The 123,795-nt window shown below is 41.3% G+C and overlaps 2 protein-coding genes across 12 annotated transcripts; one reads left to right on the top strand and one right to left on the bottom strand.

Moving 5' to 3' along the window:
- The first annotated feature begins 5,773 nt into the window (after window positions 1-5,773).
- Window positions 5,774-9,983, top strand: LOC134629725 (intelectin-like). Its single transcript, XM_063477247.1, has 7 exons — window positions 5,774-5,783; window positions 7,320-7,442; window positions 7,564-7,811; window positions 8,338-8,502; window positions 9,250-9,367; window positions 9,630-9,736; window positions 9,807-9,983. Exons 1-7 carry the CDS (start codon window positions 5,774-5,776, stop codon window positions 9,951-9,953), a joined length of 918 nt encoding a protein of 305 aa, XP_063333317.1. The 3' UTR covers window positions 9,954-9,983.
- A 3,830-nt stretch (window positions 9,984-13,813) lies between these two features.
- On the bottom strand, window positions 13,814-118,629 carry slit2 (slit homolog 2 (Drosophila)). 11 transcript variants are annotated; one of them, XM_063476295.1, is made up of 42 exons: window positions 117,688-118,629; window positions 116,723-116,794; window positions 115,095-115,166; window positions 107,670-107,741; window positions 54,366-54,437; window positions 53,327-53,398; window positions 52,143-52,214; window positions 51,759-51,922; window positions 51,611-51,622; window positions 51,225-51,363; window positions 49,042-49,113; window positions 48,787-48,858; window positions 45,905-45,976; window positions 45,533-45,676; window positions 44,673-44,836; window positions 44,289-44,312; window positions 43,050-43,067; window positions 41,571-41,721; window positions 41,394-41,468; window positions 41,022-41,165; window positions 40,077-40,220; window positions 39,796-39,962; window positions 39,579-39,711; window positions 37,458-37,526; window positions 37,014-37,085; window positions 36,010-36,081; window positions 35,822-35,893; window positions 33,346-33,509; window positions 32,939-32,971; window positions 31,371-31,495; window positions 30,935-31,032; window positions 28,201-28,340; window positions 25,888-25,911; window positions 23,038-23,131; window positions 22,212-22,349; window positions 21,627-21,867; window positions 18,811-18,941; window positions 18,553-18,707; window positions 17,927-18,281; window positions 17,595-17,809; window positions 17,348-17,391; window positions 15,431-15,629 (listed from the first exon to the last, which is right to left on the bottom strand). In XM_063476295.1, exons 1-42 carry the CDS (start codon window positions 117,888-117,890, stop codon window positions 15,537-15,539), a joined length of 4,665 nt encoding a protein of 1,554 aa, XP_063332365.1. In that variant the 5' UTR covers window positions 117,891-118,629; the 3' UTR covers window positions 15,431-15,536. The 11 variants fall into 11 exon arrangements, with proteins under 11 accessions (XP_063332354.1, XP_063332356.1, XP_063332359.1 ...); XM_063476284.1 differs by lacking the exon at window positions 17,348-17,391 and having other exon boundaries at window positions 13,814-15,629; XM_063476286.1 differs by lacking the exons at window positions 17,348-17,391; window positions 25,888-25,911 and having other exon boundaries at window positions 13,814-15,629.
- Between the last annotated feature and the right edge of the window lie 5,166 nt (window positions 118,630-123,795).

Raw genomic sequence — 123,795 nt, 5'->3', positions numbered from 1 at the left:
AATAAAATGATTAAAAGATGAGCTCTCTGAAATTATTTTGGGTACTTGTTTTTAATAGTCAGTAGACATGAAATGCGGGAGACAAATATAAATATGAACGGACAATATTGGCAGTTTATTTGTTACCAATAAACCAGTTATTATACCAATAACATCAGTTTGGAGATCACCTATACACAATATTGCCAAAAGTATTTGCTCGTCTGCCTTCACAAGGAGATAAACTTGAGTAACATCCCATTCACCGCTCTAGTTCATCCCAAAGGTGCTCTGTTGTGTTAAGGTCAGGACTCTGTGCAGGCCAGTTTAGTTCTTCACCACACCAGACTCGCTCATCCATGTATTTATGGATATAAATACATGGATGAGCATGACTGCACTGGTTTGCAGTCATGTTGGAACAGGAAGGGGCCATCCCCAAACCCACAAAGTTGGGAACATGAAATTCTCCAAAATGTCTTGGGATGTTGAAGCATCAAGACTTCCTCTCACTGGAACTAAGGTGCTGAGCCCAGCTCCTGAGGAACAACCCTGCACTATAATCCCTCTACACCAAACTTAACACTCGACACAGTATAATCAGAAAAGTACCGTTCTTCTGGCAATCACGAAACCCAGACTTGGTCATCAGATTGCCAGACTGAGTGTGATTTGTTATTTCACGAAACATGCCTTCACTGCACTGCACTTTAGAGCAGTATGTAGCGATGGGCTCTGAAGAAAGTTGTTGATCTCTGTGCACTATGCGTGACCATTTTGTGGCTGAGCTGCTGTCGTTCCCAATCGTTTCCACTTTGTTTTAATACCACTAACCACTCACTGTACAATATTTAGTAGTGAACTCCTCAGAGTGACCTATTCTTTCACAAATGTTTGTAGCGGCAGTCTTCATGCCTATGTGATTGATTTTTATACACCTGTGGCCACCGAAGTGATTGGAACACATGAATTCAATGATTTGAATGGCTGAGTGAATAATTTTGACAATATAATGAACCTGAAAGAGACAATGGATGCTTTGACTGTGGGCAGAATACAGCTATGAATTTCAGACAGATATTAGAAATACCAAAAAGTTGCGTTTCTGTGTAAATATTTCATTTACAAAAGAACCCAGAAAACAAATAAACTTTTTAACCTGAAAAAACAGTCCTGGACCTTTTTTTCCCCTCGATTTTTTGTTTGATGCACCAAATGTTTTCAGCTTGTGAAAGATCTGGACTGCAGATAGAAATTTCAGCACCTTAAAAAAGGCACTCAAAGTACTTAAATAAATTAACTAATGTAAACAGTCCTACTAATGCAAATAGCTTAAGTTCACCTAATATTGTCTCCCATTTTAAGTTATTGAGTTATTTTAACTTATTATTTTTGATAAACTTCAACTACACTATTTTGCATCTCAAGGACCTGCTACTTTGAAAATATAATTTAATTTTACTACTGTGTTTATTAGTTTTGATCCCTGGGGTCAATTTGACCCAAAACATAAAAAGCTTACTGCATCTTATATCAGTTGCACGGAAGTAGCTGCAAGTAATCTGGGTGCTACAGCTTTAAGCAGCTGTGCGCGCTCCAGCGGGCTAGCAGACGATCACTTTTTGGCACAACACCTGTAGCTAGGGGGCAAACAATCGTGTGAGTGCTGATGTTTGACTGAGGAAGAATAAAGTAGTCGTGGTAAGTCAATCACATGACCACTTAAAGACAAAGCAACAAGGTGACATATACCAGTTTATAAATTGTGTTGATAGGCCACGTAAAACCAGAGTCATGATAAACAATATATACGCGGCGTTTTTTCCTCAATAGCTTCGTCACGTTTACTGTCTGAGAATAGCACTAGCAAGCACTCTCTGCTTATGACCAAAAAATAAAAACAAAACAAAAAACTGCCCTTTCTTGTTGGTGGAAAAATGCACCATGTCGACCAATGAAAAAATCATATGGCAACATGACATTTGGTTGTTTAGGAAGAGGGGAAAGTTTTAGGAGTGACGAGAGAGAGAGAGAAAGACAGACAGCAGAAAAAGAGAGAGAGAGCAAGTTTTGAGATGTGAGATTTGTGACGTTTAGCGTGTTTGGAGTGTGTAGTTAATGTGTTGTCTTGTGTAGTTAGTGTGTAGTGTTGTGGATAGTTTTGTGTTGTGTGTCAGAACAATGATGCTACTGCTCTCTACAGGTAGAGAACAGGAGTGATACACCTGCTGCTTTCAGACCTGTAGGTATCAGGCTGTGATGTTCTCCTTTATAGTGGACAGACATTTTTGGAGTGGCACAAATAATTTGTGTGGCATCTTATTGAATGCAGAACAGCTGATTGTTATGTAAATAGTTTGAAATGTTTATACAAAAGGGTAAAAGGTAAATGGCTGCAAATAACTTTGTTATTTGCAAAACTTGTGCATATAATTTTAATATTGACAATTTATATTTGTATTTAAAGTTATAAAATATGATTCATTAATTTTTGTGGTTGTTACAGTAAAAAATATAACTTTTTCTACTCGGATTTTATGTTTTTTGTCTGATTTTAGATCAGTTGTGTTAATACAGTATTATGTCAAAATGAAAACATGACTGTAAATTCAGACACGTGAGGTTGTATGAAAAGAATGATACCAAACAAGGCAAAGTAAATAGTTTTTAAAGGTGAAATATAGAGGAAACATCAAAAGTAGTTAAAAATGGCCAATTATACCCTGGACCCCAGAGGGTTAAACATTTTATTTTAAAGTAACGCAATAGTTACTTTTCCAGTAATTAATTAATTTTAGAATCTTGTAACTCAGTTACTAACTCAGTTACTTTTTTGAAGAAGTAACTAGTAACTATAATTAATTACTTTTTCAAAGTAACTTGCCCAACACTGGACTCTTCACAATAAAACAGGAAACATAATAGAACGTAGACATGACGACACGAGCTTGACAATGTGGAAACAGACATGAAACACATGACAGACAGGGGAACAAAAGAGAGATGAAAAGTACTGACATAGCTAAAAGTACAACATAGAGGACAAGACAGACTTACACCAAAGACAGAAAAAGACTCATAAACACAGAGACATGGATTAACCTAAACTAGAATAAAAACCAACTAAACTCTAACTAAATAATAAAACAAGAACTTTACATTATTTTAATATAACATAAGAAATCAAAAATATAATATAAACTGAAAATGCTGGGTCCCCTGATAGATAGCTGACAGTTAATAAGCTAGCAGCTAATAAGCTAACAGCCACTTCACTAAGTTAGCTGAGTTCACTGCGGTAGCTGAGACAGACTGCAAAGTTTTTAAGCTTTAGTCAGTGTGTTATTCTGAGGTTGTTTTTTTCTTCTTCTTTTGATACAATGTTCTATTATATACAGAAATTATGACAAAATCTTTAAAATTTGGTTTCATGTAGTTAGCGAAGATTTCAGAACTGATGAAAAAGGCAAGGAGTAATTGTTGGGTAAGTGACATGAGCTGGGAAAAGCAAAGAGAAGGTAACTTCTCTTGGCTGGCTGAATTTTTTAAGAGGAATATGTTGCTGCACACCAGCCTTTTGAAAATCAGAATTCTCGTTTCAGTCTCTTTCAAAAATGTCTAATTACCAGAAACCAAATGTGCTGGCTACTTAACTCACCTTGATGAGCAACATAGGTTCTTGTTCTGACCAAAGCAAAGATACTGGCTGGTCAACACTTGGTATCCCTTACACTTGTAGGAAAAAAGATCACTGTATAGAGATGAGCCATGACTACGACTTAATTATAGTTTAATTAATTTTGAACTGATTAAGTACTTTTGCTGTCATCAGAACTGCTGATGTCTTTCTTGGTAATTTTTGAAGTGATCTATGCACTACTTGTACTACTACAATTATTAGCAAGGGCCTGAATAACAGTGTATTCATTCAGAGTACAGTAGGCTGGAAGCTGGTAAAGTGTTCCCCAACTTAGAGACTCAAGAGTCTGGATCACTGTATCAAAGCACAGTATCTTATTTTATTTTTTGTTGCAATACCTGGACTACAAGACATGTCTGATAGTCATTTTTTGAAATTGAATGTTAACCATGCAGGTATTGAAAAATAAAAGAACCAGAACAGTGGTATATGTATATTAGTTTTGCATAACTGAAAAAGTGACTCTGTTGTACACATTTTTTTAATCAATCTTATTTATTTATTTATTTATCTTTTTTGTATTTTCTTCATTACCAAGGGCACCACTGTAATTTTTGTTATCTTCTAGCAACATAATATATAAATAAAAAAAATAAAATAATAATATAAATAAATCTTAAATCTTGGATCTCATTCCTTTCTTCTCATGTAAGGCATGAATGGAAACTTTCATTTAACTATTAAATACTTTACTTTTATTTTAGTCAAAAGGTACATGTCAAATGTAACCAAAATTTAGGGAATTATGATAAACTTCAATTTTTAAGTTCATCAACTCAAAAAAATCTTAATGCAGTCGGTTGCCTTCATTTTTTTAGGTTCTGCCAACTTCTTTGGGTTTACAGTGTTGTAAAGTAAGGAAGGAAAAGGAAGGACGCTAAGGAAAAGAGATGAATTATATAATTAATTATATATAATTATATAATCATTAATTATATATAATTAATAATCATTCTCCTTGGTGTGTCTTAGTGTGACAGAAAGGCAAAGCTGAGAAGTATGAGGTAAATATTGTGTTTAATAAACAAACATCAGTCAGGGAACTGACACTAGTCTGGGGATGGAGACGGGGAAATATAAAGTATGATGCACACGTGTAGTGTGTTAGTTAAACTATCTTGTAAATATGTCTTTAATACAAAAAAGATTAATGTTTAACAATACAGGAGAGGGTGTGTGTATGTGTGTGTGTTGTTCAGGAGTTGTAGAAAATACCATGTTTGAGCAATGCTCAAAAACGACTTCCTCTTGACCTAATTTTAAACTCAAAGTTTCCTCTTACTGTCATGTGAGCCAAGCTTTCTCTTCATATTCTTCTGTCATGTGAATAAGTCTTATTCCTACTGCAGAATTCATGAGAGAATTTAAATAGTGGAGAAACAATCTGGAAATTGATTCAGGTAACAGCTCGGATTTAATTGTCAGTCACTGGAAAAAAGTTTTTAAGAGCATTGTCAGCTTCACTGACTGTGAGTATCTTTCTTTGTTGCTTTTATAAACATATAGAGCAATTCTCTATTAATCACATTGAACCTCATTGTCCTGCTGTGAATTTTCATGTAAAATCTATTCAGGGAAAAAAACACGGGTTTTAAACTAATTTCTGTTTTTAAAAAATACATGTAGTTTATTGTGTCAGATTGTCAGTCTGTCCAGAGTGTACCCCACTTCACGCCCTATAGTACCTGGTGATAATGGTAAAAGAACATTTAGTTTATTTTCTTTCTTTTTTTTTATTCATGATCACTGGAGGCACTTGAAATTTTCATGATTTGAATTTAAGTTGATTTGAACATAATTTTTATGCTTATATATTCAAGGCTTATATATCAAGGTCCAAGCAAGCAAAAAAAAAAAGAAAAAAAAAAGGAACTTATTCAGGTCAGTTGCACAAGTCCAAAAAATCCACAATAGGACACAAGCTGAGGAAAACTAAAAATTCCAAGAACACAAAAGGCAGCATAGACGAGGAGAGGAAAGACTTTGGTGATGAAAACAGGAAAGACAGGGCTCTAAATATTCACACAGAAGGCCAGTCAGAGAAAGTAGGTACACATGGGCCAAACTAGACCCAGGCAATAAAAACTATCAGACATGGGAGGAAGTAAAACTACACATAAGACTCCAGAGGATCATAAAGCAGGACATGAATAACAAGAACCAAAGAAGCGAAAACATAAACAATAACTAGCACTAAAATACAACAAAAAAACTTGGTTATTCTTGACCAAGAATTATTAATTTCCTTTCTTCTTTCTTAAGAACTGAGCTTCATAATCTTCAAGACCTATTCAAACAAACATAACAAAGGTGAATAAAACAAGCACACACATTATTACTATTTTTTTTTTTAAATTAGGTTTCTTGAGATGGAGATGAATTAACTAAATATTCTGCTTGTTACAGCTACTGAAAAACTCTTTTATTTATTTAGTTCATTTAGTCATTTCACTTTTTGCTGCCATGCAGAAATATTTTAAAAATAATTGATCTTGAAGTTTTGACTTAAGTTCAGCAGAAAATTCAAGTTATTTTCTCAGACATTTGAGCTAGTGAGTTCAAATTTTGAGATGCAGAGCGTAACAAATTTATTAGACCGTCTATCGTTAACTAGAAGAACACACAAATATTTAAAAAATGCCTTAAATTTGTTAAAAACTAAAAATTATGTTTTTATTTATCAGACAAATTCCTGTTGAATTCATGTTTAATACCCAAATTTGAGAACACTAGACTTCTCTGAGATGTTAGAAATTAAACATAAACATTCAAGCTAAAAAAAATGTTACTGTTCAGGAAAGAAAGTAAATATTTCTACATATTTGTCATATGTGTCATCTTAATCAAAAAAATAATACTGACTTTTGAGATAATAACCTGAAATTTTGACATATGGATGCCTTTTTTTTGCAGAGGTGGAAACAAGCTTCCATACTTTGATGTGTTGTGTCAGATAACATTTATCATCAAGCACCTAATATGTATTTTTTTTTACCCACAGAGATGTTACGTCACATAATTTTGCTTTTTGTGAGTCTGGTGTTTTTGGAACAAGTATCCTTTGCAGATTTTACTTCTTCACAAATAGGTAATATGAAAAAGCACACATACACGTAGCGACAAGAAAATACACCATCTGACACTTATCACCTATCAGGACATAATAAAAATAATCGATCCTTAGCAGGTCTTAAAATGAGGTAAATACAACCTCAGATGAACAACAACTCAAAACATCTTACACCATGTCACTTTTTTCCATGTGGGAAAAAAGATGTTGTGCGCTTTTCACTGCTCAGCTTTCCAGTCGCCTTCTTGGCTCAGCACCACACACGGCTCTCTCCCTGGTCCCGGCAACATCCTCAAAAGGGGAGACATGATCAGATGATGGAGGTCAGGTATGTGAGTCAGCCTCCACTGACACCACACCCCAAACCCACTGCTCCACCCCTCCCCTGCAGCTGAGCCACAAGCCACACTCCGCCGCAGACATGTTATAATATGTGTTGTTGTTCATCTGAAGTAGTATGAACCTAATTTAAAGGACCAAATTGTTTTCTATTATATTTTTCACACAACTCCAAATCTCCAGATTGCTTTACATGTGTACTTTCTCACATTTTCTTGACTTTGTTTTTAGCAAAATGCACAGAAACCACACGTGAGGAAGAAGACTTTGAACAGCTGAAGAAACTGAAGAACAGATTCACTTATATTGCAAGAAGCTGTAAAGAGATCAAGGACCGATATGGCGAATATGAAGGTGAGGACAATACAATCACACAAATCACAAGTCATAATTATTTAACGGGCAACATTCATGAATTCAGGATATTTCTACCCTCTTAAAATTAAGCTATGTGTTCTTAATACTTTGTTTCCAGATGGGGAGTACTACCTCACCACAGCTAACGGCATGCTGTACCAGACTTACTGTGATATGACTACTGCGGGAGGCGGATGGACGCTGGTGGCGAGCGTCCATGAGAACAGTATTTATGGAAGGTGCACAGCCGGCGATCGCTGGTCCAGCCAGCAGGGCAACAATGCTGACCTGCCGGATGGAGATGGAAACTGGTCCAACAGAAACACCTTTGGAGCAGTAGAGAGCGCCACTTCTGATGACTTTAAGGTAAAATCAGCCGTGGTGGTAAAAACAGTGCTGGAAAGTAACATTAACTGAAGCACTTTACTTAATTTACTTAAAACTGATTGTCAGATCATAAAATGCAACACACTGCAGTGGTTAGTTTGTTGGAAACTCATCAGTTTCTTGCCAGATGAATTGTTTAGACAGAAATGCTCACAGGATACAACAAGAAGAAGCAACAATTAAATTCCTTGATTTATCGTCTGATTGTGTATCTTAACCATGATGTAAATAACAGTATTAAACACCAATTAATATCATAGATAAAATATTTACCATAGGAAAAAAAATACACTTTAGTGTCAAACACTTTTGATATTAAGATATATTTAGCTGGTTATAAGCTACAGTTCCAGCTTATGTCACTGAATTGATTAGGTGCAGGTGGGCGTGGGATGTCACAAAAATTTTATTTCAAAAGCAAAATGAAGCAATTTATGATGCAAAATAAGTTAACTGGGCCAGATGTGTTCATTTGAGTCATAACTATGTGTGTACCCTTACACAGAATCCAGGTTACTATGATATAACAGCTGAGGACATGTCTGTGTGGCACATTCCCAACAATTTGCCGCTGGAGCACTGGAACCAAGCAGCCGCAGCCATCCTCCGCTACCACACTGAAAACCAGTTCCTCACATTGTATGGAGGGAACCTCTTTCAGCTGTTCAAGGTAATTAAAGCTCTGAAGAATTTATTAATTTGTAAATTTCAAAAACATAAATGATCAAGAGGAAAAGCTTCTGAAAATTGATCCAGTAGTTTATATTCTGTAGCAAATCAGCCGTTTCCCAAGCGGCACTGGAACGTTTTAAAGTTTCAAAAATTCCTGTGAAAAGATCGTTAGTTGTCTGCTACATCAATGGTATACTTGTCCCGAGAAATAAAGGCTGTTTCATGCAGGAAAATTGTGAACTGAACTTTGAAAATATCATAGATATGTGTCTACTACTTCCTCCAAAGAACAATGCAAACTGGTTCTAACCAGAAAAGAAAGAGAGGTGAGAGACCCCGAAGCACAACTGAGCAAGAGGATGACTCACCGGTCACTTTATTAGACATACTTAGTTGATACCAACTTGGATCCCCTTTGCCTTCAGAACTGCCTCAATTCCTTGTGGCCAAAGTGCGCCAAGAAAATATTACATCACCTTTGCATCACAACCAGGCTTAATTGTTGATACAAGACAGGATGGAGTCACGCTGTCATGTTGTTTATGCCAAATTCTAATCCTGCCATCCACTTCAAAATGTTCTTGGAAAACGTTTTTTTTACTACAGAATATAAACCATTGGATCAATTTTCAGAGGCTTTACTCTTTACGTTTATACACATATGTGTGTGTTTCTGTGTGTGTGTGTGTGTGTGTGTGTGTCCATACATACACACTCATGACAAAACCCCGCCACACTGTTGCAGCAATATCCGGTGAGATACAAAGTTGGAACGTGCAGTGACAGAGGGCCAGCTATTCCCATTGTGTATGACCACGGAGACGCAGAGTCCACCAAAAAGTTGTATGGACCCAATCCAAGAAGTAAGAAGCTCATTTAATCAGATTGAAAATGATATTTTGGACCATTAGAAGACAATGTTACCATCAATCTTGATCACTGTTTGCATCAATAAATGTGTAATGAGTCTTTTACCTATTTTACACATAAAATAGTTGTTTAAACTTGCAAGACAAAATGAACAACAGAGTTTTTAAGAATTTATGAACGTACTCTATTAATTAAACCAGTTGTCATATGAATGTTTATTTAATTATTTAATTTGTTTGTTCGTTTGAATGAAAGGGGAGTTTGAACCAGGCTTCATCACTTTCAGAGCAATAAACTGGGAATCTGCGGCCATGGCTATCTGCTCTGGTGTCAAACCAACTGTCGGTTGCAACACTGAACATGTGAGTAATCAGTCGTCACACATCTGCCTATATTGTGTCAGTACACATGGTGTAAAAACCCTGTTTTTAGTATTGTATAGGAGGAGGAGGATATTTCAACCCTGAGGAGCAGTGTGGGGACTTCCCATCATTTGACTACGACAGACTGGGCAAAGAGCAAGGCTGGAGCGCCTCCAAAGAGATGACCGAGGCTGCTGTCTTACTGTTTTACCGCTGAGTGGGTTTGCGTAGCCTCGACTATAGTCAGTCCCAGCTGTAACCAGATCAGGTGACTTTAGGTTTATTTGTTCAGCCATCAATCATAAAATTTCTCTTTTATTGGAGAACAAACCAGAAGTTGTCAGTGAAAGAGTCATTTGTAATTAAGCAACACAAACCGTAGATGGCACTATTGAACTGTGTAGTTACACGAAACATTCAAAGTTGTTTTTACTGGAATTAATTTAACAGTTTGTTTTAGTCAGCAGAGAAAAAGAAAGATGAACTGCGAATAGTTTTCATGGTCACGGTCTAACCTTCAATTTTTATGAAAAAAAAAATTGTATGTAAGTCATCCTCATTATTATTGACAAGCACATAGACCTAAATTACTCAGGACTAATCAGTGAAACTGAGTTTTTTTAATGTTGTGTCCATTGCTTCCACTGACAGCTCATGGCATGAAAACCTTCAGGTGTAAGGGTGGTCCAGAGCAGCGGTCCCCAACCTTTTTTGCGCCACGGACCGGTTTATGCCCGACAATATTTTCACGGACCGGCCTTTAAGGTGTCGTGGATAAATACAACAAAATAAAACTAGTACCGGTACCGAAAAAAGAAGATTTATTCATAACACACGTGAAAAGACCCAGGAAAACCGAGTTAACGATAAAAACAATAACAAAATAACGCTGAAAACCGATAAAAACCCTGAAAACCATACATTTCACACCTGAGCCTCAACTCTCGTGGCCCGGTACCAAACGACTCACGGACCGGTACCGGTCCGAGGCCTGGGGGTTGGGGACCGCTGGTCTAGAGGTCACCTATAGCTGAAAGAAAAACTGGCCACACTGGCTGGATATAGCCATGAACTTCAAACAGATGCTGGAGGTCTAAGTTTGCACATTTGTTCCCTTGTGTGACGTGTGTCCTCTGATTTTTTTTTTTTTTTTTTAATTTGATCTTTTTTTATCTTTACTTGCTAGATACGGGACAGGGGAAAGGAAAAGGGAGAAAGAAAGAGGGGGGAAAAAAAAACAGCGGAGAAGAGGGACGGGGATAAAGGGCAAAAAACAAAAACCAACAAAATAAGCAGACAAAAAATACATATATCGATCACCTGGATCACCTGTTGAGAAAGAAAAAAGAAAACAAGCAGAAGAAAACGAGAGTAATAGAATAAACAGCATCACAATGATATATGGGAATATAACACTAAATACTTAATATTAAACATTATTGTGCAGCACGTAAGATCGACAGCGCACAGTGTGCTTTGAGGTAGGAGCCAAAAAGGGTGTAGTTTGTGTGTGTGATCACCTGTGTGTACACCTGTGAGCATGAGCGCGCTTGTATTTAAAAGGTTCCTTCATGTAATGGTCTGCTAGAGGGTGTGGGGGGCCACAGCCCCATCCTCCAGGGCATGAAGCAGGTATGGAGGAGATCAAAACTCCAGACATCCAGAGGCCCTCAGAACACAAGAGACCAAGGAAGACCAACAGAGGGGCAGCTGCGCCACTGTCCCAGAAAGAGCTGAGGAGAGTCCCAGATGAGGGATCACTCAGCAGCCGCGGAGCAGAAGCCAGGGGGGGTTGCAGTGACGTGCCCGTGAGCTCCGCCGGCAGCCAGCTGTGCCTGAGTGACCGAGCCCCAGGCCGAGAGGCCGAGGGCACCCCACCCCCGAAGTGGCCCGAGCGAGCCCCAGGTTCCAGGCCCCGATAAGCAGCCACCAAGGAGTGAGCCGGTGTGTACCCGGACGCCCACCCCCGGACACAAAGAACCACCAACGCACCGATGTCTGAGGGCGTCCGCCACCAGCGGGGGAAGTGGTGGGGGGGAGATAGGCCTCCAAACCTTGGAGGGCCTGAGATGTCCCCAGAGAGGTGGCGTCTGATACTCAACCTGACATATAGACACAGACATACAGGCACACACAGTTACAGACATCCATTCCCACCCTCATGCTCTCATAGGCAATTACTCCACACTCAACCAACGTGGAGACAGACATAAAGAGACACTGTACACACAATCACACTCCCCAAGCGTACTCTAAGAACCGGGTCTAGATACCCTTGCCCCTGGAGGGGGAAACTGCACCCAGACCCAGGTGGTGTTACCCTTTTCCCTGCAGTGGGGAGAAGCAGACTGCCCCGACTCCGCAGCAGCAGGGAGGCCCCACACACCAGACCCCAGTCGGACGGCCAACTCCTCCTCCTAGCCCCCCCGCTCCAGCAGGCCGCAGAGACCGGGGGTGTGAGAAGACTCCAAACCTCCCTCTACCCGCTCATATGTAGTGTTGATGTATATGTGTTCTAAGGTGCATTTAAAACCCAGGAGGGCATGGAGCTACCTGCCAGAGAGCAGCAGGTAAGCGCATAGCCCCTCCTGCTAGCCCTCAATGTCTACGTGTATTTAAAATTGAGAGGTGGGCAACGACGCCAGGGGTGAGGTGTACACCCTGATGGTAATTTGGAGTCCGTGTTGTGAGCCCACCCCCAAGATCCTATATGTATGTGTTATGAGAGTGTGAGTAATGTGAATGTCTAAGTTGTGAGATAAAATTGAGGCAGAGGCAGCCAGAAGGGGACAGAGGGGGGGGGATGCCTCCTCTGCACCCTGGTGACACACCCCTACCCCAAGGCCCTGCATGTGTGGGTGATTGTGGTGGAGCGGGAAGAGGGAGGCAGCTGGAGATGGGGAGGGAAGAAGTGTCCTCTGATTCTTGGAACTAAAGGTCTGATTAATTAAACAGCAAATTTTAACTGAAGGGTTAGTAAGAAATGTGGTAATGATGAAATGTGTTTCCATGGGAAGCCTGCTTTGATTAGAATATTATTAACCTGATCTAGAGCTATATTAAAAACTAAAACTAGGTGTAGTTTTATTTAACCTAAAAGACAGACAGACAAACAAATGAACAAACAAACAAAACCCACACTTGAAAACTAACTGAAATGATATTTTGAAATAAAAACAAAATACAAATATTTGCAGTAAATGTCCTTACTTGTAGTTTTTGACAACACAGCGAATATGATGCATTTGTTTGATGAGACTTGAGATAACTAAATGAGCAAATACCCAGCCTCACAAAGTGTTGTGTTTTTATTGTAATACCTGTTTTAACTTTTACAAATTTTAGCTGGACAAAATCTCTTCATATAATAATAATAAGAAAAACAAGAAAAACAAAAATCCCCCTAAAACTAACACTGAAACTAGCCTAACCTAAATCCAAACCTTGCTAAACGGTAACACCAGAGCTGAAAATACAAAACTGTAACATTTAACAATGAATGCTGAGCTTGCGGTAAACGTAACTGCTTTTTTACGTCTCTACCATTTTACTTACCTGACTTCTCACGACCATGGGTCTGATACAACCTTTGGTTAAGACAGCTAAAGACTGCACTGCAAACAGAAATGATGAATACAAATGTAGGTATTCATTTTTTTCTTTTTAGTATAATTTACATCCTTTTTATTTAATAAATAAATATATTTATATTCCCCCCACTGTACGCCACTCTGCGAGTCAGCTGAGCTAGAAACTTAAAAAGAAAAACAAAACAAAACTCTTATGGAAGAATACTCTACTCGGAAAACATGTATTGGTAAATATAGCAAGAATAAAATTCTTCTAATTGTTATCTGTATGCTCTGAATTCCTAAGAAACACAAAAAAAATGAAAGACAATTAAGATGATTAAATATTTAACAAGAAAAAGGGGATGAAACGGGGTACAGGTGAGGATTTCCGGTGTATACTCGATTTTCTGCACTATGCAAAAAAAATTCAAAATAATGGGAGTTTATTTTTCACATTAGTGCCCTCCAGTCTTTAATAATCAATCAAAAAAGCAAAGCTGAGAAGTGTGAGGTAAATATTGTGTTTAATAAACAAACATCAGTCAGGGAACTGACATTAGTCTGGGGATGGAGACGGGGAAATATAAAGCACAATGCACATGTGTAGTGGTGGAGGGGGGGACATATTTATCTGTTACACAAGGTGCCCCCCGTACAGTAGGAGCAGGAAGTTCTATATAACATACAGATCAGGATCCAAGTCTACGGTACAAAAACTTAGCAGCAACATGTTAACATCGGAGACCAAGGGGCTAACAAAGTAGTTTCATTTAGAAAAAAGTCACAGTATTCTTTAAGCATAAATTTGTTAAAAAGGTAAAAACAGTCCTAAGCATCCTCTAGGGTCAATGCTACTCACAAGATCTGTGTGTGAAATACATAGGTAGGGAAATTATCTATACATTTATACTCTAATATAAAGACCTTCTGGTAATGGCACAGTACAAACTCCCAGGAAACGCGACAAAAATATACAATGTCTTCACGTCACATTTGCAGATTAAAATGTAACTAAAGGTCTCTGGCAAGCACAATAGTTTCAGTGATCCAAAAAAAAAGAAAAAAGAAAAAAACAACTTCTCTTCAACCAAAATAAAGGACACCATTTTGTTAGTTCAGCTATCTTGACAGATTATGTCTTTTTAATACAAAAATAAGGACAAATACTGTATAAATTAATATATATTAAAAGAATCAGATTGATACATGGGGAATCTACTGAATAAGTACAGGTATTTATGATACAATAAATACTTGTCATTCATGACTGGGGGCAGAATAAACGGACTGAAGTGTGTTTATCCTGGCAGGTAATATGTTTACCTCTATAGGTGAGAGTATTTATGTGTGTTTGTGTTTGTGTGTGTTGTTCAGTAGCTGTAGAAAATAGCACATGATTGAGCACAGCTGTGTGTAGGATCACGCACACAGTCTCAGAGGGTTCAGGAGGTCTGTTAAAAGGGAGACTGCAGACTGCAGTGGTGATTTCTTGTGAAGGTTGTCACTGCTCGCCCTCTCCCAGTGCCTTAACGCAGCTCCTCCTAGCGGTGAGTCTGTGGTACTAAGGTTACTCCTAAAACACACAACTGGGGGACAGGAAGCAGGAAGTCTGTGGTCAGGAAGTGGTCAGCTGTCAGTGACACGTCAGTCCTCCAGGGAAGAGACAAGTGTGGCACACCATTGGAGTCATCATGACCAACAAAAAGAAGTAGATAAAAGGAAAAAGTCAACTTCTGTGTGTGTGTGTGTTTTTTTTTTGTCTTTTTCGCCACTTCATAATAAAAAATAAGTCTGTTTTCGTACTTTACAATACAATTCGACATCCCCACCGAGGAAGCATCAATCATCAGTCCAGCACTGACAAGAAAAGAAACTTTTTTTGTTTGTTTTTTAAGGGTTTAAAAAAAGGTGGTGGGGGGTACTGTGCATGGTTTCCTCACGGGGAATTGGGATCTTGGACAACAGGGGGTGGGGGATCAAGTAAGGCGAGCAGGAACACAGAACATGTCTGGAGAACAGAAAAATCTGCTGAGGGTGTTGTCTCTGTTTTTTCTTTCTTTTTTTTTATAAAGAACACTTTGTACAGCCGCACTTGACAACTTTCTCCACTTCCTGGACAAAAGAAGACCCGTCAGTGCACTGGAACGTGTATTTCCTGCGTTTGCTGCGAAGGGGGGTGCAGCAGGTGCCCTGTCCTTCTGCTCCCCCCGGGCAGCTGCCTCGACACTCTAAACGGGAGACCTTCTCCTGGGTTTGGCACGCCGCGTAGCCTTGCTGTCTCTGGTAGACATCTCGGACCCGTTCCCCTCGGCAGGCCACCTCTGCGGACACGAGGAACAGAAAGAATATTTGCAAGGTGTCGAAAGTTTTTACTGAGAACTCCACCGCTTCTGCACATCATGGGAAAAGGTTGTCAGGCTTTGGCAAGAAAGTAAGAAATACACTAGGAATGATATGACTACTGTTTGGATTTTGTTTTTGAAAAAAGATTGAGAGTGTTGTGGGAATGCAATGTTCAAACAGAAGTGCTCTATTGTGTTCAATGAAATGATAAAAACAGCAACACAACAAGTCAGTACACCAATGACACAAAGAGGACAGCAAGAAGAGGAAAAAATGGCACTAAGATGAAGAATAAAGAAAAACCCTTTCTAGAATTGTTTCATATTTAAGAATTTGGTAGTAGCATTGAAGTGATACTACTATACTACTACAAAGACTCGTAATATGTGGTATGAAAGACTTTCTGTATCTGGTTTTGTGTCAGTGCAGCTGAGTCAGTCTGTCCTTCACCGCCATCCAGTAAGCAGCGGGTGGGGCCGGAGCTCGTCAGGATTATCCATGATGGACAGTGACCTCATCTCCACCACAGCTTCAAGTCAGGTTTCCTAATTAGTTCATTCAGTCTGTTGGTGTCACCAGCTCCGCCAACAGACCACAGCAAAGTACACTTCAATCGCCTCAAATGGCCCATCAGTTTGTTGCACACACTGAATATCTCAGCCTGAAAAACTGGCCTGCCATGTGTGTATTTTATTTGAAATTACAACGCAATTATTTACAAATATTTAAAAGTAGGAACACTACAATAACGGGGTAAAAGGAAATGAAGAAATAATGAAGAAATAATGATACCTTAAGTAATGTGTATGTACTTTTACACATGCTATATATGTATAGTTTTGTTTTGTATAGTATAGTCCTGAAAAAATATGACTTGTTAGACTCTTGTTCTAATGTATCCACCTTAATGTTTTTGTAGGTAAACAGAATTACAGTGTAATTCCCCTGTGGAGCTCCTGTGCTGCTCATCAACACAGCAGACAGCTCTCCTCAGTCTCGCATCTGTCAGGTAGTCAGTAATCCATTAGATGGTGGATGTGTTTACTGACACGTTCTGTAGCTTCTCTACAGCAGCAGCGGTTGGATCGTGTTAAATGCACTTGAGAAATCAAAGAGAATGATCCTCATTGTGCAGCCATTACTATGTAGATGGGAAGAAGCTCTCTGCAGCATGTAAATGATTGTATCATCATCTCCCAGAATTGGTCTGTTTACAAACTGCAGAGATTCAACACTAGCATCTTAGGCACCTTCAACACATGTGATGTGAGGGCAACTGGTCAACAGTTGTTAAGCTGAATCTTACGCTGTTTATAAATCTGTGAAATGAGTTGACAAAAGTAGTATCCAGCTCAGAAAAGGAAATGCCCTTGATACACAGACAGACTTGGTTCTTTCTGATTTACCAGTCCTGGGATATAATTACACTAATATAAAGCCATGTTACCTTTGCAAAAATGTATTCCTTTAATGCTAAAATTAGAATAAAAAAAAGGTTTTATTATTCTGCAGAGTCGGCGGAGCTCCATTACAGTGGGGAAAAAAAGTGGGAAAAAAAATAAAAAGCTGGAACTTTTCATGCTATATGTTGCATGAGGTGACAGCAAGTATACTGATGAGAAGTTTGCTGGGCTGCATGCAGGAGGGAAAATTAGTAAAGAAAAGCTGATGTTAACATGCGATCAGGTGGTCTCACCTGAGTAACCCCTCGTGTGGGATTAAGAGGAGGCTCAGGAGATGCTGAGTTGAAAAAGCGACGGGTTAGAAGCATCAGTGCAGAGAGATTAAACACTTTGAGACACACGCTGCTGAGACACTTTAAAGAGAGTTAGCAAGTAACAGAGAAGCTCAGACTTTGTTAAAAGAAGCCCACTGGAGTATTAGATTATTATTTTTAGAAGAATTAAGGTAGTGTACCGAACAGGCATCCGTGTTTTGCTTACCTCTGTCACACGCCTCTCCTGTATATCCGCTGTTACACTCGCAGTACGCCTTGCCCAGGCCTGACACTCTACATTTGCCATGTTTGCAGCGAGACAGGCTGCAGGGGTTAGCTGCATCCTGGTCCTGCTCATCACAGAGGACACCAGCAAAGCCAGGCTGGCAGCGGCAGGAGTAGGAATAGGAGTTGATTGGGATGCAGGTACCATGGATACACCTGTAGGGTGGAAGAGGGAAATACAGAACGTAAAGAACTGGACAGACAAATCTTGGTCTCTCTTGAGAGCTGCCATTGCACTAGCTGTGGTTTTAGACGAAGCACAGAAACACTCACTTGTTGCCATCACAGGGGTTGCTAACTTGCTGGTCACACAAAGTTCCCGTCCAGCCTGCGTGGCATGTACAAGTGAAACCGCGATGTCCAGTTGGGTGGCAGTCACCTTGGACGCAGGCCCCTCTCTGGCACGGCTGACAGCCCGGCTCCACCCCATTGCCCAACCACTTTCTGGTGGTACTCTGGGTGGTTCCAGATCCTGGGAGCCCCGCTTCAAGCCCAGCTCCTAGATCCTGGAGCTTCCCGTTGATGTAGAGGTTACGGAGGCAGCCATGGAAGCTCGTGCCGTTACGGCCACCCGAGCTGTGCTGTAGGGCCGACAGACCACCAGAAGCCGAGGCTCGCTCTGGCATCCCTGCATGAAGACAGAAGTATCTCAGCATCTCATTTAAGATGATTAAAGATCATCTTAATTATATTTTTGTGTGTATGGAAATAAAATCAGGCCCAAATTGAACGTGAAGGCTTTTTATGACTTGATGCTTCACACCTAGCCTCTGGCCACTTGTACATAATGTTTAAATCTAAGTATTTATACTATAATTTTTAAGTATTATGATATTTATCTGTTCTACGCCATTTACACAGACACAGCCATAAGAATACACATAGTGTTGATTCCTTACCTCCCACATAAAGTGGAGAATCTATATTGAGTGTGGACTGCTTGTTGAGGGAGTTGATGGATTTGGGCGGCCCGCCATCGATGGACAGAGACAGAGTCTGATCTGATGCTACTAACTCCACGGCATGGAAATTACCATCATTCACTGTCTCCACACTGAGAGCGAGAGAGAGAGACACGAGGGAGGAATTCACTTCAGACAACTGTATCATCTATCATGTGAACGTGGAGCCAGGGAACGGGCTTTCTGTGGGTGTACCTGTATATAGCAGAAGGAGGATAGGATCCAGTGTCGTAGCTGACCCTGAGGCGTCCCCTGTACAGCTCCATGGCAATGTGATCATTATCCCCTTTATACAACAACACACCACTGTCCTCATCAGTAGCAATCTGAAAACACAGCAGGATCTCCATGTTAGTGGCCTAAAAGTGCACTTAGTTCTTTTCACCTGCTGTAAGAATTGTCAACAAAGAACAAGTAAGTCATTTTCAGGTATATGTACTTTAGTTGTGTATTTATTTTTATGAACACTTTTCACTTTTACTCCCTTTATGTGTACACAAATATCTCTGCTTTTACTCCTTACATTTTCAAAACAAACTTTAGGTTTCAGATATTTAAGGGGAGTTATTATTTCAAGTCACTGTACGCCTTCAAAAAATACTTAAAAGACAATTCTACTGTTGTATCCACCACCAGTGCTTATTACACACAAAGAGATATAAAAAAGCCTAAAACAGAATATTTATAGATCATTTATAACTCTGTACTCTGGGGTTAAAGCAGGCCAAGACATCCAAGACCGTGTTTTTTGTGCAGATGTCTGTAAGTTGTGGTCAGAGTACATCAGCATCTAGCGAGCATAAAGGAAATAATGTTTTTAAGGTTCACAGCTCAGCTCAACGAACATCATCAAATACTCAAACTGTTTGTGTGCAGTTTGTCACACAGTGTGTTGCTAGCTAAAGGTTCAGCTGCTGTATTTCCTGGATAGAGAAAAGAATGAAAGCTAACTTCACTCAGAGATGGAGAAAGATGGAAGACAGACATTATTTTTAAAATTAAGGACTGGAAAGTTAAAGATTTACTCATATTTATATTCAGTTCGGCTCAGCTAATCGCAGCCTGAACACAAAGAAAATCTAGTTATGCTCAAAATGAGTGATTATTTCCCCACAGCCTAACCTGCTAAATCTCACTTTAACCTGAGAATATACTCTTTCTGTTTAGTTGTGGAGGCAGAATCATCTGCAATACAGGCCAAGCAAATCAAGCTGTGTTTTCTCTGCTTGTGTTCTCCATCACAGCTGTTCAAATTAAAAACAATATCATTAGAGTTTAAAGTGAAATAAACTTTGCCTTCCTTTGTAGTATTCACTCTCACTTGGGTAAAGAGTTCAATTTTTAAACACAAGTATCTGCATCTTCAACTTAAACGAAGCATGTGTGTACTTCTGTGACCCCTACTTATACCTGCCTACTTAAACCTGAAATTAAATCAGCATCACAAACTTGTTGTGAGAGTTCCTGTTAATACGTGCATTCACATGATTTCACCTACTTTAACTCTGTTTTGTTTGGTTTCTCCAGAAGAGAAATTAAAAGGCAAACCTGATGGTTGGTGTTGCTGCTGTGAGCTAAATGTATGCTAATACATGAGGAACACAAACTGGAGATGAATCTTTACAACCCCCTGAAGGAAATCTGACTCTTTAGCAGCTAAGTGCGCCACTACGTTCACCAGCCAGTCACTAACTGTGTCTGCATGCCAATGAGAGTTTAATAATAAACATTCCGACACGGTGAAATTATAAAATCTGATGGGAGGCACAGATTGTCATGGTCCCTGTGTCTGCCCTGCCGGACCCGCAAGGCTACATGTCTTTTTGTTTTTGCTCTCTCTCTCTCCTTGGCCGATCCGCCTGGGCGGAGCTCATTGCGGGCTCCCGCCCTTGGCCCACACACCTGTTTGCTATTATGTTGCCATTACGTGTTGCCATTTAAGGCCGGGACACAGACCTTCTCGTCGCTGGATGATTGTGCAAGACACGTTAGTGATCCTTTCTAGCTTTTGTGAACATAGCTTGTGCAAAATCCGTGACTTTGTGTAATCCACCTTTCCTGTGTGACAGTTTTCCCCGGAGTGTGTGTGTGTGCGCGTGTGTGTGTGTGTGTGCGCTGTATAACACATGACCTCCCAAAAAACAACAAAAAAAATTCCCTAATGCCATGAGTTTTCTCAATAAATAAATAATTAAGGGATGAAGGAAGAGAGAGGTGCTTTTAGACATTTTCCAGCAATATTTTCTGTTTTCTTGGAATAAAGATCTGGTACTATAACTTTATGAATATGGACTCTCAGGAGTGTAGCTCAAGTTAACACAAAATGACAGATGCTCGAAGTCTCTAAAATATTTGGATGTCTGTAGAAACCAAACTTTCACAGGTAGGGGACTGATTTTTAGTTGCATATTCAAGGCATGCAATATTCTTTAAAACAGTGCCAATCAGATGAATGGATTCACAGGTATATAGACACACAGACTCATTTTCCCAGTATGAAACTGTTATTATTTATTTATTTATTTAAGAAAACCAGTCATAAGAGCTGTAAGCAAATCTGTGATGGCCAGGTGGGACTTTTCTTTTAAATTTCATGATTTGAGATGAAGCTTGTTTCCACCACTGTGAAAAAGCAGAACTTAATTAAAATCTTGAGCTATTATGTTGAAATGTGACTGAATAACTCAAAATTTCAAGTTATTTTCTCAGAAGTTAGAGTTACTACATTAAAACTTTGAGATAAAAAAAAGACTTCATTACAAAAGCTGTTTTTTTTTGTTGTTTTTAAGAAAATAGTAGATCATTTTAAATATAAATTATTTAAGTGTGTTGTTGTGTGCTGTTTTTCTTTTTTTTGGCAAAACTGACCGATGACTCTGTTTACTCTAAGGGGTCACAAGCTCAAAAAAGTTTGGAAACATTTTCATTTCAAAAATTTCAAAGATATTTCACCTGAAATGAAGTGAAGCAAAAGTGCAGAGCTGCATTTGATTTATAGAAAAGTCTGTCACCTGCAGGCTGATGTTGGTCTGTGGTGAGAGGAGACTGGAGGGCAGCTGCAGGTACGACTCGCGGTTGACGAAGTTGACACTGGCGAGAGTCTCACAGCGCTCGCCCTCGTAGCCGTGGAGACACTGGCAGCGGGGGTCTGATCCCACAATGACGCACTGTGCCCCGTTGAGGCACTCGTGGTTGTCACAGGGGCTGGTGCGAGGAAGGACCATCGGAGGGGAGAACTCGCAGAATAACCCACTGAAACGCACATTGTAACGCACGTGGAATACCGTAAGAGTCCAGATCATTCCCTTTATTTGTTCCTTTTATAATTATTATCAGTTTGTGGTACGGCTGCTAGAACATACAAGCTTAAAAACATACTTCTTTGGTGCTTTCAGTTACAGTTGGATTTTTCATCATTTCACATGTGAACGTTAGACAAATCCAAAGTCCAAAAAATACCACACTGTACTATTACTCCAGGGACCTTGAGAAAAATAGTATGTTGATCTCAATAACTTACAATAAACACCAGGGGGAGCTCCTCATATATCAAAAACTGTTGGCATGTGTGCCTTCCACTGTGGTGTGCAGCTCACCTGTACCCATCTGGACAGATGCAGGTGTATCCATTGACGGCATCGATGCACTGACCGCCATTCTGACACTTATTCTCTTCACAGTCGTCATAATCCAGCTCACAGTGCTCGCCTATATAGCCTGGAATGCACTCACACCTAAAATGAACACACACACACACACACACACACACACACACACAGAAATGCTTGTTGTTACTGGACTCGCAGGGATACAGCTGTTCTTTGTGGCTGCCTGTGGTTAGATTTGCTCTAATTGCATGTGGAAGATTTCCTTAACAATAAAAAGAAAACATGTCAATTGCTTCTTGACCCAGACAGTCCACAAATCCTAGAGAACACAAACTAATCTAATTTTTACATGATGTCAAACTGCCTGATGAAGAGCACTTCCAGACATAATTACACTGACCACAGCGCACACAAGCAAGGGAGCAAGGGAGTAAAAGTACAGATAAAATCTCGCCAGGAAACCTTACTAGGGAGCCAAAATCACATTCCCAACACCTCCCATCCACACATGCAAACACACACACACACACACACACACACACACACACACACACACACACACACACACACACACACACACACACACACACACACACACACACACACACACACACACACCATTTCTCTGCTGGGAAAAATCTGGAACTCAATTATTTCTGTGTGAAAAATATAAGTCTTCAAATCCTGTGGGAGAGAAACAAGAAGCACTACTTGCATACTCTAATATCTGCATATTAGTTTATACAGGAGTGTGTGTACGTGCGTGCGTGCGTGCGTGTGCATGTGTGTGTGTGTGTGTTTCCAGTCTACTCACTTGTATCCCTGAGGAATCAAAATGCACTTTGAGTCGTGCTGACATGGGTTCAGCTCTGGGGCACAGAAGTCCAGTTTCTCTTCACACAGCTCCCCTAGAAACACACACACACACACACACACACACACACACACACACACACACACACACACACACACACACACACACACACACCTCATCACTTTTTCAATTCTTTGCACAGCATTAACGATAAAGTGAAATGAAAACATAAAACACATCAATATTTTAACTTCGTTACGGTTTGTTTTTTTCTTTGTGTGTGTGTGTTTGTGTGTGTTTGTGTGTCAGTTGAATGGGTGCTTGGTCTCATGATGGATGACTCTCTTGTGGCCAGAATCAACACAGTGGTCCGATAAATGATTTCAGTGCTGGGAATCTTGATGCTCCAGAGAGTATCCTGATCTTCCTGAAACTCTGAACTCCAAATGAATCACTGATGAGGGAATAAACCAGTATCCTTGACTCCTGAAGTCCACGCTGGGAATAATTACACAACACTCTAGGGATTAATAAGTATAAGTGTGAAACAGCAGGAGATGTTTGTGCTTTTAAGCCCTTCATTTAGACAGTAATTTCTTTCGCTCATGGACTTAAAAACAGTCAGATTTGCTTAATGCATATAAAATCTTGTTTTTAATAATTCACATTTCAGTAATAATAATTATTCATCTGATACATGTTTTTGGTGCAACCACTCAGTTTACCTACTGTCTGAAATATGTAAATTTAGCTCCTCTCAATGTAAGACCAGCCTCCTTTTAAGCCTGCTGATTGGCTGCCCATCCCAAACAGCAGGTGGGTGGGGATTCTGCACTCAAAGACAGAGTTGTCTGACTGAGATGATCATATTAGGATTATCTCTTCCCCTTCATATCATACAGTGACAACCTTTTACATCCAAGATCCCTGCAAACAGTTCGGTATGACAGAAAAGCATAATGGCTTTAAAGAAAAGCTGTCATTAAGAGAGCTGTTAAAAGACTGTGAGTACTTGCTTGTTTACTTTGATGGCTTCTTATTTTTATGTGAGTTTTTGTCACAATATGACCATGTAAATGTGATAAATATTGGTCTATTCCCCCACACGACCTTTTAGGATGTGAAATGAGCTCCAGAGAAGCCTCAAAGGTCCTGTCATATGTGTAGAAATGAGCCTTGCAGAGCCAAACATTACTCAGTGGCTAAATACTCACCACATTTTATTTCAGGCAATTTAGAGCTGTATAAACTGTTTGTTTTTTGTTCACATTAAGAAAGCTGCAAAGGAAATAATAGAGCAGATGGAGCAGTGGCAGTATAACATAGTTTTATGTGTTACAATATCTTTTTCATACACCAGAGGACCAGTTTTTTTAATTTTTAGAAATCATTAGACCGTGGTTGAAATGCATGCGAACCATAAGCCTGAAAGGAAGTTTTTAGTTCCGTAAAAAGTAACTTTGGGTGTTTAATGTACAGTACAATACTGTGCAAAAGTCTTGAGTCACCCATCATTTCTTCACATTTTGCTTCCAGCAGCCAGAGTTTCTGAAGCCAGAGTAATTTTTGTTTTTAAAGTGTTTTTAATTCTCCGGGCCTTCTAAAATCATCCTTTGGATGCTGTTCACTTTTTCACTTGTTTTCATTCAGAAATGTTTTTGTTTTTCAGTTTATTAAGCCAATTTATACTGACCTCTGGATTATTCAAGCATAAAAAAGCACCTAACTCAAGTTACCTATATGTGTCCTATCACACATAGATAACTTAGCAAAGAACCAATTTTAAACTTTATAGTTAGGCATTTGTTACTAACAGACTGTCACAAAACACACTGACATTATAGTCTACGAAAAATGCCAAAGACGACACAGTCTGACAGGCATAAAAAGGTGTAGGTCCACCAACAAACGCAAACCCAAATTTGACATTTTTGGTTCAAATCTCTGTCAGTAGGTACAGAGGAGATCAGGAAAGAGGTACAACAGTCTGTATTCTAAGTTATGTTGGTGCCTATTTTAATAAATCTCTGCACCTTTCTCTTATATAAATATAAAGAAATGAGTGGTAGCCCACGACTTTTACATACCACTTTAGATATTTATGTTTCAGAAAGCAGACTGGCTTATTGTCCCAGACTTTCATTCCTAGGTGTGGAACATTAAAATGACCTTTATTAAAAAGATAAGATGTAACTCAGTATGTTTTTGTTATGGTCCAAAAAAATCCCAAGAAAAGACTCAAACAAACTCGAATGGCTCTTAATATAACTCCTTCAATACCAAAAGCCTCCATTGTTCAACCAAATAGCTTTAAAGCATTAAACACGCACATTTGAGTCTATTTCAGTCTATCGTACAATCAAACAAATACTCACAGGACCCCCAAATGTTCCGCTGAAAATAGTCGGCACCAAATGCACCACTTAAGTAAATCTGGATAATAAGTACAATGTGTGACTGTTTAGAAAATTAGCCTTCTTTTAAAACTGAAAATATATATTTTGATTGTTCTGGAGGAGTGAATGGAATAAATGCAGTCTAGATGTTAGTAAGTTTGGGTATTTTAATGGGATTTCTACTTTCAAAAATATAGATTACTGCCAGTTCCTCTAATTTCAGCTCATTCACCTTGAATGGTCATCACATGTATGCGTGAAGCAGCAAGCAGTATAACCACAGAAATCTGAGAGTGGTCTCTTTATACATCAAAGACATGCACTGCTAACACGGAGCACGACTGCATACAGTATGGTGAATCTGTAGCATTCCCGTGGATAAAGCACAGGAAATGAGGGAAGTTAGGAAGGAAGGAGAGAGGGACAGAAAGGACAGAGAGAAGAACAGACTAACCTCTCTCCACCTCATTGGTAGCAGCTGCAACCACAAAAAAGATGACAGATGATAGAAAGCAGAGCAAGATGGGAGAAAAGACACAGGACAGCAAAACACAGAAAGACAGAGAGAGAACACCGCCACATAGGTTAGCACTCAGAGATGATTAGCACAGTGCAAAGCAGACAAACAAGTAGCAACAGACCAGTGTTAGTCAGATAAAACATTTGTCTTTTGTGACTTCTCTGTAAGGATAGAAGACTTTTTGTGGGAGATATATTCATGGTGACTATTTCTGGAATAAAGAGTTTGTTTTCTATTTTCTAGACAGCTTCTATACGGCTACAGTTTGGATAATGTCAGTGTTAGTAAGGCAATAAAGGAGAGAAAAAAAACTTTCAGTTTGGTAAAAAACTCAAAAGTAAAGGTTTTTGATCGAATCAAGTTGCAGCCATAAAACTCAGGCAACCCTTCCAATGAAAATAGGCCAAAAAACAAAATTTGGCTAATCTTTCCATCCAAGTCGGGTCGCTCCATAATGTAGTGGTCGACACATTTGCTGGGTAGGCAAAAGGTTGCTAGTTCCATTTCAGCCAGAGTGTAAAACTCTTCCAAATCAAACACACCCAGAGCCTTGTGAAAATGGAACAGCTGAAAGATTGACATGGCGGTGTGGTGGTTACCACATTGCCTCACAACTCTGTGCAGAGTTAGCATGTTCTCTCAGAGTACTCTGGCTTCTCCCCACAGTCCAAAGACATGGACTGTGGGAGGATTGGTGATTCTAAATTGCACATAGATGTGATTGGTTGTCTGTCTTTATGTATTAGCTCTGGAGCTGAGTGTCAGCTGGTCCAGGGTGTACCCTGCCTCTTGCCCTCTGACAGCTGGGATAGGCTCCAGCCTTCTCGTGACCCTGAATTGGATAAGTGGGAGAAAATGAATGGGACTCTCTTCTTGTTCTAATCTGAGGACTTGTGTCCCTGCTGTACAGAGTGGATGTCCTCTAGTATATCTGTGAAGGTTCTCAGTCACCCAGGTGATTGTAGTCTAAGGAGCTTGGAAAGAAAAGCGTCTGGACTTCTTTAAGTTTTCCTTGAAGAAGTTTCACCTCTCATCCAAGAAGCTTCTTCAGTTCTAAGAGCAACTGGTGGAGATTCCCAGATTTTTTAAGCCCTAATGGGGGTGTTCCTAAGAGGGTCATGGATCCCCTATTGATCCTCTGCCTAATCCCTCAAGCCAAGGTGTGAAAATGGGTGTGGGTCACAATCAGCCAAGGTTTCGGGAGAACTCATTGTGAGACCTTGCCCCAACCTGTTATGTGACTTGCTGAGAACAAATTACCCAAGATGTGAGTGGACGTTAAGGTGTCTGGTAAGGGATCTCAAAACTGGATTATAGATGGCAGACAATCGGTGTCGTAAGATACCCCCTCTGTTCAAAGATGGATGAAAGGTGAAACGTCTTCAAGAAACTTAAAGAAGTCCAGACGCTTTTCTTTCCAAGCTCCTCAGACATGTCCTCCAGTTCTGGAAGTGTCTGGAGAATACAAAGACACAGACAGGCTGGTGTGGCCAAAAACTGTGTTTTCACAGCACCACACTTCAGGTTGTTTATGCTTATGAAGTCTCCCCCAGAGGCCTTAAAATATAACAGCAGAACTTCTCACTGACAGTCACGTTGCACAACCTTCAGATGAAAACTGCTGCTTGGCAGGTGATTGTCCTCAGATTAAAATTTGGGTCAGTTTGACAAAGAAGTTGATGTTGATGCCTGTGCGGGTGCGTGGTCCATTGTGAACACATAAAAGGGGTCAGCGTATTAAAGCAGCCACTCATTTGCCTCATTTTGCAACTCTTGAAGGCAGGATTTTCAAAATTTAACCCAGAAAGGATTTTCACTTTTTATGGGCTGAGTGGTGTAACATTTTGATTGATTCCCAAGGTGCATTTTGGTAAGAAATTTCAAGTCACTGAGCCACAAAATTCTGTTATTCATGCCTCTAAGCATAATATTGTATGGTATTTTGTTTTCAGATGCTCTAATTTGTTCCTCTGACACACCTCTTCTCTGTGGTAATGGTGGCCTGTCCCTATGGGTACTGCAGTATTTTAGTGGCCGACATCATGCAAAAAAAAAAAAAAAGAACAAAACACTGAAGTAACTAAAACTGATGGCTATGACACAAACATACAGGATCCCTGCATTATCTGGGAGAGTCCTGTATTTCTGTGTTTAAATAAATAAATAAAATAGGAATACAGAACGGGGAAAACATGCCAGCCGCCAACATCTGCTCCCAGTCTATAATTTTTCGTTCGTGATTGTTACCTGTGTATTCTGGTGAGCACATGCATGTGTAGTTGTTGATTCCATCAACGCAGGTGGAGTTATTCTCACAGTCGTTATCTTCACAGTCGTCAATGTTGATCTCACATGCGTCACCTTCGAAGCCCTCCGGACACACACACCTGAGATCAAACACACGAAGATGCAAGCGCTCATAAATAGGTGGATAAACACCTGTAGGGTCACATACACTACACAGAGCACTAACATTAATGTAACTATTGTTTCATCCTTATTAGATTAACAAGAGACAGGGTTTACAGAAGGGGGAATCCATCGATTTTTCATCTATGATAAGATGAAGAGAGCCAATATTTGGTAAATTAGCCCGAAAATAAAAAAAAGAATAATTTTAGTAATTTTGTTGAAAAAATAAAGGTTGCATTGGTGTGCTTAAACTTTAGCTTCTTGTTAGCTTGCCAGGACAAAAAACTGTAGAAAAGAGTCAGAGATGAATAACTAATGATTCAATGCAAAGTGGTGTATAAAAACCTAGAGAGTTCAAACAGGTGAGTGAAGAAGAAACACTCAGTGCATCATCAGTATCCTAGGCCTATAAGGAAGGATTTGGGATCACCTGATATAGCCCTAACTATAAGCTTTATCAAAAGGCAAAGTTTTAGGGTTAATCTTAGAAGTAGAGAGGATGTCTGTCTCTCGAATCCAAAACTGGGAGCTGGTTCAACTATTTTTAAACACCCTTGAAGCTACAAATAAGCCTGCAGCCTGAGAGTGAAGTGCTCTATTGAGGGTATATGGTACTATGAAGTCTTTAGGATAAGATGGGGCCTGAATGTGATGAGAAAGATTTTAAATTTGATTCTGGATTTAACAGGAAGTCAAAGAAGAGACGCTAACATGGGAGGAATATGCTCTCTTTCTAGTCCCTGTCAGTATTCACGCTGCAGCATTTGATCAACTATAACCAGAGACACAGAGGCAGCATTAGCACACAGCTGAGAGTTTCATCCCATGATTTTATTCAGAGCAGCCCCTTGTGGGTATATAAATACATTTTACATATAATTTAGGTCCCATCGCACACACTATCAAGCTTCATACACAGGCGTGTTCGGCTGTTCTCGCCAATACTCTCAGTGGCCTCAAACAGACACCAGGTAGGGATTTTCTGCCCAGTGTGGGGATGATTGTAAGCAGTTGATTACTACTGAATAATTGCCAATATATTCAGCAACTAATTTTGTGTGGGTGGACAATTTTATTGAGTAATCATTGCAGCTCTAATAGCAAACATTGCACGAATGTGGGGACCTGTGAATATCAGACATATTCAATATTCCCCCGTCCCCACCCCATCCCCTCACTGACACACACACAGACACACACACACATAAACAAACACACCTACACACACACTATCCATGCATGCTGCTCATAACGGCAGTGTCAGCTCCATCTACATATCCCCAGAAGAGAGTCATTATTCTGTTAACGTGAGCGTGCCTCAACTCTGTAACTACTACTCAGGTTTATTACAACACTCTCTATGACACGCACACACACACACTGAGAGCGCTATATTATGGGTCTAATAAAGAGCTCTTATGCGGCACACACTCGGGTGGATTAATATCTCATTATATAGTCGGCGACAGCTCTTCACGATGAATATTCCACCCCCTGCGCTGGAGAGGGAAAAGAAATCATACACCGATGGAAATACGGACATAAATGGACAAGAAATGGCAGCAGAGGATACGGAGAGAGGGCAAAGAAATGGAGGTCGACAAACGGGAGGAGCTGGGGTTTCTTAAATCATCTGCGTACGTTGTTAAGATCTGCTCGGAACGAGCAAGCAAACAGGCATTAGCTTCCCTACAGTTAACACTAAATAGACTAATGAAGAAAGTTCTCCCAGCGGGTCTGTCCACTTTGCTCTGGAGACACAAAAGAACCAGTCCCCTGAGCCATTCGCCTCCCGTAACTTCATCATCACCTCTAATTACTGGTGCAGCATCACTGATGGAGGAATCAGCTGAGAAACCACAGATTACCTGCACGTGTACTCTCTTGCTATCTGATAGCTGATGTATGGTGTTCTGGATGGTTGGTTTTATGAACAGATGCTTTGCGGTAACACAGTTATTTATGTTTATTTGTATTTTCGCTCAGCTCCATCATCTTCCAAGAATGAAACAGCCATAAGTTTTCTGTTATTCTGAAAAGGAAGTTTTACTTTAGCACCTTGAGCACATGTCTTCTAGCTCTATCCCCCTAATCCTTACCAAACACTACTTAAAATGTATAAAGTTAAGTACCACCGAGTACACCGAGGAGCCTGTAGCACATAGAGGACTACAGTTACTGAAGTTAGAATACTATTGTATGAAATGTTCAAAAGAGAGGTCAGAACTGATGCAAGTGAGGCTCTGACATTGAAGTTCCTTTAAAAAATGTTTGATCCATTAATGCGTTTTCTTGGATTTCCCATAATGCAATGCACCCCATCAGGTAAATGCTCACATCTTTCAGATGTAACACGGCAATGCTTTCTTTTTTGTCCCAGCCAGTTTCATCATCAGAGTCCACTTTAAAAAGCTCTCTCCAGAGCCTCACAGGTGGAGTAGTACCTCCTGATACACAACAGGTGGGTATTTGTGTGTGAATTAAGGAAAATGTCTCTTTAACATAACTTGCGAGGAAACTGACGGTCAAGACTAACCAGGTTGGATAAAATATGTCGAACGTCTCTCACCAAAAGTTGCTGCCTTCTCCTTCTTTCAGATGGCAGGTTCCACCGTTCTGGCACGGGTTACTGATACAGGCGTGAATGGGTTCATCACAGTTTTGGCCCTGCGTGCACAACACAAACACACATATGTTCAGCGCTCTCAAACAACAACAGCTTCTTAAAATTTCCACCTATTGCATCAGTTGACTTTGAAAGTGTTGTCTCTTATCCCTACACTCGTTCACAGATGTATTCATCTGGCTCACGCAGGAATAAGGTCTTTCTACGTGTCTGTATGTGTAAGTTTGTACTCTGCATGAGTTTTGAAAGATAAGAAGGGTTGTATTCACTTGTTCCTGTCTCATGGGTGTGGGGTTTTTTTTCTACCAGTGAGTGATTATAAAAGATGCTATGAAAGAGCAGGTGAATATGATCCTTTTGCGTTCTATGCTGGGTGTACCTTAAATCCATAAGGGCAGGTGCAGCGGTAGTAGTGCACAGGGTCATTGGCACATGTGCCGTCGTTCTTGCAGGGGTTGGACAGGCAGGGATCACACTTAGCCTGGATATTTATATCCACTGGGCCTATATGGTGCACCAATCCACACAAATAAAACATATACACAGGAGAGATGATTAACAATGCATACAATTTGGCACTTTGGAGAGTAGGAACACTCAGAGTGACTAGATTTACACAGAGGGCTGTACATTATTAGGCAGCTGCAAAAGCTTCAAATGTCAACTTTTTCTGCAGAAGACAAGGATGGTGGTGTTTTTACCCTGCATTCTATATACACTTACTGGTCACTTTATTAGATACACCTGTTTAATTACTCGTTAGGGCAAATATCTAATCAGCCAATCATGTGCAACTCAATCCAGGGGCATATACACAGTCAAGATGACCTGCTCGAGTTCAAATCAAGCATCAGAATGGACAGAAAGTGACTTTGAATGTGACATAGAAGTTGTGAATACTTCAGTCTTTCCCAAACAGCCATTTCTATGGTTTACAAAGGATGGAACAAAAAAGAGAAAACATTCAGTGAGCCGAAGTTCTCTGGACAAAGATGCCTTGTTGATGCCTGAGATCAGAGGAGAATGGCCAGACTGCTTCAAGCTGATAGGACGGCAGCAGTAACTCAAATAACCTCTCAAATACCATCTCCGAACGCACAGCATGTCGAACCTTGAAGAAAATGGACTACGGCAGCAGAAGACCACACCAGGAGCCAGGTTTATGGTAGGGTCAGAATTTAGTGTAAATGGCATGAAAAGATGGATCCATCCGTCCTTGTATCAGTAATCCAGGCTGGTGGTGGAGGATATTTTCTTGGCACACTTTGGTGTTTAAAAGTATCTTTTCAGCACCACAGCCTACCTGAGTACTGTTGATGACCAAGCCTATTCCTTTATGACCACAGTGTATCCATCTTCTGATGGCTGCTTCCATCAGGATAATGCCAAAGCTCAACTAACTGGTTTCTTGAATTTGACAATGAGCTCACTGTACTTAAATGGCGTTCACGGTCTCGAAATCTCATTCCAGCAGAGCACATCTGGGTAAAATAGAAGATTCTCATCATGGATGTGCACCCAATAAATCTGCAGCAACTGTGTGATGCTATCATGTCAATATGGACCAAAGTCTCAGAGGAATGTTTCCAGCACGTTGCTGAATCTGTGCCACGAAGAAATAAGGCACTTCTGAAGGTAAAAGGGGTCCAACTGTGCACTAGCAAGGTGTATCTAAGAAAGCGTCTGGTTACTTTTACTATGTTGTTTAGTATAATCATGAGGAGGTTTCACTTGCTCATATATTACAAGTATTGCTTGAGAAAGATGACATTTCTTTGCAGAACCATATCATGTACAGAAAACACAAGAACACAGTGCTGGTCAGAACACGAGGGTTGAAAGGGAAGCGGAGCGGCTCTGACTGAACAGAGAGGAAAACTGGGACAGGACTGTCTCAAACTGGAGAATCTGGGATTGAGTAGAAAATACTGTTATAAGATACTTTACCTGGCACCAGAAAACCACAAGGCCCGGGGACTTCTACAGTGCGTCAGTCAGATTAGGTCAAAAATAGATTTCAGTCTTGTGTTCAAAGTTAAGTGATAGAATAAGGTTTCAAGATTAACAGTAGCATTTTTCAAGCATCAAGAATCTCAAGGAAACGTATAGAGTTAGTATATACATGTTAATATTAACATTAACGTTTTTGCCCAGTGACAACAATATCACAGTAACTGTAATATATACATAGTGCTGTTTTGATTTTGGCAACTTGTGGTCTCCTTTGGGAGTTCTCCTCAAGTGTATGTATGTTTGCTAGCACAAGACCAGACACTGATTTAACCGTATTGTGTCGTTTCTTTGTCTAGCTCCTGGAAAGCATTGTATTGCTGCACTACAATATGTCCATTTACCTGTACAAGTGAACTTCTTGGAGGGTGTGGTCAGTAGAAGTTTGTCCGTCATGTCGCCGGGCCCGGCACAGCGAGCAATGCCAGGCTCCTTATACCCGCTCTTCACCCAGTCTGACAGCCACTGCATGTGACAGTCACAGTACAGAGGGTTGGCGCCCAGAGCCCTGCCAGCCGATTGGACAAAAAGTGAGACAGCAGAAGAAATAACTGGGAGCATTTGAATCATGGTGGTAACAGTGTCACTGGTGGGATTTCTCAAAGTTTCAACTTATTTCCGTGTTAAATAAAGTAGACCTTTCGGGAGTGGCAGTGTTTGGATTGTCACTCTGATCCACCCTTTCCTTGTCACGTCTGGTTTCAAAAACCCAAGTTGGTGACAACCACAACCCTCAGCTACAAAGCCAAGGGGCGACGTCATGGTGGCTACACCATAATTTTATATAAAGCATTGGGTTATATTGTATTAGAACAGTTTCCTGTAGTCTCCAGTCTGTTACAAGCACTCTCCATTGTTACGGCCCTAGCTAGGCCTCCTAATACTGCCCTTGTGTGGGCGTGGTGTTTTTCTCCGCCTCCTCCTCTCTTGCTCCACCCCTCTGTCTCTCTCTCGCTTCTTCTCTCTCCCCAGGACACAGCTGCTGCTCATTGGCCTCATCACCACCTGGGTCCAGTCAGCAATCACCTCTCTGAGGTTATATAAGCTGGGGATGGACTGGATATGGGAAGGTGGCTTTCTCTGGTGTCTCCGCGTTGCGTGTTATGTGTGTGATTCTCCTGCCTACAGTGTGGAGTGGTAGGAGCAGTGGGAGAGGCTTCTGGTGGATTTTCCTCTGTGTTGGTCAGTGTGTGTTTCCAGCCTAGGTGTGGAAAAGGCCTGCTGTGTGTGTGTGACCAGCCCCACCGTGCGTGGCTTGTTGTGAGTAGCTCAACTGGGCAGTGGTTTTGCTTAGGTGACGGTGGCCTCCATTACTTTGTTTGGCCTGCCTGGTTACTGTTAATAGCAGCGTTGCTGTCTTTTTCTGTTGAAGCCTTATAGTTGTTTTCTTTGTTGAAGTGGTCACCATTCTCTTTGGGTGGACCTGTCTGAGTTATCATTAAAGCAGCAGTGCTGTCTCTTTCTGTTGTTACCATTTATCTGATTATTGAGTTAATTGATTATAATAAAGATTTATTTTGTTAAATACCTCTGCCTGGCGTTCTTTTCATTTCAACCCGGATCCAACTGTTACTGTCCCCCACCTTCTTCGCCTAGCTTTCAAGTGGGGACGTAACACCATGGTGCTGATCCTTGTGAGCGCCTCACGTAGACTCAGACATTCCTACCAACAGGTAACTCACCAGGCATCTGCACCCTGTATGACCACTGTGCTTTTTCTGCAGCCTGCTTAGTTTTTTTTTGATACTGCACTTAAAAATGAGCGCAAAACCCAGTGCTCCCACTCTTTCTCTGTATGTCTTTGTCTTTTGTTCATTTCAGCCATGAGATCGTTGTCGAGGCCACACTCAAAGAAAACAACAGTAAAATAAAGTAACAAAACTTCATTGAATTACATCAGCTTGTTTTATTTTCGACAAAATATTTCTGCTTCATGGACTTCTCGTTAGAATATATAATCATGACTCTCTGAATTTTTCTGCTTCTGCTCTGGGCGTCCTCGTCACAGTGGGAGTGGGCTTTTTATGTTTTGCATTAAATTATTTTAGCAGATTTCCCTAAAAATTCATTAACTACCGGGGGGAAAAAATCCCTGGTAATTTGCCCCAAATTACAACACAGTGCATTGTATTCTTCTTATAACTATTTAGATTGCTAATACTAGAAGTGGTTAGTATGTAGATCTTACCTGACCGGAAAATATGGATTCTGTTATTGATTGTTTCTGAAAGTGTTGTGATCACACAGCCAAACAATGTCCATTTAACATACAAAGACAGATACTCGTATAAAAAACACATTTATGCCATTCAGGCACACCTTTGTGTAAATTGCATACCTGGCTCATTGTGAAAATTGTTTGTAAACCTCTGCGCTGTGACAGCATATAACCACTGACGCTCTGCTACTCAGCTACAAGAAACAATCCTGTGTGATCACTGATGGCATGACCAGTTAGCTGGATAAGGATGTGGCATCTGCATAAACCACCTCTTTGTTATATTTTGTTGTAAATGATAAAGGAAAACACACAAAATTAAAGCGAACGATCTTCCCAATGCTAGAAATGACCTCCATTCGACATTCATAGAGGTCACTGAGCAGATGGCCGGGTAACATCCTGTCTGATGACGCGTCACAACTTTAATTATGAGTTTTGTTCTGTTTGTGTTTTTCAGCTCCCTGCAGTTACTGGACAGACATATTCATGATGATTATATATTTCTTTGATTTGTTATTTTATAGGGAAAAAAAGGGCAGATTTATCCAACACACAGTGACACATGACCAGTGATGTTTCTGTGTTTGCGTGTTACTCACAGGTGGGAAAGCGATGACAGGTCTTTGAAGGCTCCTTCAGGTATCAATGATATGTCATTACCGTGAAGAGACCTAAGAAAACGTGATTGAAACAGGATGAGATACAATAAAAAACGATTCGATGATTACTTCAGCACTAATCTGACTCTCTGGGACATTTCCCAGGATCAGAAAGTTCAGATACTCACAACAAACGGAGAGATTTAAGTCCGTCGAACGCCCTCTCTGGTATGCATCGCAGCCGGTTGTAGCTCAGAATTCTTTGCACACAGAATTAACATTTTAGCACGGACACAAGGCAGATTTTTTTCCCCAAGAAATCTTTGCAAGCAGCAAAACAATTCAGAACACAATCCTACTTCTGACTGAGATAAGCAGGCAAAGCAGCAAACATGAACAGTTTAATACACTCATTCATATGCAGGTCTCACAAGGCAGTGATCTAGCACTCCGAGTGCAAGTTTTCTTCCTTTTTTATGTGCATTTTGTTTCTTTTATTTACAGCAACTAAGAGACAAAACATTTATCACACTGGCGCACAGACTATAAACTGGAGAAACTGCTCTCTGATGTATATATCATGTACTGTTTTCTCCAGTGCCTTCCACTCTTTTCCTGTTTTATTTTTTCAAAATGATTCTTTATATATTATTAAAAATGAAGTGAAGCTGCAAGCTAGTTCAAGGCAGCATCTCCAGCTGCACTGGATCTTTGCTCTCCCTGCTGCCCTGAGTTGATGCCAGCTGTTAAGCGCCTCCACCAGTCCAACATCCATCTGTATATTTACTCATCGTTCCCCAGTTTTATATGTAATATATTTGTGGGGCAGGGTGTTGAGCTCTGAGCCAGACTCTAACTATAGTTTGTTGTTGTAATAAAGTAGCACTTTTAAACATAGGTTGAAAGTGAATTTTTGGAGTAGTTTAGGTGAAGCCAGTATTTTATGATATCGATGGTTATTTTGTGGCAATAAAGTCTTTCAGAGATTCCCCTGACTCTCTTAGGACTGGCTAAAAATCACATGCGGTCATGTCACCCTTTCTTGATTTCGGCTATCATTTTTTCGAGGCCTTCTTCTACTTGAGCATTTATGAGCTTCTCGTCCACACATAGTCACAACTACGCCTAAAAACAAACACTCACACACACACACACACACACACCGCAAAGACATATGTAAAGCCAGACTCACAGGGTAAGCAGCTCGGACATGTTACTGAGGCTGTGGTTGGACAACGTGCTGATCTGGTTGTTACTCAAATCACTGGAAAGGAAACAACAGATACATAAAACCCACACAGGCAGCACTGTCCATACATGCGTGAACAAACCCACACGCGTGCACAGACTATATGGATTCTGTAATGCTCCTCCTTTAGTCTATTGTACCCAGACTGTCACACCACATCAGGGCCAAAGTCACAAAAATGATTCAACATAGAACAGAGTACAGTCTGTTAGTTGTGATTAAAAGCAAAGTGCAAGAAGCACAGACCAAATCCCAATCCTTAAGTGTTTTCTTTTTGCTTTTTAAAAAAATGTGTGTTAACCGTACTAAACTCGGCAAAGTGGGAGTTAATTATCTGTGTGAAAGTATACAATATCTCTCCACTGAGGTGCTACGGGTGAGACTTACATGAGCGTTAAGTGTTTGTAATTGGAGAGCTCCACAGGAACTTGAGTGAAGTGATTTCCATCCAAATACCTGAGAGTCAGAAAGACAGCGAGGGAGACAAAGAACGAGGGAACACGGGGGTGATATCGGGGAGGATTGGTAAACAAAGGGAGAAAATGAGAAGGGAGAAAATGAAGTGTTAACCATGTGGGAAATTCCTCATATCCAGTGTGAGCAGTCATTACTGCTGCAGCCATAATAAACACTGGAGTTTAATATCCCCACAGGCGTCTCTCGCTCAGACATACACACATTCACGGGTGAGATCCTATCTCTCACTTTGTGACAATGTGCTATTAATCCAGCATATTAATTAAGTCTTTGTTAATACTGGAAGAACCTTGTCCCCCAAAGGAGACACAGTAGAATGAATAAAAAATACCACTAAAGCTGCGGTCTGATATTTAATTCAAGATTATAATACTCTGATCATTAGGGATTTTTGTTGAGCAGGACTTTATGTACCAAGTGTGATCAGAAAGTTTCAGGACTGATTAAAATTAGGCCTCAAGGCTTCATGGCTGAATACTGGTGCAAGCTGGCAAGTGCCGCAGTTTTAAATGGACGACTCAGGATGTTCCAGTATAAATCTGTTTTAATAGTTTTCACTTTTTGGAATGAATTCAACCACACTAACGTCAGAAGAATGAGGAGCATCCACCTGATTGTGCTCCTCACCTGATGCGCTGCTTTGGGGCTTAGAGACTGTGGACTCCTCAGCTAAAAAAACACTCTCTGTGTCAAAGTCTCAGCTCAAGATCATCTTAATGATCTTAATGATCTTCATCTACTGTATATGCATTTTTTTGGCTGAAACAAAATTTAATGTTTACTCTGTGGAAGTATGAGACCTGGTTTAAAATCTCAGGTGCACGATCGCAAATAGTCAGATCAGAAGCGGAAGTGATCCAGAGTTGTACAAAGACAATCAGAATTAAATAAGGGATAGTTTTTGATTATTATGGGTGCACAGCTATACCAGTCAACATTATTATTACACCACAAATGTCTTCAGATGACTTTCTGAGAAATAAAATTCTCTTTAAGTTCACAGTTCCTGTGTCTCTGTGTCTCTATAAGCATGTGTTTCTGTGGTTTTCCACCTTTCTGAATGAACATTTCAAGCTCCAGTGAGGTAAGAGATTGATTCAGATGCATAGCGTAATAAATCTGAGGTTTTCTGAAGTCAAAGAGGGACGGCTTCAACTTCCTCCATCCACCATAAGTTTGAGCTCTCTGTGGACACTACTGAAATCCACTCTGACCTCTGCTATGGCCTTACTTTTCTCAGGGACAGCCTCTGGGGTGTAAGAGGACAGCATTTCTTTGCCAGACTCACTCGTTGTATCCTCCATTACACTGCTATTCTAGCTCTACATCTGCACAGTCTCACTGCAGAGATAATTTATCAAGTGTCTCATGATATTGCATCAGACGACTGATGCAGACCTTGGACATACAGCCAAAGCTATAAAAAGCTATCTTTAGCCACAAGATGAACAATGAGTGCTGAAGCAGGTGGTGTGGCCCTAAGGAGCACTGACCTTAACTGATCTTAGCATCACAGATTCAGTCTGGGATTAGCTACAGTGCACCAGTGCAGGGTTGCACGCTGGCATGAACCACTGTTTAGATCAGATCCACTAAACGTTCCTGACCCTGGTGGATTAACTGTCTGTGTGAATGCTATTAAAAACGAAGCAAAGGATGCTCTGCTGGTTTGTGGACTCTTCAACTGCCAATCGTTGTTTAGTCTGTGGGTCACAGCTGGAGATTCAGCTCTAATTGTAATGAGCGTTGGGTCAGTTTGACTCAGAGTGGAATGTTTGTTCTCTGAACAAGATGTAGAAGTGCAAGCAGTCAACAACTGAAATCACTGATTGCTTTTGTCATTAGCAGGGAAAGTGTTAAGGGACCAAACTAAAAGTAACAATTATCTCAAAGCCCTGGAAGTGCTCTGGACCTGATCTTAAATAATTTATGTTTTCAGGCACATTTAATAGGGAACTTTATGATTGTAGCTTGTAAAATGTGGAGTTTGGTTAAGCTTTATACTAAAGGGTGTGTTTGTTATAAACTCACAGTTCGGTGGTCTCTTTCGGCAGGCCTCTGGGCAGCGTGGTGAGTCCCTTGTTGCTGCAGCGGACCACGGTGTCCAGACAGGAACACTCAGCTGGACACCTCAGCACCGGAGAGCAGCTATTCTCATCATTACCTGATGGTAAAAGTGATTAGGGATAAAAAAATGTAAGCTGTTTTAGAGAGACATGTAATATCATTATTATTTTCTCCATCTCACCATCTTCACAGGCAAAGTCCTGGACAGCTACATCCTGGATGGGGATCTCCTTCAGGAAGTAAGGACTCTGGCAGCGGGGGTTACCGGTGACGATGCGTTTCCTTCTCAACCAATCACCAAGCCAAGCCAGGTGACAGTTGCAGTTAAAAGGATTAGCCAGAAGGTTTCTGGAGAGTAGGAAAGTAAGGAGATGAGGGTGCTCAGCAGTATTATTATTGTTATTATTATTATTTTTTGCATTTATATTTGTCACATTTGTGGGTTGTGTTGTTTACACTCACAGTGTGGACAGGGAGTGCAGCGTGTCGAAGGCTCCGGGGTTCATGGAGGTAATCTGGTTGTCATAGAGTGACAGCAGACGCACCGAACTCAACCCCACAAAGCTGCTGTTGCTCACACAGCTGATGCGGTTGCTCCTCAGCATGCTACCCACACACAGGAAAAAAGTGAATGAATTAACCTGTACTACAGTTAAGTATATAGTATACAGTATATAGGTAAGCGTGTACCCACAACATGTATATACAGTTAAGTATATACACTTATGTTTATGCCCTAATGAGATAACACCTTATTTTAAGGCCTTTAAGGCCTAACTAATAGCTAATAACTACAAAACCCCACATAATTCCTTATAAAGTATATATACATAACACTACATAAGTCTTAAAGATCATAAACAGTAACACTTATTAACACTTTATAACTGTGTAGGAATGTCACTAAAAGCCTTGACCTTCCTCTAATTGTTTATGAGACCAATGCAATTGCACTTTTTGAGTTTAACCAATGGCTCATATTAAATTTCATAAGCATTTAGTGTTGCTTTATTAAGACTGATACTACTGACTCTATAAAAAAATCTAATCTGCATTGGTTTCCTCAGGATCTTAGGGTCTTAATTATTATATATTAATTAACAGTTAATGGTGGTTTATTCCCTGACCCCTGGAAAAAAATGGCATGGGCCCTTGATTGTTGTCAAGGTAGATAAAATGTAAAATTCTATGCATTAATAAACATCTTTACAGCCTCATATGGATCGTATTACCTATTAACTGAAGCTCATTACATAAACCTAAATATGCAGTGTTACCTGGTGAATTATGCATGCTCGTATTATTCTGTGTTTGACAGTGTCACAGTATGTGGGAACGTCTTTGGATATTGCTGGCATACTCAATACATATGCATATGTGTGAGTGTGTGGGTGTGTGTGTACCCACAGCGTGCGGAGGCCACTGAGTCCCTTCAGCATGCGGTGGTGTATGTTCTCCAGTCTGTTGGAGGTCAGAATCAGCTCATTGACCCCTGAAGCTCCTTCAAACGTTCCCTCCTCTATGTCAGTGATACGGTTATTACTCAGGTTACTACACAGAGTGGGAAGCAGGAGGAAGGAAAGTAAGAGAGCAGCAAGAAAAGAGAGATGTAAAGAGGGGGTGGGAGGAGGGGGTGGGGGGGGGTTACGTGTATAGAGAGAAACACACATAGTTCATTTTAATTTCTATATCCGCATCTGTCGCAGTTTTCCTCTGTGTGACCCGAGTGTGACTTCCTGACGTTACGTCCTTGTTACGTTAAAGACATGTCTGACTCACATCTTCCTCAGCTGAGGCAGCTTTTTGAAGATCCCCGTCGCCTCGAGCACACTGAATTCATTGTTGTTCAGACGCCTGAGAACAGAGCAAAGTAGAGGTGGTTAGAAACAAAGAGAAAGAGGCTCTGAGGTTTCTTCTATCCCACACATAGATGCACTTTGTAGCAGCGTGACTCACAGCTCGGTGGTGTATTGAGGAATGTGATCAGGTATTTTGGTGAGTTTCTGGTTGGAGCAGTCGACGGTGGTGCCCTCGCAGCGACACTTTTCAGGGCAGGCCAGGTCTGCGAAGCAGTCGCCTCCTAGCTTACTACGGTAATCCTCGTTACCTGGTCACAATCATAACCGCAGTGTCACTAAATGTGCAAGAGTCAAACCCCAGCATTTACTGGCACGGGTCCCGATAGAAACACCAGCACAGTAGCAGAATTTAGAGACACTGCTCAAGGGGTGTGCTGCTTTTTTTTTTTGTTCGTCATAGGACAAGAAAGCTGATTACAATCATTTGCAACAATCCCCATAAGCTTTGGCTCAAAATGCTGCATTGTGCATCGCAGCCTTAAAGGAATCAAAATAACAGGAAGCTACACAGACTGTGAAGATCAAGACAGACACACACAGACGCACATGCACTCACACGAGAACAAAGATATTGGAGGTTTTCTGCCCTGTCAGACTACAAACAAGCTGAGATCTCACCAGAAAAATGCTCATGCACATACAGGTAGTCATCTATCATACTGTACAGACACTGAGGCTCTAACTCAAGCTCACACACATGCACACACACACACTCTTGCAGGGAGTGACAGGAGTTTGCTGTCTCTTGCGCCATGCTGTAGGGTTTTGCAGGGCCGTTCCATGGTGCTTGAAAGAACCATGTTCCACGATAGGAACCTGGCAGCCACATGGTTAGATCAAGCACAAAGGAACAACCTGCTGACTGACTGCTCCTCCGCTGGAACACAGGGGTGGGAAGGACAGAGGAGACAGGAGGAGGAGGAAGAGCAAAGGGAGGAAAGGAGCTCAGGGGAGAATGAACATGAAAAGAGGCATAGGAGAGGAAGTAGGAGGAGAAAGGAGGAGAGAAGAACGAAGAAGCCACCTGATACTGGAAATGTGTAATTTGCAGCAAATAGAGAGGACAGAGAGGATCAATGATAAGAAGGAGGATATCAGACAAGGTGTTCAAAAAGGGGCAGGAATAGAGGGAAAGGCTCGAGGAACATCTACAGACGTCTACATCACAGAAAGCAGAGCAGGAACAGGGCAGCTGTTACGGAGGAGTGGGAGGAGAGTTACAGCAGCACTGAATGCAAGAGAAGCCCTGACTTCTGGGTACTACACACACACACAGACACACACACACACACACACAGACACAGACACACACACACACACACACACTCCAACACACCCCATAGGTACATAAACAAGATAAAAATACATGAACCATTGTGCGCTAAAGTGTAAATCGTAATTATTATTCTCGTCGCATCGTTGTTGATGGTGAACAACAAGACAAGAGGAGTCACAGAAGGGTCATTGCAGTTGAGGTCAAAGGTCAGATGCCGGTCAGGGACGAGAGGTGAGGGATTCAGAGCTGACGAAGAACCTTGTGTGTTTGTGTGTGTATGGGGGTGTGTGTGTTACTTACAGCTGACATGGTGTACTCCTGAGTGTGTTAGAAAGGCAGTAGGAGAAAGAAGAAGGGATTTCACTCGTTTATTTGAACAGGAAGGGAAAAAGCTGATGAAAAACTGAGTGCAAATAAAAAAAGCTGCAATTTGTGCTGCAGTCCGTGTTCAGACCCCAGGCAGTGATTCATTTAAAGGACTAATGACTCGTGAATAGCGAGAATCATGCTGGCGTGACGTGACACAGAACGGGTCTATTTATCGAGCACACGTCCTGGCCTCTTCTAGTCGAAGCACGGCACGATTTAAACCTATTCTGGGGAGACTGTGAGGCAAAAAGCATACATACACAGATAAAAGAGCCTCATTTGCAACAACAGAAAAATGAGGTAGGATCTGAAATAAGACAACAGCGTAAATGCAAATGAGAGGATTTTAGGTGTATTGATCTTAGCCGCAATATCAAGGTTGGACCGCAGAATAAAACATGTTCATTCAACTTTTCAACCGAAAATGTTCTTAAATTATTCAGCTTTGCCCCGTATGTGGTATCTGGGCTTTGAAACCTCTGTCCCCCCGGTGAGCTACAGAGTTAATGACTGCAGTGAGTGCGCGCATACACACAAACACACACACACGCTTGCGCACACGCTCTCTCATGCAACACACTTCGTGGCCCCTCTGTGCGCTGCTGTGGTAATGACCGCCTTTAGCCCTGCTACTGATCTCATATGCATGTCTCATTTACATATTTCCCAGCACCCCTCTGAGCATGATGACTGTGTGACCTTTTGATGTTCTGCAGCGAAAAAAACAGACGCAGATGCTCACGGACACACGCTCATACATTAGCTGTCATTAGATGTGCTAAGAAGCAAGAAGGACTGGCATTAAATATAGTCTCTGTGATCGCTGCACCAGGCTACCTTCATTTAGCCAGACAGACAGAGCCCAGCTGACAGCGACCCAAGCTTGTTAATCCAACTGTTTTTCCTCCCTCGATCATCAAGGTTGCGTTAACCATCGAAAACCCAGTGCAAGGACAAGAGTGTGATTATCTGGTGTCTGGTTAGACGCGGTGCATTATAATGCATGACAGACCATTAGCAGAACATGTTTTGGCATTGAATAGGTGTCGGTCAGGGCAAGTCACTCAAAGTGTCGCGGATGTGCGAGTGTGAAGCATCAGCTGTGAGTGAGCAAACAGTGGTTTATACATACACACACACATACACACACTCATGCTTATTGTACAATACCTGGGATGAAATACTGTTCTCTAGCTAATAGAGAGACAGAGAGAGTCAAAGTGAAAAACAGAAGAAAAAAAGGCTACACTAAAAGACAACCCACTCTGGCTGTGGTTTGGCATGAAACGTGTGGAAAATCCCAGAAAACGCTAAAAACAACAGGGAGATGAGGTTAGTAGAAAGAGGCTGAGGGAAAATCCCAGCAGGAAGACACAGAATGAAAAGAGAGGAGAGGTCAGCTTGTCTTGTGTGTGCATGTAGGAGTGATCAGAAATGTAAAAAAAAGAAGAAAGAATTAGCCTCTACTATGTACCATATTTACAATAGCTATATTTGTGCAAGCTACTGTATGTGTGTAGATGCAGTGAAGTGTATGTGTGTGCGTGTCTGTACCTGAGCAGCGGAACTTCTTGCTCTTGATTTGCCCGATTCGTTTGTTGGCGAGCCGTCGAGGGCTGGTGCAGCGCGCGCCGCTCGTCTCGATGGGATTGTCCTGCAGGTAGTCTGCCAGCCACTTCAGATGGCAGTCACAGATAAAGGGGTTTTGTGCCAAGTGACTGCACAGAGACACACAGAACATACAAAACACATTCAGGTGAGCCGACGTGCTGTGAGTATATTTTTCTGAGGCTGGCCATAATGGGAGCGTGTAATAGCACCACGTATGTGAACAGCAGCTCAAAGACTGATACTGGAACAGTGTTTACATCAAAAACCTTTATTTTACTCTTTAAATCAAAGGACCAGAACAAATACCTGGATTTATTTCTCTTAAAAATGATATGAGGTGTGTGACTGCAAGGAGTCTGTATATTTATCACTTTGTTATAATAATAATTATTCTTCTGTTATATTCTGTTATAATCACTAACCAGTGATGAGAAACAGAGCAATAAGTATCTACACAGGAGACTATAGTAAGAGCCAAAAAGATGTTCCTCAGTTGATCGTCTATTGAGTCTCTTGAAAGAAATAAAACTGAGAGCATGTTGCCTCCCTGTGAAACATTTTGAAGCATTCATGTTGACTGACGGATTTATAAGAGAGGTTAGTTTAATTCTTAACAGTGGCAAAGAAACTGCTGTTGTACTGTACAGACAAAAATGTATTTTTTAACAGTTGGTACGTTATTCCAAAAACGTAATTGATTTTTGTTTATGTTGGTGGTTGTTCATTTATAAAGCTTGCCGGTTAATGCATTTTCTTATTTATCTCTACAAGTCTGGTGTGTGTGTGTGTGTGTGCATACGTACAGTGTTTGTATGGCTCTTAGAGATGAGAAAGTCCCCTTGGCGATGGTCTGGAGCTTGTTGTCATACAGTGATAGCAGATTGAGGTTGTGAAGGTCCTGAAACGCGTCCACGCGCAGGCATGCTATCTTATTAGCATTCAGTAACCTGAAGTGACAGAACAAAGGAGAGAGAGAGAGTGGGAGAAATGGAAATGAAGGCTCACCCCGTTATCGTTCTCTGACGAGTGTTTCAAATGGTGCAAGTCAGTGAAGATGGCTTTCAGTCATGATGCCTCAACTCTGATGACAATGTTTGAGGTAAGCAATTTTCCGCTGAATATCGATGAGATGCAAATGCGACTGATTTTGTGCTCGTCTGTGTGTTTCTACTCACAGTAGCTGCAGAGAGAACAGCCCCTCAAAGAGTCCTTTGGAGATCTCTGTGATTTTGTTCCCATATAGTACCCTGCAGAAAACAAATGCAACATTAATAACAACAGTCAACCTAGATCGTACAGGGAGTCAGACCTCTCTTTTTGTCTTGTGTCTGTTTCCAGTGTTTTGGTTCTTTACTCAACCAAAATTGCAAAATTAATATTTTCTAAAGCGGTAATGTGGGAAAATATGAGTACATTTGGTGTAAACTCGTGTAAAAAAGGAATACAGCTCCCATGATTATTTGACAGTGTGCCAGTGTGAAGCGTTGTGTTTTTATTGTAAATGCTGCTCATGGCAAAGATGGCTGTGATAGCTGAAGGTACTGGGAATGACTGACAACTACAAAATCACCTACTGAGCAATCTAAAGAAATCTTTGGTAAAACACGAAAAGTAGTTACATCTAAAAAATGGAACTAAAAGTAACTTTGATCGTTGCCATTATTTGCAGTATCCCACAGCACTACTTTCCATTTATCTGGGCTCTAGCATTCGAACTATGGACCATTTGTGTATGAGGTGATATGTTAACCTTTGCCCGACAGAGCTGCTGCATGAGCATTTGTCTAAAAGCATAAAAAAACCATGAAGTGACAAAATACTTCTGAAGAAAGTGAAGAAAAGTTTCTGAAAACACTCGGCTGACAATGATCTTGAACAATATTTTGCACTTTTAATAATAATTAAACCCATTTTGTTTCCTCAACACAAAAGTATTAGCAGCAAAAAACAGTTTAAAGTACTCAGCTGTTAAGAACCAAATACTAAAGAATTATGGTCATTAAAATGTCTTAGATTAAATCTGCACAAGTGACACAAACTAACTAGAATTCAGCAGAAATTACTAAGAGGGAAGGCATTTGGCTTTTTTACTCAAGAAAACACAGAAACACACAGGGAAAAAAAAGCTTCAATCACTTAATCTGACTTCGTACCTGGCTGTACGTCAGTACTCTGGACATGATGTATAACACATGATGATCACTTTTCATTTAAATATCATAAAAAATTAAGATAACGTCCATAAATCTGGCTGTGGTGTTATGTTAGGAATGCACGCTGTTATCAGAGAATAGCTTTTTTTTATAAATACGCCAAAAGTGCTACAGAAACAGGAGAAGGCTGAGACTGCCACTGCCTTGCCCCAACAAATACCTCAGATGCAATCACACACACACACACACACACACACACACACACACACACACACACACACACACACACACACACACACACACACACACACACACAGGAGACATCTTTATGCACTGTGCACAGATGAGTTGTGTATTCAGGCTGAAGACATGTGTTTTGGATTGGCTTTTATTTCATTGTGCCGAGTGGCCGTCCCTGAGAGAACCGATGTTGGGAAATGCGGCGTTGGGAGCGGATGCTTCATTTATGTCTCGCAGACAAGTCAGCACATACAGTTCTGGTCGTTCACACGCATACGCGTACGGACACATGCGCAGATGCCACCTATGGCTCATTTACACCCTCTCTAACCAAACACTGACGCACAATAAATACACAGTGTGGCTTAATGTGAAGGCCATGCTGCATGTGGTGTGTCAGCATGAATCGGTGTGTCCCATTCTTTCTGTGGTGAATGTGTAATGAGGTGGCAGAAGCCTCCAATCAGCAATTCAGCATTTATGAATTATTGACTTCGGAGAGACGAGACCTTAATGTAACTCCTTCATGAAATAACTCTCCATCCTTCTCCTCCTCAGCTCCTCTCTCCACGGTCCTTCCCGCAGCTTCACACGCAAAGCAGATGGTCCGAGCTGAGAGTCAGAAAGCCAGCAACACCGCTGCTTTTGCTAAACATGTATACGCTTTTGTTTTGTGTGGTACGTTCTGTATGTTTATTCCACAGCTGTGGCTGTAGTTTCTATCCTTACAAACACAATGAGAAGGAAAGAACCACAAGCAATCAGATGATAAGAGTCACAAAATGATTATTCAAACGGATTTTTTTTTTTTTTTTTGCAAATTAAAAAATGATTTTTGGATGAAACCAAATCTTGGGGATAGCTCGGTTAATATTTCTTGGATGTTTTGGCTGCTTGCTGAAGGTAATTTGTTTTCCAGGCACTGTAATATTGTTTAATTTTTCCTTTACAGTCTTGGTTTTCTTTCTTTTTTTTTTCTTTTATAAAGGCTGAAAAGGTGAAATTGCAAAGTACTGCAGTCAAATTAAAAAACAGATAAGAATCCAAACTTTGCTTCAGCACCACAGATACAGTGATGAGAGAAATGATCTACTGACAATATTGAAAGAAAAATAAGAGTTTGTCAGGAAAATCTTCATCTTGTTGCTTCATTACGTTTGATGAAACATCTGAAGTGCATTGCTATTTCTATTGTTTTTTCCCTGTCCATATTCGGTCCCACGCTCCCGTCACGTATCTGCAGTAATGGAACTTTAACATGGTTCCCAACCATCAAGGAAAAAGGAGCTCTCCTATACAAAGTTACTGGGAAATTAAAAAGTTTGCGAGGTCTAAAGTTTGAGGATCATTTCAGGTGTGGCTTGCTTTGTGTTTTTCACTCCTAATAACGAGGTTGTTGTAATTTGGCTACACTGTTGTGGGAAAATCCAACTTTTTGTTTTTCCTGTTTCTCTTTTTCAGTATGTTATGGCCATAACAGATCTCAGATATTAAACTCCTGAGCGCATTATTCACATAAAATATAAAAGCAGTAGCTAAAAGTGAAAAATAAACGGAAGTTATGGAGCATAAACAGATTTTAAACTTTTTTGCGCCCTCAAAGCGGTGCTTCGGAGTGTTTAAAAAAATACAACTTCAATATAAACATACCACACAATACTCACAGCGAGTTGAGAGAGCGCAGACCTTGGAAGGCATCCGAGGCCAGCTCTGATATCTGGTTGTTACTCAAGTCTCTGTGAAAAACAAAATGAGAAGGGAACAAGAAGCAGAAGCATAAAACCAGAGAGTCAGTGAGGAAGAGAGAAACACAGAAAGCATAGCACGGAGGTCATCACAAACTGGAAAGTGGCCGGCAACAAAAGTTTTTGTGGATGGTTGACAGGGTGCAGAATACACGCATCTCATCATCTACTCACATCCTGCGCAGCTTCTTATAAGGAGAAAAGGCCCCAGCTGGTATCACCTTGATGGCGTTCTGCTCCAGTCGTCTGGAACCAAACATACACACAGACCATTGAGAAGCGGCATTAACATTCCCCTATCACAGAGCTATCTCTGCTCCATTGTTGGCTGCTGCTCTTTCCCCGGGGGCTATGGCTAAGGGGAAACTTTTCCAGATAAGTCCCTTTAATAGGCCCTGCCAAAGTCTGCCACATTTCTCTGATCCTTTGCCCTCTTTAACATCTGCACAGTCAGACGGACACACAAACACACAGCTGTAACATCTGGGAAGTGTTCCATTAGGTCTGACTGTGCATCAATCTGACCATGCCATTAGAGTGAAAAGAGATGGAAAAAAAAGAAAGAAGTGTTTATTCACTGTGACAGCAAATTAAACAAAAACAACAGCTTCATTGTGAAAAATTCTCTCGCTTTCTAAACTTTTCACTGCTGACATTTTTGACTGGTTGTGCATACGAACCATAATGTGCCTGTTCTATAGTGGTTTCAGCTGTTTTGAGTCTGAAGTGAAAAGAAACGAGTCCTTTTTAAGCCTAAAATCAATCAGGACAAGGCTAAGTCAAGTGTAAATTTAGACAAGTTGATGCTCCGTTAAGTAAGTCCAAATAAAATCTAAAATCGATAAGGAAGTTAATGTCTAAAGTCTTGTAGGTCTTACATAAGGTTTCAAGCCATTTGAAAGAGTTCCAGGTCTTAACTAAGTAAAGAGAAGTCCAAATTATGCCCCAAATCTTCCTGTAGCATTTAAAAAGTCTTAAGTTAAAGGAGACAAATAGAACTTTTATCCAATTCAGTGAAGCTGGGTCAGGTCACCATTCTGCTCTAGGGCGGCACAAATCCCAGAGATGTTAAAAACATAACGCTAAATTTAATCTTGAGTCTTGAAAAACGCGTTTTATAGCAGTTAAATTAAACGGGGGTCTTCGTTCTTATCAAAGCAAGTAATGGGTCTCAAAATCAGTGAAGTGACTTTGAGAGTGAGAAGTCCAAGTTAGGCTTCATGTCTTCATAATCATGGTAACCAAAGCTTTACCTTCAAAATAATGCAGATATTGTTTTTAAAAATGAGAAATACAAAATGTTTTCAATGGTTTTAGTGGCAGAGCTGGAATGCCATCTGAGAAATGTTTCATTTGCTCTGGTTGGACGTGACTGACATGTCTCAGTCCCAGTCACAAATCTTTATTTAATATAGGGGGCGATCTGATGCAGTGACAGACGTGTGGAGACGCTATGGTCTGTTTGTACTTTTACAGCACTCAGCACTTTGTTCTCCACCTGCACCATGCATGTCGATCAGTGGTATACTTCACTGCAGTTCGCTGTCACATTAGTCGTTCACCTTGCAGTTCTTTTGTCTCTTGACACTGCAGTTTGCTAAATTTTCACTGACATTCAGATCTCTGGTCACCACATCGCTGCCAGTGGCCGTGGTCTAAAGGGAGTCCTGTCCCTTTAGAGCCTCTGCAGTGCCAACAGATCTAATAACCAGTCTCAAGACTGTCAGCCCTTCAGCTTAGCCCAGCTGTTGGGAAGAGAGAAGTCTAATAAACAAAGACTGTCTTTGTAATGAAGTGAAATCAATTGTTAAAAACTGTCGACTGCAATAAATTGTCTTCTCATGAGTGCTTTATCACATTTAAAGATTGTGTTGTGCTCTTTCTCTTTGTTGTGAGACAAAGAGAAAGAGCAGCAGTGTGATGTCCATTTAAGTCTGACTCAAGAAGTCCAAATCTCAAATCTTAAGTCAACGTCTTATTTTTTGGCACTTTGTTAAATCTGCCGGCTCTTCTCCTTCCACTTTTCTCCGATTCTCACTTACAGATAGCGATATGATCCACCTCGTCTCTCAGATTAATCTTTCAGTTGTTCTTCTTTTGTCATTCCTTTATTATTTTCTTAAGCAGGAAGGAGCTGCATGACCAGGCTTTCTCATTTCACAGATGTGTGATTTTATTTCACCACACAAAGAGAAGTAGTGAAACAGAAAGGTGGAAAGAGACAAAGAGGGAAAATGGAAAGACGCAGAGTTAAAGAGCAGGACAAATATCACTGCTCCGAGTGTGGATGTGGGAGTTTTGTGTGTGTAAGAAAAGCGGTTTGAAGCAGACGTGTTTACTTGGATCACAGGTCTTACATCTCGGTGATGGTTTCGGGCAGGTTGGTGGGTATTTCTGTGAGACCCTTCCCTCTACAGTCCACAATGTTGTTACTGCAGGTGCACGACTCCGGACACTGTAACACACTGCAGGAGGAAGATGATGACGACTGGTGACCTACACAGAGACAGAGGGCCAATATTATCCACGGATAACAGATTATGCTTTGAGTAAATCCCAAAGGCAAAGAAAAAAAAATCTGCAGCACGGCTAGAGCAACTGTGCAAGTGAGGGAAATATCCTGTCCTTAGATGTGACCTTGTCTATCTACAACTGTTTTCTATTCTCGTGTTGTGCAGAAAATCAGATCGATGATATATATTTTAGGAAATGCAGCACATAGAGTTAAAGACAAGCCACTTACCTTCATCCCAGTCTTTAAAAATCATGAGCAAAAAGGTAATGAGAGAAAGCAGACGAGACAAAGCAAAAGATGGGTTTGCCACTGCGAAACAGCGAGCCGAGGGAAGTCACAAAACAGACAGCAAAACAAATCGGTGAACCCGACCTACCTGTGCACACAAACTCCTTCTTCTGCACCTCGGCCACGTTGTGCCCCCTCAAGTGCGGAGGGGCCATGCATTGCGTGTAAAGACCCAGCCGGGGGCGCTGTCGCAGCCACTCTGACAGCCAGGCTACGTGGCAGTCACACTGCAGGTTGTTGGAGTGCAGGCGGCTGAGGGACAGAGGAGGAGATGGGCCAGACAAGAACAGGTGGGGGAAGGAGAGAAATAAGAGGTGTGATGACAGGGGAGGCAGGAGCAGGTTGGGTGGAGGGAAGAGAGAGAGAGTTGCAAGTACACATCAATCAATCTGTTACACAAATGGACACGGATGGGAAGAATCCTTCCCCTCAGGGCAGCGAGGTGTACCAAATACACAGAGATGCCACTTACAAGGTCCTGAGCTTTGGCATGTGGTTGAAACTGGCCACAGACAGTCGGCTGATGTTGTTATTGTTCAGGGTGCTAAAGAAGAAAGTGAACACACAGCATATTACAGATATGCAGAAAGTCTGTCCCGCAGTATTTTACTGTTATCATGAAAGAGGCTGCCATGTCAGACAGCGCATTTGTAATGTAACACAAAAACAATGAAAAAACAACTCTTTTATATTAATGTGTTCAAAGCACTACCTTGTTAGCTTCTAATTAGCTCTGTAATAAATCACATTTAATCGAAAGCTATTGAGCCTTTAGTCCTGCTTTTTTTTCTTTCTTTTTAGACATCGGCTTAACACATAATCCATTTATTCGCTCCCAGAATGCTCAGACTACAGAAAATCATTTGAATCATTAGAAATTAGATACAAATAGATGGTAGAGTTTATTTGCCTGATCGAATGATCATACCTTTGCACGTTTGCTTACAGCTCTGATTCTGGCTGGGCTATAAAGTGCCCACTTAAGGTATTGACTGACTTTGAAATCAAAGCAAAATGAATATTACAGGCATTAATAAGTCGAAAAGCACTTCAGGACAACAAAAGTGTCCATTCTGTGTGCCTAATGGCCCAATTAACAAATTATGTGAAGAGTAGGGGCACTTTTATTTTAAGACACGTCAGGACTGCATGTCATCTTACAAATGAAAAAATCCTGCCCTGCACGTGAAAGAACATACTATTCTTAGAAAGTCCTTAATGTGACACAGAAAATACTGTTAAAGATGTTTTGGTTAATGATAGAGAAGCACAATCGCTAGCCAATACAGCAAAAATCTAAAACCTCAGCGGCACCTCAGCTGCTCCCTCTCTCTTCTCAAGATGTTGGTGAACAAAGAAAACTGTCATGCTTTAACTTTATTTCAGAAAAAATCCCCACCAACAATTGCAGATTCTCTGTTTTTTATATTTGCCCTTCCTATTTTGTTTCCTAAACCCCTGCTTCAAACACCCTCTACAATGACGGCATTACCACAGAACCAGGCTTTAGTGCCACTGCTCAAAATATACCAATTCATTCCTTTTGGGGAGCTGCATAGGCAATGCAGTCTTTGAAAGGTCAACAAGGAAATTAGCTGTTCTATATTGTACTGCTGTTAGTGCTCACCAAACCCTCTGCTTTTTGCAGGTACTCACAGTACTTCCAGGTCACGTAGCGCTCTGAAAGCTCCATCTTCAATACAGCTGATGTGGTTGTAGTCCAACTGGCTGCATACACACATGTACACAAATGGAATTAAAAGAAAGGGGAAACTGAAGACATCAAGGTGTTTAAAAGGTATATCTTAAGGCTTCGGCTGGCTCCAGATGAAAACACCTCAACTTCCTCTGCCTCAACTCCTTAGTAACCTCTCTGTCTCACCCTCACCTTCTCTCTGTTTTAAAAAAAAGTTTGGTCTCCTAGTATCTTTGTTCTTTGTAGCTGCATTTCTGAATGCATTTATCTGTGTTCATTCCTGTTTCCTGCTCTCTTCTGACGTCTAGTTTGTATGCGCTGCTCTATACCTCATCCCCCATCCCTCTTCCTCCCTCTCCCCCGACTCTTTCTCAAAGTCGGTTTGCTGAAACAATTTAATTAAGACATAAGGACAGTAAATCATGCTGTCATCCGCACTCTAATGCATGCACACACACACACACACACACACACACACACACACACACACACACACACACACACACACACACACACACACACACACACAATGCCCTGTCCTTTTAGAATAATTGCAAGACATTTAAAAAACCACAGGAAGCCCTAAAAGTTGAGAAATCCATATTTATAGAATTAAAGATGGGCAATTACTTTTACCTGTGAAATGACCAACAATTATCATAACTCGGAGTGAGGCAAAACAAAGGGAGGAAACGGCAAAATGCCAGTGATGTGACACATGCAGTGTAATCCGCGCTCTAATGCATGAACACAGACACACACACACACACACACACAGCTGCTAACGAGCAGCGGTGCCAGTCAATACAGCAGGCAGGAGGCACATGACATTTACCACAATTAAATATTGATGCACAGGCAAATGGGTGCTGTGCACATTCTCAAACATGTCGGAAAGGAGGTGCCACATACGTGTGCACGCATATAGAACCGCATGCACACCACACTACACCACATCGCACATAAAAGCAGAGAGAGTGTTGCCAAAGTGCCACTTACAGGTTCTTGATTTCCACAGCTCCCCTGAAGGCTTTCCTTGGAATTCCCTGAATCTGGTTTTCGCTGAGATCACTGTACAGAGAAGGAGACAGAAAAAAAGGCAGCACAGAGTTAAGCCAAGCTATCACAGGGCCACTTGCTTTGCAGACTAAGTACTTGATATAATCATCAAAATGCAGAAGTTGTGGGTGGAGGGCTTCAGAGCCAGATTGATCATCTGCAAAATTGAGTTCCATCAACACAGAGTACTCCTTCCTCAAATATAATCAGCCGTCTTGGTTCATCTCTCAGGGATACATAAAACACTTCCTTTGTGAAGTGTCCACACATTTAGAGCCAGATGCAATTCAACTGTCTGCTTTGAACATCCACACAAGTCAGGTGGAAGAGGCTCTGAGCCCTCCGGCAGCCTGTAGGGGGCACTAGTGACCTCCACTTACCTCAGATTTCTGTTCCTTCTTTCATCACTCCCACTCATCTCTACCTCACTCCAACCACCCTCTCCTCCCCTGCTTTTAAGGAGTGAGTGATGGATATGTGTGTGTGTGTGTGTGTGTGTGTTGGAGTTTACACACACTTTAATTTTTAGCCACTTCAAAAAAGCGACAGGTTGGCATTAAAAAAGGAAACACTCACTGCAGTCAGTGATATACATGCAGAACGTGCTAACATGCATGCACCCATAGAAGTATAAATACACTCAAACATACAAACAGGTGCTTCACTGACTAAATGTTATTATAGTGCTTGCCATCATGTGACATACATCCTAACACTCATTGGTGCTGCAGCTTGGTTTATAAAGGACACACACATGCCCTTAAAGGTGCCGAAGGATGTACTCACAAATAGTTACACGAACAGAGGTGTTAATCACATAGGCACATGTGCAAATATAAATAAATTACATAAAGCACAGGCACAAGAATGAATTCAGCTGTCGGGTCAAAATGTGTTACAGCATGTAAAATGAAAGCACTCAAGCAGCTCTGGAAAGATGACACTCAGGCATCCTAAAAGCACCACAGGCTGCCTGGTAGCGAGGGTTTCTGCATGTGTCCTCTGCTTCCAATACAAACCCAAGTTCCAGACAGACCACCTGACCTTTCACCTTTGACCTTCCAGCTCTTGACCCCAACTGTGTCCTCTGCCACACTAATCGGCTAACAGCTAATGCCCATCCACATTCCTCGCATTCCTGCAGTTGTGATCTTTTAATCAGCGCTACAGGTATCTCTCCACCTGCTGCTTCCAGCCCTTCATCTGAAGTGGTAATTTGTTGCCAGTAATAGAGAAAAATTACAAAGCGGGGCGTTTTGAAGACTAAAAACAACAAAGTGGCTTGTTCATTTGGAGCCTTAATATCCAACTGAAAAGACAATGAAAATGCTTCTTTTAGCTTACGAGCCTGTGGGAGGGCTGGCTAGCTGCTGTGAGCTTTGGATTGACAGCTGAGACAGACAGCAGGGGCACAAAGACACAATGTAAACAAGAGTCCTCTGGTAACTGTAGCTTTTTAAGAGGCCTGTGCTAGGAGTGATACTGAAGAAAAGTAATCCATCATTCTGCAACCACGGCAACAGATTGTGGCGTTGGCAGGTAAATGTTTTGAAGACGTTGAAAGTGTCAGAGCTGAGGCACAAGTTCACTCTCAAGTGTCAAAATGACACAAGTGAGTGCACTTTAAGTCAGCGAAAGTGTGCTGAACGTTGCATTCGAGATGGATCTATTCCTGCATATAGAAGTTCAATTTTACATTGCTGCAGTTCAGAGTCTCTGGGCTTTTTTCTTCTGCACAAAATTGCCAAATGTAAGCTGGCGATTTGTGCGAACACAAGAGAATTACATGTAAGATGATCAATAGAAGATGTAGATAATTTTTTACAACTGCCTAATCTTTTAAGTGGTTATGATGCTGCTTTTCTCTGCCCTGTGAATCATTGTATGCTGAGAATCTTTGGATGTTGGATTACCGGTCAGACAAAACAAGGAATCTGAGAACGACATGCTGAGCTCCGGAAAATTGTGACGGGAAAAAACAATAATTAGTTGCAGCCCCCCCCAGTAAAATGTGTTCACCTTTGCTGTTTTGCACACGCAAAGCGAACACACGTGTGCTTCTTCTCTTTTATGCAGATACGTACACACACACACACACAAAGTGGCTGGTCTGAATCAAATAGAGTGTATCCTGATACTGTTTTTACAGGACCAAGGGGGTTTGGAAAACAGCCGTGCTCCGTTAACCGCTGGAGTTCGAAATCCAAATAAATGTTCTTTAACTTAACCCAACACGCACACACACACACACACACACACACACACACACACACACACACACACACACACACACACACACACACACACACACACACACACACACACACACAGCACCCAGTGTGTGCATCCACTACATCTTTGTATCAGATGTAACAATCAGTAAAAAGTTGTTAACGTCGAAAATGTGAAGATCTGACAGCTCGACAGTTTGTGCTTTAGGTTGCACACAACCTTCACTGTTTACACACACAGACACTTCACTTTGGAACACACAACTTGTTGCTGTGTCAATTACAGTAATGTAGCTTGGTAAACATCAGAGGACAGGAAAGAAGTGCCGTGTGTGTGTGAGAGAGAGCGAGAGACACACACACACACACCGCCATCCTCGGAAGCGCTGCGATGATTGAAAATTGATTCTGAGCAATTTTTCTGCCCTTGTGATGCACAACAACAGGCAAACTGCACACACACAAACACTCACGTATCGTACACACATATCACAACACACTCATGTACACTTAGTACATGCATACACATGTGAGTGGCAGTCTGGGTTAATGTGGGGGCTCTTAAGGAAGTGCAGAAGGCCACTCTAAACCCTATTCATCACTCAGACCACCAAAGAGAGAGATAGTGAATATCCCGCCTAGAAAATTGACTTCTTAGTGACTTTGGAGTGGATTTTCTTCCTCCGTTTGGCGCCAATGCACCTGATTCAGTTTCATCTCCACTTAAATGATTTTTTAGTGAATGTTCAACCCACCACGTTATCTTTTCTTCTCAAACTTCCTCTTCCTTTTCATCCTTCTCTCTTTCTCTCTCTGTCTTTTCCTCTTCTCCTAAATTGGTCTTGTTTTTGGACTTCCCCAAGGTTTAACCCCTCACCTCTGCCCCTTAAGCCTGAACTGGGAGGCTGGCTTCATTAAAAGAGGCTCCCGCTGAGCCCAGCGTGTGCGTGTCCGTGCGTGTGTGTTTTTGTTTGAAGGGGCTGGGGGTATTAGACCCACACAGGAACTATATCATGCTGCTAAGTTAGGAACCTTCTGAAAGAGGAGACACACACGCGTCCACCCACAGACGCACGCACGTGCACATGCACGCACCAATCCTAGACATAGTCGCTGCTGAAACAAACAGCTGACAGCCTCTATCCATGATGTGTAGAAAAAGAGATTTAACCGCACACACACACAGACACGGTGCCACACGATGCTGATACTGTACATGCATCAAATTCACAGCAGCAAGGACCGAAAATGTTCTGTCCCATTTCGCTCTCTTCCTTGTGTTGCACTTTTTCTTTGACATCCACCCTAAGAAAGATAAATCTAAAAAAACTTGGTGTCCCTGTTTCCTCCCTCCGTCCACACCAAGCTGTTATTTTTCACACTCAGTAACTGAGCTGTTTGAGAGCGCAGATAAATCTTAAAATGCTGGCCTCAGGTTTTGGAGTGCACCGGAAAACTTGAGCTTTTTGAAAACAATGAAAAAGTCTTTGGTCAGGAATGTTACCAAAAAGCAGTTAAAATGCCGGCTTTCTGTAACCTCTAATCCTCGCTGTGGTCACACATTTTAAATGTCAGCATAGATGCACAGACCACTCTTCGTCCTTTATAACGATTTGGCCGACGCCTCGGTGCGCCAAAGCCAGGCAGCGTTTGCTTTTCGTCTCATCACAGAAAAATGTGTAAATGACAATACTAAATTGTGAGTTTGGCTACAATGAAACCAAGCATCAAGCTCCGGGGCAGAAAAGTAAAACCAACAGTAAAGTGTCGAAAACTCAAACTCCTCAAATGGCCACTTGAGGCTGACTCCAAAAGCAAGGAAAGCCCCAAAGAAGCCTGTGTTAAAACACAACTTTACAACAGAAATAATCACATTTACAGTCCTTCCAAATGTAGGGAGGGTTACAATTTTTAAGGTCAAAAGTTGTGCATTGCTTGGGGTATGGATTTCCTTGCATGGGCAGTGGTTGTCTGGGTTAACTTCAGCTAATTTGAGCTGCTCAATTCTACTTCTTAATCAAGTTTGTAGGTCCTTCTGGAGCATTTTCATGCTATTATCTGACAAATAACATAACTTGGTGTTTGGGTAAAAACACAACATCCAAGAATGCTGCACTCCATTTTCTGTGAGTGAAATGAACCTAAATGAACCTTAAGTGACAGTGGTTAGTGGCTATGATTTGTGTACAGACTAGAGATGGCACGATACCACTTTTTTATGTCCGATACCGATACCGATATCATAAATTTGGATATCTGCCGATACTGATATGAATCCGATATAGTGTGTTTTTTAATCAATAAAACTGTTTTTTTAATATCTTGCTGCATTTTGTATAAGTTCATACTCAAGTTTAAATAAACAACAACACTAAAGCTATTCTGTTATACCTGTATGTAAAAAATACACTGCACCCAAAATATTTCATAGTTCAGCAATACTGATCAATCTAATAAACTTAAACCTGCTCCACCCTTCCTATTCTGGTATTTTAAAGAGTACTTAGCAGAAATATTAAGCAACCTAACTAACAGGGTTGCAAACTCCCAGCAAAAAAAATAATAGGGAACCACCCCCCCACCCTCCACCTCATGATGCTTAATTGATGTAACCGACTTTAATTTGATGCAGGGTGAAACAAAATGCACAGAAATAAATTATTTTTCAAGAATAATTAAATAAATACAACATGTTTCTTCAGCAGAATTGCAGAATTCACAGATCATACCTTCCCAAAGGAAAAAGTAGTATAGCTTACTAGGGTATATTAAACTTAACAGTTACTATATACAGTAATGGACTTCTATACATTTTACATCAGATTAAAACTTTGGGTGTAAGATTCAGATAATTATTTATTAAAAGCTAGATATTTTAAATGAAAATAAGAAAGAAAAGTATGTCTTTGTGCCCCCTTTTCCCTGTTCATGCCCTATCGGCCCCCCTGGCTAAACTTTGCTAGATCCACCCCTGCACAGTTACCAGCCGTCAGCTGCGTAGAAAAAGATCCTGGTGTAGGAAGTAATATTAAATAAATTCTAACAACAGCTTATCAAGCTTAAACCTGCTGCTGTTGTTCAGCCGCTGGTTTCCTCTTTCTGGTGCAAACTGGGCGATTAACAAACGAGACAGACGGACTCGCGACAGAAAAGCCGATCAGCTGATCATTAATCAGTTTCACGATTGAAGTAGCGACAGGAGAGGGAGGGAGAGAGAGAGGCAGTCGCTCCATATATCGGTTGTTAAGCTTAACGTGGGAATGCTTTACAAACATTCAGAGATGAACTTACACACTTGCTTTACTTCTCTCTGGGATAACTTCCTCGGAGATGAAATGCTGGTTTGGTAGTGAGGCTACAAATACACACAGCCGCTCTATCACGTGACGCACACTGCTGCGACGTGCTACGGTTATGAGCCGAGTTACGCCATGTCGCAAGTTTTGTGAGGTGCTTTTTTGATATTTAATGGATCGGATTACATTTTTTATTTCTCGCCGATATCCGATCCAGTAATTTAGGTCAGTATCGGACCGATACCGATACGTAATATCGGATCGGTCCATCTCTAGTACAGACTCAATTTAAAACAGGTGAACAGGAGGGCAAAGCGGACCAGTCTGACTATGTGAGACATCTGTCCAGATGCTGGCTGTATGTGTCTGTTTTCACACTGTTGAAATCCATTTTGGTGCGAATGGATCTTCTACGGATCTTCCTGTTTTTCTCACCTCTGGTGGTCCAGGATGTGTGTGTGTGTGCGCGCGCGTGCGCGGGTGTGTATGCGCGACAGAGTCAGGTCTTCAGTGTTAAGAGCTTAGAGCTGCTTTTCTAAAGGACCTTTTCAATGTGAGGGGGGCTTTTGACACCCTCCGTGTCTAAGAAGACCTAAGCATGAAAGAGCACTACTCAATTCTCACACATGCACCCCTCATCCTTTCCCCTCCTCCCTGTTTTTTGTGTCTCACGCCGGACACACATACACAAACTCTTACCTACTGTTATACAGTTTCTGAATCTCTTTTGTACGAAGCCTACCGCCACAAGATTCTTCCCAGGTCCAGCAGACTGGGGGTTCCTGTGGCAGAGTGTGTGTGTGTGTGTGTGGTAGGGTATGAGTCGGAGTTGGCAGTGCAGTAAACTAATCATCTTGTTCAAATCCCTTTCGGAGACCTTAATCCTATTAAGTTTTAGAATGTGTGAATGGGCAAAGACGAAGCTGGAAAGAGTCAAAAAGGAAAAAGAAAAAAGGAGGAGAAGGTGAAGAAGAGGAGGAGAAGGAGTGAGTTTCAGTTTTTGCTGGAGGGGCTTTATGAAGAGATGGTCAGGGAGGCTAAAAATGACGCTGGGACATTCAGTATGCGCTAGTGTGTGCGTGTCTGCAGTCGGATCCTCCAGCTAATTCGAGCAGCGGTGCCATTAGTGGACCCCCAAAGATCACACTTCTGTGAGCAATTAGGAGGAGAAAGACTCACAAAGAAAAGAGAGGAGATGAGAGGAGAAAGGAGAAGGAGGAGAGTAGACCTTTTGAAGACAATGCCGAGGATTATTGAGCACACTGGGCCAGGACTGGCACCTGGCAGTGTGGACGAATGCGTGCGCCTGGTGTGCGCGTCATGACCTCTCTGGTTTAAATTTAAGCACATCTTGGAAATCTTGGGCAGCAGAATTTCAGAAATGATAAAAGAACAAAAAAAAGAATTCTTACTATTCCCTCCTTAAAGAGACAGCTATTATGCAGAATCACACACACCCTTCCACACACAGATCGCCTCCTCTTTCAGCCTTCTCCTTCAGTCCCCCTCTCCTAAACTAATATTGACTTTGCTCATGAATGACAGATCTGCAGTCCTCCTCACTCTTTCCCTCTCTTCACATCTCATTGTCTATTTCCCTTATTCACTGTCACACCTCACGCACATACTTTGAATACCAGGTGAGAGGGTTGCTATGGTTACGGGGCCAGGGTGGACACCTATGGGACATTTTCACTTGACAGAGATGTCCCCTGTGTGTACGTGGGTGCGCCTGTCCTGCAGAGGTGGCAATTTGCCCGAAAGAAGGTGTGCACGTGTGTGTGTGTGCACGTGTGTGTGTGTTGCCTCCGTGAGTTACAAAATGCCCAGCTTAGAGAAGCTCATGTGGTAAGAGCTGTGTTACTTTTCCAGCTGATTTTGAGGTTTTATTTTGCAATGTTTTCTCGATTATAGTTTGAATGCAGAGAGAGCAAAGCCAAGATTTCTCAGCAGAAAAGTGACATTCTGCCTACTGATCTCCTACATAAATAGCTCACGCATTTTTCATTCAATTGTTCACCAATCTTTTATTTATTTAGTTATTTTTTTAACAAAGCCAGCTGCAAGCCACGTGCCACACTTGTTGCTGAGGAAACTGAAAACTAAATATACATTGCCTTCTTTTTTTTAGTGGTAAAACAACAAAGCTGAAAAAATCTTATATTTGTGTGTGTGTTTGGATGTGTGTGTGTGTGTGTGTGTGTGTGTAAAAGCAGACTGACTACGTTGCTTTCCAGCCCAGGAACGGATTAGTCAGCGTTCTGAGACCATGACATCATCTGAAATGTTTACACGTGTAATTATAGACAAGTGAGAAATACATCTGTTGCACTAACGCACACACTCACAGCGGAGAAATAGACATGGCTCGCAGTAATGCAGTAATTACATATGAGGAGAAGCACTTAATAATGGGGACCATCTGATGATGATATTTAGATTTGCAGCTGGCTCAACAGAGCAGGCCATCCCACTGTGGCCTGCACCTGTGCTCCTCCAACACGCGTGTTAGAAGCAATTCTTCTTCCCGTCATTCTGCAAGCATTTTAAGACATGTTTTGGCAAATGGAAGGGAGAAACATCAAATGCCGGAGATGCTGAGAACATTTTAATCCCCAGGAAATCAACACATGCATGAGTTTACTGATCTATGTGGCGCATGTGCTTATCAGTCAAGCTGCTTTAACTGGTATTGGCGATGATAAAGATTCCTTCTTTCTAAGAACATAAACATATGTACATATCCCAAAGAGGGCTTACAGTTGTAATGAGTGAAAGAAATGCAACAATTCAAACCAGTTGTTCCGTGGTGCCTGCGTAGATCCTCGTATTGGTCATAATTTGAGTGAAATCTTTGAAGGAGACTGCTTTTTGAGCACCCTCTAATGGTCAACTTGGACTTTCAGTTTTTTTAACCTCCAGATTTCTAAAGATGTTTGATCTCATTTTAATTAAAGAGTATTTAAATGTAATGGAATATTTCATCTTTGATGTCTCCGTCCATTCCATAAATTTAACTTCTTTCCTGACATTTCTCTTCCTCCCCCTTTCGTCTTTCATCCTGACTTTTCTTCTTTCCTTTGGGGGTCTTTCCATCCTTCTCCTCCTTTTGTCTCCACCACTTTCTCTGTCTCTTTCTCCCACATCCCCTGCACCCTGCACCACCCTCCTCCTGCCCTGCTCCTTCTGTAATGAGTCTAATCCATCAGCCAGACAGTATTAATCGTATTCCGATAGCAGTGTGTTCACTCGCTGCTCGCTGCTGTCTCTGTCTCTACGAGTCAATAACCCCAACGCTAACACCTACACACTGCCTATGACAGATAGGCTATGTGTGTGTGCGTGTGTGTGTGTGTGTCTGCATGTGTTTGAATTTTAAAACCAGCTCAGCACTATGACCAAATTTATTGCAGTCTTTGCCTGGAAGAGCGTCCAAAACACACACAAGATGTAGACACAAACACACACACCACAGCTAAAATGACCTCCACTGGATGAGTTGCCAGACCACTTGGTGGCCACAAGCCCTTGGTGAGTGACATCATATCCTTTTCCTGTTTGCCTCTTACACTGCCATACAATAATAAATAGAAAAGATAAATAGAAAGTGACAGCACATGATTGTGCGTCTGTGTCCATTTGTGTGGGTTTGTGCATCTGCCTGCATGTGTGCCTCAGCCTGCCTATCCACTGCCAGGTCAGAAAGTTTTTCACCCACGTCTTTGACCTGATCTGCCACAAACTCCATGACCCAATAAGCTGAAGCAGCCACCTCCCTTCTTGTCTGCCTCCTTTCCATTTAAAACCTCAGCGACTTACAGAAAAAAAACCTCTCACTAGCGGATAATGTATCAATCTGGTGCCCAACGATCCTTTGTCATTTTCAGACTTAGCTTTGCCATCAATTTTTCCCCCACAATTCGCTTCATCCATCAATCGCTGCACCATTCTCCTGATCGCTCAATCATTGCATCACTCTTTTCATACATCAATCATTCATTTGTGCAGTTCATCTGTCATCCTGCAATCCCGCACAGTCAGACATCCAGAAGCATTCTATTTAAAGTAAATGCTTTGGCTTAAGGAGGGAGTGGTGAGAAAGATCCCTAACCTGCATGTGTATTATTTTAGTCTGACGCTTAAATTGTCATCATTAAAACCCTAACAGCCCATCTGCTGCTTTTTGCCGTTCAAAGCGACCCACTGATGATAACAAATAAACAACTAAACGGCACAAAAAATGGTTTTGATACAGCTATAAAATACAGAAGTCAGTTTTTCCCCCCTCTAGCAACATTTTTGGTGAGATTGACAGCTGAGCTTAGGAAGTTATGGTCTGTGGTCGGGGAGAGTGTGTTTGTATATCAGGAATGAGGGGTTAGCAGATCTGTGGAAAGAGGCATAACGTGTGAGCACGAGTGTGGAGAGTAGCAGAGGACTGCACTGGCGATCACTTATTCACCCTGGTGTCATTATTCACAGTTTACAAACCATGACAAGACAGGCAGAGACAATGGCACGCACGCACGCACACACACACCCCTCTTCTCACATCTCTTAATTCAGCAGTTTGCGCGGTTTTGTCTTTCCTTTCTTGTGTTTACCCAGCAGATTAGAGTGACATGCTGGCAAGCCCTCCTTACATATACACATACACAACTCCAGTTTACACATGTCTTTGTGATCATGCTGATAAGGTAACACCTTATGTTAAGGTCATTGCAGTATTTAAGAGTAATTAGTTAATAGCTTACAGGTAATAAGACCCTTAAAATTCCTTATGAGAGATTTTAGCCCATTGCTAGGTGGTTGCATGTATAATTCAACTTTTGTGGACATAAATTCGATGTTAGTGAAATTAAAAAAAATATGTTAGGGGTGTTAAAGCAGTTAAGATTAAAGCTGTGTCCACACTGGTCATTCCAGACTCTGGTTTCCAAGGTAACCCTCTAATGTAGCTACTCTCTCATTGGTAGTTGCTTCAGTCGCTCACCCCTGGAAGTATATCACAGGTTATCGATAGTTGGTTGAAAACTTGAAAACTTTTAGCCTATTGTTAGGTGGTTGCTACACATCATGGCATGTGATATAGATAGGGACCTTTACGAACCTTCTGGGACCTATGATGTACCTGTGTGCCAAATTTGGTTGCTTAACTCCTGGCGGTCCAGGAGGAGTTTGTGGACAAAGGGACAGACAGACAAAGATTTGCTGTACCAGAGCAAGATTTGTTTAGTCTGTACAGCATGTGGAAATAGCGATGCATACGCTCACAATCGCCTCTGCCCACCCAAATATGATCCCATTGCTCTCACAGCATTCCAAGGAAATAAGTAGCATTCCTTGAAACCTTTGAATTATTAGTACTTCTTCTCTAAACTGACTTACAGTCAACAGAGATGGGCAGTAACGCGTAATCCGATTACTTTTTCAAGTAACGAGTAAAGTAAGGGATTACTATTGCAAAAACGGTAATTAGATTACCGTTACTTTCCCGTAGGAACGCTGCGTTACTGCGTTACTAAAAGCATGCAGCGTTTAAAGCGTGGAAGTACTGACCTTACTTTGAGTTTGATTCCATAAAAAGTGACAAAAACATTAGTGTCCGTTGTGCGTGGGAAGAAAACTTCTTTTTACAGCGGAAACCCCCCCCCCCTAAACTTCCAAGCAAGCACCGAGTGCGCTACGACGTAATGGGAAATTCACAGAGAAACTCGCGGATTATTCCACTGACCGCTGCGGCACACCTGCACCAGGGCACACCTCTGCCTACCCCACTCCTGCTTTACAGGTGAAAATAGAGCAACAGGACCGTTAGTCTTTGATTTTATTTATTTTCTGCTGTGTTTTACTTGCATCTATTTGAAAGAGTGAGTGTAAACACAAAAAATATTTTATTTTATGTGCTGGAATGTGCAGAAAATAGGTTTAAATGTTAAACAAATTTCTTCCAGTCAGAGAATGTTGCATATAATTAAATTTTTGCTTCATGCATAAAGTTAAAAGATTAAAACTAATAAAACAAGTTTTAAAAAGAGACTTTTCCATTTGATTACATTTTGTATGCTGGATTATGCAGAAAAAGTAGAATTGGGCTGAAATATCTATTGCTTTATCACCTATTCAGGTTGTAAATCATGTTTTTAAAAAGTAACTAAGTAACTAAGTAATTAATTACTTTTGAAAATAAGTAATCAGTAAAGTAACGGGATTACCTTTGGGGGGAAGTAATCAGTAATTAGTTACTGATTACTTTTTTCAAGTAACTTGACCAACACTGTCAGTCAATTATTAAAAATGCTGCAGCCTAAGATCCAAGATTTAAGATTCAGTTTAGGCAAATATATGGTGTCTGTTGATTGACTAAACAATAAATCTGCAAATAATAATAACTTTAGCTCTAGACATTATGGCACATCATCGTCCTGGAAGAACGCTTTGCTGTCTTTTTTCTCTTCCATTTAGGAAACAGAATATTTGACACTAATTTCAATATTTTTGTTTTATAAAAAAAAAATTGAATTGCTGCAACTTTATGGCATCTCATATGTTGAAATTTGGAGATTGTCACAGTGCTACATTCAGTTATTTAATTATTTATTTTTTATTCCTAGGAGACACAACCGTCAATGAAGTATATGTCATGCAAGAGAATCCATGAGAACAAAATGAATGGGCCGAGTTGTCAGAATGATATTTAACATGTGTTGACAGATTCACAGCATTAACTCAGGCATTTAGTAACATGAAAGAAAAAAAAATCCTCCTTAAAAGTCAGTTGCTGTGGTTCTTATTGTTTGGGTTGCATCTTTAAGAGCTTTTGGGAAGACCTGATAAATATAAAGACTAAGTACCATCTTTAAATGGAGAGCATTTTTTAAAGCATGTCCCCATAAATGGGGATAGCGGGTTTATTTTACAGCGTAACACAATAAAATGACCACTGCTTAACAAAGCATAAAACACTTTATTGTAATGTCCCTGTATTAGGATACCAAGTCTCAGGAGGTTAACTCGATGGGATGCGTGGTCAGCTACAGTTTATTAATCTAAGTTTAATAAAGCAGTGGTTATAACCTAAAAAGTGAGCCAAAACCTGAGGGTGTCCTTGAGTCTTAAAGATATCACACCCCATCTGTGCCAACATACAAAGAATTTTTACTTCATATCCTTCCTCTTTATATCTTTCTCAAAGAATTTCAGGTATTCAGCAGTGAGTGAAATCAGCGTGACAGCTGATCTACAAAGGAAACCTCTGCAATGTCATTTCCATTCATCCATTTTCTTAACCGCAGGTAGCCAGTCAATCACAAAGCAGAGATGTCATTTATCTGCTTAAAAAACAATCTTTTCCAACTTATTCAGGTGAATGAAATTGCTCTTTAGCAGTACTAGCACATCCAAATGTAACACATGCAGATGCTTCTTCGGGGTCATTGTGGCCTCTTGGCTTCAGCTCAAGTGTTCACATTAAAGCAGGTAAAAAGGAGGTGGTCATCGCGTAAGAGCAGAGGCAGATCACATTTCTCCCATCAGGCACTATTAGAGTGTGTGTCACCATCTCTGTGTGTTGTGTGTATGTTAGAGACAGAAAGTGTTTCCTCCCCCGAGGCCTCTCACTTAAACTCAGTGTGAAAATGAGCCTCTTGTCAATCGTCTACTCGGGGCTGTTTGGGGAAATGAGCGATTCATCAGTCAGCCGCTCGACTGTGAGAGGGTGATGAGGCTGTGGCAGTTTACAGTATCTGACCCGGCACCTGCACAATGCTTCACAGAGAGAGAGCGGGAGAGACCAGGGGGAGGAGAGGACGACAGACGGGGTGGGGCCAGAGGCGAACACAAAAAGATGGAAGAACAACATTTGTGGCCATCAGAAAGAAATCCAGGCGCTATTCAGAAAAAAAGAACAAATTGGCAGAAAGGCATAGTTTCTGCTTTTCTTTTATCGCTACTCCACCTCCTCTTTGCTGTCTCACTCCAAATCTATTCAAGATGTCTCCAGAACCACCCCCCTCCCCGACAACACCCATCTCCCCCACCCCTCTGTTTGCCAGCTCCCGGCAATTGCAGGCTAGCTGAAATATTCCTCTTCAAATAGTTTCTCTCCGTCAATGTTGTCTTTCTTTCTTTCACCACCGTAGAGGCTTGGGTCACATACACTTGTCACTCTGGACCAGCTGTCCTGCACCATCTGTCCACTGTCCGCTCAGCACACACACACACACACACACACACACACACACACACACACACACACACACACACACACTGCAACTCTGGTGCTAAAATGTGGCAGTTACTGGCAAAGACGCCATGCCCGGGAACAATTTTTGTTTATTGGGCATGTGTCAAAATAAATACAATATTTGAGACTGATAGAAGGGAGACAAAGAGTGAGAGTGGTGAGAGACAAAAGACGGGAAAGAAAAACAGAGAGCAAACAAAGAAGCTGAGGATCTATTTCCATATGACCAACAGTGTGAGAATGAGAAGTCACGCATAATCCAGGCTAGTTGTAGGCTTTCAGGATTGCTTGTTTGGGTTTTTAATGCATTTGTGCCACATTTTACTGAAACACCATATGCGCCGAAGTGAGCAAAATTACTGTGTGCGCTCTGCATTCCTCTGAGCAGTGAGTTGGAAAGACTGCCCATGAAAGCAAACAGCGTTGGCCATTAAGTCTCCTGGACACCAGCCAGACAACACACACGCGCGCACATTTATGTGTGCACATATATGTCACTAATGAAAAACTACTTAAGCATACGAGGTCTGGAATTTTGAGAAAGAGATCCTCGGTGATTGTGTGTTCATTTGGGGAAAAATAACACAAAGTTTTACAATGTTAATGTTTAAATTACTTCCTGATTTGCACTCTTTCTGCTGAAAGAAAAATATTCATATTCATGGCACTAATATGTAGTTGATATCCAGAGGGCTGGAGCCTATCTTAGTTGTCACAGGGTGAGAGGAAGCTCAAGTAGGATAATTAAAACACATTTTAAAGTTCTTCACTAATATATATCCCTTTCCTGGTACTTTACATTTCTGCTTCACCACATTTCGTGGGGATATATTGTACTTTTTCCACAAATACCCTTATCTAATTACTGGAAGTTGCTGTAATTTTTTTTTGAAATTGCTGACTGATTCTGCAGGTAAAATATCATACATAATGACCTTAAAAATACAGTAACATAACATTGTTATATAACACAGATAGTCCCCATTCTGCTGTATTATGAATACTTTAACTATTAACATCTGGCTGACAACATATGTTACTACTACTACATCTACTACATACATCTTACTATGTAACATTTTTTTAAATTACTGTACTGGAATGTCTAATTGCTTGTAAGCCAATCTTACCACTTTTACCAACAATTTGTTTGTTAAAATGTTCAAATTTCAGTCTCCTGGTTGGATAAGTAGCATCCTTGGGTAAGATACTGAACCCCAAGTTACTCCCAGTGTGTTCGTCAGACTATGAATGTTAGACCGAAAGCATTTAGATGTAGAAAACGGAGCTTGTGCAAATGCGTGAATTAGACATGATGCATAAAGCACTTTGAGTGTTCAAGTAGAGTAGAAAAGCACTATATATAAAAAACAGGCAATTTTGCCATTTCTTAAAAATAAAAAATACATGAAAAAGCAAGAAAATCATCATGTTCTACATAAAAAAGACACGGTGGTTCTAATTTTTTCCATGTGGACAGAGAATTTAAGAATTGATTTACCATGAAAGAACGCGACCTGAGGAAGCATGAATGTTCATCTTATGGTATATAAACTGTAAGTTAGTTTGAGATTATTAAGCATGGTGGAGCAATCTGTCAATGCAAGTTATTGTGTTACTGCAGAAGCCAGTCCCAATAAGCATTTGAAAGATTCCTGTAAAGAAATTGGTTTAGATTCCAAAAGTGATCTCACAAATTTATGGAAATTGTAGGTCTGCAAAATAAGTCAGAACATCAGCAACATCTGCAGCGACTATTAAACACTGAATTTATGCAACCGGCCAGTTTTTGAAAAAAATATTTGTTTTGTGTCTTGTCTCTGAGTTTTTAGAAGCATTTAATATTTAGTAATTAATTTATGGCAGTGAGAGCCAATTATTGGCAGCAGAAGAGTAAAAGTAGGATTTGGAGGAAAAGGCAAGCTCGGAGCAAGTGAGTGTAAGAAATCCACATGAAGTAGTTCATTTTTGGGACTATGAGCTTATTTTAAATACTAATTTATGAACTATGAATGTTTATTTAAACCTGTGTGAAATCCTCTCTAAGACAGCTCTCAAATCGGTCAACATCTCTCTCCTGTATCACCAGACAGAGCTTCTCCTCACGGTGTTTGATCACACACCCTGACCAGGACCAGGGCTGTAGAGCACCGCATCGCATTTCCCACATTTCCACTAAACAAGTTGAGACACTTCAGCCCTCCGACTGCTGCTGCTGAGTCCGGACCTACGTGATGCTGCTGTTCCATTTACTAACCACAGCACAACACGAGCAGCTCGGTCTGAAATTTAATCCTCCACGGTACAGTGTCCACCATGAGGTTTGTGTCCCAAATATAGAGAACACGTTCAGGTCTAAAATCAGTAAGTGATTTTAGACAAGCTGCCTGCCAGCGGAAGGGACATAGGAGGCGCTGTGCAACACAAACACATCAGCTTCCTTTCTGAATCCTGCCGCTGTTAACTAAATTAGATTAGCAGGGTGTGTGTGTGTGTGTGTTTGTGGGCGCACCAGGAGTGTCATGTTAGTTGGTAATGCATTGGACAGCTGTGACACACATGTCCACCCTCCCACACACACACACACACACACACACACACACACACACACACACACACACACACACACACACACACACACACACACACACACACACACACAGATAGCTACACACTTGCATACACATAAACTGATTAACATTTCAGAATACCAGCCTCCAGCGCTGACCTCTCAGAGATTGATTGACATGGCGACTGTTTTTAAATTCATAAGTATGCGTGTGCATGTGTGAGAGCGTCTATGCATATGTGTGTGCGTGCCTGTACCAGTAATACAACATCGAATGTGTGTGTTTGTAATGGAAGAAGTGGACTGATGTAATGAGGCTGTAATAAGGGCGAAGCTTAATCCTGGTGAAGACAGACATAGACCTCTCACCCCTACACACACACACACACACACACACACACACACACACACACACACACACACACACACACACACACACACACACACACACACACACAGACAGACTTACACCCAGACACACACATGTACACATAGACACATACACACACAAATTTGACACTTTTTTTCTTTCTTTTTCTCATACTGTTCAAATCCCCCCCTCCGTCTTCCCTTTCTGCTTTTACCCCCCACTTTCCTTCCCCTCTTTTTCTTCTTGACCACAAACCCTTTTTGGCTACTCATTTTAACTTACACCTCCTTCTTTCCTTCCTTGCAACCCTTCAATTTCTCTAATCTTTTCTTCCGCTTCGTCCTCAATTCTTTCCCCAGTTTTTACATTAAGCTCTTCTTTCCTTTATCTATATTTCCATTCCACAACATTCAACATTTGTCTTGTTGACATATTATTTTTCTAGCCTATTTTTCTATCTGTTCTTCCCAAGCGGCAACAAGCAAAGTAAAAAACCTGCAGTTCCTCAGTTGGTCATTTGAGACAGATTTCATAGATATTCGTGTTACAATGCCCAGCTTCACAGCAGGAATGCTTCTAGACCAGAGCTTTACAGCAGGAAATAAACATGTTCATAGTTCAAATACCATCATGTTGAAAAAGAAAGATTTCATAGGACTCTATGTAGTTCTGTGAATAACTAAGCACACCACATTATTTAAAAGCTTGTAAAACCGCCTTTTTACATCAATAAGTTGAAGAAATCCTTTTTGTATGACTTTATCAGAACTTTGGCCACTCTTCTTTACAACTTTGCTTCAATTCATTGAGGTTTGCAGGCATTTATACATCACTCCCTTAAGGTCCTGTCACAGTATTTCAATCAGGCTGATGGATTGACTTTAATCCTCCCAATACATTCTTTTCTTTTTCAGCCGTTCTGTTGTAGTTTTGCTTCTCTGCTTGGTATCACTGACCTTTTCTGTGCATTACGACCAAACATCTCCATCGGGGTCTTGTCCAAATGACATTGTTCCAAAAGTCCTTGTTGAGAAAACAACTTTACAAACCTAAGCCGTGCTGGTGTGTCCTTTTTAGAGCAAACAGGTTTTCTCCTGGTAACCTTTCCTAACAAATTTGTGGTTATTGGCACAACTTACTTACTTCCAAGCTGCATGAAAAAGAAAATAAAGTCTAAAGCTCCAGCAACTTTATTGCTTGACCAACATGTTTTAGCTTGTACCTTTCATCACGGTCACTTCTAGATGACCTTGATGAAGGGAACAAGCATTCCTTATAATACAAGTGTAGCTGGAACTACAACCTTTTTACTCTTGCAGGGACTGAGCCCTGTAGAAGCACCTGGCTGTTACTGCCCTCTCAGTTCCTATGGAAGCAATTAAAGGGCGACTGCAGAGAGTCCTGTGAAATGTTTCTTTAAAAAAAAATAAAAAATGCTATTTTGCTGTTGTTCTTAAACAGCTGCTCTAATTTAAAATATCTCACTTGTTTAACAGCAAGGTTCAAAGGTAAGAATTATTAGGGGCTTGGCCTTTTTCAGGCCCAGAAGCTGCTAAATTGAACCTCTTAACTGTCTTTCTTTGTGGTATCTGTAACTGACACTTGACATGGCTTGTTACGTGGTTACATATAATACAACTGCACCCAAGAAGTCTATGTTTTATGTCTAGTTTTGGTAAGCTTAATTATGGTATTTTGTTTGTATTTTTCTTAGCACTAAATAGCAGTTCTGTGGCTATCAAAGTGCCCATACAGTCTATTCACGTTTGACAAATCAGCCTCTTATCCAGATGTGGTCAATGTTGGTTCCAGTAGCTGTAATGAAAAACTCTAGACTTTAAAGCAGGACTTCACACACTAATAGGTGTTATTACGGTGGATATGCCCGTCTTTTATATACAGTCTACATGGTCTCTTTTAACTTCCCTTATTGCTCTGCTTTTCCACCCTCTTCTTTTTCATTTCCCTCTGTCCTGTGTCCTACCTCTTTATTTTCCTCTGCTCCATTCCTCCTTTCGTCTGTCCTTCTCCCTTTCTCTCAGTGAATACCAAAGAGGGCACGCATGCTTCCTTTAAGTCTTCCACATTAAGCGGGGCAATAAAACACTACCAAACATGCACACACCCACACAAACATGGTGTAGTTTAAGTAGATGAGCTACTGTGGTTTTTTCCAAAGAGTCTAAGTCCATTTCATGCTCCAGACACACATTTACCACCACAATTTATTGTCCTGAGGTGGCCAGAATGGGAAACATACACGTTCTCTTTCACTCTCATACACATACACGTATATGAAGACAAACACAAATTATGGTGATTTCTCGCTTGGTTCAGGTTTTTGAGGCAAAGGTTATTTTCTGTCTTGGGTTTCACCAAAGGAAATGATTCCCCACTGGTTTAAAGATTTAACAGCCTAATTCTTGCATAAGACCATTTACTACTGTCAAGTCATTTTTATTTGATTTTAGAGTTCCTTTTAACATCAAAACAAGGACAGCAAATATGGCCAGACTAACAGCAAACTACTGTGACTGAAGTGGTATCAACTCATGAGTTTCTTTAATTAGTGGTGGTGTTATTTCATGATGCCTTCAAGTGGCTTATGTTTGCTATGTTCATGAGAAGATGTGACACAGTGCTCTGATTTTTAAAAAATGCTTTTGACAAATTAGCTTTTTTTTGGTGAAAAACACAAAAACCACCCCGTTTGCATTTATAATATCGTAAGTACTTTGCACAGACGCCTAGTACACGCCAATACTGCAGTGTTGTTTGGTGTGGTCATGCTGTGGGTAAACTGATATACATAAAAACATTGGAACTGATTGAGACCCACTTTTATATGCAAAAAACTCATCTTAGTCCATTGCTTTTTTTAAAATTTAACATGCTTTTATAAGTTGTTATAGGTGAATTAATGCTATGAACTGGTCATTTTACTCTATTGCAAGGAAAAAAACATGACATCATAATATCCAATATAGACAAGAACCTTCAGGGACCTTAAATGTACATGTGAGTAAAGTTTGGTTGCTCAACTCCTAATGGTATAAGAGGAGCTCATGGAGACATGCAAAAGGACACATATTTCATGCATTATACTAAGATGTCAGATTTTTCAACACATAAGTTAAAGGTAATTTTACTATTATATATTATTTATTATTAAAAACCTATTGAAACCTAAAAGGTAAAGTCAAATTAATCCTTGTAAATTAATCAGTGTAAAGTGGAAAAATACATAAAAAAAAGCAATTACATTAAAGTACAGTACAAAATATACTGGTACACCACAGGCTTGTGAGGTTCAACAGATGGTAAAACTGTTCAATATGTAGAAGCTAAATTTTGTGGAATATATAAAACTGACAACTGCAACCTGCAGGAACTACAACTGCCTACACAAAGTATTGTGCAAAGCTTCCCACATATGGGCTAGCCCTGCACAGCACTTGACAGAGTGTTTGACTGACAGGTGATCTGCAGAAACAACAGAGGTTAAAAAAAGCACAAAATGACCACTTGTATAAAAACTCACAAGAAAAGTACTTGAGTGCAGCACAGACCACTTTTGAGGAAAATGGTGCAACTTTAACCACAGTGGTTATATTCATTGTGCCAGCCACCGTGGATCTGGTCACAGCGGATTGGAGAGGGTGGCGTTGTGAAATTGTTTCTTTTTAGCGCGGGGGTCTTGGGAGGCCCTAGTGAGGCCATAGTGAAGGCGCTGGAGCGGGCTGCCTGATTAGAAAGAGAGCACTCTAAATACTGACAGGCAGCACTTGAGACAGGCTTGGGAGTGCAGGGGTCCTACTGAGCTATTGTTGCCCACCACGCAGGTTAACAAGACACTGCAGCAGCTTTTAACCCCTGTCTTTCATTTCTCTCGCACTTTGTCCCTTTTGGTCGGCCTCGCTCTCACACATGTACTCACATAGATGGTCCCCCTATAACCCTTGTCTATTTTAACGTTTCCTTCTTCCTCATACCTCCCCCCCCATTTCTCTTTTTAAAGATAAAGGCAAGAAGACAGGGCAGTGAATAAGAAAACAATTCCCTAGTAAGAAAATAAAGGTGCCTTTTTTCACCTCCAGTAATGACTTTATTCCCCCTGCACACTTCTTTTTTATTGAATTATATTGTTCCTTTTTATTCTGCTCATCAACCATTTATATCTCGAGGTCCAGCTCACATCTCCCTCTTTCTTGTACAGTACCGTGCAAGAGCCGCTCCACATTTCTTTATATTTTGCTAGAAAATTGTGGAATAGGTGAAGTGATTTTTTTGAAATGTGCAAACATAAATGACAGTATAAAAGGCAAAAATCACAGTTTGGACAGTTCACACAAGCTTGAAAGTTAATATTTGGTTTGACCACCTTTATTTTTCAACAAACCTTGAACTTTCTCAGGAAAGCTTTCTAGTGATTTCTTTGAGCAGCCTTCAGGAATAGTTCTACAGGTTTCTATAAGGGCATCCAAAGCTCTTCTTTGGATGTTTCTGCCCTTTATTACATTCTCTGTCATGACGATCCCACTTTCTTTCAATATTGTTGAGGTCCGGGCTCCTAGGAGGCCAATCCATGACTGATAGTGTTCCACTGTGTGACTTGGATAGAAAAACTGTGTTTTACAGATGGCTGTCGACACTCACTGTTGTACCTTTCCCCTCGCCTACTCCATATATAATGAAGACATTTTGAACCACAAATGTAAAAATTGGGTTAATGACTCCATCAGACCTGTTACCACTGATTTTTAGTCCAGTCCTTGTATAATCTGGCATATCTCAGCCTTTTCTCTATGTTTCCCTTCCTTAATAATGTCTTCTTGACAGTCATTCTTCCGCTGAGACCATTTCTGGTGAGACTGTGATTAGTAGAAGGATCAACTGAAGGTCCACTTGCTCCACTCTCAGCTTGTGTATCAGGTGTATTCTGGAGGTTTTGTTAAACACATGACTTTCAGATACTGTTCATCTTCACTTGTCAGTTTCCTCAAATTTTCTAAGGACTCACTGCACATGTGAGTGTGTTATGTGTTATGTGCAAGTGTTTGCCTAATAGCTCTTTGGAAATCACCCTCTGCCTCTGAAAATGAACTGGACTGAAATGAGTGGAAAAAAACATCCAATGTCCAAAGAAAGACTTCAATAGACCTTCAGAATGAACCAGAGAACTATTACTCAACACCACTTTAAAAAATGACAAGAAAGTCTGTCTAAAATGAGGGCGGTTCAAGATTTTTGCACACTACTGTGTGTCTCTTGTGTATACAGCCAAATCTAGGTTATCATTTCCATAAGCTTTCAATTCGAGCCCTTATAGAGGAGAGAATATAAAGAGGCTGCCCTGGGGCAACATATGTGGACGTGCACAGACACCCACACACACACACGTGTGGACACAAGAACCAACACAAGAAGCACTGATAAACAAACCTGACAAAAACAAGCACACACATGCTATCAAGCAACGTTTTAGAAGTGGAAACACAGCCTGTTCATCTCTGGTTAATGTGCAGATGCTAAGAGGTATCCAAGAGACACTGGTAATTATAAAAACACACAGACACAGTAATCAGGGATTTCCCTCTCCGAGTTTATCACTCTGTGTTGACTCCATAGAAATTAGAAACTCTAATTTCTGTGGAGTCAAAAACAGTAAAGTCATTTCTTTATGACTTTACTGTTTTCTTTCTTTTACTTTTGTCTTTTAACATTTCTGCCTCTTCTTTCATTTTCTTAGTTTTCTTGTCAGTCTGTCCGTCACGCCTGGCTGCCATTCTGTCATCAGTCTCTGTTGCTCTTTCTCTAAAAGCTCCTAGCTGCCCTCAGGGCTCAACTTATAATATTACAGTACACCTCATTTCTTTTACTCTCTGCCTTTTTTTGTCACAAACTCAGACATGCATGCACTGACACACACACACACAAATGGAAGAAAGCCGTACAATACCAGCACTAAGTGAGCACAGAGCCTCTAGAAAGAAGGAGCATCTTAAAAGGCCTTTGGGATGTCTGTCACACACAAAAATACCAGCTGTTTGGATTAATGTCTTGGACCTCTGGCCAGATCAATAAGCTCTTTGTTGCATGTAGTGTTGTGTTACGATGACCTTCAATTAATGAGCACTTTCGGGAGCAATTAGGAAACCGTGTTTGCTCAAAAAATAATTTGAATTTTACAACATGATGAAATGCATTCAAAATGTCTTTTTTTTTTTGTATTAATATTAATGCATCCTAAGAACATTAGCATCTGCTAGGCTGGCTAAAACAAATCCTAATAGAGAGGAAAGTATCACACACACACACACACACTGAATATTAATGCAAGCACAAACAGAAATGTACACATCTTCATTCAAATCAAACCAAAAGAACAAACCGGTTTCTCCGCACTGCAGCATACCACATACTGTGTATGCATGAGAGGCTGTGCATCTGTGTGTGTGTAAAGCATAACAGTTAACTGCATCAAACCCCATTTAGTTACTTATGCGTGTATCCCTGTGTGTGTGTTTACGTGTGCGCATGTGTACCTGCATGCATAAGCGTGGCGGGGCGTTAGAAGCTGCTCTATTGATGAGAGAATGAAGTCATTTTTCAATGTGGGGTTAAGCGCTGCATTATTGCCGCCTCATTTGGCTTCTGTGGGCCACCATAGCCCTCCTGTCTGGTTTCCATGGCACAGAGAGAGAACAGAGAGGGGAATGTCCCTGCTTACCAGACTGCAAGTTCATCCATCAGCTCACACACACACACACACACACACACACACACACACACACACACACACACACACACACACACACACACACACACACACACACTCGCACTCACAGGGGCAGGCAATAAGGGCTTATCCCACTCACAGTCAACTTTCCCACAAAGTTGCAACAAATCAAGAGCAGCAGCGCTAAGTCTCCTAAAGCCAGCCAATATCACATTATACACCAGCTTGGATATACAAAGCTGCACAGAGTGGTGTGCTGCTGTAAAACCAATTCAGCTAAAAGTATAGAGTTTCTGTTACTACGACAGTCCACTGGGGTTCAATTGTAAACTCGGGAAACCTTAGAAAGTCCATAAAGCTACTGAAAGGAAACAGTTTAATTTCTCAGTCGTCTGTGTTTACTGCTGAATTTCCCGCCTTCCTTTGGTATGAAAGGGCTGAGATTTGCTCTGCATTGAGCATGCTGTACTTCACAAACACTGTAGGAATTGTTTGCAGTAATGGGGTGGGACGAGTTGGCTTAATGCGCACATGCACCTTCGTGAGTGCGAGTGTGCGTGTGTGCGTGTGTTTGGGGGTGGGGCAGGAGGGTGTATGTTGGCTGTTTGAACAAGCACTGAACGTGAGCCAACCATGTCAGTTCACATAATAATGACATTCCTCTGGTGATATCATACAGGGCTGATAGAGAACAGCTTCACCGTAGAGACAGAGAGATGGATGAACTGTCCTCTTTCATTAATGTAAGCATTGCCAATTTTCTTGTGCTTAACAGAGTTCAGCAAAAACATCCTACAAGCTGGGTCCGTCTTTCTCTTCCCGTTTTCTTTTAATCCCATGGAGGTCAAACCCTGCGTCTTCGCTTGGGTTTACTGTAAACATCACCATGTATCACTGTCATATCAGTGCATTTATCTTCTATAGAGGGGCAGTATTCCTGCAGTGCACTATTCACCCTTATTCACTCGCTCACGCTGAGCACAGAGCTCATTCAGACCCATGCATCTATGTATGCATGTATGCACACATGCCGACGTGCACACAAACAATCTACAACCTATTGTGCTTCAGCCTGTGTGACATTTTTATATTTTGAAATCAATTTATCTTGGAGACACAAAAGAGTATGAGTGCACACACAGAATTCAACTGTGCATACACTAGAGCTGTTAAACACAGGATATCACAGTAGGCTTAATTTTTCTTTATGAAAGAAACATTAAATGCACATTATTGCAAAGTTGGAAGACATACAGTGTTCCATTGTACTCAAAACAAACAAAGATTTCAGCAAGTTCTCATTCCCAGGGTGTCAAGTAGTGCCATTCTGTCTCAGCCGCTGGCGTTTTTTGCTGTTGGCACCATGATGCACCAGGTTATTTTAAATGTGACAGGTCTCACTCCCAAAGTGCCACATAAACAATTGAAGGCCATGCCATATATGTATTTTTTTAAACTTTATATCACCCTAGCAAAGCAGAGAGTGGAACAAGAACAAAAAGCTTTTAAACAGGACGCAAACCTGGCTAAGAAAGGCTCCCCTTCCCGAGGCAGACCTTTACACATGACTCCATCTATTTCTAACATGGCAGTGACCACTGTGTCAAACTCCCCCTATGCAAAAGGACACTTTCTGCATATCTCAGCAATTCCAGTATCAACTGAAACAACTGTCATTACTTGATCTCCAGACAACATATTGCAGATTCTAACTTCTGCAGTTATGGCAAGAAACTCAAAAGTATTTGATCTTAGAGTTTCAAGCAAACAATAAACCTATTTGTAGTTAGGACCATAAAAATTCCAGCATGCAATGATTCAATTTGTATAAATTTGTGTTGTTTAATTGTTGGTGTCAGTGTTTATTGCAGGCAGAGTTTTATTTCTGTTGTTCTTTTAAGTCTTTACATAAATAGGACTTTAATCTCGATGAGATTAGCAGATTAAAAGAGAGGTCTATAAATCAAAGGCCCACAGGCATTTACATGCGCTCCCCACAGAGTGGTGGAGGGGCCCTGTAAAGCAGACATGATCCATTTGGATCCATCTCTACTTCCCCTGTGTCTATAAAAAGCGTGGTGTCACATAGTGAGATCTCCTGTCTTCTTTCCCAGACTCTCTGACGAGGTGTCAACCCTTCTCAGCTCCACCTGACACAGAAGCCACATACCAAACATCGTCATTCCTGTTTGTATGTATCTGTGGGAGTGCATGTTGCTTCTGTTATCACCTTCCTCTCTGCAGTTCCTCTGTTTATCCATCATGTTAAGATCTAGCAGTCAAATAAAACCGCTGCACATGGGTCACACAGAACAAAAACCAATGAGAAACTCAGTGTGCTTCCTCTGGCCCTGCTCATCATACTGAGAGGCATTTGGTTCGAGCCTATTGCACTGACAATCAAAATGCCTCCTGTAATGCTATCATCACACAGCAGCGCCCGTGGCAACTGTATTACACCCATTCAAAGGACACATAACTTTATTAACTCGCACACAGCGTGACATGTCTCGAAAAGCAGCAGGCTGTGCAGGCTGCCTGCCATCCTGATAACATAACTTTATTAGCCAGTCTATTGACACAGTTGCACACAGCCGCATTGCAAGCCCAACAAGTTCATTAAGTTGGCCTTCAATTTAATCAATTCAGCGCAACTTTATTACTAGCAACACTGGCAGGACGCAGCAGTGGCCGCGCTGTTTTCGGCTGCCAATGAAAAGGATCGCAAGACAACATGGAGGAAAAAGACAAGCAGGCTCTTGCATGTCCTCTTAGACAAACATGGCAGCCTAGAGCTTTCATCAGTGTTCAGGGTCAAGGTAACACATGAACTGTGACTAAAGGAAGAGAGCTAGGTTTAAGGATCCACTTTAACTACGTTCAAGGAAATTAAAAGTCCCCTTTAAGTGATATAAAATTATTCAGTGAATGCAAATAATTTACATTTCAAGAGTTTAATTACTTGAAACAAAAAGACCTCTTCAAGACTGTTCAGTGTCTGTGCAATGCCCTGCTTCAAATTTCAACAATAGAGCTGAGCCTCTTAGGCGAGGATTCACCTTTAAACGAGTTCTGATGTCACAAACCATGCTCACAGGTAACTTTAAACTCCTACATATCTCTGCTTCAACTCATCACATACTGACACTTAGTCAGGAGCAGTTGGTGTCATATTTTCACATACCGCCTAATCCTTCAGCATCATTTTTCAACCTGCAGGGCGCTGCTCCAGAATACCACTTTCTGCATAACAAAGTATAACAACTGACAAAAGTCTTGATAAGATGGGGGCTGATGGCATAATCACATAACTTCCACCACACACAGGCTTTGGGTTCCTTCTGGGACTGATACTTTTCTAATTTAACATTTTTTTCTGTCCCTTTGGTTTCATTTAGATGCCAAAAAGATCATAATTTCGATCAAAATACACCCCTGTACAATTTTAATGATGAAACACAGATAGTGTTACCTATAATGAAAAATAACCATTCATGAAAGGCATCAGAGTGTAACTAAGGATTGCAGTAAATAATAGTAAAAAAAATAATAACAACAAACAGATATTCGACACAAGTATTCAAGTTAAGTGGAAAATGTTAGGATGTCATGCACACTGCATATTTACACGCACACAGTTGGATTCCTAGACTCAGTACCATGTGGCATTTGCTTATTGAATACTTTCCTGTGGAACACATTCATAATTTATGGAGAGATTGGATCTGTCTCAACAACAAACCCTCCCCGATCCCCCCCAACCGGCTTTCCAAAACCTCTGTCAGCCTTTTTCACTTCATTTCAATAAACTTCAATCGCTGTGACACAAAGCGAAATAGTGACTCTTAAAAAATATTTTCATTCACCTTAAAGAAACTAAAATAAATGTTTATTTCTTCCATCTCTTTAAAAAAACAAACAAAAAAAACTTTTTTCTCTCTTTGTGTCACTTTGTATCGCTCTTTCTTCTCTCTTACTCCAGGGATTTCAGAGCAAGTGATGTTACTAATTGACCAATCAGATTGCACTAACAAGCTGTCAGACTGCGTTAGGATCATCCGCCAATCACGGACGGCTGAGTTGTCTCCCTGGGCAACAGTTAGCCAATGACCTGCAAGAATCTGACTAGGAGCAATTGCCATCAACCACCAGAAGCTGTAGTCAGACTACATATATGAGCGTGCACACACACACACACACACACACACACACACACACACACACACACACACACACACACACACAGAGGAAGTCTAAAAGTCACAGAGTCCATCACTACAGACAAGACAGTTATTTACAAAGGGTGAATAATATTTGTGTGTGTGTGTGCGTGTGTGTATGTGTGCGCCATTGCAGAGAAAGAAAAAGCATCTTGCTCAGGAACAAAGACTTTGCTGTCCATTAGTGGCCAAAAGCTTGAGGGCAAGTATACAAATACACAAACACACACTGAGCTTTATTCATTTCAGCGTCTCTTAAGACCATCTCCGAGAACGTAAAAACTCACAGCAGCCTTTTCATGCTGTCAGAGCCTCATGCTCGCTCTCTTTCTCTCTCATCTTCTAACTCTTTCTCTGTTTCCATCACTGTGCAGGTCCTTAACCTCCTTTTCCTCTTTTTATTTGCCCTCCTGACTGCCTCTCCTCTCCTTTCACCATCTCTTTACAGCCACTTTTTCAAACCACTTCTCCACACCTTTGTCCTCTTTCTGCCTCTTTTTTTTCACCTCACCTCTTGGTCCTCTGCTCGTCTCTTGCCATCGAACCAGTCCTGCATTTCGGAGCATTTATTGACTTTTTCCCGTATCTTTCTAACTCACATCTCTCCTTCCCCTTTTTGTGCATCCCCGATTTCCTCTTCTTCCCTGAGGGAGAAGGAGTTGTAAATATGTCACTGCTTTTAGGTGAAAGCGGGTTGCCTCTTCAAGCTGCGGACATGGTCAGTGAAGCCTAGGTCATTACACACACACACACACACACACACACACACACACACACACACACACACACACACACACACACACACACACACACACACACACACACACACACACACACACAGAGATTCAGCTCCTGTCCCATGACCACAGTTGTGATCAAGGAGCAACACACTCACACACATATGCACAGCCAGCTTGTTAGTATGTTAATTTTCACTGTGCATATAAATGATCATCTGAGCGCAAACAAACACACACAGTGGCCATCTGCTCCACTGGGGTGTGTGTGTGTGTTTGTGAGAGTGTGTGGTCTTCTGTTACATGTCAAAGGAAAGAGACAATTTCCCTGAAACACGTAGACAGTACTTATCCACAAAACACACTTAAACTCAGACACAGAGGCATGACTGTACACCGTCATACTTCCACCACTTCCGAGGACTTTACAGTAATTTCCGAAAGACTTAAACTAACCTTAAACCAAGCGTTCACACTTAAACGTTCTGATTTACTGTGTTGCATGTCTCGACAATGTGACTGCCTACATAGATTTATATCCCCACAACATGAGCAGTGGGAATTCAAACACACACAGTCACAACAGCAGTAGGAAAACCAGAGCGCTGGGATCAGCGGAAAAAAACCTGAGAGCATGATGATCGCTGGCATTCCAGGGAATGCTGCATTACTTCATAATACATACACACCATACACACACACATATACACACACACATGCCAAAAGAAAAGATGTTTGGGTAATGGAGACAGATAGAAGGGTAATCCCAATTTCATCTTTCCAGAAGGATAGTGGATTAAAGGAGGATTAGGACAGTATCATGACAAGATTATGACACACATGAAGTGCTGCTGTGCTAAGCCCATTACTCCCTTTTCTTTCTTTTGTCCGTGTGTGTGTGTGTGTGTGTGTGTGTGTGTGTGTGTGTGTGTGTGTGTGTGTGCGCGTGTGTGTGTGTGTGTGTGTGTGTGTGTGTGTGTGTGAGCATGTGCAACTGAGTGAATGAACTCTACAGGATGAAAACGTGTAGAGTCCCTCCGCCTTTTCCTTGGGGAAAGTGCAAATGCAGTGCATGTATGTGTATTGGGGGGGTGGATGTTCGTTGGGGTTCAGATGTATTTCTCATGCTTTATGCCGCATATGGGTCACTGCTGTTGCCCCTCAGGAGTAAGGGGAGGAGTTAGAAATTGGGATTTCGGGTGGGGAGAGGGGGCCAAGCTACATGAAGGGTCTTAAATCTGTGTTTTGAACAAGGTTCACTGAGCTTCTGAATCAGTGAACACTTGTGCAGGCGATGCTGGAGAAGAGCCCAGTTCAGTCGATCATGAGTGAACTGCAATCATAATGACAGAATAGTAGACAGCTTTACAAACAGGAGACAGACCTCCACCCGAGTGCCTTCAACTTGCGTGTCTGTGTACAGTAATGGTGCAGGTGGCGTGGTGAGCTGTTAAGTTTATGGGCTATGTGAGAAGGCGGCAATGAGAGATCTAACAGTGCGTTGTTATTTTTGGTCCAGGGTTCTTAGGTAACTAAAGTCAGACAGACTGACAGCACTGGATTTTTTACAACCTGTAGTCAAAAGTGACCTTTTCAATTTTATTAATTATTTTGAAATGCTGATTTCCAAATGTTTTTTTTTAAATTTCATATAACCATTAATTTTTGTAGAGTGTGAAAAGCAATTTTAACAGCTGCTTGAGTCGCATAATTCATCACAATGGATGCCAAATCTGCAGGTTGTTTTTTTTTCTTTCTTAATAAACATTCATCTTTGCTCAATAAATAAATTAGTCTTGTTTTGACAAAAACAAGTTGCCAGTTAAAATGCTTATTTTATTAAAAACTGTTTATTTCACGCATCGCAGTATGTATCATAAATGTTCAACAGGACCCTTTCATAAATGTTCTTAGTTTTTTCTACAGTGGTGAGTCAAAGTGTCTGCTAAAAAAGGCTATGAAACTGCTGTTTTAATGAATGATTGGTTGTTTGAAATCATTTATCCAGCAAAAAGTAAAAAAAGGTGTGATGATCGCACTTTCTCAGCTCTCACGATTTACTGTTATCTGTCTTTTAGAGTTAGGTCAAGATCTATTTACTGGTAAATTAACCAGAACAAAATAATATAACAAATTTGTTATTGTAGGTAATATTTGGAACAATATAAATATGTAAAATGAAGAATATATTAAAATAATATGAAGATATATAGTAACATTAACAAAGAATTATAGAGACAGAAGATTTAATACCGAAAGGGTTTAGTCATGACATGGTGGAAGCCGTTCAAATAGAAGGAGTGCACAAGCTTAACTAATGCAGCATGAGCATGCTAAGCATCAACACACATGGCGAACGCAGTTGTAAGGTCGCAATTCAGGGCTCAGTTGTCTTAAAGTGCCCTAGGCAAGATTTTCTGCAAAGTTTGATCAAGCTTTGTTGTGATGCATGCTCAATCGTCCCGGTAAGGAAATCAAGTTTGATCAAGCCCGGTTCCCTCATCTAAGAGGAGAAATGAAGTGCGGGATTCTCACATTGTAAACAGGTTAGTGAAGTGCAATCTTTATTTAAAAAATAAAAACAAACAAACAAAAGAACAGAATGAACCACATATAATGACCTTTTTTTCCTATTTTTCATTGTTCCATCTTTGGCATGTCTGTCCGTTAAGTCAGATAGAAATCCACAACCAGAAAAAGATTTGTTCACTGTCACATTTTTTACTTCAATCGATACGAGCTGAAAGTAAAGGCGAGGGAGGAATGGGTTGGGTTCACGCAACAGAGGAACTGAGCGGTGGAGAGAAAGCAACACGAAAACAGGGTTGAAGAATGATGCTGGCAAACAGAGTGAGGGGAGGGGGGAATGGGCATGTTATGACATCAGATGTCGTTAACCAATTAGGCGGGGTGTTGCAGGAGAGCGGTACCAGCAGCCACTAAAAGCCCCACTGTCACTGACCTCAGGAAGAGAGAATTTAATAACAATCTCCCCTTTCGCTTCATCCTCTCCCTGGCCAGCAGCCACTTTGGTAACGGCAGCTTTTGTCCTTCCTGAGCTGCTGAACCCTTATTTATGTTGAAGATGAGCAAACCTGCCCATCTGGAGAGTTCGAAACCTGAAGCCCTGGCTACTTAAACCGAGCGTCAAGACTGCAGATTATTTGCTGATCGCTCCTCGGTTTCCACATGACCAGATTAGCAATTAGCTTTAATGACCTTCAGTCAGAAGGTGAAGCTGCAGGATGATCTCATTCTGGTTTTGAATTATTTGTTTCTTTTTTGAAGAGTTGGGGGGTGTCATCGACACTTGAGTTTAATTGAAGACCTGGAAAAGTGTCTGGCTACATGTTTAAAGAGGGACACTGCAGTTGAAACTGCATGAAATTACACAAACTGCAATGAAGAAAGATTTACAGTACGGCTGTGATTCATTTCACTACATTAGAGGCGGAAATCTCTGTCTTTGAAACTGTCCTGCTAATGTAAAAAGACAATCTGTCCCAGAGCTTATAAGCATTCTCACAAATACAAGTGTAGCTGCTGCGCAAGAACAGCTGAGCTTTGGATTGCTCCAAAATCCCCTGTGACCATGGGTTTGGGCCAGAGGGGTGAAATAAACTTACCACCTGCTACTGGTAGTCCACACACAGACACACCACACACATATACACACACACACACTCTCTCTCTTTTCTCTAACATCTGCCACTGCAGTCCCTTGTGTTTTACCAACACCGGAAACTTTCAGACTAATAGTCACAGCTCAAAGCAGCACTGCTTACAGTTTCCCAGCTTTTAATGGTTGTTCGCCTTACACCATTAATGCATATCAATCACCATAAACACACACACACACACATGCAGAACGCACAGACAGCAGGATTTGTATCAGTGAGCTGTGAATAACAGAGCTGAAAGCCTCTGCACCAAGTGTTCGGCTGTTAAAAGTTCAGAGGGAGAGAGCAGAGTGATGAAAAGGAAAATAAAAGGAGGGAAAAGGGGGGATGGAGGAGAGGAGAAGTACCTGCAATACTCAGGTGATTGCAGGTAAAATAACAGAAACGCCCTCGGAGACAATGCTGCGGTAAAAACTTTGATTTATGGAGTGGGGTATGCCTTTTTTTTTCCTCAATGCTGCTGAGCAGAGATAACATCTCTACTAAACAGTAATTGGCATCCGCTATAAAAGTGGGAAGTTTTAAAGTTATATTTACAGCAGCTCCACCAGGAGGTCTCTCCATCCTCAAACTGCAGATGACAATGCAGTACATTTACTGATGAACTTGCTTTTATGGCTCAGGCATTCACAACAGTTGGCTGGAATTTGCGAGACAACCTGTTTAACGCACAAAGTGACTTAAGACACTAAATGTTTATTTACATGTAATCAATTTCAACCACATTGTTTTCCTAATCTTAACCAAAATACTGCTGACGCTTTCTGTGGTTAGTTTTGGTTTGTAGTGTGAGAGACGTTGTTTCGTTTTAGCTACATTGGCTCTAAATGTTGTCCAATCTCATCACATGACACCTAGGACTCTAACAGCAGGAAATATAAAGTTTATCACTGAAGAAAACTACACACATGTGCCTTTTAAACAACTGGCTGAGGTTGAAGGAAAATCCAAAATGTGATTTAGATAAATGCTTTTTAGAGGCCTGTGATTGAAGACATGGAAAGGTCATAGTTCACATAAGTGGATGGATATCAGCTGCGTGTGTTAATTAGTATGAGTCTAAACTTTTTTCTGATTCTTTAATCCTTTAAAAAAATATTTTCTATGTGTAAAAACTGTTAATGTAACCAGTGGGCTACTTGAATACTTGCAACTTTTGTGTAAAATATTAATAAAATAATTGACTGTATTTCAATTAAATGTTACAGCAGCCAGTTTGTAATTCAATAGTAAAAATCCCGAATGTAATTTAAGTCAATAAAACACTTTAAGAAATTCCTCTCTCTTTAAAATATGAAAACAGACAATTAACTAATAATTTAGTTAATTTAAAAAAAATATCACCAATTAAAAATCTAATAGCTGAATGATCTTCTCTACACAATCACACTGAGTATTTGAGCAGTTGTTTAAGCTCTGGTATGCATATATAAATAAATATATATGAAATTTCTTCCCAAAGCTTTGTCGGAGAATAGCTCATCTTTCTTTATGTCTATCTGTGAATCACTTGACAAACAAAGCCTCTGTTACTACACCGGACATGATGCAGATAGCGGTGCATTTAAAAGCTTTGGTGAAATTCTGCCTCAGATTAAGTTGTGGATCAGTAGGTTCTAATATCTGTGCCAAGCGTGCATAGACAATGGACATAGCTCAACAGCTATACAGTGCATTGTGCACGATGAATACGCTCCAGCTGGAAGTCTGGATGCACACACACAAACACACACAAATGGTCATGGAAGACAAACAGCGATCAAACGTCCAGCCCCATCTCATCTGACTCCCTTTCATCTTTGCATGCTAATTAACCTTGACCTGAAAACTCCCAGTGTTTAATTGCTACCATGGAAATGACTTCCATTTGCACAACTGTCCAATCCACACACACACACACACACACACACACACACACACACACACACACACACACACACACACACACACACACACACACACACACACACACACATGTCTGGTTTGCTATCCTCGTGGGGACATCCCATTGACATAATGCTTTCCCTAGCCCCTTACCCTAACCCTAACCATTAAAAATGAATGCCTAACCCTAACCCTTACCCTAAACCTAACCATAACCTAATTGTAACCCTGACAGTAAAACCGCATTTTGAGTGTGAAAATTGCTTTCAACCCCGAGGGGACCTGGATTTTGGTCCCCACGGTGCAGAAAGTCCCCACCAGGATAGTAAAAGTCAGATTTTGGTCCCCACCAGGATAGTACGAACCCGTACACACACACACACACACACACACACACACACACACACACACACACACACACACACTGTTCAATTAGAACCATCCATTCTGCTTGACTAGCAACAGTCATCACCATCAGTCTATCAGATATCACCTGTCTCTGTCTGTTTCTGCACCGCTGGTTTACAGACATGCAGAGGGGTAGAAAAGTGTGTTCAAGGTGCAAATGTAAATTCAAGTCTTTCACCTAATTAGAACTTTCAGCACCACAGTCATGTATAAATAATATGTAATTAAAAAAACAGATAAAAATTGAAAGTAATATATCTACAAGCTAGATTACTACTACAACTTGCTGTCTGTCTAAAATCATGTAGGTTAAACAGAAAACGTATGTAAGTGTGCAATATAATGACTAGAAAACATAGTAACATAAAACAGCCAAAAACCTTGGTACATTAGAGTCGTCACTTGTCACCACTGAACATCTGTGATATATGTGTAACAGCGAATTTTGATGATGCTAAAAAGAGTTTGCTGCGAGCAAACAGACTTGAAAAAAGAGATGTGAGAGTTTGAAGGTAAAAGGAGTCACAGAGGTGAAGACGGAAGAAAAAATAAAACCCAGCTAATTCAGAATGCTATAAAAGTCAGCCAAGCCAACCCAATGGCTGCTTTCTCCTGAGAAAGCTGATTGAGAGAAATGAAGCAGAGATAGGAGCACTGCCATAATTTTAGAAATGCAGATCCAAAGTATTTTTCTTCCTCTGCATCAACCAGCTGCAGGATGATTCACCGAGACAGCCGCTTACAGTCATATACAGTACGTGCATATAGACTTCAAATGAGGCTTGTCATGCCTACAATGCTGAACTTATAAACCCCCATAAACCTGCATGGGACCAGCATGCTAAACCCACAGACACACACGCAGTGGGATTATTACTTGTGGTTTATGTCTGAACATGTCAGGTTGCCAGGCGGTAATGTGTTGTGGTTAATAACCCTTCCTCTCATCCCTCCTTCTCTATCTCCTCATTCCTTCCTCACTTTTCCATATTCCAGGTGAAGACTGCTGTTTGAGACTTACACACACACACACACACACACACACACACACACACACACACACACACACACACACACACACGCACGCACACACACACACACACACACACACACACACACACACAAATCATCTTTACAACCAGGCCTCTAACTTGCTTGAAGCAACGTTAACTGCCGCTGGTTTGCCTGGAGCCTCTGCGGATTGTATTGATTTGATCTGGAGTCAGTGCCAGTCAGTAGATATTGAGGCTTTGAATTCTGCACAAAAAAGCCCAAAAAGATTCTCCAGCCTGAGCGAACTATGGGCTGTGTGTCCTTATTCATAACGGTTTAGGGAAAGACTATTGTTTCAGTTGAATAATCAGACTTTCACTGTAATAAACTCACAGAATTGACATGGTTAAAACAAGAGCAGCTTTTGGTTCGCAATGTGAAAAAAAAGCCTGCCCTCAACCGGCAGTAATTTTGGATGCCTTGCAATAATGCTCCTCTTTTAAAAAGTGACAAAATCAGGAGGTGTGGTGGCAGAGTAAATACAGCTTTGCCAGCAAGGCGATCGTAGTTTGTGTCCTGTGTGGCCCTTTGCATTGATTATTTTTGTTTTTAAATTGTTTCTTACCTTTACTTTTTACTTTCTGAAGATGTTTAGTTCAAGAGAAGACTGCAGTTCGGATTACAGTACTGACCTTTGTCCCAGCACTGACCTTGCACTGAAAAAGCACGGTCACCTGATGCATATACGTAAATGTGACGGCAAAGACATCATTTAAAAGTGTATGTGACAAACTGGGGGTGAGAACCACCCATAAACCCAGTGTGTCATGGCACTAAGACCAAAGGATACTCTGTCGGTATCTGTGAGACACCAGGGATTTCTTTTTTTTTTCTGTATAGAGCAAAGGGGTTTTGTACAATTGTGTAAAGTTTGGAGGAAAAGCCAGATGTGATTCATCAATGGGACTGATGGGCAGGTTAGCAGTCAGTTTGTGTCCAATTTCCTTATGACCTTATGGGAAAAAGGAAAACAATGGAAATAGAAGTTTTACTAAAAAGGGGATTTCCACCTCTCAAACAGTCCAGTGTCTTTTAACACAGCAAAGGCAAAATCCTCAGCTGCTAAGATGTCTGTGAGAGACGAGGGGTTACCTAGCAGGTCACTAAGGTAACCTGACAGGAATCTTATGTGCTCTGAATGCGTGCACACGCACACACACACACAAACACACACACACACACACACACACACACACACACACACACACACACACACACACACACTGATAGTAACCCACCCACCCAGAGTGCTGCTTGTAATTATGAGAGCTGTAAAACAGGCTGACATCATAGCTTTGGGCTGCTCATTCTCTCACCGCCTCACTTTCAGACTATAAAATACTGTAGTCTTGTGAGCAAATTCACTGTTCAGGTGTCTGACTTTTCGCTGTTGCTTTTAATGAGATGGAAGAACTGAGTCTCTTTAAAAATAACAGACATTATTGTATACATAACGTCCTACAGAAATTCAAGTTTGACTACATGAACTCATTGTTCAGGAAACCAGTTTGAGATGATTCGAGGAAGCAGTCATTTGGGACATGGGTACACTTTGATTATAAAGGGATGGACATGGTTAGCAACAGTACTACGATAAGCTATTGCATTAATTAAATGATGCTCAGTTGGCATTAAGGAGCACAAAGTTAAACAAGAAAATATTTCCTATATCATTACAACACCAGCATCCTGAGCAATTGATACAGGAAGAAAGGATCCATGCTTTCATGTTTTTTACACAACATTTAGACCCTACCATCAAAATATCACTGCAGAAATCAAAACTCACCAGATGAAGAAATATTATCTGTCAGGAGTGTCAGTCAGTGTGGTCTTCTGCTGCTCAAGGTCTGCATATCTTGCTTGTAATGAGTATACATTTGAGTTACTGTAGTCTTGCTATCAGCTCAAAGTAGCCTTTCCATTCTCTCTCCTTTTCTGGCATCAAGAAGGCATTTTCACCCAGAGAACTGATGCTCACTGGATATTTTCAGACGATTTCTCTTTCAGATGATTCTCTGTAGAGATGACTGTGTGGGAAAATCTCAGTAGATAAGCCCTTTCTGAAATACTCAGACCAGCCCGTCTGGCACCAACAACCAGAAAACAGTCAAAGTCACTTAAATCATCTTTCCTCCTCATTCTGATGCTCAGGTTGAACTTCAGCAGGTCATTTCAACCATGCCTGAATGTTTTGACCTACTGTTATTTGATTGCCTAATAAATATTTGTGTTAATGAGCAGCTGAACAGGTGTACCTAATAAAATGGAAGTATCTCTAATGACCCACTGCATCAACCCTTTCTTTCCCAAATTACACTGCACCCTAAGTAACGTTTTAGGAAAATGCACTTTCTCCCAGATTATGTACGTTTGCTATGGTTGCTCTTTCAGATTCAACCAGTTGCAGATACTGGATAATCAGGTGGGTCACATGGCTAGAAAACAGAGGTGAAGCTAACTGCAAAAATGCGTATATCAACTCAAACTGCATCTATTCCTAAAGCAAATGAAAGGAAACTTAAAAATGTAATTAAACTAATTAAAAATGTAAATAATTGGTCTCAGAAAGCCATCAGCATGAAAGCTATCCTGACCATTCTGCCATCAGCCTACCTGCTACTACTGCACTGCTGTCTGCCATTTGATTTAAAAGATATTTTGTTGGAGAGAAAATAATTTCCCCTTAGATTTTAATTTTAAATTCAGCTTTGTTGTATGGGAAAATATATTTCTAGGAGACAGTACACACACACACACACTCATAAAATAATTTAATAATGAACTCATCGTCTGGTGGAGATAGTGACAGCGGAAAGAGGAAAGTGATAAGAGTGAAAGAATAAATGAAAGGAAATTTGAGGCATGCCAAACTGTTTCCCACCTCCTGATACTGAGCTGAAATGTGAAGACAGGCAGGCAGACTTCTGATTGAAAACACTTAAAATCCACTGACATGTCACGAGTTGATAAAACTGCCGCAATATAAAACAGAGCTTTGACTAAACGTGTTCTGAGGCTGAGGATGAGATAAAGATGCATGAAGTGGGAACATGAAAGACAGACATCACATGTGTCAAAACTGTGACAAAACATCTTAAATACTGAAGCTCAGAATCAGAATCTGGTGTTAAGAAAACATGTTCAAATTTGTCTTTCTCGTGCGGTTTCTCTGCCAGTGAGCGTTCAGGTCGCAGGTGACCCTGATTTCTATTTGGTGTGCTTTGGCCCAGGAACGGGAAGAAACGTGCACAAACACACGCTGTCCTCTGTGTCTCTTCATGTTCCTCTCTCCTTCATGGCTCCCTCACTTCTTTCTGCCAATATCCCGTAATTGGATTTCTCTGAACGATAAGGATCTCTTTTTTGTATTACCATCACATTTAACCTCATAAAGATCTGCTATAAACAGGAATCCACACACATGCCAAAAAAAAGGAAAGCGCGTGTGTGAAATATTTAAGAGGGCTAGTGTCGGGGAAAATGTTGTATTTTGTTTTTGGGAGAGAAAAAGAGAGAGAGAGAAGCTTCAGTACGATAAACCACAAAAGCTCTCCTTCGACTCGGCCCATTTAGGCCCATTTAGACACAACGCACTTGCAAGAGAGCGAGACTGAAAGGGTGGGGTGGGGGTGCAAAAGCGAGGAAGTACATGAGCCTCAGTTATTGTTACTGCTTGACAGAGAAACAGAAACAGATAGACAGATGAAGAAAAAATAAGTGTGAGGTGGAAAGAGTGATATGAAATGATCAGAGTCCTAACTTGTCTGTGCATAGTTTATCTGATCACTCTTTCAGATAGCATCTGTTTAATCCTGTATTACCCAATCTTACTGGCATCCTCTGTGTGTGTGTGTTCCCGAGAGTGTGTGTTCTTCTGTCTGACACTTGCTGAGAGGTCAAAGCTCTCTTGAGCAGCCGTCCAATTACGGAGGGCATGGTGTTACCGTAGAGATGAGAGAAAACTGTAATTGGATAATGACACATCAGGGTTGAAACCTGTCATTAGACACTCACAAAGACACACGTGAATGCACACACTTACACAAACGCACGCGCGCGCACTGGTCGAGCACCAACCTGTGATTACAAACCTGCTGATCCATCACCAGCCTCCAGCTACGGAGCTACAATGTCACACTTTCTCTCTTTCTTGCTCACATTACTCTTCAGAAACCCTTCGTGCTCCATCTCTAACGGCAAAAATCACATTTGTTTCATATTTGAATATGTTTTTGTGTATTTTTTCGCTCCTTTGACGTTAAAAAATTGATTTTAAATTGGTTTTTAAAGCTTAAAGTTTTCTCAAAGTGTCAGCAAATGGATCTGTTGTTGTGGGCCTGAGCCCTCACATTATGTAAACATAGTGCGTTTTAATGAGCCTGGGTCGCTCTGGTCACTTCAAACACACTCAGCTTTTGGTGAAATAATGTGAGAGGCTCTAAACTTGCGAGCAACATCTCTGGGAGCAATCACTGGTCAGCTCCCAGTTTCCTCTCTTGGTTTCTTCTGCATCATTACCATGGATGAGGGTCTTGCATAAGCCTCTCCAAACCAATGTGTAGGCTCGGGGGAAGAGAGAGCTGGGGAGGGGAAGTGGAGAGGGTGTGTAGGCAAGAAAGAGTATGAGAGGGAAAAGAATTAAGAGAAAGGTGCTGGGGAGAGAAAGGGAAGATAATAGCAGTAAGGGGAATAAAACGGGGGCGCAAAAAAGACCAAGTGAGCAGGAGAGGCAGCGAGGGAGGGCGGTGAGGTTTTCTTTTGTGGTGATTGGAGAGTGACAGGGGTGCCAATAGAGTGGCCAGCGATGACGGTCCCACTGGAGAATGCCGGCTATGCCAGTGGAGTGGCACTAATGGAGCCAGAGAGGGGATGCAGTTGCCTGCCCCGGAGGGGTATATTGTGCAACTGGACAAGGCGGCTTGACACGGAGCCAAGATGGAGGATTAGAGGGGAGGGAGGGAGGCACCCAGGACAGAGAAAGACAGCCATGTTAGGTCTGCTGACTGATTGACATAAACTCAGCTCTTTCTGTCTTCCATTTAACTGCAGGCGAGCCTCAGAGAGCACTCAGGGTTTCTGGTTTTTGTCCTGACGTATTTTCTCAGTCAGTGTTTTGCTACTCATAGAGTTTCCTGCCCAAAGTGTGAACATTGCAGCTGGTTGTCAAGCACAGTTTAGCTGCATCTGATCTAGGGCTGCCACAAATGATTATTTTGATAGTCGACTAGTCACCGATTATTTTTGCGATTAGTCGACTAATCAGATCATGCATCCATTGGACGTACAACGTACAGCTTATTGCACCAGCATGCATCTGCTCTTATATAACTATCATTAACTTACAGCTTTAAGTGTTTAAGGCATGTGCTAACTAAAAATAAAGACAATATGATAGTTTATTAAATTTTAATGAAATTTGCAGATTGTTTCGGTGAAGTTTAATAAACTCAGCCGTCTGCTCCTTGCTATCTAAAATATAACAGGACACCGGAGTATATTCTCGAGCAAAATAATTTCCCCTAGGGATCAAGTATTCTGATTCTGATCTCACACTTCTGATAATCAGTTGTCTGCTTGACGTTTATTCAGCTGTGTACAAACTATAACTTTAATCTCAGCCAAACCGATTTACTCAGGAACAAATAAAATACTGAAAAAAGCCAAACAATAACATTTTAAGTTAGCTAAGTGACTTATATATCATGTTTAACCTGAGTAGCGAAAGACAGCGGTGGGTTTGAAAACGATTTGCCGGGAGTCCGGTGTTCTCACGGGCGCTAGTGAGCCTTGCCCCCGGCTAGCTATCGAGCTAGTGGGTAACAGACGTCTCCGAAAACGTCGGAGCGCTTTTGAAAATATGTGGTGTCTTGATAAACTGAGCAGATATTTGAGGTTTACACAGCTACATTCTCGCCTGAAAATATGTTAAACGTTTATTTTGTGACCCAGAAAGAATAATAAGAGTAATATTAAAACTAACTAGCGGCCGCCATTGTTGGAAACTTAGCTGGGCCGCGCTATGAATTCTGGGACACAGCTTCTTCTTCTTCTTCGGGGTTTAACGGCAGCTGGCATCCTTGTACATGCAGTGCTGCCATCTTCTGTTTCAGTCCGTTATTACACTCTTAAATCCTACTACTTATTCCTGCGTGTTTTGGAATCTTACAAAGCTTCAAACGACGTGTCGACTATTAAATCAGTCGTCGACGATTTTGATAGTCGACGTAATCGTGACTAGTCGACTAATCGTGGCAGCCCTAATCTGATCACAGGAATGTGTTTGCTAATGAAAAAATAACTAAGATGATTTTGTTTCTTTATTTATTGTTCCAAATTAATCCATCCATCCATTTTGTTCTGCTTAGCAGCACCAGGAGACTATTCTGACTGCCACAAGGAGAGGCAAGGTACACCCTGGACAGGTTGATAGTCAGTCGCAGGGAGACAGACAACCATTTTTACTCACGTTCTCACGTCCAGTTAACCTAACTACATGTTTTTAAAGGGAAGCTATAAGACCCACGAGCAAAGGCTATGGCTTGATGGCAGATTTGAACTCAGGACTCTCTCTCAACAATGCTAACCACACCACCATCCTGGCCACCCCAAAACAATATTTTTAAAAACTGATGGTATGAATATTACTTTAACTCTCACCACCTTTATAGAAACACAAACACACACACACACACACACACAACAAGAACAGCAGCAACAAGCCCAAACACACACCTGTTCCTCTACATGGATGCACACAGCAAGCAGAGGTCAATATTGCTGAGTAGGCATTTGTTTGATTGAGGTTAGCAGAGGAACATTGATGAATTATACTGATTACTCCATAATCTCTCCCATAATTCACCAGCTCTGCCGACTCATCCATCAATATGGTGTCTGGATCTATAGCTCCAGATACCCTGAGGAGACCAACCACCACAGAGGGGCTGTAAGATGGGGGGATATACATCCTGCTGGCTCTAAGCTGCATAACACCGGCGTTTACCTCGTGTTATTAAGTTAAACACTGTGGCTAATGTGAATGAGGAGGGGAGAGGAAGTAGAGATAATACAGAGCGAGGGAAGTAAAGAGGATGATTTAGGCGTTTTTGCTGGGAGGAATTGCCGCACACCGTGACCCTTAATAACACACAAGCAAGGTGAAGAAATGCTTTGATGATCTCGAGGACCTCACACACACCCACACAGATTCACACAGAATCTGCGCTCTTAACTACCTGCTTCCAGGTAAGCTCTTCCTGGCGTTGGATAGGTATGTAACCCCCCCCTCCCCCCCCTCCCAATAATCCACACTCGGGTTACACACACACACACACACACACACACACACACACACACACACACACACACACACACACACACACACACACCTGGACACTTCTCTCTGACAGACTTGCTGGCTCCAAGCTTCAGGCTACCTGCCATCTACAGTAAGCACTGACATACCTCTCTCCTCTCATTTCCACAACACTCTTCCCTTAGTTCTCCACCTTTCTTTACTTTCGCTGCCCCTCACTTTCTCCCACTCCTTTGCTTTTTTTTTTCTTTTCACGACTAGCTCACAATGGAGACGACGCTTCTTTCTTCACCCCGGTAAATTCCTCCCTGGTCTCTTTTTTTTCCTTTTTTTCCGCACCATTTAAGAGAGCAAACACGTCTCTAATCTTCCTCTTAAATACCCTTCATTCATTCGGTCTGTATCCACCCCTCCTCTTTCTGTGTGTTTTTCCAGGCGTAACTCTCACTCCTTGTGCAAGTTGATGGGCAAAGCAGCGCCATCGCTGCTGGCATGTCCATTATCCTGGATATTTCATTGGCTGACGCTGATGATCCCTGACCTTTGACCTTAGTGGCCTGAACTTTGACACTCACACGCCCTGGGCGGCAGGTGATTAATGAAGCTGCAGGCAGAAGACCAAATCAAGTAGTAAGAAACGGAAGTTTGAAGGAAGATAAAACAAGAAAGGTTTCAACATTTAATAAACTTAAATCCCAAACGTGGGTAGAGGTGTGGTAATTTCAAACGAATGGTAAACATGAAATCCATAACTCATGGAAAGTTTGTCTCTTAAACTCTAAAGCCTATATTAAATAGAGTCTATGCAATGATTGAATAATTGCAAAAAAAAAAAAAAAAGCCATCCAGTGCAACATAAGACTAATCAACAGTACAACAGATTACATCCTGCAAAATTACTATTAAATTGGATCACAACAAAGCTGAGCAGCATAACCTTTATGGAGACAGACTTATTGCAGTCGGTCTATTAGACTCACTCAGGTCTTGCTAGGTGGACCTAATTAGGTCCTGGCTGTTTTACACCATTAATGCAGTGTTGTGCTACTAAAAAGAATTCATTAAAAAAAGCTTCAAACACATCTGCACACACTTTCTGAGCGCCATCAAGAAACAAGTATGCTCTGGCCTTGGTTAAAGCCAAGGATTTTCATATCTTTACATTCTGTCTGTATAAGATAATCTTTTGTGCTGGTGCCCCCATAATAATGCCAGCACGGCTCTGGCAAGCCCTCTTTCAATCGCTTGAGAATGAATTACAGCATTGTGTTGGGATGTGAATGGCCAGATCACTTCTTAGGAATGAGTGGCCTTGAGCAATTCAGAATGGCGGTCATGTGATTCATACGAGTGAGTCAGTGACACTCAACACCTCGACACTGTTGTAACTGTTCGTTTGCACTCAAGGTGAGACATAAAGTGTACCCAAATGACATGGGAAATGTCTGAAAACACACAAAGTCGACCACAAGAAAGAAAAATAACATCCCCCTATCCCCCCCCCACCCCCCCCCCACCCCCCCCCCCCCACCCCACCCCCCCCATTCGGCTGGAGTCAACGTGTGTGATCCAAGAGTCCCAATGAAAACATTTCTCCGACAATATGTCTTTATGCATGCTGAAAAGATCTGAAAAGAGCTGTTTTCTCGTGTGTGTGCGTTCGCTCTGGATCAAATGTGTGTGAGAGTTTTTATATCTGTTAAAGTGCATTCAGAGAAACAGGAGGGGGCAGGAAATATTGCTGAATGGTAAAGCGATGTGTTTGTGTCAGTGTGTGTCTATTTTTGTTAGACAGCAGGGAAAGGGGAGGGGTCACCCGCAAGCGTCTTGGGCTGCAAAGGCTTAACTTCATTTCCTCAGAGAGACATAATGGCAGATATTTGCATATCGTATGTACACAAAGCCAGTGGCCAAACTGTGCTGCCAACAGATACGGATCTTTTTAAAGGCAGGTCGGGGAAAAAAAAGATTACGAGTAAATAATTTGTAAAACCGCATTTTGTAAAGTTAAAAAAATGAACTTTGATGCTATAAGTTAGTTCAGTTTATAACCAAATAGACTCCTTGTTGTGCATATTTTGGTAAATTATTCACTGGCTCTTTGGCTAATTAGACACTGGACCTGAAATCTCATAGACTCACTCTATACTCAGCAGCCACTTTATTAGTTACACCTTACTAGTACCTCAGTTAGAGCCCATTCAGAAGTTTTTATGGCATAGATTCAACAAGGTGGTGGAATCTTCCCTCAGAGATTTTAGTCCATATTGACACGACAGCATCACACAATTGAAGCATCTATCCATGATGTGACTGGTGAGCTGGTAGGCTGTGGCTTTCAATAATCATTTGGTACTAAAGACACCAAAGTGTGCCAAGAAATCCACTACAGCCCCACCACCAGCCTTAACCGTTTACACAAGGCACAATTGATCAGTGTTTTTAACTGAGACTCATCAGACCAGGCAACATGTTTCCAGTGTTCTACTGTCCAGTTTTCAAAGACTGTCCAAATTGTAGCCTCAGTTTTCTGTTCCTGGCAGACAGGATTGGACCCGGTGTGATCTTCTGCCGTTGTAGCCCACATGCTTCAAGGTTTAATGAATTGAGCATTCAGAGATAACCTTTTTCATTCCTTGGTTGTAACAAGTAGTTATTTAACAGTGTGGCCATTCATGAAATCAAATCCCAGTAGATCAGCAATTTCTGAAATACTCCGACCAACCAGACCACATTCAATGTCACTTGATGCACCTTTCTTCTCCATTCTGTGGTGCTGTAACGTATTACGAGAGTACAAAAAATATCTCACATTTAAGTTTAGTGCGTATATGTGATTGATTATCTTGTGCATTTTATTAATTTGTTTTCCCGGACTCTTCAATAAAAGTAAATTATTGGATAATGACATCAATGAAAGCCACAGGCCAAAAACACATTGGTTAAGTTCCCCAAATCAAAGAGTTATAAAAACAACTCCCAGCAAATCTCTTGCACAAACAGCTGTTCCATGTGGGACTTTTCATTAGTAAACATTTAATTTATCATCGTTTCAGTCAGCGCGAGGGAGGACACTTTCCCTCCTTGGCCTTTTAAATCACCACGTGCTTAGATCTCCTGATTGGAACATTCCTCACCTTTGACCTCTGCTGGTCCATAAGGTCGTCATCTCTGTGGCAACTAAAATGCCCTAACGCTCTCTGTCTTAATTAAAAAACACTATTTACTCAGAGAAAATTTCATTTTCTTTACCTTTGACCTCTCGCTTCCTTGTGTTTTCTCCCCCTCCCTCTCTGTTAGTTAACCGGGAAAGGCGAAATCTTATGAAAGATGCCCTGACGCTGTAGTGCAACCATTATGACAGGCCTGTCGTCTCGGGCGAGTTTGTGTGTGTGCAGCAGGGTTAAGCTCTCGCACAAGACAAAGCCACAACCTTCAAGGCTGCTAAGCAACAATGCCGCCTGGTAAAGCCTCATCAGGGCACCGTTTAGCCGAGGATTAGAGACTATTACACACACATAAACACACATATATACACACACACACACACCGCAAAACGTTGTCTCACCAGCTCATTAATTCGAACCTCGCTTTACTTCTGCTTAAATGTGCGAGAGACCTGACGTTCCCTCATTTTCCACCTCTCAGTCAACTTTTCGATGCTGATTCTCCTTCTCAGTGGAGAGACAAGTGTTACTTTATTTTTCCCCACTCATAATTTTTGAAATTGATGAAAACCTTCGCTGTGTGCTGGAACAACGTGGTGATGAGTACACGAGAGGCAGGTGAGATATTTTAAACATAAAAACTGAACCAGTTAGTAAAACTTAAAGGTCAAGGCTTAAAAAAAAATAGATATCCAGCAAATGTCATTGTCTGATTTTTCTATAACAGTTTGGCTGATAACCCAATAATTAAATAATTACGTTGTATAGTAAATTATTTTATACCAAAGTGTAAATGCTTCTTGATGATGGAAGTGAAAAATAAACTCTTATTTTATTGTGTGTATCTCTCTCACACCAGAGTTTCGTGTTTTGTGTGTTTGACTGATGGTGCTTCCCCAAATGGGTGCACGTTAAACTCCTGTGTTTTCCCACATTTGCAACAGTGTCATCAGTCACCTGCAAGCCCACAATGGGACAATAGGAAGCTCAGAGTCGAGCAAATTGCCTAACCATAGCACAAACTGGGTTTTAAAAGTAGGTTTTATGTAGTCTACATAAATCAGTGTCTAAAAATATCAATAGCTGCACATTTCTTTTCCACGTAATACATGTTGCATTTCAAAATGAAAAAAAAAATAATTCCTTGACTAATACGTGAATAACATTCCTCCATCATGTTTTCCACATGTTTTCTGTCAGACTGATGCTATTTTAGTTAGATTTGTTTGGCTCCCTTCTTCTGAGCCTGTCATAGTTTTCTACCGTCGTAACACAATACGCAGGAAAGCTAAAATAAAAATAAAGAAATCTCCTGTAGTGGCACCTGCTAAGCCATTGCTGTTGACCAGAAGTGTCCGCAAAGAAAAAAAAAGTACACTTAAATGCATACAAAAACTGTCACATGAATCTAGCCTCATACTCATACTCTTCAACTGTGGAAGCAGTGACCCATTCTCTTATCCTCCCATCACCCCATCCCTTTATCAACCCGTCTTTCATCTTTCCCTCTTTCATCTCGCTACTGAATTCTGTCCAGCAAAGGGAGACAAGAGACAGAGGAGAGGAAGCAAACCTAATGCTGCAGTGTATCTGTATGCACCTCTGACAAATCACGAAGGCTGTGGATTGTTTACAAAATGCATCAGAAACAGCTGTTCAGTGGTGGTTATGAAACAATTATAATATAGAAACTATAATATTTCAGTGATCTCAGCATAGTTAGCAGATATCTACATCCAGTTGAGTGCCTTTGTTATCGTCTATGACAGATTTTAAAAGGCTAAGAGGCTAAATAGAAAATAGGCAGTGGTTTCAAGACTTGCTGAGCATTTCAACAGTAATCAATGGACAAAAAGCAGAATTGAAAAACCAAACATTTCATCCGTTTCCTACAGGTATTCAGTGGCTGGCTAGCTGTCAAAGTTCTTGGGAATATACTTTCAATATTTAAACATATTAGAAATATATTTTCTGGTACAAATCAAGTAATATATAAACTACCAGGAACATTTTTAAAAAGACGTAAAGACAAAGGAGCAGAAATAGGAGAAATGCACCATTCTAACTTTTATCTTTTATGTTTATAAGTCTATTCAGATAAAATTGTATGTTAATAAAATATTTTTGTTAAAATAAAGGTGAGCAGTAACTTGAAGACCTGACCATATTTGTGACTTTTTCTTGTTCTGTTGACTGAGCACTGTCTTAATGACCAAGACCAACCTATTATCATTTTCTATCATTTTCTGTTTTGTGGTCAGAGGAACCCAAATTTGAAATTCTTTCTGGAAAACATGGACACCACTTCCTCCAGAATAAAAAGAAGCAGCACGATCCAGCTTGTTATCAGAACTCAGTTCAAAAGCCTGCAGCTCTGATGCTATGGAGGATGCATTTGTGTCTATGAAATAGGCAACTTGCCCATGTGGAAAGGCACCATTAATATTAAAAGTTAGACAGGTTTTAGAGCAACGTATGCTCCCATCCAGACAACATTTATCTAAGGAAAGGTTCTGCATATCTCAGTGAGACAATGATAAAACTACATGCTCCATCTTTTGCTACAGCATGGGTTTGTGGTAGAAGAGTCCATGCACTGAACTGGCCTACCTGCAGTCCACAGCTTTGGACATTTGGAGTATCATGAAACAAAAATTACAAAAAAGAAGACCCACGACTGCTGAGAACCTAGAATCCCCTATCAGACGTTCTGCAGATCTGCAGATTGTCACATTGTGGGGTTTTTCACACATCAACCTGGCTTTTTCAGAACTGAGGTTTGTATTGTGCTGTTCTGTTTCTTTGTTAGCTTTTCTTTATACTTGATCTATTATTAATTTTGTAATTTTGCTTGTGACGAAGGTCAATTTGGAGACCTGATGGGGTGAAGCGTGGGGACCTGTCACAGTCAGAATGCATAAAACGGAAGATTTGTGCCCGTATGTGTGTGTTCCGACCTCGTCTTTGTTTGGCTCAGGTAACTTTTGGTTATTGCCCACTGCAGTGAGATTTTACCAGCCTGTCTCTTTTTACAGACTCCATCTAATGAAGTGGCTCTGTTTAATCACAGTTTCTATAGTTGCTCTCTTTCTCTGAACAAACAGTCACAGCTGTGGCCCTCAGTATTATTGCAGGGTGGATTCAGTGATCAACAATAGGCCAAGGGGGAAAAAGGAGGGCTGTGTGTGTGTGTTAGAGACAGACACAAAGAGAGAGTTTTCTGGGGATATGCCCACCACATGGTGTCTCCAGATGTGTGTGTGTGTGTGTGTGTGTGTGTTTGTCTTCATAATCTAATGCAGTCTGGGCCCTCGAGCGCTGGGGAAGCTGCGATCATGTGTAATGTGGGAGGTGAAGGATGGAGGGGTGCAGACACAGGTGTTGCAAATGAAAATGATGAAAAGGACACATGACTTTTTATTAGCAGTTAGACTTGCTGTTCCCTTTTTTATGTTTATGCACATCACATATCCACGACAAGCATGTTCAAACTCAAAACTTTGTTCTTTAGAAGCAGCTAATTTCCATCCAAAAAGCTGCAAAATGTTCACTGCTGGATTACACTGGTTTTTAGCCATTATGGAGGAAACACAGATGTCAGTAAAGATATCAAAATTTACATAACTCTAGAGATATAATAGCTGCAAGCACAGGACACGCCATGAAATTTTATGGTCTCATCCTAACAATTCCTGTGATCCATCCCATTCTTCTACTTCCACCAATGGGCCAAAATTCTTATAAATCTGGAGAAATATGTCAAATTCTTCATTAGGTTGGCACAAAATTTGGTACAAATATCCATGGCAACCAGTGAGCTACAGACTTTTTGCCCAGTGACAACACTTCAGCATGCCATCTTTGCCAGGTAACATGCTGGAAATATTTTTTGCAGACCGAGCTCTGCTAAATTGTCGAGGGGACTGTCAAACATCACCTTTGATGCAAGCAATATGATAAAACATCTGACAAAGCATTCGAGGAGTTTACTAATGCGAGCAACAAGTAAAAGTGTGAGAATATGTCCAGAGACAACCCACGGCGTGTAAAAATAACATAAGCTCTTACCAAGTACACTGTTTTTGAAAAGCAGCTATTGTCAGCTGTAGATAATACAGGGTTTTATTGTCTTCTCAGTACACTGGAGCACAAGTATGAGCATGCCAGCTGTCACCACATCACAGAAACCTTCTTTCCAAAGTTGCATGGCTTCAGGAGAAAGCACACAGCAGCCTTTTCTAGGACATTTCGACCTTCGGCTTCACGGCTAATATTTGGACGGTGTCATCCAGTTTAAAGTTTAACCAAGAAATGAATGAATGAGGAATTCAGTGATCAGAGAGACATTCTGTGTGCACGGTATAAATATTCATGCAATAACTGGGCCACTGCAGGTGCTTTTGATGATATGCTTCAGTTGTGAGTCATTTGAAAAAGTTGTGTTCATATTCTGTTCATGTTGTATTCTAGCACAACAAAAAACAACTGGGTTTTTTTAGTCTAAATATTTGGTTTGTTTAAGATTTGAAGCAAAAAAAACAGCCTATAAATATTAAAACAAGACCTGCACTATGCTGCATTCTTTCACTGAGCAAAGGAGGCTCCTATTTGCTTCCAAATATCCGCTTTAAAACCTGCGTGACAACATGCTATCTGTTTTTGCTCCATTTGAAGAGTAGGTGACACCGAGGCATTCCCAAGCCAGCCATGTGATATAATCTCTCTACCATGTCCAGGGCCTCCTCCAGGTTGGGCATGCCTTAAACGGCTCACACAGTAGGCATCCAAGAGGCATCTTAATCAGATGCCTGAACCACCTCAACTGGTTCATTTTGATGCGGCTCTACTCTGAGTCCCTTCTGACTGATCAGTGAGAGGCGACTCATCCCATCTCCATAGCTTGCATTCGCAATCGCTTTCTTCCAGTCTCTACCCAGAGCTCGTGACCACAGATGAGGCTAGTGATGTAGATCAACCAACAAATCGACAGCCATGCTTTTACATGCTTTTCTTCTGTCAGTGTCTTCTTCCACTCTCCTCCTACTCTTGAACAAGACCCTGTGGTACTTAAACTCCTCCACTTTGGTGCTCCACCCTATTCCATCTGAGACCCACAGCCTCAGACTTGGAGGTGTGAACCACTCCAGTTTGAGCTGGTGAAGCCAACAGAACTACATCATCCTCAAAAAGCAAAGATTAAATCCCGAAGCCACCAAAGCAGAGACCCTCCACTCCTGGCTGCGTAGAAATTCTGTTCTTATTAACTATGAACAGAACCTGTGACAAATCCAACAAACCCACGGGAACAAGTCTGAATCATCTCCAGCAATATGGATCAAGGTCTCCCTGCAGTTCTACAGCGATCAAATGGTGCGTAGCATACTACACGAATTTATGTAGAACATCAGATGGCACAACACTCTCCAGTGTGCTATATGCCAAAGGTATGTTACCCTTACTATTGCAGGTTAACAAAATTCAGGCATGATTCATACTCAGACTTGTATTTCACTAAACAAACTAACTGCACAAGTTCAAAGACATCTCTCACACCTGACCTCAGACCAGTTTAGATCAGTCCCGAATGCCTTAAACCGCTGTGCTGAGCAAAGATTGGACACATACCATAAATACTCCTGTACACACACACACACACACACACACACACACACACACACACACACACACACACACACACACACACACACACACACACACACATACACAGATTTTCCAAGCCCCAAAAACAGTGAAAACATAATTTTCATAATAGCAGGTTGAGCAAGTGTTCATTTATAGAAGTACTGTTGCAAGAACCAAAGCCAGTCAAGTTAGCACATACCTACAACCCTCAATATAAAACTTAACAAGATCCCACTTCAGAGGTTCTCAGGGGTTTCTCGTTGCGATTTCTAAAATTAAAATAAACTGTAGGGGGTGTAGAGAAGCAGACATAGGATTTAATATTGACCAAACAGCCTTAAATACTATTGGCCAAACCTCTGTGGTCACCATTCAAGCTGAATGAGTTCCATACATCTGAGAAATCTGTTTAACAGCATTTTTCTGTGGAAGTTTGTGTTTTTATTTTTTCTCTGTTCACCGTGGGTTTTATAATTTAATCTAATTCTGAGAAATAACAACACAGCAGCTTAAATGTGGTTCTATGGAACGAGCTGTGCCGGTTCAGATAAGATGAGCTGCCATTGAGGGGCTCTCCTCTAAACACATACACCTGGAGGACTGAGGCTCGCACAAACACATGCATATAGAGGCAGATATACACTCGCACTCAACTTGTCTACAACAAGCTGAGCACAGAGCAATATATCCAAGTAGTATTTTTACCTCAGCCCACACGCTGAGCAAAATGCCAGCTCTCGGCCTTGGGAAACACACACACACACATTTGCTCAAACACAGGCAGACACACACCCTTAGACACAACAGGTCATGCCCAGCCGGCCACTGCGGCAGCCGCAGAACATAAACAACTTTCACACACTCTGAATCATCTGAGCATTTCAATATTGTTTCAGATACTGTAAATACATTCAGCCACTCATATAAATATATGCAACCATAATTATTCCCTGAGACCGCAAATGACCGTGACGGGAAGTTAGTTCCCACAGTTTCAGTGGCGTTGCAGCCCAGCCCTGTAGTGCTCGGTTTGCAGCGCAGACGACGGGGCAGCGAGGGGAGCGGAAGGTGCTCGATGACAACAAACAGCGGTTCGTCGGCTTCAATGCAACCTGGAACATTTATGTTCTGTAACGAAAACTGTTTTCTGCCCGTGAAACACAAAATGTAACTTCAGGAGGGAAACCTGTTCACTGCTTATACCAGTAAGTCGGTCATGCTCACTTTCTCCTCTTCATCCTCTCCTACACAACCACACACAAGCACACATACACACACATACACACCTCTCTCCCAGTGGGCAGCAGCTGTTGGAGTGCTAATCTCCATTAGCTACTGAACTGGCTTCTATGGAGAGAGCCATGTAAAATCTGCTCTCTCACTCCTCTCACTCCTTCATCCAAGTGAAACACCCAGACTGGGTCACACAGCAAAACCTCATTGTTTTTTTTTCTCTGCTTTGCAGCATCTGTAACATACATTTTCACATAATTTTGAGTCCTATTCAGTGAACTGTGCAAACGTTGTGGTGATATACACAAACACACCATTACATGAATCCAAAGTTTATCTAGATCATCTTAAGGCTTCTTAGCAAAACATACTAATAGTTAGAGAATATTTCAGTTAACCATGAAGGGCAAACGAGTGACGGACAAAAAAAATAAATAAAAACACGACTTACAGTCTGTAAAGCTTCGTTGTTCCCAGGAAAAGCAGCTCGGGAAAGACAGCCAGATTATTCCGATTCAGGCGCCTGCAGAAATACAACAGGAATTAGGGAATAAACTCGACCTTGCTCGTTCCAAAGACTGCGGTTGGAAGCGGGTACATTTGTGTATAATTAGCCGTTTTAAAGTAGGATTTGTGTTTCCTGAACTTTGTATTAAATTCTGTTACACTGTTTTGATTGTAATACGATTTGAGAGCATGAAATAATTGGGAGACTGATGGGGACACACATACGTGGTCATGCATGGACATTGAAAGAAAAAGGTTATCCATGATTTAGGGGTACAACATGGCTGCCAGACAAACAGTGAACTCGAGAAGGATGGAGGGAACGCAGGCGGAGGAAGACGAGGGAAGGGGTTCAGATGGAGGGAGGGCGGAGGGGCGTTTTTGCCACAAAGACGGAGGAGAGGAGACGATGTGGGAAAAACAAACAGGCAGTCTGGCTGGGCTACCGAATGTGTGAAAAGGACCTCACTGAGTAAACAAGGCCCTCACAGGGGAAGAACTCACAACAACCCATCACGCACACACACGTACACACACACACACACACACACAGTGGAGACGACTCGGGTGAGTTTAATAATCTGGGTGCGATCATTTAACCCTGGTTGAGTGGAGTGAAGAGGTTTGTGTGCAGTGTGTGTTGATGTGTGTGTGCTTGATGTGTGTCAGAGGAGAGGGAGGCAACAGAGTGACACAATGAGAGACAGGCTGCTGAAACAGTTTAACCCTGACACAAACACACCCGCACACACTGACAGGCCCAAACGATGGATGCTGAGCTGGGTGCTACTGGTCGGGAATGAAGAGAGGAGGAGGGGACGAAGAAAGAAAACACCTAAGAAGAAAACTAAGAAGAAAAGTTGAGTGTGATTTATACAAAAAACAAAACAAAAAAAAAAAACATACGAACTAACAGAAGTACTGCAGATTTTCAAACAAAAACACCAGCTCCTTTCAAAACTTCCCCAAATCTCTTTTTCATTCTCTTGTTGACTTTTTCCTCTTAACCTTTGTCTTTCACCTCTTTTTGCATCACTAGAAGCCGATGTGGACTTAAATAACGTCACCCCCTCTGTGTCCATCTTCCACCCACAAGAGCACAAATATGTGAACGTGCCCGTGCGCACGCACACACATTCACACTCCACAGTTACATCAGAGGCTGCTTAAATATTTAACGTCCCGCAGAAATGATGTTTCTAAATTATTCACTCCTCTTCCGTTAACGCTGCTTCTGGCAGCTAAGAGCCCCACATGGCCCCACGGAGAGGCCCACTCCCCCTGCAGGTCCTGCCCAGCCATGAGCGCCCGTTAGTGGGCTAGACATCCCCCTGGGAGAGTGTACGGACTGGTGTTCGAGGTAGGGAGGAGGAACGACAGCAGAGAGGTGGTATGAGCTCATCGCCTTAAAATAGAGGCAATGCTGTCAGACTAGGAAACACGAAATGAAGTAGAGACAGGACACAGAGATCAAATCCAGTCTGCTCCACGGTGCCGCCGAGTTATCAGTGTGTTTTAATTAACCTTTTATTCATTTCTTCACTAGAATATGTATAATATATTTAGCAATTAACAACATAGAGATTGTTCAGATTTACAGTCTAGGATTCCCGTGCAGAGTTCTTCTGTTTTTCCTGCTTTAGTTCTACAAATATTACAAAAGTTTGAAACGGTTTTACTTTCCTCGCACACTCTCACACATTACAAACAACAAATCAAGTTTAAGAAGAAGCAATGTGATATCAAAAACAGAGAATTTATACTTCTGATGGGGAGCTCCAAATACAGTGATGTAGAAAAAAGCAGCCAACAATTATTTTCATGACTAATTTATGCACTGAATTAATTAAATCATTGAAATTAATTATAAAAAATTAACTTAGTTATTTACAGTAGACTGTAACAGAAACAAACCACCTGCCGTACTTAAAATAAATAAAAGGCTACCATCATACATAACCAGACATTTCAGCCTATCATTGCAACACTGCATATGAACATAACACGAATAACATTAAAGTGCGCTTGCCACGAATTTTTTTTATTTTAAACATTAAACATTGCCAAAGTTTCAAATATCGATTTCGGTGTTTGTCCAAATAATTCCCGTGAGCCAGAAGCTTGGGCTTCAGACTGAGTGTCCCATTTCAGACAGCGTGTGTGTGTGTGTGTGTTTTCCTACTCTACTCATCTCTACTTTCTTGCTGATCAAAGTTTCTGTTTCTGAAGGGCAGCCAATCAAAAGAAAGTTGGCTTCAAAAGAGGGTGGCCTTCAAGGGTGAGGAGCTAAAGTGTTTTGTTTCAGCGAGCAGATGAGAGGGAGTGAACCAACATCCAGTATAAGATAAATAAGGATTATTTTAAACTTTGAATTAAGGAAACTCTAGTGGAGTCCAAGAATAATAGTATGCAGCTGGAAATGAGAATAAAGGGTCCAGCTTAAGTTATTATGCATGTAATCAAACATTTTGTACTTCTTATGTGTCATTACACACTAGATCGTACTGACTATGACTCCCCGGACCCGACATAAACGCTGCATGAACATGACACGCACAATGTGGCTGACGTCACATGTGATTTACTCCAACATGATATGTAGGACATTTAAAACAATCTTAAATACATTTTTGTAATAAACCACGTAAATGTTTAAGTGTTGTTCATTAGAGGCAGAAATTGCAAATCATTTTTCTGAGATTTGAAAAGTTCCCTTATGAAACAAAACTACTGAAAAAAACAGTGATGATTCTTAACAAGTTTCTCAGTTAAATCTGAGAGCTACAATGTAACGACAAAACATTTTAGCCTGGCTGAAATGTTTTGTAGTTACATTGTAACTAAGACCTCCAAAGTCTGCTGTTACTTGCAGAGGCTACATCAGCTGACTTGCCAGTTTTCATGACTCCACTTTGCACATTTCTCACCATGGTCTTCAGCGCTGATTCTGCTCTCAGTATTTTGTTAATTTGAACTGCTGCATTAGCCTAATTAAGGAAGCACTGTCTAAAAGATTAACAGCTCAACAGTCAACCTATTGCAAGCTCTCCATCACCACTGAGCTTGGCTCGGCTGCTAATTGTCACTTCACTTTTAAAGTTCTGCAAAAAAATTTGCTTGAACATAAACTTCTGAATCAAACAATGAAATCTCTCCAGTCATGTAGTGATTTAGTTTATTTGATGTTTTTGTGTATAAAGACAAATATGTAGCACGAACCAGTTCCACATGCCACACATTTATGGGCTAAACTAGTCTGCAATTACCACCCACTGTTGAGCCTTTTTCCTTCTACATCTGAAAGAACGTATCTCTATCTTTTATATCACAGTGTGTGAGCGTGTGTGTGTGCACAAACAGCCTCAGAGTGCTTCCACAGCCATGTCTCATTAGTCAAAGTCTGGCTGGAAGAGAATGAAGACGGAGTAGCCAGTAGTCCGAGGTGTGAGAGTCACTCCGCCGAGCTAATGTCACACTGCAGCATGGTGATAATCCCTGCAGTCATAAACAGATGCTAGAAGCCCAGAAACCGCACAGTAAACACACACTCGCAAACATGCACAGTGTGCCAAATCTCTGTACATACACACATGAATACTCGCACAAACATAAAAGTCTGACACGCACACGCAACCCTAACACCTCAGACCCATGTTGATGCGCAGTAGTACAGCCTTGCAGACTCTGAAAATAACAAACCGCCTCAGAAACCAATTATTACTCCACCAATGCTGCTGCAGCCATAATACACATGCTGAACTAACAGTCAGTCTATCACACACACAAACACACACACCACAGTTATAACCCAAAACACTGCAGACATTTCCATGAACCTAAGAAACTGTCTTCACTCCAAAAACCACTTCAAACTGACCAGTGTGTGTGTGAATGGGTGTGAATGCGGTTCAACAGTTCATGTTTTCGGTTCACAGCTCGTGCATCCAAAGCGAGCCAATATCTATCACCCACCAGAGATTTACACTCTCTAATCTGATCTGTTATTTAAACACTAATGAAAGATACCATCTCTTGTCTTAAAACACAGAAATGCAGAAATTCAGTCTTATCTCCTAAACACTAAATTCCTTTGCTATCAGGCTAAAATCATTCGCATTCAGCAGCGCCGGGCAGCTTTTCCTCTAAACTTTCCGCGAACTGGTGTGTACCAACAAACATAACAAATGTTGGGTGCAGCAGAGTCTCGGAAAAATCTATCTCGAATGGCTTTTTAGACGGAACTGCTGTGGTGAAAATGGCTTTGTGTCTTCACAGTGCAGATAATTTCAAGCTCTACTGCTCAGTAAAAATGGAGAAAAAAAAATTGAAACTTTGCCCTGAAATGATCAGCGGGAACAATGTTATCACTCACAGGCTTTAGAGCTAATCATTTCGCACTAATCCAGAGCTTTTCTTTGAAATCCATAGCCCCGCTATCTGGGATCACTGTTACAATTATCTTCTGCTGTTCATATTGTCAACATATTACAGCACGATCACTTGATTTGAGGCTTCATTATCTACTTTGTAATTGCTGTTGATAGACGCATCTCACCACTGTAATCAGCTGTGCGATTACTCATCTCAGTAAAAATTATCTTTAAATAATGTGATCAGTCAGTTGCAGGCTAATTATCGAAGGATTTAGCCGACTGATTTTCTCTGAAATTACTGTCTCGGTACCTGCAATATCGCTTTCATTCTCCCTGCATGTCTGAGGCTGTTATCTCCTTCATTCTCACACACTTTGAATTGAACAGGGGCTGTAAAACAGTCAAGTAAGTGAAGGATAAGAGGATCGGGAACTCCTCACTTAACTATTCTACACCCACAGGGTGAGAGTAAAGAATGTATAGCATTCCTATATGCACAGGACAATAGAGAGGGAGAGAGAGAGCCAGATGGGTGCGTAAGAAGCAAAAACATGAGGAGAGGTTAAGGAGTGAATGAAAACGTTGCGAGTGGGTTTGGGGGGGTCCTCCAAATCAAGATAAAACCAGTACTGACAGAGCAGCCTTGCGTAAGTGAATGCGCATGCATGAGTGTATCTAAACACATTCATGTGTTTGGATATGTGCACAGTTGTGTTGTGACATGCCTATCTCCTCCACACCTCCTTCAACCACATGCCCCTCCTCCGTACCCCCAAGGCTACTGCCCTACACCTGACCCAGCCCTGCCCGGCCCTTCAGGGCCTGTCGCAAAAAAAAAAAGATGTGAAGGGGAACCGTTTTCTGCCCCCATGGGGGGCAGTCAGTGTGGATCTGTCAGCCAAGCTTAGGGCCCTCTCCTCTGGGCTGTGGTGCCCAGCAGGCCCCCTCCAGCCCCCAAGAGGACGGAGGGCTTTGAAATGGGCCCTCAGACTCCAGACTCCAGAGACGCGCCTTTGTATGGTAGCTGTTGGGGGGCATTGATGACTGACTCCATCTTTGTGTTTGTGAACATGCCACGCAAGAGAAGCTGAATTACAGAGGAAAACTTGCAAGGACAACAGAAGACAGCCATGTTGTGTCAGAAAGTTTGCTGTTGTCAGAGACAAGACAGAAAAGGAGAGACAGCCATATCGTGCATGATTTCACATTAGATATCTAAGACTTTATCAGCTGTTGCTGTTACCGCACGACAATCTATGTTCAAGACTGTGTTGCTTATATGAGTGCGTGAAAGAGGGTATTTACTAGCTTGCACCATCTCTTTGGAGGGAGAGTAATCATTATCAAAGTTTACTTTTAAATCCAGACCATATGTAGTTAAATTTTGCCCTCTTTGTCACCAACTCTGAGTAGGAATTCCCAGAACCGCTTAGCTGGACAGAGCCCAGTGCTGGTTGCATGAGAAACACTAGCAGATTCCTTATAGCGGTCTACAGAGCTTCTCTCTCTCTCTCTGTCAACAAAGAGCAGCTATAGTGCAGCAGAGAGCAAAGAAAAAACAGGCATGACAGGGTCAACACCAAAGCATCCAAAAAAGTCACATTTTATCACTTTCACCCCACTGACTTGTGACAAATTTACCCACAAGAGCCATAAAAAAGATTAACTGCTTTATTTTTTATTTTTTAGTCTGTGTGTGTGTGTGTCCAGGTGGATATCTCTCTGCATATGCCAATATGTCTGTTTTTGTAAATGTGTGTGTGTGTGTGTGTGTGTGTGTGTGTGTGTGTGTGTGTGTGTGTGTGTGTGTGTGTGTGTGTGTGTGTGTGCAGTGGCTTTAATTAAAGCTTGTCACTAAGACTCCTCACACTCAGTCAGTCCACTGCATTCCCATGTGTCATGTGCTGTCACTCAGACCACATCACTTGAACAATCACACACACACACACAAACATACATACATGTACACGTATATATGACAGTACACAAAACTCAGTGGGCAGCGAGGCTACTTGTCCCTTCTTTCTGCTTCTCTCTCACACACATAAACTACCAACATTTAATTATGTTATAAAGGCCTCATGCTGCCTGGATGCTGACTTGTGATACCAGGTTGGCATCGTAAAAACTTCTGACTGTTCTTCATTCACTTCCATGGCACTCAGACTCAACATTTGCCACATGAACAGATTTGCAGGAGGCCAAGTTGGGGTAACTGACATAAAAGTGGCAAAACATGATGCATGCATTCACACGGAGCAGGAGGGGTCACTAATTAGGTTGGATACATTATAGCCTTTTTGGTATGATTCTGGGCTGTCCTAGATGACTGCAGGATGATCATGTTAAAATCTTGGGGAAATAGTTTGTCTTCACTGCTGTCACATCAGGTATTTTCACTGAAAGCTTTGATATCTAAAGTCAGCCTGTCCTTGATTTCTGGTATTGCTGCAACTCAAGTTAATATATAAATAAATAAATGATAAAGAAATCCATAAGTTCCGGTGATGATTCATAATCCACTGGCTGGTATATAATATAATCTGCTGACATTATCCTTCCCACTTTCTACTGAAACATGCAGTCCTAGAAGGTCACTAAGTATTCAGAGCTCATTGGACAAAGGCAAACCAAATAATTTTTTTTAAAAAAGGGCTTTTTCAAAACCCCTCTTGCACTAAGGACTGTTGATGCTGTTAGTAAGCAGTGGGTTAGGACTTTTAAACAGTGTCCTTGAGAGTCACCAAAGCACAGAATACGGGAATGTTTTTTTTGGAAGAAGCTCTACAGACTTGGAGAATTTCTAACAAAGACAAATAATGCAGCCTGTGGTCGGCCAATACCTGAAAAGATTTTATGATGACACTTGTTGATCTGTGCATCCAGATATACAAATGAATTGACGGGCATGCACGTTCTTGGAATTTTTAAGGCTGGGCAAACTGATTTTATACAGAATTAAATTAACACAATGGCGTCGACACATCATTACTCACAGTCTCTCCAGCTCCTTCAGGTCCTGGAAGGCTCCTCTCTCGATTGTGGTGATTTTGTTCTCCATTAACTGCCTGAGAGAGAAACACCAAGAGAGTGTGAGACTATGTGAATTGGACAATAAAAAAAGGAACGACATGAGAGGGGGGAAGGAGAGTGATAGAGAGACACAGAGCGTGAGAGCTGACAGAGTGATTTGTGTGATGAAACCATAAGAGGCCAAAAAAAAAAGGAGAAAGATGGCTGGATGGGGCCACCGATAAGAGAGAGAAGAGAAAGACGGAGTGAGATAGGGCACAGGAGATTGACACTGGAGAGGAGAGAGAGGGAGAAATAGAGAAGGATCAGGCAGCACTAGGAGTGAAAAAAGGAGAAAAGCAGATTGGTGGAGATGGAAAGTGATAGAAGGTTTAAAAAAAGCAAGAAAGAGGGGAGACAATCAGCAGCGGGTCGATAGAGTCCCAGAATTGACTTTAAAACTGGCCCATCAGTTGGACAGCGACTCATCTATCATCCAATTTACTCTCTATCTAACCGCATAGGTCTGACTACTCATTCACTTACACTAGCACAACTCCACTAAGATTAGTGTGCTGACGAAGCCAAGCAAAAACACACAGGCTTTTATGGGCCATCTCCACTGAGCTCTTCTTTTTTTTTAATTAATTGATTTATCAGTGAGTCAACACTTTTTTAAAATACAGCCTCATAAGAAAAAAAGGGGGGGAAACTTATATTTTTAAAGACTCTTCTCACAAATTTCTCAAATTAAAAAAAAAAATCTATTCTCACGGGTTTTTTTTAAAGTGCAGTGTTTTTGCTTGAAAAAAATGCCGATAAACTCACTAATTATGGTGCTTTTGGGTGAACATACCGGAAATAGCTAAAGTGAAAACTAGAGCACACAAATAAAGACACACATACACACAATTAAGGACATAATCTCTGGAGGAATTCCAACTATGTGTATTCCCTTCCATTCATTTCGGCTGCTGAATAGCGCGCACAGCAGCTATCCCTGTCCTGGCAGTGACGGTGCAGGGGAATTAAATCTGGATTCATCCCAGGTAAAGAAACCTGTTCTTACTTGACTCCCCCCCCCCCCCCCCCCCCTTCTCTTCCTTTCCTTCCACCCTTCCCTCCCTTCAAGCAGCTACATTCCTCCCTCCGCGGTTACACCTAATGACCGCTATCTCTTTCCTCTTTTTACCCTCCATCACTTCCTCGCCAGCGTGTTAATCACTCCAGCACATGGGCCCCGGGGCCCGGTGGTTAAAATAAACCCCCTCCTGACACTTCCACTGGCAGATTAACACGACAGCATTAACAGGTGCCGCTGCTATTCTGTTTAGACACTTATGATGGCTCAGTGAAACCGCAGCTTCCCACCACTGGATGCAGTGCCTGCGTGCAGCAGCTCCAGAGCTGGATGAATCTGCTGCTGCTGCCGAGCACGGCCAGAAACTGTTAAATCTCTGTGGTGTGATGTTCTGTTGGAAAGTTTTCTGGATATGCAAGGTGCTGCTTAACAGTGCATGTGGGTGAGAATATTGTTGTTTTCCTTTTTGCATCTTCAGAGGAGGGGATAAAGAGGGGATAAAATAAAATTCGCCGAATAAGCGTCACTTACAACACTCGCAGATGCCTCAGCCCTGCGAAATCCGTCTTCGTGATTTTAGTGAGGTTGTTTGCATTCAGGTCCCTAGAAAGAAAAATTATATTTTAAAAAATTTATATAAAAAAAAGATATATTAATACATCGAGGACAATGTTTGTGATGGTGCTCATTGATGAAGGGGGTTTTTGCTGAAACTTCTTGTGCCGTAGCCAACGCAGGGTTGTCATCTGACTGTCAGAGAAACTCAGAGGAGCTGTGGCTGCTGTACTACATCGGCAAATGTTAATTTCATCGAGGGGTCTTTTAATGATAAAACGCGGCCTCTTTAACTCGGAGCCCACTTGTCCAAATCCGTTTTTGATTAACTCGCTGGTCTGCTGACAAACCGATGTGGTCTACGGAGGCTGTGCTAATGCAACAGTTCGAAACCACCACCAACCACAGCAGCCCCCCAACTTCAGCTCCGCGATCAGCACTGACGTGTCCTCGTATTAGGCACCAAAACGAGCTTTAGTGTTTTTATCATTTACACCTCACACCAACATTTACATCAGCTGCGTACTGCGGCGTTAACAAGGCCGAAAGTATAGGTTAGACATGACAGAAAGCTCTGCGCTGTTAAAGATGTGGTCCTCGAGAGAGACATTTTCAGTGCCTCCCGTTTAAAAACAAATTAATTAGACAGGAAAATTTGGGGGAATAATGTCTGATCATAAGCATATGAGCTGATGACATTTCCTAACCACTGATCGGAATAACATTTGGGTGCTAAAACATCAGAAGGTGTGACATTTTTTTCTCCATAAACTCTTTAAACTCCTCACACCCCTTCAGAAGAATCGCCGCATTAAAAGGTAAATGCAGTCTCGTTATTTTTCATCATTTAAGCATAAAAGAAATGGCAACACGACATTATGGTGACTTTTCTTATGCAATGTTTCCAAATTTTAGGTAAAATCTAACAATCCCGTACTTACAGTCTCTCCGTGTTTCGAGGTATGTTTCTGGGCACATTGCGCAGTCCTTGTCCGTGACAGTCCACTGTCGTACCGGTGCAGGAGCACTGGGCCGGGCATGGCTGACCGTCCGCTCCGCTGGACAGGACCAGAACAGTCACCAGCAGCCCCAGCACAGTCACCGGGGAGCGGTGAGGGCCAACGGGGCACCGAGCTCCCACCATCACTGCGGCAAGTGGGGGCCAATATGAGACCCGCAAAAATACCGTGAAAACAGAAGGGCGTTAAAAGATAAAGCCCCGAAATCCCCCGAAGGAGCTCACCAAACTCTGCACGCAACGGGATGCCGTCCTTCTTTTCGCTGTCCTCCCTTTGCACACGCGTGTTTCAGAAATGTCTGGTTCTGAATTTACATTTGGGTCCTATGAGAGGGGTTTCAGTGCGTGAGGACTGTGATCAGGGACTTGGGTCCCCCTGGGTAGAAATAGGGGAGCTCGATAAGGCGGTAGAGCGGCTCTTTGGCTGCGCTACAGCGGCGCAAACTTCCACATGTCCCCGGCATGCGGTGCCCAAATCCCCCCGGTGAGTGCCGTGCCTGTGTAAGTAAATGTGTGCCCGCGGAGCAAAGACAGTGAAACACCTCGGCCCTTGATCTGATCCGATCCGAAGAAACCCTCTCTCATGTACACACACACACACATACACACACACACTCTCCAGGTAAGGCTCTGTTGGTTGTAATTCACAACACGCGTCCTGCGAGGAAGCCGCGGCTGCTCTTCTTTCTCCCAAAAAAAAAAAAAAAAAAAAAAAAAAAAAGCTCAGCAGAGGTCACCGTGGCGGAGAGATATTGATCCCGATAATATATCAACTGCCGGTCAGCGGCGAGGGTAACGCGAGGGACAGAAAATCGTGAAAGACCAGCGCGCAATACTATAATCCAACTCTGCGTGGTGCGTCAAAGCGCTGCTCCCGAGAGTGTGTGATAGGGAGAGAGAGAACAGACGCAGCAGCAGACGTGCTCTCTCTCTCTCTCTCTGTCTCTCTCTCTCTCTCTCTCTCTCTCAGACAAATACAAAACATCCACGCATTGCGTTTTCCCTCAAGGTAGCAGCAGGTTTCCAGCTGGCCGTCAATCAAACAGCAACAGTTTGACCTCGGAAGGGGACTCTCTTTTTCACTGCAGTGTCCCGGTCACCTGATGCTTTATTTAGCTGGCTTCAGGAAGGAGACCGAACCTCAGACTGAAAACTAATGTGGAAAATTTAGAAACAACTTCTGAGCCCTGGATTTCTATACGGATGGATGAAGAACTGCATCTGAGAGACATTTCTCTCAGATTTTACTTAAAAATCCTCTCATTATATCTGTCTCATAATTGTGACTGCACAAGATGAGCAGCTGAAATGGATTTGAACTGATTTGTTTTTAACCACGAAAAAAAAAAAAAAAGTTAGTTTCAGTGTCAATAGCAACAAGTAGCTCTAAATTAAAGACTACAGGAATTATGTGACACTGAAGCCTTTGCAAACGTTTCAGCTCTAATATTAAATTTTCAGAAACTCTGAAGGGAGACCAGCACGTATTTGCATATTTAGATGCTGTCATTTACTGATTAACGACAATACTCATAATAGGTACTGATCAGTTACTGTAACAGGAACAAAATAACCATACATGTGAAGTTCTGTAATATTTACTCAGAAAGGACTTTGTTTGCTCCACATTATCTGATACATTTATCTGCTAATTGTATTTCACAATGTTTCTAGCCAGCAATAGATAAGCTGTGTGGACTGGTGATTTCCAGTAATATCACTGTTTTGCCGAAGTACCCCCAGCACATATATATATAACTGTACAGTCAGCTCAGCGACATTGCTCAGCTGTTAACCCATCCAGCAGCCACTATGTAAAAGAACTATCACTAAGATTAAAATATGTTTTGTTGTAACTTTTAGATATTTAAGTGATTATTCACGGTAACAGGAATATAACAGAGGGTTTCTGAAACAGATACCATCTATATAATTCTCTAGAATACAATCAATAGACTGCCATTTCACATCTCAGACCTTTAAGCCTTCAAGTCTCCTCCAGCGCCCAGGACATTGCTGGTTGCTTTTGAACAATCTCCTTTTCATGTTTCTGCCAAAGATGAAACTGTCAAATAGCACCTTTATTTTTTTCTTTATTTTATTATTTCAGTTAACATTTTGGTTGATTTACTTTTTGGGGGGAGAATATAAACATTTGACTTTATGGGGTAATCTTACTGCTGATTTCCTTACTGGAAATACTCCTTACTGGAGTTACACTCTCAGATTAGGAATATACATCCATTTTCTTAACCAGTTATCCCTTTCAGAGTCCCAGGGTTAGCGGAGCCCATCCCAGCTGGCACAGGAGAAAAGGCAGGGTACACCCTGGACAGGTCACCAGTCTAATACACACATTCCTGGATAAGGCATAAATTGTCATATCAAAGAGTTTGCACAGGATTCTGTGCAATCCTGCTGCTCTAGAATACTTTGCTATACACAGTCGACTCAGTGAGAAGGTATCCCCAGGTCCTCTGGCTGCAACACAAGCCCAAATCATCACCCCTCCACCACCGTGCTTGACAGCTGGTATGATGCTGGATTTGGTTTTGTACATTATGATCAAACATCTCCTCTCCGGGCTCATCTGTCCAGAGGACATTGTTCCAGGGCTCTTGTGGTTTGTTCGGGCGAAACTTTGCAAACCTAAGTTGGCCTGTCATGTTATTTTTACAGAGAAGAGACTTTCTTGTGGAAATCCTTCCAAACAAGTCATAGTTATTCAGTCGTTTTCTAATTGTACTGTCATGAACTTTAACATTTAACACATTAACTGAGGCCTGTAGAGTCTGAGATGCAGCTCTTCGGTTTTTGCTGTTTCTCTGAGCATCGCATGCTCTGACCTTGGGGTTCATTTGCTGGGATGTCCAGTCATGGAAAGATTGCAGCATTGTGGTAACACAAACCTGAAGACCAGCAAACTGCCAAAACTTCTGCTTTCACAGAGCTGGTCATGCTTGCTGATGATCACTTAATCAAGTGCATTTGATTAGCAGCACCTGGCTGCTACTCACTCTCTTAATTTCCATGGAAGCAGTACGGGATGAGCTCAGTTTTTAACAGGACTGCATAGTCCTGTGAAAACATCCCATTTCACAGGACTGTGTAATATAATACGATAGCGATTCTTCATTAGGATCAGTAGTATAATTATCTCAATAAGATGACATAGCTGCGGCAAAGCTTGTCCTCTCCTGTCAATCTCTCTCTTTCATGAACCCTTCCTTTGTGGCTCCCAAAACAGAATACAAACAGCTGTGTGTGATTGTAATGCTGATATGTTTCCACCCCTCAAAAACACTCCCACAGCCTCAAAGTCTGCTTAGAGTTTGGAGAAAATTCAGTATATCTTACTGATTTATTTATTTTATTTTTTTCCCCTTTTGAGAGTAGGGTTAATAAAAAGAAAAGTGGGCAGGGTAAATGAGGAGGGGTCATGTATCGTAGCTGAACAGAGGGAAGAAAATAATCAGAGGGGAGATTAAGCCTGACCCTTTATGTCCAGCAATGCAACAAGACTTCAGGGCACATGGCATGTTTAGACACAGCCTTACCTGACCCGCCTGCTCCTTACACGCACACATGCAGTTGTGTTTCCATCACTTCAAAGGGCATTGCACTGACTCTCACTATTTTCCTGGAGACTTACCTTAATCCCCACCATAACCCTCAGTCTTAAAGCATGCCTTCATGATAAAATTTGATTATTTCTGTTTTGGGACATGCTTTTTGAAACTAAAAGAAAGTTCCAACTGTATGCCCCCAAAGCAAGAGTAATGAAAGTAAACAGACAAAAAATGCACACTTGGGTGATTAAGTAAAGCCTATATGTCAAGCTACAAGATTGTTTGAATGTTATAAGACATTTTAGATTCAGGAACTGGTTCATGTGAACATCTAACAGTGAGCGTCACTGCTCGATTTAGTTATTTCTGTGATTTAGATCATATTGGTGGGGTGGTTCTAATCATCATAGTGGCCCATTCAGTCAAGACTAATTCAGAACCTCTCGAATCACCTCGTAGTTCTTTTAATTTTGCTATAATGGGAAATGGGTGCAGTAATTTATTGTAATGTGACAATATAAACACAGCTTGAACTCTGTTATGCAAACAACCTTGTAATTTCTATAAGTAGTCTTCAGGAATAGTTCTCAAGTTTTCTTGAAGGATATTCAAAGTTCTTCTTTGTATGTTGGGTGCTTTTTGTTCTGTTCTCTGTCAACACAATGCCACGCCACTTCAAAAATATCGATGTCCGGGTTCTGAGGAGGCCAATCTATGACCAACAGTTTGCCACTGTGTGTTTCTTTATCCAGTTATGCTTCTACTGTATTTGCAGAGTATTTAGGATCACTGTGATTTTAAAAAATGAAGCTGCTGCGAATCAGATGGTTTCCAGATGGTATTTAATGGTGGATCAAAATCTCGTGGTACCCTTCTGTCTTAATAATTTCATCAAATATTACAAACCAGCACCACTGGCTTCAGCAAACAGTAGACGAAACAACTGAAAATCGAGATGCACGTCTCATGTTCTGCGTCAGGTCTTTGCTGGATTCTGGACATACTTTTTAACTTTTTAAGATTTTTTTTTAAACACACCATGCTGTGATATGCAAAGTTTTCAGCAATAACTCTGTCAGAAATATCTTGTAAATGCAAAAATAATATTTTATGTCCATCAAACCATCTGTTATGAGTGCAAACACTTGTTTATTTCTTTGGTTAGGTTCCCCTTTATGTTTAAGTGATTCATAGGTCAGTGTTAAATGGCTTAACTTATTCTTATGACCTGGGTGAGTGAAAAAGCAAAGACCTTCAAAAACCTTCAAAAAACCTTAAAAAAAACAAAGACCTTCAAAAATCCTAGGAAACTATTGCTCAAGGCCACTTTAAAAATACAAGAAAGTCTGGCTCCTTGGAAGCAAAGCATAAAGACATACGGGTTGACTCAAAACCTTTGCCCAGTTCTGTATATCTCAGTAAATATTAGACATTCATGGTCCTCAGTTATAGTTTTTTGGCAATCCTGCAACTTATTCTGTAGAGCCATCACCAGGATGACATTGTTAGTAAAAGGTCTTGAGAGCTTTGGATGCACTGCATGATGAATTGGTAACTTTTAATATTTTTAATCTTTTCTTAATGACTAAATTTTTATATAAATGATGACATTCCCATTAGCTGCTGGTATTAAATATATACATGGTGAAACAAGCAATAACAGTCAGATTGTCAACATATTGAACATTACACCTGCTTCCATGCTAACAGCATACTAACATGGCTGTAGACTCATCATGCACCTTCTACTTAGACTTGCTATTTTCAGTGCATTAGTATTCATCAGTGATAAGTAGCCAAGTTTACATGAAGTGCACTGCTAGTACTTACCCTTAATGACATGAGAGCAACAACCACAGCAGCATCCAGGCTGTGGAGAATATGTGCTATGAACCAACGCCAGCTAGCTTGCTAGTAATCAACAGTACTCCTAATGCATGTTAAACTGAAGTCTTCACTGTGAATGAATTAGTGATAAACATGAGGTCAGATGCCCAAAACCTAGAGATGTTTACAAAAAGTGAAGGTCAGACATTGGACTTGTTGCTTTTTGGAAAGTTTTCAGTTTTTGATGTTCAGTTAGAGACAATAAATACTTTGAAACATTAAAATTAACATACCATAAAAGTAAGCCTGTAGTGCGTGTAGTATGAAACACAGCTGTGTCTCATTTGTTCAGTAAATATAATGAATAAATACCATAAATAGTATAAGGTTCACAGTGACTGTACATGGCATATTTAAGGCACATTTGATGATAAATAATTTCAACAGGCAGCATTAAACTGTTTCTGTATTTGCCAGTTTCCTTGATTGACTTGTGTTTACTCCATTCGTTCTCAGATTGCATTTGAGCTCTCAAGGCCAGAGCAGCATTAGGCTACATTTAGCATTTAACTTGTGATACATTGTATAATGTGGCGTGCCTAGACTAAGTGTTAGTTATGCTGTTTGGTTTTCAA

Source organism: Pelmatolapia mariae, linkage group LG6 (assembly GCF_036321145.2).
Source record: "Pelmatolapia mariae isolate MD_Pm_ZW linkage group LG6, Pm_UMD_F_2, whole genome shotgun sequence".
In the NCBI taxonomy this organism is placed as follows: domain Eukaryota; kingdom Metazoa; phylum Chordata; class Actinopteri; order Cichliformes; family Cichlidae; genus Pelmatolapia; species Pelmatolapia mariae.
Note: the sequence above shows the minus strand (reverse complement) of the source record. Positions and strands in the feature narration are given on the sequence as shown.

Coding starts and splice junctions, on each gene's coding strand:
- LOC134629725 (XM_063477247.1), top strand. Junction 8,503..9,249: donor ACCTCTTTCAGCTGTTCAAG/GTAATTAAAGCT, acceptor ACACTGTTGCAG/CAATATCCGGTGAGATACAA. Junction 9,368..9,629: donor GTATGGACCCAATCCAAGAA/GTAAGAAGCTCA, acceptor TTTGAATGAAAG/GGGAGTTTGAACCAGGCTTC.
- slit2 (XM_063476284.1), bottom strand. CDS start 117,890: ATGGTGGGAGCTCGGTGCCCCGTTGGCCCTCACCGCTCCCCGGTGACT. Junction 40,221..41,021: donor CTCAGTGGCCTCCGCACGCT/GTGGGTACACAC, acceptor GTGTGTGGGTAG/CATGCTGAGGAGCAACCGCA. Junction 18,282..18,552: donor TTCTCCACTTTATGTGGGAG/GTAAGGAATCAA, acceptor GTCTTCATGCAG/GGATGCCAGAGCGAGCCTCG.